General features: G+C 40.2%; 2 protein-coding genes across 3 annotated transcripts; one reads left to right on the top strand and one right to left on the bottom strand.

Moving 5' to 3' along the window:
* Window positions 1-28,403: 28,403 nt before the first annotated feature.
* Window positions 28,404-107,936, bottom strand: lrrtm4 (leucine rich repeat transmembrane neuronal 4). 2 transcript variants are annotated; one of them, XM_023343000.1, is made up of 3 exons: window positions 107,102-107,936; window positions 103,145-104,685; window positions 28,404-29,820 (listed from the first exon to the last, which is right to left on the bottom strand). In XM_023343000.1, the coding sequence occupies exons 1-3, from the start codon at window positions 107,130-107,132 to the stop codon at window positions 29,602-29,604; spliced, it is 1,791 nt and encodes a 596-aa protein (XP_023198768.1). In that variant the 5' UTR covers window positions 107,133-107,936; the 3' UTR covers window positions 28,404-29,601. The 2 variants fall into 2 exon arrangements, with proteins under 2 accessions (XP_023198768.1, XP_023198769.1); XM_023343001.1 differs by having other exon boundaries at window positions 29,738-29,820; window positions 103,096-104,685; window positions 107,102-107,934.
* Window positions 107,937-130,374: 22,438 nt separating this feature from the next.
* Window positions 130,375-136,606, top strand: LOC102233179 (leucine-rich repeat transmembrane neuronal protein 4-like). The gene is made up of 2 exons (XM_014473607.2): window positions 130,375-131,443; window positions 131,868-136,606. Exons 1-2 carry the CDS (start codon window positions 131,440-131,442, stop codon window positions 133,487-133,489), a joined length of 1,626 nt encoding a protein of 541 aa, XP_014329093.1. The 5' UTR covers window positions 130,375-131,439; the 3' UTR covers window positions 133,490-136,606.
* Window positions 136,607-144,179: the final 7,573 nt, after the last annotated feature.

Here is a 144,179-nt window from a genome sequence, read left to right as displayed (position 1 = left end):
AGATGCCAACTTTGGGTTTTGCCTTTACTCAAGAGAAAACTCCAAGAATTCAAATCGTTCATGTTTCTAAAACCAGCTCAGATTTGGTTCTGTTTGATTCGAGCTTCTTCCTGATTCACCTGCCGTCTCTTCTTCAAGTCTCCAAGTCCAAAAAATAGGTACTTTTCACCTCCATTAAAGAACTGGAAATGTCTCAGAGCTTTAGTTCCCCCTCCCAGTCAAACCTCCTGGACCTGCGTAGTAAGAAATGGATTATAATACTCACCTTAAACCAACCAGTACAGAACATTTTAACACCTGTCCCTTCATTCCCAGAGCGCCTCTTGAATTGTTGCTCAGATTTGGTTCTTTTCTGCAAATTAAACCAACCTGTTGTTTCCTCTGAGTGATTCTGGGTTTGAGTCAAAACAAAACTGCTAAAACCGTGACACTTGTCACACATTCTCATTTGCATTTGAGCCTGAGTTTTGGGATATTTCAACACACGCTTTGATCTGTTGTGAGTTCAGCATCACATCTCTGCTAGAAAGGTGAATGTCTGCACAGTCCTCAAGGAGCTAGTTTTAATTCTGCAGAGCTGCAGAGTCTCGTCTCGGATTCCCAACAGGATTGAGATCTGGGCTTTGATTTGGCCCCTCCAGAACTTTAACCTTGTTGTCTTGGAACTGTGTTGCTTTTTCTGATAAATCCTTGCCCAAGTCATGCTTGCTCGACTTACCGATCTTTATTCATCATCCTCCAGGATTTGGCATGAACGTTTTGCTTTAGTCTTCCTCTGCTGAGAGGCCTCCCTAGAGAATGATGCTGCCACCACCGTGTCTCTGCTGACGTGCAACGCTTGGTGTTCACCTAGCATAGCATCTCGTCTGTAAATAGCAATATTTTTGTCTCAACAGACTGAAGAACTTTCTTCTTGCAGTTCCCCACATATGGATTTCAGTCAAGCCCTCGTATGAGTTTTTTTGTTTGTTGCCACTCTCTCGTACACCGCTGCTTGTGAGGAACAAGGTTGAGGAACAGCTGTTGTATGAACAGCGCCTCTGATCTGAGCCACTGAAGCTTTTAGCTCCTGCAGAGAGGCTGTAGGTGTCCTTGAGCCTCACCGGTCTTCTTCCTGCTCGGTTGATCACTTTGGCCAGTTCTACACAGGTACATTAAGGAATGTGTTTTGAAATTCATGCCAGAAATGTCTAATTTTATCGAACATAATTTGATTCATAAAAGAACTAAAAGTCAGAGGTGGGCAGATCGATACAAACTATCGACGACATTGATAACGAGCTGGTATCAGTATCGGATCGATACCAGAGCGGTAAGATCGATACTTTAGTTTCAAATTCCCTCTTGAAATTAATTTTTTGGCATACTGTTTCTAAAATCACTTATAGCAAAGATTTTGTTTTGATTTGCTCTCAAATGATAATTTTTTTGCTCTGTGTTTTAGAAAAATGCACACAAATTTGTTCCCCCTATTGTATCTGTTCATCGTATTAATATGCTGTTAAAGTATTTGGTTGACACCTATAGACTTTGTTCAAATTTTGTCCTATTTTTTAACAAAAATAATTCAAAGAAAAAACACAAAAACACCTCCAGGTCAGAAGTTTGATGATATATTGAACCTAAATAATGAAAAGTATCGTATCGGTATCAATATATCAGTGACACTGACACTGTATTTACTTGGTTTCGGAACGATGCCAAAATATGCGGTGTCGCACACCTCTGCTGAAAGCATGAATCATCCACATGGTGTGAATATTTTTTTTTCTCTGGATGAAACAAAACAACAAAAAATCATTCACACTCAACCAGCAGCACAAATTGGAGAGGCTCTCAAAACAGCCGGGTAAGATGAAGCTGTGAAGCTTGTAAATCAAATCATTTGTTTGTTTTCAGTTCAAACAATATTACAAGAGGATATAGTTAAGTAAATGGACCAATGAAACGGAGGCTTGCAGGGAGAGCCGAGGCTGTATTTTCTGCACAGGAATGCTGGATCACGATTGACTTTTTTTTTCCCTTTATCTGTTGTTTCTTTGTTTCTTACCTCTAACCTGTGTTACGTACTCCCTCTGTGAGCCCACGCAAACCTGCGTGGCACCGATAGAGATTTATGTACACAGCCCAAAGGTCATCTCGGTCCCAGATGTAATTGAGAGAGGGGGATGTGATGCTAGCAGGGAAGCACAGCTCACAGCTGCTGTGCATACAAGTGGAAATTGTCACGAACAAAAAAAAAAGGAAAGAAAAAAAACAATACGGTTTATCCCACTCACGACACGCTGCAGTTCTCTGTAAACACACAGCAGCAGCCAGGGACACATCTGATACCTCCGAGTCCAGCAAATATTGTTATGAGACAGAACCTCGTCAACAAGCAGAACCAAAGCAGATTTTTAAACTTCTCCGTTTTTGTTTGTGAATTGGCAGAAAATCGGTTCCTCGGCTCTGAACTCGCAAGTGCAGCTTTAAACTCCTTCCTGCTGCACATAAGTGTGATGGATTTGCACACGGCTGAGTGGCAGTGGGGGCGGCGGGTCCTCGTGCGGTTTGAGGTGTAGTGGCTTGTCCACGGAGGCCGGCAGTCGATGAGCTGTTCCTCAGGTCAGACAGGCAAACACTGTCATGGCGTGTGTGTGTGTGTGTGTGTGTGTGGGCAATCTCTGAAGCTGACAGGTAGGCCGGGTGTCTGTGCGCGGCCGTGCAGAGAGCCGGCTCGCACGAAGGCCCGGCCATTTTCCATTTTCTTGCCGTTTCCCCAACAGAAAGGGGGAAACGACCATCTTACCAGACATACATTTAATAGCTGGAAATTTGATTGTGCTTTACGAGGCATGCCGCCCCGCCATGTGCGTCACACGAACATGGCTTTGCTTTTTGATTTAACATGTTGTGATATTTCATTTGACACAGAAGTTTGTTCCCAGAAAGCAGTGAAGTCAGGAGGCTCTAATTGGATTTTTAGTTAAAAAAATAAATAAGTAAAATAAGAAAAGGTAATAAATTTTGCTGAATTTGTTACAGTATATTGACTACGTGGTTGGACTAAGTATTTTTTACAAACATCTGTTTGTGCAGAGCCGATCGAAGATGATGAATGCAGGAATACAGTAGTACTCGTCCCCGTCCGAACCACTAAGGTTGGTGTGTTTTGCTGGTGTTTTGGGTGATACATGTGTTTTCAACCACACAATATTTGTCTTTACAATTACATTTTTGAAAAGTGCAACTCACTGTCTCAATGCACGACAGGAACTCTTAATGCATCCTTTTCCTGCTTTGCACATCCGGAGGCCGTTTTCATCCACTCTTCTTTCCAAAAATGTTCAAGTTCGGTTAGAGAGAAGAGCATCCCTAAACAATATGACGTCCTGCCCACTGATTCTGAACGGGATTTAGGTCTGTACTTTGACTGGGCCACTCTAAAACATGATTCTGCTTACCTCTAAACCATTCCATTGGGTCTCAAACTGTATGTTTGCTAATCTTGAGTTTTTATAGAGGTTTTCTACTGAAATGATGCTGAGAAGTATAACCACAGCATGATAAAGAGGAGAGGGTTTATTTTTCTTAGGATGGACTTTGTTTAAAGGCATCACAGTAAATAGAACTAAATGCACTTCACAGGTTTTTATTTGTTTCTTGCAAATATACATATATTTTAAAAAGCTTGTATTCATTTTCTTTTATGTCACAAGTATGAACTTTGTTATGTGATCATCACTTCAACTCCCAATAAAATACACAGATGTTAGCACTTGAAACAAAAACACTTTCATAAGGTTCTAAGTTACAGCTTATAAAAAAAAACAAACACTGCTGAAAATGTGTGCATAATATTACGTACAATCTTTTTAGTAGCGATTGTAAAGTATCTGGCCACCAGATGCACCTGCACAGCGTAATGGTGCATTGCAAGCTCGTTATGTGCAACCACGGCAACCTGGACGCCTCGCAGTCGCCGAATAAGCCGTGAACGTCGGTGCGTACCAAAGTAGTCAAGCTCCAAATGTGCGGCCATCTGTCCAGCTTTGAAACTTTGGCTGAAATCGGGTCATGCAGCAGGACAAAGATCCCGAGCACAGGAAGTAAAAGGTCCGTGTGATGAAATGGTCTGACGGACGCCAAGACAGCAGCGATAAGAGAGAGTGAACCAAGTTGCTCAAACAATGAGAGAAATTGATATTGCTAAAAATATAAATACCTTTGTGTGTTTCTGTCAAAGTTATTTGATCGGTGAGTGTAAACAATTTGCTTTAATTTACTTCGATTTAATATTTAAAGCCCCAGATAATGAAACGTTGGGACTGAAACTCACTTCTACCGTGGATCCACTGATGCATCAAAACAAAGTGCATTCTGTGAACTTTTCTACTTGGTCACTGCGGCTTCATTATAGTTAAATGTGAATTCTTACAAAAAAAAAAACCCTAAAAAAACAAACTAGAAATGTGAGGCTGTGGTGAGGTTACAGCCCAGCTTGTGGTTGGCTGAATCTGCCGGATGTCTCTAATCTATCAACACTACAAAGGATTCCACCGTTACTTCCTGAGCCGCTGCTAAATTGGCTCAAAGGAGGTTTGGAAGATAATGAACCTGTGTATCTAGCCTTACAATCTAAAAGCAAAAATGATTGTCCTCCAGTTTTTGTTCAATCAAACCGAGTATATAGAAATGTAGCAATCTGAGTCTGAAATCTCTGAGAATATGTAAATTCAGACGACGCTATTAAAAAAAAAACAAAACAAAAAAACAGATGCAGGTGGGTAAAGCTGAAACTGAAAAGCTTTTTCAACCTAAAAGTAAAAGGGACTGTGAGTCTGTTGGGTCATTTTTAATCACCAGCAGATCTGGCAGATTGAAATTAAGACTCAACCAACGTTAACTCCAAATGAAAACACGACAAAAAGAACCATACCTACCAATATCACCTGACACTGCATTTATATAGACACTATCAGACGATTTCAACTAGAGACGGTAATTTTAGATAACAAGATATTAATATATGTATTGATCTCGATGTTGAACAAAGATTCTAGATCACAAGTCGGTGAGAATGTTCCTGATCCGTAAGCGCAGATCTATTCAGACTGAGTTTCAGTTGCTTTATTATTTATTTTTGCGTGAGCTTTTTCTCTAGTGAACTAGTTGTACAGACTGAACAAATGAAAATTGTGTTTACATGTTTGACCAAGCTTGTGAATCTATTGGTGCATTTAAGTGGTGCGGAGTTATCACATACATTTGTAATTCAGGACATTTATGTCTGTGTTTAAAAACAAAAGAAGAAACGTTTCAGGCCAGTTCAGTTCTGTTCTTCTGTATTGGTATCGGCCGATACTAAACATCAGATATCTGTATCGGTATCGGAAGTGAAAAAAGTGGATCGGTCCGTCCGTAACTGAACTTTTAGGGTTTTATTTAGGGTTTCTTTATTTTTCCATACTGTAATAACGGCAGTAAAATGCACAACTGCAATTGAAAAAATCCAAACTTAATTCCAACTTGAATCCTACCAGATCATTTAAACAAGCAAACCAGACTAAAACATATAACCGATTATTTGTAGAACAAAATAAATCTGTTTTTCAATTTGTTTTAGCTATTTCTTTGTAAATTATACTTTAACTGGATATTATTTACTTGTTACAACCTGCCAAAGTACATCTTGCAAGTATTTTGAGTTCAGTTTATAGTCACAGTCTCTGATACCAACAGTTTTAAAAGGCCCAGATTATTAAAATAAAGTAGAACATTCACTGAAAAAAGAAAACAGGTGATCCAACTTTAAAAAAAAAAAATTATTTGTTACAAGTAATCAAATTAAGTTTATACAGGTAAATATGTTAAGTTTATTAAATTGTCATGTTAAACATTTTTTAAAAGCTGGAGCTCCATTTTTTTCAGTGTTACAAAGAACATTAACAAAATTCAGAGGAATAATTTTACTTGATCTTATGGTCGTGTTCGTCATTCGTTGGACACATTTTAAATCTTTCAGACTTACTGGAAGCCCAGACCAATCCCGTGTGTTTACACGTTGTGGATCTTTGCGAGCCGTGGCCGCCTGACATATCTGATACACTCTGATGTGATGACTTCTGCATCCGTCTCCGTCTGCAGCTACGCAGAGCCGGGTGCCGGTTTAGCCGTAAGCATCTGGAGATACATGACCCACCCAGGCAGGCTAGCAAATGTTTAAATTACACTTATAAAATGAATTAAAAATGAAACATGAAAACTTGCGTGCTCTGTTGATGGAGATGAGTCAACAACATGAAAACCGCTGGGGTTTTTTTCCCCTGTGGACGGTCTGATGTTTTTCTGTAGAATCTCGATGTAATCCTCTTTCTCTAAGACGCCATATGACACACTTCTCTGGTCAAAATGCAGCAACGTAAAGAAAGCAGTGGCTCCTCCAACCTCAAAGACCTGGAAATGGTTGTAGAACATAAATGTGTCAAATTCAAGGAGAAATGCAGAATAAGCAATTAAAAATATATATATTAAGAACTTATTCAAAGGTAAATAAATGCAAGCCTCTTGAAGTATGAACAGAGCAAGAAAACTTGAGTTCAGAAGATTTTAAACAGCCGTCACTTTTTTCATGGACTATTCTTTCTTCTTGTTAGTCAGCCTAAGAAATTATATTGGCTTGTTCACTTACAAACTGCTGTTTTTCTTCTTTTTTAAAGAAATTATTTATTTTTTTTATGCTTCGGATAAATAAGTTGAGAGATGCAGTCTGCAGTAGATATAAAACCCCCCCAAAACAAACAGCTTCAGTTTAAATGTGAATTTAGCAGCTGATGACAAACTGAGAGCGGGCTTCGAGCAATTCATCATTTTTAGCCTTCAGACGCAGAAGCGATGGCTCCACATATGGGATGAGGAAACACATGGATACGTTCCGACTGGTCGCTCGCTGAGGTCACTCAACCAGCGTTTATTCTAATGTCGCGTTTGCCACGTTATTTAGCCCCTCTCTGGAATTTGAATTGTTATTTTTTTCTTCTAAATAATAAATCTTCCTTTAGCCAAACTCTCCAGCAGTCTTCACGTCCTTCAGCTGCCACGACCTGCATACGGAACGAATATCACTTTCTTGTAATAGACAGTAACAATGTAATGTCATGCACGATATAAATTGTTTCAAGTGGTCATTTACAATAGCAGAAGAAAAGGTGGGTGATTTAATTACATCAAGAAACTATTGTCTTTATCAAAATCATTAAAAAAAACAAACATAAAAATCTTTTTATGAGGTAATTTTCTTTATGTCATTTATGAGAGGAAGACATTGAGAATATATATTTATTCCCAGAATCACAACAGCAACACTTCACCTGTAAACCGGATGATCTTATTAGATTTAGTCACTAAAATAATGAACGAAACAGTAACCACTCTAATAATGAATAATTACTCATCAGGGCCGGCCCAAGGTTGTGCGGGGCCTTGAGCAGAATTAGATGTGGGGCCCCTCTTCCTGTTAGGAACATCAGCGCCACGAACAGCAAAATCTGGCAGAATCTGGGTGGGTCAGGGTTTAATTAGTTGAGCATAAATGCAATCAATCATTTCTACTTGTTGAGACATAAAATATTTATTAACAAACTGAGTACACACATGTTAACTTTATCATCGGTAAATGAACATTGCCATTGTCTCTTATCATAATAAACTTTTGCTTCTGTTAGTTTCTCATTGTTCCTCTCAGTTATGTTTCTGAGTTCTCTTGCTGTGCAACATTAGACATTTGTAATAATAGATAGCAGCACAATCATATTCATTAAGCTAGAATGTTATTTAAAAGTTCATTCGTCTCATTAACTCAATTCACTAAGTAAAACTTCTGTATATTAATTGCAGTCAGATGTCTTCAAAAATATGTCTATATTTTCGTCTTGCAGCGAATGAAAACCTAAAATTTAATATTAGAATATTACAACACACTCCTAAAAAAGCATTTTTATTTGCGTGCTTCTTCTCTGCTTGGAGAACGTTATTTTCAAGTGTTTTTCTCAAATCCCGCTGCAGAAGTTTTCAGGGAGAGAGCGAGTTCCAAAAACCCCTTTCTGGCTTAAAGCTGTTAACTCAAGGTCGAAGACGAGCGCCGAAATGTTCTCAGCAGAAACAAAACAAGGACACGTTCATTTCAAAAGAAGTTCGGAGCAATCTGAGAGAGATTGTCACAGAGATGGATGTAAACAAAAACTTGGTCAATGGTCGAGTCTCATTCACAGAAATAACAGGAGTGCAGAAATGTCTGATCTTTAAGACTTAGCCAAAAAAAAACTCCTTATTGTGCCCACATCTACAAATATCTAACTTGTTAATTCACACAACTGATTAAAAAAACAATCCAATTACTAGATAATATTATCACTACTATATTATGTGATATATTTTGATTAGCTTTAGAAGATTCAGATACTCTGAGACGTCCCATACCATACTAACCTTAAATTATTAAGCGCCAAAAAAAAAACACGACAAATGCCTAATCATAACTGACACGTTATCGCGTCATCTGATTTGTTTCTTCATCACTGTGAATCAGTCCGATTAGTAGAGATGCCAAACTAAATCCCCACTGCAAGCTGTTCCCAGATCTGCAGCTCAGTCTAAAACACGTGTGCTTCTCACTAACAGATTCATATAAAACAGATGCAGGAAGGCAGTTCTGAAGCTACTTTATAAAGAATTTGGATTTTTTTTTAAACTTCTGCATGTGGTGCCATGACAAACTTTCCTTTTTGCCTGATGCTCACATGGGTGCTGTGAACATCTCTGGTAACTTTCAGTCTTCGTTCAGAACTTTAAATAGCCCAAAGGAAGGTTTTGTGACAAGTGCCTGTTTTTCTGCAACAAAAAGTGAGAGTCGCTTTCTTGTTTTTTCCAGACCTGCATCCAGCTGTTGCAGTCGGCCATTCAGTGATTTTACAGCTTGTTGATTTGTAGAGGTTTGCTTCAAAAATGTAAAACCTTCTGACTTCTATCTGTGCAAAATCCATTCAGACGTCTTACCATATAAACTAGCTGCAAAATATGATGGTCATCAAAAAGAAAATTCAGTGAATTCTTACCATCTTCAGGAGATAAACAGAATCTGAGTAGTTTAACTCCCTCCCAAGAATCTATTGAGACATTTAGTCATTTTCCTCATATTTGGGTGACGGAACATCAATTCCAGCAAGAAATATTCAGTTTTCCATTTTTTTATATGATGACCTATAATAGTTTTTATTTCCATCACATTTTATTTATGTTCTGTAAACAGCCTACAAATATGAACAGGCCAACTTGGTTGTAAACTGGATTTTGGCAACAGAAGCTGGTTGAAAGCATCCCCCAAAAATAGTTTCCAAAGTCCATTCATCCAAGAAACATTTATCAAGATCCATGTGGTCAGAGTTATTTCAACAAGAAATTGAGTAATTTTAACAGTTATAAATAGTTATAACTACTCAAACTACTGTTGAAATAACTCTGCAAGAGTAAAATTAATGCCAGTGCTGAAAAGGACCCAATAGACTCGGCATAGTGTTGATTTAACTCTGCAGAGTTTGTTGTGTACAACATCCTGTGTTTTTATTCCTATGGAATAAAATTTTGTCAAAATTACACACAGACATGGCTGCTTGTGAAGCTGGCGAGGGGTTTAAAGAGAGCTAAAATACAAAAAATAACAAATTTAAATCAGAGTTTCACTACAAATGCAAGTCTGCAAGTGTAGGACAGTCAAAATGACTGTCAGTATGTTCTATAGGTCTGGCCTGCAAAATCACGTTTCCAAATACCCTTAATTGTTACCACAGGATCTACAATAAGGTTGTTGCTACTAATTTTTCATAGATGTACAACGAGAAAGAGATTGAATTCATGGGATATGTGCGAAGAGGAAGCCATTGCTCTCTAACAGAAGGACACAAGAACATTAAAACTATGAACCTTTGACGGGCAGTCGGTATGGTTTGGGGATGTTTTGCTTCATCTGGATCTGGACAGCTCAACATCATACAATCCACCATGAAATGTGCAGGATATCAGAGGCACTTTATTAAAATATGTATGAAAAAAAATTAAATAAAATAAAGCTTATGACAATGACATGACAATGACCTAATGAGCAACTCATCCCTGCAACATGACAAAAAAGCACCAATAGATCCACCAAGGCCCTGTTGAGAGAGTTAGGCAATGGAAAACCCAGGGCGTCCTAATTTGTTGCTTAGAATGCAAATGGGCTAAGTTCAGCTTTAAATTAATTGAAAGTTAATTTTGGTTGATTACCTGCAATTAAACTTCTTTTTTTCCTGAGATAGAAAAAATAGACATCAATGTTTCTTAATGAACTGCACCTTAAATGGGATATCCTGATTTGTTATTTGACTGTAGTTACGTAAAGTGTCGGGTTATGCATCTAAACTTAAATTTGTTCTAAAGTGTAGTGTTGCTCAATTTAACCAAATACATGAATTTGCTGGGAAACAATTTCAGTTTGCGTCTCAGTTTTACATCAAACTGTGAACAGATGATTCATATCAGATTTTCATCAAGGTGTCTCTGCAGGTCTTTCTACAGAGGGAATATTTCTATACATACATGCTTCCCGCAAAACAAAAGAATCAGCCAAGTACGTCAGAAACGAGGTCATTCGTTTAGTCTTGTTTGACCAGTTCTACTGGTCAGCAGTGAGAGATGAAATGACAGAGAAAGCTCCATTCAAAAGACTTACGAAAGCATACATTTACTATAAACATTTACCGTCATGAATACCATCTGCACTTTTCAACGCTGAAGGATTTCATTGATCTGTTTCATTGCTAGGGTGGAATAATCTAACACCTTTAGTGATTTAAAAACACAAAGTACAATGGTCTGGCTCCACTATGGGAAAATGAACAAACAGTTTGTCAGTAATATTTAATTCAATGGTTGAGTTAATAGTCCAGGTCTGCAACAGAGAGAGGCAAAGAAGAATTGCGCAAATTGAAAATTACGAAAATAAATTTGCTTAATGGAAAAATGTCAATTTCAAAGCAAACTCACGCTTTTTGTTAATCAGTTTTGGCAAGGTTTTTTTTGTTTTAGCCTTACTGAAATATATGTATTTGGCAAAACTGTAATGGAAACACTTCTTTCACATCATGAGTCACATGATCAACAGCTGGATGTTACTACTGGCCAAAACGTCAAAAAAGACGACAGAAAGTGGTAGGAGGACGATGGTTTGTTTTTGTTGTTTTTCAGACAATGTGCAGCTTGTTCCCTCAGAGCTCTCACAGCTTCACACAGTTCATGAAAAGTTGTGCGTCATTCATCGTGTCGAATCCATAGCTCTTCTGTAAAATCGGCAACTACAATGCAGCGCATGTAGCCGCTCCCAAGTATAAGAGGCTTGTTGCTCCAAAGCCTGAATAAGTCTCTGAAGTCTCTTCTGTTGGCTAACAGATGATGAGCACAAGCGTCATGGCTGCATTGTCAATATATTTTATGTAACTGTTTCATCGAAGTCATGTTCTTAATGACTTATCGCGTGAACAAGCTCGTTCACGAGTGATTTTTATTTCATTTCTTATTTAATGGAAACACTGCAATTAAAAAATACTGATTTTTGTTTTATATTATCAAAGTTTTAGGTACATTTGTAATGGAAACTCGGCTAGTGACGTCTCTAATGGCTCCAATCTCAACACTGCTGAAAACGTATGAAGTGCATTTAAAAGTTACAGAAGTGATTGGAAAAGGACTTGTTCCACCAATTCAGACAAGAACAGCGATCAAATATCCAAACACGATTGTGATCGAAGCTTCTTTTGTTACTACAAAAAAAAAGAAGGTGTGATCAACTTGCAGCTTGATAGCTGGCATATAACCAAATAACTGTGACGTAATGTGGATTAGAAAAAATCCACGGTAAATGAAACTCGCACACCCAGCTGTTGTAGGCTGTTATTATTCCACAAAGTGAAATGCACCAGTCATAAATCATTAGAACCCCCCATATTGTAATGACATTCATGCCCATAATGGGTGAACGTGAACTCCTGACCGCAACTGTAAGTACAGGTGTAGCGAACAAAGCGGCTCCTGTGCCAGATGTGCGAGGCCTCTCTCTTTCTTGGCCGCTCTTGAAGCGATTTGTCATTGTGTGGCACTGATGTACCATCAACAGTCTCCTGCTCCCGTGTATTACAGAGGGGGGATATTTGTGGCTGCTGTGAAGCAAACAATTTAATAAATCAGTTCATTGCAGCGTACACGATGCCCCGGGGCTTTACGAGCAACAAACATGCTACGGCATCTAAAGGCCCTGAAAAGACAGACGAGAAAACGACGACAACAGAGTCTAAGAAACGGTGAGTTAGCCATTATTAAAGCGGCTCTGTCGTGCTTGTTCTCTCAACACGGAAAGCGCCGTGTTCCTGGAAGACTGCTGAAGATATAATAAGCAATGGATGTAATGACACGTTTCCTGGAGATTAAAGAGTAATTTCACCAACAGCTGCTGGTTCCCAGTCTGCTTTGTGAAACAAGGTAACAGAACAGAAATGGGAGATATGTTTTAGATCATTTAATCAGCATAACAAATGGAAAATGGTGAAAAATTTACCCTATTAATGAAATATTTAATATGGTATAGTAATTAATAGCAATTCAGGGTTCAAAATTTAACTTTTTTAAATAAGATTTTTATAAAGTAACTATGTCTTCATTCTAACTTGCCACGTTCTGAGATATCTCTGTCCATGTCAGAGGAAAATGGGGAGACAGACTTAAGACAATGAGAAAAGGCAAAAGCAGCTAAAAATCAAAACCCTGTTACCAATACAATATGTTGAATATGACCACAGTGTATCTAACTTCTGATGGCTTCATCAACGAGAACAGCGCACCAGTTCTCAAAGCTGAAATAATCTCAGCCTGGCGTTTGCCTCTGCAGTCACCAGATCTCCATCCAGCAGAGCATCTTTGATATTTAGTGGGACGGAAGATTTGTGTCACAGACGTGCAGCCAACTTATCAGCAGCAACCGTATGATGCTGTCCTGTCTGTGCAGACCGAAATCTCTGACGAATGTCTCCGACACCTTGGTAAAATCTGAGCCATGAATAATTAAGGCACTTCTGAAGGCAAAAGGGAGTCCAAACTGGAACTAGCAAGGTATATCTAATAAGTGGGTCAGTGGGTGAGTGTGTGTGTGTGCGCGACAGCTTGGATTATGAAAGATACCGTAAATATAATACATTTTCCATATTTGACAGTTTATTCGTCTATAGAGGGCTTAGGAAACGTGCTATTGCCCCTTTGTAAATACACAATGAGCTTAAAAATGGATGTCATTTCAAAGGATTAAGCAGACTGGGATAAAACGACGGTGTCCTCAGAGACCCTTTAATGGATTTCCCTCCTGCGAGGTGTTTGAGTCCATTCCAGACAGACAGAATAACCCAAAAGGCTTTTAAGGTGAAGACCTCCCGATCCTGAACCCACCAAGGCAGACGTTACAACTTCCAAACAAAGTCAAACTGGCACAACCTCGCTAATTAAAAACGCGATCAAAAATGAATCCTTGCATCCATTTCGGGTTGTTGATTGGAGCTGCTGTGATAGATGCCCAGTCATGTGGGGCAGGGGAAAAAAATGGGAGGAAAACGGCAAATTCCACAAGCCATGAATTGCCTTCTGCTGGTGAGATGTAAATCAGCGAGGCGCTCTAAAATTGATGGAGCATCCTCTGGTTTTCTTCCTGACTCCCGAGATCACTCTGAATGCCCTACCCTGTACGTACGTACCAGGCACTGCAAGATGGATTACAGGGAAAACAGGGGAGGTGCAAAACAAAGAATTTCAATATCAAAGTTATCAATCACATCCAGTTCATACTGCTTTTCTTGGCACTCAAAATGTAATTATGGAGTATGCTGAGTATGAGGCTTGTATCCGTTTTCATCCCAAATGACAGTGCTTATGTTAAGTTAATTGAGCTCATATCCCAGGATACATGGCGAAGGAGGCTGTAACATTAGCCATTTCCTGCATGCAGCTTATTGGGATGCAAGGCTGGTGCTGGCAGAGTAAACTGCGCCTTGGCAGAGATGCTGAGCAGCGGTGGTTGGTGCTGCTGCAGGGACATGACAGCTACAGTCTTCCCAGCCATAAATCCCCGCACACTCCACAGGGCGCACAGCCACACCTGTGTATTAAGATGAAAGACATCTAAACTCCAGATGCCCCTCGGTGGCGTGTCACCGGGTGAACTTATCCGGCTGGAAGACTTTCCACCAATGGCCCGTTATTTTATTCTTGGTGGGATTTTTCTTTTTTTTCCTTTTCAGATGCTTATGAGACAGGGGAAGAAGGGCAGGAGGAGTTGGGAATCACTCCGTCTCCACAGAGTGTGAACCTATTTATGCCACCTCCTTCACTTGTCCCACTCAGAATCAAAGCGGTTTGCTCAGAGCCACATCCAAAGCTTTTCTGACTGTGTCACTCTTGAACATGAGCATGTAATATCATGAATAGGTCGTAATAACCACTGAGCCTTTCCTCCTCGTTTCTAAACAAAATGATCACCCACAGACTAATTTATGAAGTGCACTTAATTGTTCATGTTGGTGATGGCTTCGAGCGTCTGTCTGCGGCACGTCGTTGGGGAACGGGGAGCAGGGGCAGGGAGGACGGCATTGTTGCTCCTCTTGTTCTGCACCCGAGCTCAGTATGATATGACTTTGATTGTCTACTTGTAATTTACCCGGCAACTGCCAGCCCCTGTGTCTTCGCCACATCTCATACAGACCTTTCCTTAGATCTCAGAGGATTGCCTAGCAACCTTTTTCCTCCGTACAAATACCAATCTGTGCCCTGAGCTGCTGATGTTGACCGGCATAATTACTACATATTGGAGAGCAGCCAGAAATGGAACGGATTTAGGAACAATATAGGTCTGAAAGTCAGCCTAATGAAGCGCCGACTAAACCTTAGCACAGTGTGTGCGTCACATTAAACACGACGATGCAGTTGGCAGCGTTGTAAAGGGTGAAAGTACAAAGGAGCAGCTTCTGACAGGAGTTAGCATTCGGCTCGCAGACTGTGACAAGTTTTTTGTGTTTCTTGGCGACTGCACTATCAAGAAAATAAATAAATTAATAAATAAATGTGCCAGGCTCTGCACTGCATCTGGTTAAAACAGACGTTACTGATGCTTCCTTTTTATATTTTTCCAGGGGGAAGAAGTCTGTTATTTCATGTTCCTCCTCCCTGGGTATAAGTTGAATCAAATTGTTTGAGGTCCCAGTTCTATTTGCCTTAAAAGCTAAAAACTCTTGAGATGCTTCATGTTTTGTTCCTATCTAACCACAAATGTCAGTTAGTTAGTTAGTTAGATAGATAGATAGATAGATAGATAGATAGATAGATAGATAGATAGATAGATAGATAGATAGATAGATAGATAGATAGATAGATAGATAGATAGATAGATAGATAGATAGATAGATAGATAGATAGATAGATAGATAGATAGATAGATAGATAGATAGAGTATCTATCTATCCAGGATATTTAGGTAGCTAACTGCATAGTACTACCTAGCGAGCTAACAAAGGTAGCTAGAAACTACACACCTAGCTGCCCTAGTTAGCTACCAAGCTGCCCTAATTATCTAGGTTTGTATCTAGTTAGCTACCTAGCTAACTACATGCAGGGTTATCTATCTAGTTAGCTAGGTATCTACCTAGTTAGCTACCATGCTACAATAGTTATATAGGTTTGTATCTAGTTAGTTACCTAGCCCCTGGTTATCTACCTAGTTAGCTAGCTCTAACTAGACTAGCTACTCAGTTAGCTAAGTAGCTATGTTTTAAGTAGCTATGTCTGATTCAGTGAGGAGATGCTTTTTAGATCAAAGCATGTTCTTGTGCTACTATGGCTCAGTCTATGTACTAGCATCCAAATGATGCAAGTGTGGCAAGTCTTAATTAAGTCAGAGATCAGGGACATTCAAACTGCATGAGTTTGGGCTATTTTGCAAAGAAGAATGGGCAAAATGTCCACTCTTTAGACGTAAGGGTATTAGAGTCATATCCCAAAGTATTGATTTAGGAGGAGCTAAATCTAAAGCCACCCCTCACTTTTCAGATTCATCTTATTGTCAAGAAAGTTTGAAAACTATTTCATTTTTCTTTAACTTCACAATCTTTCACTAATTTGTGTTGGTTTATCACAAAAGATCACACAGTTTATCTTAATTTCAAACTGTAGTGGGATGAAAGGCATTTATTTAATGCCCAGGATTACTTTTGCAAGGCCCTCTATACCCTGCAAGGAACTTTAAGCACACTGCCGACTCTCGCAAACACCAGGGTAGCTTTAACTTTTGGATGTAAGATCTATAGCTGCCTCTTCTTACTTTACTGCTTCAAAAAGGTTACTCAATAACAGAAGACCTACTTTTTCTACCTTTGAGGCAGCATTAACGTCATCATTAAAAAATGCATTCAGGAGAAATCTTAAACAAAAAAAAAAAAGACCCAATTGCCTCCTGGCTAAATGTGAAAGTGGATTTCCTACATTTATAAGCTTTTATATGACGCATTCAACGTGTAACCCTGAAGGAAGCACGTATCTTGTAAAATGAGGCTTTAATGCCATGCATCTAGTGCAGGCTGGAGTATGCTTTCAGCACAGTTGAAGTTTTTATTTATTTATTTATTCATATCAAGTGCAGCACTGATCAGGAGCGATCCTGTGCATCAGTGAAATCAAGTGGCATTCAATTATCCCGGCTTTCTGTGGCTCAAACAGCTGTGGCACCAGCTTGAGATTTTAAATCCAACTTCAGTGTTGAACTGCATTTAATCCAAACAGTTCAATCACCGCTGCCGCCAAATGTGCATACTTTCAGCCTTCATCAGCCCCGTCTTTAGGACGCCACAGTCGTTTTCCCAGCTGGGCTTGCCGAAGCTCTGTTCAGTGCTGCACAGGAAATCTGTGGAATCAAGCCTGTGCCTTCATATTGGATTTAGATATTAAACCTTCATCCTGTAAAAAAATAAAATATCATCCTCGTGGGAATTGCTTATTATTTTGAGTGAAGATAAAGCATTTTTCCTGGGATTTTGTTCTTCATCTATTCACAACAGGCAATAGATTGGATGATAAAAAAAATCATTTAGGCTGGGCAGAAGAGTCTTAGTTTGTTTAAAACCACAGAATTGGTTTAAAGCTGTGTTTTTCTCCTCTTTCCACCACAGATAATGCACACAGATTGTTGAGATTTGGTTGGTTTTTATCTTATTTCTTTATGATTTTATTCAACAGGGATCCATTTTAGAAATAAAAGTACTTTCTCAGAGATTTTTTTTCTGCGTTTTTGGTCACACTTCACAGGTTTCAGATAATCAAACAGACATTAAAACGCATCAAACATTACACCAGAAAATTCAAGATGCAGTTTTTTTTCCCTTTTTGGGATCCACCTCAAGAGATTTTCTGGTTTCTACTGGTCTGGCAGCAATCAAGCCTGATTAAATTGAACTAAGATCTAATTAAAATGGATTTAATCCCAGTTAATAGTTAATTGTTAATTTAACAGACTTCAAATCAAAATTTTGAAATGGTTCCACAGGTTATCCACTAATATTTGTCAGATGACCTAAAATGCCATAAAGGACGTCTACAATGGGTGAAATACTTTTTCACAACACTGCATATTGCGCGTTTTTTCAAATGTTGCATTTCAAAAGTCTGTCTGCCAGCCTGTTGCGTACGTTCACTCCAATTTATAAGTTGACAAAACAGCAAAAGGTTCTGTTTTACTTCTAAAGCCGCACGCTGCAGTTACATAATCCTTTCAGAGCAGCTCGGTCTGACTCGGAGGTCTCTGTTAGGGAAGTGGCACATCCAAATCATTTTATTGTCTGAGTTGTACTGGCTGCATTTCCTCCCAGTCCTCTTTCCTTTCCACCAGAGATGTCTCTCAGATGACTCAGGCCGCCAGCTTCACGAAGGATAACATCATTTCACTTGTTTCCTCTTCCTCCCGTTAACCAATTTGAACATCTGGATTAAATCAGATACGATTTATGTATGTATATAAAAACAAAAAAAACAAGACAAAGCTCTTTGAGGCTCTTTTTGTCTGTTTTCTTACTACTGGGCCAAACAATCCATCAGTCGGAGACAATGAAACGGTAGTAGAACCATGCACGCTCACACACGCAGTGCATTAGTACACATACAAATACAACGGTTGATATATTCTAGTGATAGGTCAATGCAAAAATAAATAATAATATAAAATAGGGCTGATGTAAACAGACTAACTTAAGTCCGGGGACCGGTAGACCAGGGGACGAACATAAGAACGGGGGAGAGCAATATGGGATATTAACGGCACCTTCGTTCGTCACACTCAGAAACTCATCTACCAGCATGTACCGCCACAATGATTTCCGCCACAAGTTTGTTCAGACCGGGGTAATATGAAATTTATTGTGCGGTTCGTCCGTAAAGCTACACTTACACTGTAACCATTAGCCGCCCGCCGTGTTCAGTCTATCTGCTTACCTGTATAAATACGCCTGCAGCGCTCTTCCCGCCGTTTGCTTTCAGACAGCAGCTCCCAGAGGAGAAAGGTTGCCGTACTCCAGGCATCCCGCCAGTCATTTTAAGGATACTTATTGGTCCTCCAAAAACGATGAAAACCCGGGCATTATCATCAATCAATACAATCCCTACGGGCCGAACTTGAAGATTGGACGTTATGCCGCTAACACTTAGCTTTCGTCATCAACTCAGAGGCGGAAGTCAGAACCCCGCGTAACGCAATTAATGTTCCTGCCAGAACATGGTGCGCTAAATAGTAAAACATAAAGTAACGAAGCTTCGAGGCAGGTTTATTTTCCTCGAGGAATTTTAATAAACGAGGTACTCGCATCATTTGAGGAATCGTTTCAGCCCTAATATAAAATACATTTTCTGCCCAGGCTTCAAATTCTTGCAATGCGCTACGATTAGGACAAAGAAATATTAAATCACTTAACTATTTGAACCAGACGATCACCAATTGTACTCGTGTCTTGAATAATTGGTAAATTAACTGATGCTTTCACGTGCTTTTTCCACTTACGGATGTGACTTGTTTTTATCATTATAAATGTTTACACTACTTTTAGCCATACATTAAAATCTGTCAATAATAGGTCTTGTCTGTCGTCGTCGATTGTCATTTCTTTTAAACCGTTCCATCAACCTACAAGGGAATTACAGCTGAAAAAAAGCCTGTTTGGCTAAATCTGGCATATTTATGTGACATGTTTATATCGATTAATATTTGTCACCCCACCTTTATGAAGTACAGAAAAATAAAATTCACAAACATCTCGTGAAACACTGCTCAACACAGCCTCTCAAAAATGAAAATCAAATAAAATTTTATTTATGTTGCACATTTCAGCAACAAGACAGTTCAAAGTGCTTCACATCATAAAAACACAAAAATCAACAATTTAAACATTACATTTTTCCAAGTGCCGTTATGTTTGCAAACCTACACAAACTCTACTGTGCAGGTCAAAGGTCACTCTGGAGGAGCTGCAGCGATAAGCAACCCAGGTGAGAGTCTGTTGACGAGCTAAATGTTAGTTGTAAACCTGGTCTTTATGGAATAGTGGCAAGAAAACAAAAGTTGGTCGTGAGAAGTTTTGTTTGCAGGAGAAACATGTAAAAGAAGGAGCTCTCAACAAGCGAGAACAAAATGGACGTTCTTCTCTTCAGATCACGGTGGTGAGAGAAGAAAACCACAGGGACGCTTATCTTCAGTAGGAACTGGGAAAGGTCGGATGGTGCTAAATGCAGAGCAACCAGAGTAAACTACTAAAGGCTGTAAAACTGGAGCAGAGGCTCGCCTTCCAGTCGGACATCGACACTGAAACAGCCAGAGCTACAGTGGAGCGGCTTAGATCAGGGATCTGCAACCTTTACAGCTCAAAGTGCCATTTTTACCCTCAGCGCAGCCAAAAAAAAAAAACAAACAAAAAAAAACCTTGTTTGGAGCCAAAAATGCTACATGACATTTAAAAAAAAAAAACTTCTCAATTTTTGATGAATATGTTCTGTAGGAAAACGTGTTGTAATTTTTAAAGAGCCAACATTTTATTTGATCAAATAAAATCTTGTATCCAAAAGGAGGACGGATACATTTTGTTCCACTGGATGTTAATATTGGTGGAAAATGGTGGAAAAAACCCAAAACAAAAACATTTTGTTTGAAACCTGTTGAGAAAAGATAAGTTTTAGTAACAAATGCAAAACCTGAATTTCATTGCCATTTCAATGAAGAGGAGAACGACATGAAAGGGATTTTAGGAGGGCAGATTTAGCAGTGGTTTTGCCAGTGGTTTTGTTGGATCGCTTCACTGACTGGAACGTGTTTCCCATTTCCACTGCATGGGAATGTCCAGCTGCTGGACAATAGCTTTGTCTTCACACTGTTTCAGTGTGAAAACAAGGAAGTAACTTGCTCTGATATACGAATAAATAAATTCATATTCAGTCCTTCGTTCTGTCTGAATCCTGCCGCTGGTGAAATCTGGAGAACTTGACGGTTAAAAGTGAACGTTTTTCTTTTTTTAAAGTGTGATCATACTTCTGACCCTGAAAGTGATCAGGGTAGCAGTCTATTGCCCTGCGATTTGAGAGGCAGTCACATAATCAACAAGCAGCACTGCCGGGGTGTCGGGCCTGTGAGATGGTGAAGGTAATCTCAAAGTGTGGCCATAGCTGCTGTGGAAGTCCCCAGGGAAATCAAGAGCCTTCACAGCTGCCCTGCCCGGCAGCAGATCGCAGCACAACTTTAAAATGACAGACCGGCGGGCGCGCAGACGACCAGGAGGAGGAACAGAAAGTTCAGTTTGACCTTAAAGTAAAATACTTCAAAAACACCAGCAGACTCAAAAGAGGAAGCAGCAGCAGTGAGACAAAACGTGGGTTTTCCGCACCAACACACAGGCGGCAGATTCCACCTCGCAAATTTGAGGTGAACCGTACATCTGTTCAGTTTCCCAGTTTAGCTTCCTCATAATTGTTTTTTTCTTTTAATCCACTTTTTCTGCATCTGGAGGGGAAAACGTGGGTCTCAAGATGCGAAGAGCACAAACATCTGGACCAAACGGATTTGGATCATTTTCCCTAAACGCAATTATCAATCATTATCCACGGGCGAGAGACGGCGGAGCTCGGCGTCCCGCAGGAGTGAGACGTCGGCTAGAGATTGATGCAACCGGATGAGGGATGAGTGCGTTTCGAGCCGACGCACGGCGAACCGCTGCATTGTCTAGCTTCCTCTTTGACAGGTCCGCAGAGAAGGAAAATTACTTGGCTCGTGCTTTCCAAGAAAATGCCAGCACGCTCGCCAGACAGACCCAATATGTTGTCCAAATAAATAAAATGTCAAGCGAATAACAAACCAAGAAGCATCTGTTGCCATTACCTCGACACTTTTCATTCCTGCAAATTAAGCCTGTGACAGAATAGGATATGAGTAACAGTCAGTCAGCCTCTGGAAGAAGCCGTGAGTACGGCGCGCTGCAGATAGGAGAGTTTTTCTTATTAAGCCGTTGGCATGAAATTCATTTCAGTTAGTTTTTGTTTTTCTATCACGTTTAATTGGTTGAATAAATGTTAATTGGGTGCTGCATTGCAAATGTTTTCCTGTTTCCCAGAAGTGCTTTCATGACCTGTTGAAATCATCCATCAACAGCCTCCAGAGTGCGAGAAAAAAAAGAAAACACATGTTGTACTTACATTCGTATGAGTCACTCACTGGATTTTGAAAATAAAATGAGGATGATCGATTTCCCAGTTTGTGGGTAGATTTGAAAGAAAAAGGAGCGCTTTCAGAAGACGGCATTAATTGAAAAGAAAATAAGAAAAAAAGAGGCATGAATCATCCGCCTTTTAGAGTAAAACCGATGCAAATACGTCTAGATTGAACCCTTTCTGTCACCATGTTGTTCTGAGTCCCTGAATGCCTTTCTGAGCACTCGAGGTGAGAGCACTGTACAATCTATCAGTGTCGTTAAACTGTTTTATGCTTGCGGCTATGGAGCAGTAAATCCTGCAGCGTGAATCTGTCATGTGTCAGAACATGTTGTCATTAGCAGATTTATCTCGTGTGCGGCCGATTTTTCTTTTTTAAAGTGGAACACATGGCGGAGCGTTTACAAAACGCTTCACATGGAGGAAAATTTCAATTCTGGCACACAGGAGAGCCAGTGTAGTTAAGCGGTGCATCATGTGAGTGGGACTTATATAAGACTTTAGGCATGGTACATTCTGAATAACGTATGAGATCTGCATCAGTGATGCACCCATCCATCTTCCCATCAACTCAGACCAGTTTGACCCCCGCTGATAGACTTCCCCCCTGCATTCATTGCATTCTAGGTTTAGGCCAAAAGGTTCGGTTTTGGAGTCGGAGAACCTTCTGCTGTGTGTTTGCGGTTTCCCCCACATGGATTATAACAGACTGTATTTGGGAATTTTTTATTTTGTTTTCTTCAGGGAAGCAGCAATCCACTTTTTCCACTTCTTTTTTTTAAATTTTTTTACTTCCGATACAGATATCTGAGATTCCACATCGGCCAATACCGATCCGATATAGAAGAACAGAGCTGAGTGGACTTAAAATGTTTCGTCTTTTTCAACATAGACACAAAATGTACTGAAATACAAATGTATGTGATAACTCTGCGCTAGTACAGCACACTTAAGTACACCAATAGCTTCACACGTTACACGTTTCAAATGGATGGAAACAAGTGCGACAAATGATGTTTGATTGTGACGTCTCCGCTTCACCTTTCCTCTGGATGAAACATCTGGAAACGTGAATAAATTGCCTCAGCGTATGAAGGCGTGGCTGCCGTCTTCTTACCCAAACTCTGTCTCTGTATTACAAATTCTCAAAATCATGAAGTAATGCAATAAACATTCCTCAGTGTAATCATTTCCAGTGTCCTTTTATTACTAAAGAACAACCATAAAGCTTCCACTTTAGTAAACAGCATCAAAGGTTAAATCGAAACACTTGAACACTAAATTTAAATCTCACAGATTTAAGGCTACCAATTCCCTTGAATTGTAATAATACTGAAAGAGTTAATCACGTTACCACATATATAATTAAATATGGACGTATTTAAGCTCTCATAGGCTTTGAATAACTGTATGACTGACTGTAGAATTAAACAGTGAAATTGATTACACAGTGAGGAAGATTGTAACATCTATAAACTCTGATTCAAACTGATTATATGCAGCTGAGAGTAACCTTAAAACTTCTACACATTAAACACTCTTGATTTTAATAGATAACCACAAAACACATGTGAGGATACCACTGTAACCTTAATAAAAGTTGGATAGGAGAGTGTAACACAGCTTGCAGATACAGTTAGCCATTTCTAAAATGGCCGCCGCAGCTAAAAGGTCTCTAAACGCGATTATGAAAGAAATCGCTCTCTTTTTAACATCTAGACATGTTGTCGCGAAATCATTACTGAAATAACTCATCACTTTACACTTTAGGGGGGGCAGTTTTCACCAGCGTCACACATTACTAACCTGGAAAGATGAATATTGCCTCAGTGAATGAAGGAGCGGCTGCCGTCTTCTTCCCCAGGATCTGTCTAAGGAGCGAAGGGGCGGGACTCCTCGCTTTATGCGTCCTGGTGAAACACTGTCTGTATTTTGGTTCCGCCTTTTAACCTTTTGATTTTACATTGTATTTCGGTCAGTTTCAGTCTAAAAAAATATATAAAATATTGGAATTGTGTTTCCCTGTTGCTAGTAGTACTAATAAAATGTATACTCTTTTAAGCAGATTTTCTGGACTATATCAACAAGCAATGATTAAAATCTGCCACTTTATGGCGTATCACACAAGGTTGGTCAAACACGTATAAACAACTTCAATTTGTTCAGTCAGTGCAATTAGGAGTAGAACAGCCAATATAAGAAAGTAAAAGTAAACAATAGATTGATTACTTTTGTCAAACATGTAAAAATTAAACTGCAACAAACCTTTGTTCAAATGGTTCAGAAAGTGCGATTAGGAATACTTAATATGATGTAAAATAAGCAATAAAGCATGACGTCTGCTGTTATTGTCACTTGGTACTCGATGCAGAATTTCTTCTAAATGTCAGGATTGATACAGATGTTAATCTCGGATCTGTGCATCCAATCCGAACATTGCTTTTCTTACGGCAATGTTCGCCACTCTCACCATAAATAGTAGATTTACACATGTGAGAGTGCAACTAATTCCAGTTCTGTTGACATATTTCCCAACCTGAAAATATCTCTGCTGCTGAGTTAGCATAAGCCGTGAGGTCGGGTGACATTTTTCCATCTTTAGAGGATGAACTGAACAAAGTTTTGTGAGGTCTTTGCATATGGTTTTATAACCCAATCCTGCTTGAAACGTCTCCATGTATTTTTTCGTGCAAATACCATGCACATACCCCTGAATATTTGATTTAGGGGTATCAGAGTAAATGCCCTTTACACTTTTTAGATTTATAGTTGCAAAAAAACTAAAACTAAAAATATTGATAATGTTGTTACTTCCCCCTCAAATTTCGAATTAAATAGTAAAACCTTGTGATTGTTTATTATGTTTCAATAAAATACATTCATGGTTGCAGATGTTGTAGCATAATTCTCTGAACACATAAATATTGATCCTCAAGAATGACCAAGACAAGTCATTCAGAAACGAGCAAGACAACCATCTGCAGATTTCAGATCACATTTCTTATTGTTGCGGGGGGGTTTTGTTTGTTTTGTGATGCGTCAGAGTTAAAACTCGTGGGTTTTGCATTCTTGATTTCAGACAAAAGCACATGAAAGAAGCTTATCCTTTCTGCAGGGCTTATCCCCTGAAAATGAGCTAATTAAGGGGAAACGTAAAGGCCAGATCAATGAAGTGGTTGAGTCAGCTGAAAGCACAAAGGAGAAGCATCCAAAAGACGAATGCTTTGGCCAGAACCTGGTAAAGAGGAGAGACACTAAAAGCACAAGCCCCAAACTAACTGTGGTAGCTGCAGCAGCAGCAGCGGCTGATGAATGAGGGAGAAATAAAGAGCAGCGAGGCTTGTGGTGTTTGGTGTTATGTAACACAGTAACATGCACAAATCTGGTCAGCAATTATAAGATTATGAGAAGTTTATGATTATTGTAAACGTGGACTCTCTTTGCTCCAACCTTGCAGAGACTAAGAGCTTTTATTGGCAAAAGGTATTTATAGTAGCAGATGCACCAATTTTTTATTTATTTTTTTTACATGGGATGTCTTTTCTAACTGAATAAGAAGTTTTCTCACCTTCAAAATCTCTGTGAAATGGCTGATTGAGAGCCCCTTCTTTAGGATTATAAGATGCTGAATCTCTGTGGGAGTAAATTACAGAAGAATTAAGCTTGGATTCAGCTTACGGCACTGCAAAATGTTCCCAGTATTTCATGATGGTATTTATTTATTTATCTGAGTTAAAATAGCATATTTAAACCAATGTCTCTTGTGAGACACACAAAAAAATTAAATTTATGTCTCAAAACAATGAGTCAAAACTATTCTAGTCCACTGAGTATAGTCTAAAGTTTGGAGGATGTTGTGCAGAAAGTGATCAAGAATGACAAATTTTATATGGTTTGCTTTAAATGCACCACTGGGTTCCCTGGCATATTGAGCCACAGTTTCAACATATTTGAAAAGTGGTAGTACAAAGAAAGTCACTTCCTCAGAATAAGGTGGGATGTTTTGCTCTATTTCTCTCAGAGACGGGATGACACTGGGGACTGACTATGAATGTGGAGAAAGGTGAAAGTGACAAATCTTCACAGAGGTCTCAGGTTATCTGTGACACAACCTTCAGCTGTATGTTTGTAAAAAATGCAATTGAAAACGTGCTTTGTAAACGACGGTAGAGGTAAAAAAAAAAAAAAAAAAAGTTTGGCTATCTGCTTTTACTCCTAGTAAAGCAAAGTGCCTTCAGCTTGATCTGCCCCACTCATCGTATCGATGTAAACCCTCTGAGATGGCTGATAATTTAAATCTTTGGAACATCTTCTTTCATAAACTGACTGATTAACCCTGGATAAATGCAGTAACTATAACAATCGACTCTGCAGTCGTTGTGATGACTCCTACCTGTCCCTCTCAAGAAGTGTTTGTTTCGTGGAGGAAGTGTTCTCCTCAAATTACTTGGAACTCTGCCCAAAGCGTTTCTTGACATCATTGTTCCCAATGATGTCAAATGTTTAAAAAAATTACATTTATTTTGTATTGCAGTAAAAAAAAAAAAAATTAAAAAAACTTAACTAAAATGGCACAAAAATCCAACCGCTAACGCATTTAGTCAGTGGGGGTAAAACTGCACAAAAATAAATGTTTTTTTTCTATCATAATCAAAGTTGTTGTAGTCACTGCTATCCCTGTGACATCAATATTGGACCTGTCTTGTTTGTCACATCTTAAGGTTCAGGCAAACATCTATTTTCTTATCACCATTACTTAGTCTAGATCACCTTGCTTTTTTTTTAATGCCATTTCTTCCTCCCTTTCCCATTTTGAAGAGAAACTAAGTGAAATGGGCCAGTAAAGCAGGAAGTAATGGATTTCTAACTAAAAGTGCTCAGCTACTTTGTGCATCCTAAACATCTGAAACTTAAACGTATCTGTTACATTTGTTATAAAGGAAATTGTAGGAATGCCAATAATTGTGGCACTGCTAAATTGTGTTTAAAAATAATTTCTTAACATTTTGACATTAAAAATTGGATTTAAAAATAAAAACCTCTGTTAGATTTGGTTACTGCAGCAAAAGAAGGAAATTATTTGTAAATAGGCTTTATCGGCGGTCCTGATAACAGTCGAGGCTGCCGGATTCAACAGTTTACTTAAAACACGACCGTCCCTGGCATATCAAACTGCTTTTGTTGCCTTCCACACAGCAAGCGGTCCTGTGTTGTTGTTTTTGTTTCATTTTGTTTGATTATTTCACAAGGCGTCACTCACACACTTCCCTATTTATATACGTGACAATTCTACACCACGGATGTTCTGGCGTTCGCATGCTCCACATTCACTTGTTCTATTAAAATATTGCATATGGCAGATTACGGAAAAAAAACAAAAAACAACAGCCACAACCAAAAATGAAAATGGGGACTTGTCTTTCTTCTGGATTAATTCGTTTAGATCCAGCAAAACCACAACTTACCTGGAGCAACACATCCGACAACAGATGTAGACGTAATTGAACACAACACTGAAATATTTACTCTTGTGTGGGTTGACAAAGATCACATCTATGTAACAATTAAACTTCCATCATTTTTACATAGCGTAATGTGAAAACGTGAAGAGCATTGAGCCGCTACGGTGCCTGCCAAGAATGTTCGCCCTCCTTGAGCCTCTCCATATTTTGTTACAATCATGAATATAAATTTGATGGGATTTCAGGTGATAGCTGTACTGCAACATTTTTTTTGTGCATATTTGTGAAGAGGAAGGAATTCAACACATTGTTTCCAAACACTTTTCCAAAGAAATTTGAAAATGTGGCATCTATTTGCACACAGCCAAATTTACTCCGATATCCCTAAATAAAAACCCAGTACAGTCAACCATCTTAAGAAGTCACCTAACGAAAACGCATCCATCCATTGTTGTCTCTTCCTTGTTATCTTGTAACATTACATTGTTTCTTTCACAGCGCCTACACAATTGTGATTGACAGCGCTAAGAGCCTCCTCCTGACTCTGATTGGTTGTTTTCCACCAGGAGAGGAGCTTTCCTGCAAATATCTGCCTCATATTTTACTGACAGCTTTAACAAATGTGCAAACATCAGATTTTTTGTAAAAGTTACATATCATAGCTCTAAAAAAAGAATGAAAGTATTAAGACATAAGTGAAAGAAGACCAGGAAATATCCAGTTTAATGTTTGCCACAAGACAGGAGGGAGACTAAACTAACACGTAAAACTTTGCGCACATTACCCTGAACACATTATCCACAATGTGAAACATGGTGGTGGCAGTGTCATGCTGTGGGGATTCTATTTTAAGAATGTGGACGGAGTTGACGGGAAGATGTATGGAGCTAAATGAGAGACAAGAAAACATGAGCGTTGAAAACAAATCCATGCCACAGTTTAATTTGTAAAAATAAAAATAAAAAGTTGAAAACTGATTGATTGTTTTCTTTCCACTTCACAGATATGTTCTGTTGGTTTATTATAAAACGCCAATCAAGACATTAGTGGTCATAAGGTGACAAAATCGTTCAAATACGTCATACTTTGACAGAAAAGCCTTGAAGCTCAGAGAGTCCCAGTTTACTTTATTACATCAGAAAACGGTCACACAGTCACAGGAGAGGAAAAGCAAGAGAGAGTTACCATTTGGGTAACTGGGAGGCCAGTTACTAATGCATAAAACAAGACATTTTCTTGTTCGACAGCCTTGCCTCCAGCGCGCCGCTCCTTTTGTGTCATCCGCCTCCGCAGTCGTCTAAATACAGCAGACAGTTGTTTGGGTCGAAGCCACCGATCTCGACGAGCGACACTGTTACCGATCATTTACCACAGTTTTATTTACCACTTATTATATTGCAACATCTTGTAATGAAAGAAAAAAAAAAAAAAAAAGAAGCACACATGTAGCTTTACGAGCGCGCAGTCAGATAATTGGTTTAATAACGCATTATGAAATCAGAAACCATTAACCACGAGAGTGATTCCAATGAGGGATGCAAAGTAAATACCAAAGTGCCGCAGTGTTGCTTCCTGGTGGGTAGTTTCTCTCCGCTGTGATAAACTAATGTGAGAGGGATCAACATCACACATCATAAGTCACCATAAAAATTAGACTTAGTGCCAACAAATCAGTGGAGGCTGTACAATTTATATGGCACTTACTGTCTGCTATATTCAGACTTGTTTTTGTTGATTTCTTTGCCTTGAACTAAAGAGAAAATACAGTCAGTCAGTCAAAGAGGGAGCTGAAAGAGAGAGAGAGCAGAAAAAACTTTGTTTGGACACTCTTTCATTTGTTCTGCGACTCATCTTCGCGTATAGCGTTAATCGCTTGATTACTCGCACAGCAGAGAGGTTCCGAGATCCCGACAAGTCGAGGAAATGTGTTTAATAAGATTAACAAATCATTAAAAATGCCATCCGGGGACGAAGGACACGCGGGGAGTCGTGTTACTCGTTAGCCTCCTTCGCTTAATTGAGGACATGTGGGGCCGTGGACGTCAGACTCTCACCGATCGATACTGCTGCACCCCTTTATATTCCTGCTGGGGACAACAAAAAACCAAAAACCTTTCATTCCCATTTACCCTGGATCCTGGATGCTCTGCGGTAGATTAGCTGTCTCCTTTGCTCCGTTAGCAGTCCCAGTTTCCTCCCACGCAACCTTTTTATTTATTTATTTTTTTTTAAATTTCCTCTGAGCAGTTCGCTGACTTGTGTTGCACAAATACGGGGAGTTCAGGGGCCTGTCGGTGCGCGCAGCTCACCGGCATTGGGAGCGAGTCCGGGGGCGAGGCGGCGCCAGCTCGGAGGGGAGGGCGGCCATCAGGCCCGGGTGGTACGGGGCCGGCCCCGGACCTCCCGGCGCCCGGGCCGAGGGCTCCATGCCCACGTTGTGGTGCAGCGACAGGTGGGCATGGCAGTGATCCAGCACCGGCTGCTCACACCTGTACAGAGCCAGGGGGTTCAGCTGCCGTGGTATCTGGACAGAACAGAGCAGAAAGGGTAGGAGAGAGACAAAATAAAAAATAAAGGAAAAAAAAAACATGGCGTCACATATAAGGCTTCCAAAAAGAGCCAGAGAAGCCTTCATGCCAACATTTATCAGCTCTCAGAATATTAAGAATTGGCTTAATTTACATCATGCTGTCAAGGCACAGCTCCGTCATTAATGGAGACTTGGCCGGTGATGCAGCGTTGCGCCCCAAGACCTGAAATCTGCGCCGCTCAAACACCCACTTTGAGCTGGAATGATTTATATGCAAGATGAAAGCCTTAAGCAAGAGTGCACACATATTTTCTGCCCTCTTTTAAATGGAGTCAAGGCTCCATTTAGAAGAGACCGCTTATTACATTACAAGCTCTTTGCCGATTCAAAGCGCCATGTTCATTTCATATGCTAGCGTGGTCCGAATTATGTCAATTAAGGAGAACAAAGCTGCATCATGGCTTGTGGAATACAGATATTAATAGATTGATGCATATTAATGGGTTCGCGCAGTGTTCGAATGCGCCCATACATTCCGGAGTGAACAAAGGCAACAAGATGCAAAAATATTCAACTTCTCCGATTGGATTTTTTTTTTTACTGAACCCAGCGGGAGACGGTGAAGGAAAAATAGGAATGAAGAAGTTCAGCAGCAAGCCTTTCTCAGATCTCACAAAAGTCTTTTTGAGATCCACCAAGAGTTACTTTTAGGAGTTACCCCATTACAAATAATTTCGTGTCGCAACCAAATTACTTTTTGAGAAAATTCACAAAAGCTTCTCAAGATCCCAGGTTACTTTTGTTGAGACACTGGAAAGGTTTTGCAATAACAGCTTAAAGCTGAAAATATGCAACCTTGTCCTCAACAAACCAAAGGCAATTAAGTTCCATCAGTGGAGGTTTTCTGTAAAGTTTTAGGATTGGTATTTATTGTTATTTGTCACTGTACACATGTACAGTGAGATAAAGTGTAAGGGAGTTTTGGTAACATTTCTTGTTAAATTGACCAGAACTGCTTTGCCGTTGCCTTTCCAGTGCATTTCCACTCAATTCTCATCTCCCTTCACGGCTCATTCCAGACTTTCTCCTATTGACTCAGATTCTCTCAGGTAGATTTTCTACAGGGCCAATCAGTGAACAGATGGAGAAGTTGTGAACAATGACATCAATTTTCTTCGCTGCTTTAGAGTTGTAGTCTGCCTGTGGTTTTAGAAAATGGCAGCAGTGGTAGTGCTTCCAAGTTTTGAATTAACACTGACAGTCATCTTTTTCGGTGAAATTTAAAACTTCAACAGAGTCCAAATCCAGGAAGCAATCGTTTTTCAATAACTGAGGGCCCAGACTGTCTCTCTGAGGCAAAGCGCAGAACAAGGGGCTGTATTTTTACTGGGCTATGTCAGAGCTAACAAATGATTAAAATTACTTTTTCAGCAGACATTTTCTTTTCACATTCACATCCCAAAAGAAGCTTATGGTGTCTGGCAAGGCTACCTAAGATCTCACACAACTTTTGCTGATTTATTTTTGTGAGACAACGGACGTCTTTTTCATTCCGTCAAAGAAACTTACAAAGGACTACGTCTTTTTCCAGTTCGTATCCCTACAGGAAAAAGACTGAGTGTATACTCTCAGTGATTGTGAGTAAAAGCAACAAGTCATGGACATAACATTTATTATAAAATACTGCATGTTGCCGATGTTCAGTCAAATGGATCACGAAGGCTTTGGACAAAACCAAATCCGTCCGAAGCGCGCTTTGTGTCGACTCTTCGTCCGATGTTGTCACTTTTCCAGAGCTCTGAATTTCGAGCCCACCTCGTTTTAAAGGTTACAATCTCGTCTTTCGATTACGGCGCCGCTCAGTTTGTTCTCCCCTCTAATAAGAAGATTAGTGGAAAACACCATTGTCTAATTCAACGGCTGAACTTTGCACACTACTTGAGAGGACTTCATAAAAATTCATGAGCAACAATCCCTTGGAATGCACAATGAGCCGGCTGAAGGAGGGGCGCTCTGCTTCTGGGGGTTCTTGGTGCAGATTGTCGATGGGGGGGGGAAGGGTTCACAGAGGACTTGTTTCTCCAATTATTGCGACAGACGGAGTCAAACATGGAAACAGTAGAGTCGACTTGAATTTAGGCCTCGCTTTTCCCCCCCCCTGTCTACATGAGGCGGCAGCAGCTGGAGGGGCATCACCAACCTTTGCCTCCTCGACACTTTCTTCCTCCGCTTAACGTTTCTAATCGTGCTACAGAATAAGCCGAGTTGCCCAGGCAATAAAGGGCCGTGTTTGCCCATCAATGCTAAGCTTTATAGATCTAACTCAGATCTTTAAAAGTAATAAGATTTTTTAAAAAAAGAAAAGCATCCTCAGAGAGGCGTAGAGGTGTTGGTGTATGGATCTTCAAGCTAAACAATATTCAGTCCAGACTGTACAAAAACAGTTTTAAACTCTACATTCTGGAACGGATGTGAAATCGTAAAAAGCCTGCGAGTTCATTTCTGCAGAGCTTACATTCAAGGGAATTTCAGATTCCCTCGAGATTCATTTAAACCTTCTACAGACACAACAGGAGCTGCTTCCCATTTATTATCGCTATCTTCAGTCTTGGGTGGCAACATCAGCATTTAAGATTGTGTCTGCTATCTTGAGTTTACACTCAGAACAATTCTTTATATATATATATATATATATATATATATATATATATATATATATATATATATATATATATATATATATATATATATAGTATATACAAATGAATGCAGGTGTTGCTTTTATTTGACACACACGCTTCTAATTCAGAAATGATAAAAGTATGAAGATAAACAAGCTGTAGATGTAGGAAACATACATTTTTAGCTCCAAGATTTGCTGAAAAGCAGTCGCTCTGCATCACCACCTCCCTCCCTCTCTCTCTTTCTCTCTCCCTCTCTCCTCAACCACTTTTGTCAGGTTTCTGCTTTTTTTTCCCAGCTCCTGGCTTGAACTGTCACCTACTTCAGCTTGCATAAAGTGCACCCTCAGCCCACATCTCCCCCAACTTCCCCCCCTCCAACCCTCACGCGGAGCTGCTGCTTACCATGAAATAAAATGTAATTTCCTTTTCGAGGGGGTCTTTAATTTTTCGCAAGTTGCTGCACGGTATTTTTTTTTTTTTTTCTCCCTTTGACAGCTGCAGGTGGATTACGCGCAGAGCTTCTCTCGTAGCTGTTGTTAAGCGGAGCTAAAACGGAAACATTGAAGCTCTTCTTCCGAGCTTTCAGACCGGCTCTGGAGAGTCTCTCCTCGTAATTCGTTGTGCGATTTTGTTGAAGCGAGGGAGAGGAAGGCAGAACTATTTGTTAATTTAAAAGTGTTGCTGAGGGAGTGAGGTGTGACACAACATGGGGTGGAAAGTTGGATTTCACACTTAGGGTAGGAGTTATTCTAATGCACCTCTGCTTAATAATTTGCACTCTGCTGAATGTTTAGGCACCACTAAAGAGCCAAACAAGGCAGCAGGGAATATTAACGCACCCAGCGCCCAACGTGATTGTATTTACCTGTAGCACTTCGTGCTTTATCGGATGTGCCATAACCACACCCTCAAACTCTAGAAAAAGCACCAGATCTGCAATAAATTTTTAATTTTTTTTTTTTTTTACCAGATTAAAAATTTATAGCAATTAAATGTAACTTTATCTGATTTGAACGCATACCTCATGTTTTTAAATTGATGGCAGCGTTAATGAACACACAGCTTCCTGTTTCCTAAGATCACATGACGACTAAAGTATAACCTGTCACCGCAAACTGTAAGCAGGAGGATGAAGAAAGAAAAGCACACAGTCTTCATGGCAGCCATTTCTTTTTAGAGCTTTTGTTCACATAGCGCCAGTTTATTTAATGCTACATTTAAAATGTGTCATTTTGGGCCGGACTGATGTTTTAGAAAACTTCTATTATTAAAAACTAGAACTACATGTTTAGCCTTATTGATTATTTGATCAAATGAGCACATTATGATATACAGGAAGTTCGTCCCGCTGTGTTAATATGTATGTACCTTTCATCGAAGTTATTCACAACCCCGACAGAAACTTTTCAACCAAGAAGTTTGTTCCTGACTGTCTAAAGATAATAATGATTACTTAAACTCTCTATAAAGAGTATAATGTAAAATCTTTGTTGATATTACGACGCTAAATCCTATTACATGGGACGCTGGTATTTATGGGAGTTATAGATCACAAACATACATAGCTAAAATCTGTTATGAATAGTAATGAAAACACTTATAACTAGGCCTGTCACGATAACAAATTTTGCTGAACGATTAACTGTCTAAAAAATTATTGCGATTAACGATAATATTGTTTGAAGACCTTTTTACACTGATTTAATGGAGATGACGTAATAATGCATGTGATTTCCTGCCAAAGATAGATACACTTTATTTTCAAAAGAACATTTAACACTGGAGCTGATAAACAAAATAAACAAAACAACCAAAAACAAAATGGATTCTCAGTCTCCATTAACAAAAAATGTGCTTGAATAAAAACTAAACAACATGAAGCCAAAGTGGAAATAAATACTGCATTCAACCAAAAGAGTGCAGATTATAAAGTCTGTATATTATGTTGCCCTTCAGTAATAATTAGATTTAAATAGAGAAAATGGGCCTGATGCAATATTTCACACTACACGGTTTTTTGCCCCGATTTTCTCCTTACGACAATCTTAGAACGCCGGCCGTTCTAAGATTGTTGCTTACGATTTCATAACCGATCATCCTGTAGTGTGTGCTGTGTTACGGTAGATCATTGTGGCTCCGATCTAAATCAGTAGTTTTCCCCGACAGGGAGCGTAACGCAGCCTGTTGAATGTGGCAGGTAGCCAATCAGAAAGCGCGGATTCTCCTCCGTGAATCCCAAACAGCTGACACGGCGGAACCCGAAGTCCAGCAGACATCAGAGATGATACGTGGAAACAACATTAATGTTTATTCAACATTTTATGCAAAGAATATAGAAATGACAAGAGGAGGAGTTGGAGCGAAATTGCTACCGCAGTTGATAAACCCGGTAACTTTTCAGCTGTTCTTCGTTAACGTGACGTAAATAGGTTATAATGATTTTCATTCAGTCAGGACTGAGACTAGCCACATGCATTGCAGGTAGATTGTAGTAAAGCATTGATTAGTTCCTGGTTTTAAAATTAGTTCACTGGACTTGCAGCCATTATTTTGTGCCCATTGTTGGACACCACACGGCAGGAACGAACCCGATCGAACCGTTATACCTAGGATTTCTGTCGGCTAATGTTTGGTCTGTCAGGTTTTGAAAATGGGCCGACAATCGGCCGCCAGCTCTAAGATAGTGTCCTGTGCGCTGGGCTTTACACTAAGGAAATGAGGAAGGAGGGTCAGTGGAGAGCACCGGAGTTGAGCCTATTTTCATTCGGTGTCATCAACAGAAAGAGAAAAAGGCCGGAAGAGACGATAATGCCGATAATTAAAATGAGGTCGATAGTTTTAATTTATCGTACGATAAATTGATTTATCGTTTATCGCAACAGGCCTACTTATAACTGCCTGTTTTAATAGTTCAAATGCCAACTATTAAACTGCTTTAACACACATAGTGGAAACTGTCTCAGCGCTATAGTAGAAACCATAGGCGTAACTTCCTGAAGGACTGGTGTGGACATGTCCCCACCAATATTGTTTAATAACGTTTTGATTGTTACAAAATCTCATGTTGTTGATGTTTTTAGCACTTGATAAAATCAGACAATAAAAGGTAACTATATGGTAATAAGACATGTTTACTACCTTTGACTGGCTTAAGCTACAAGGTAATCTGAAGTTGAATATCGATAACAAATTCTTCCCACTGAAGACTGAAGGCCTCGGTTTGTTACAAACTCTGCGAGGTCAAAGTTAAACTAGATGCAAGCCTCGGGCGGCTGCGAGGTTACTAAGCTGTCACTGAGCTTTGTTCGACACAGCGACAAACTGCCAGGACGCCCGCAGAAATAATGGCTATGAGAACACAGCGGGCCGGTTGTTATGTCTTCCACGACCAGCGGCCTTCTGCTCGTCTCTATGACGATTCTGATACACACTGGAGCCTGGCAGCGGAAAAGCAAATTAGGTGAAGCAATAAAAATATACTCTGTCACATTATTACTGAACCAAAGTACCGTCACATACTGCGCCTTGAAATCCTTTGGACATTGTATACACTATATATATATATATATATATATATATATATATATATATATATATATATATATATATATATATATATATATGTTTCTATATCGATATTTCTCTAATTCATGGTAGAAAACCGGCAGCTGTGGTTGCCAGGTAAAATCCAGCAACCACAGCTGTTGGTATTTTACCACAAATTAGAGAAATAGCTTTTTTAAGAAAGTGTAGCTTATTGGTGTCATAGGTCAACAAAGAAGTATTTCATAATTGCTAAATGGAAATAAAAAGATATTTGGTTTTCAACATTTTTTACAAAGAAACTCTGCTGTTGCATTCAGCCTAGATGTAAATGATGTAAATGCTTTTGTATATTCTAACTCTACCAGGCTGTTTTTCTCATTTAAAAACATAACTAATTGAAATGAGTCTGCCAGGATGGCTCCACCTAGCTGTGTGTCACACTGAATTTAGTTTAGAAAGGTGTCAAAAAGTTCTGGCCCGTCTTACTCATCAGTGGGCATCAGCATCCACCGATGACTAAATAACGAAATGTCAAAGCAATTACTTTATGTCGTCTTCCCCTATAAGTGTGACAAACTCTTAACACAGACAAACCATCGCATTAAAACCTGCAACATTTAAAATGCGTCCATCACATTATTGTAAAAAAAAAAAAAAAGAAAGAAAGAAAATTGAACGGGATTACTAACCCGTTCCCCACCGCCTCACGTCTGCAGTGCAGAAGCAGTAAACTTGAAACAGGACCGGTTTCATGCCTCAGCTTAGAGGAGAGGAGGAATAAAAGCCTTTTTGGCATACAAAACTGAGCGAGCGCTCAAGTTTAATCAGGAATATTGGGGAGAAGCTGGCTGTTATGCTTGGAGCTCTAAAAGAGGTGACTCACTGGCTCGCCCGGATTGGCCGACGGCCAGCAGATTTACTCCGAACTGGATGCTCCACGGAGTCGGACTCTGCAGGAAGCGGCGACCGTCGCCCTTCCTCGGCTTCCAGCGGCTCAGGAAATCTCCTACCAATCTGGCCTCGAAACACGAGACTGGATAAATACAGAACAAATCTGTCGATCGCGGAAGCTGCTTGAGAATAAGTCTCGCTTGCTCCTGATAGGCGTCAGTTCCTGTTCAGTGAGTCGCTGGACGCCATCCAGAGTAAAAGAGGAGGCATCTGGCATCAGCCTGATCTCGTCTTCACTCTGTTAACTGTTAGCTTGACCTATTTACACTGAACTGAATTTTAAGAGAGGGGAAACCAAAAATAAAAAAAACACAGCAGGCCCTGAATAAAACAGGTTGATGTTGAAATAATAAATCCAAACTGTTTTTATTCTCTTTCTCACTCATCTCTCTTGGACATAATAACTCATTATCACTGTAGCCATCTGCATTACTCCATCAAGTGTGAGAAAACTTTCTGTTCAACAGGAACTGGTTTAAACGGAACATATGTAACAACAAGTCTAATTTAATCCTGTTTTATTTGATTTAGAGCTAAGAGTTGTTGTTGTTTTGTAGGGTATGACTATTTAAGCGTGAAGCCTCACTTGCAATTATCTTGCTTGGAGTTGTTAAATTATTGGTTTTATTACTACTTACACACATCGGTCAGAAATGGGAGCACAGTGTCAGTTCACTTCAACTATTTATATTTTAATATAACTCAAACCAGAAGACGAAGAGGAAGTGCACCAGTGACTGTCTGTCTGGTTCATTAACTTGTCCTAGGGAAATTATTAGTCATATTTTTTTAATAAATAAAATTAATACAAATTTTTCACATTTTAATTGCAAAGAATAAAAAAACTCTTCTGTTTAGCGTTTAAGATTGTACATCAGGACCTTACTCTGAATAATTCTTTTGACCAGTTGTGATTTCTGATGTGATTTAGTCTTTCATACTGATAAAGTTACATCATAAACTCTAAATGTTTACAGAACTACTCACTCTTGCCAACATACTCTTATTGATCTCTTGTATCAATTATGGCAATGAGCGTCCACAAATTACAATACTTCCTCATAACTCTAACCCTGTTACTTTAATCTAGCTGATTATTGATGCTTATCTGAGCTGCATATGTCCCCGGTCTGTTTGTAGTCTTGAGATATTTGGTGCCGTTTAGATGAACGACAAAAATAAATAAAAAAAACTGAATTCAGCTGTTGTCCACTGACTAAAGTAGCTGAGTAATGAGCAGGGTGGCGAGCATCAACACTGTTATGTGGTTCATGTAGCATTTTTTCTTTTGTGGAAAATGAGCATTGCTTAATTGTCAGATTTGTGGGGGTTTTTTTGTAGGACAAACGGCGAGACATCCAGAGCACTTTTTTCTCAGCTGCAGCTGAAAACGGTGTGGCGCTCCCGTGGCACGCGGCGCACTGCAATTAATTTTAATTTCCTAGCAGTTAGCTTCCGATTGCTAATGAGAGAGCGTTCACGTGGCTGGTCCCCCACCTTTCGCAATGGCGAGAATGCCGGTCAAGCCGCCGCTAAACGATTCCCAATTAGGTGACAGGCGGCCGCGTCGAGCCGGCGTGCCTCAGACTCGCACAGAAGATGCGAGCTCTCATTGGCATATTAACAACATCCTCCGCCTGAGCTGCGCGGCTGCTCCCTGTCAGCTGGATAATTCACTCAGCGGTCAACGTTGCAGCACAGACAGGCCTCTATTATCATGGCTGTGTGCTAGGCAACACACCCGTGGATGCAGAATGGCCACATGACCCTCCTCTTCGAGATTGTTGCCTGGCACAGAGAGACTGAAGAATGGCTTCTGGGAGGGAGACATAAGAATGAAGCTGATAACAAGTGGGCAGCAAAGCTTAATTAAGTAGAGTAAGTAAGATTCGCTGTAGAGATTCCTCTTGATATCAGTTTGGAGCAGAGTTTCTGGAAGTTAAATCATTCATCAAGATAGAGAAATAATAAAAAAGTAAAGGCTACCAACCACCTCTTCCACTGTTCACCTCAGAAAGTTAATTAGTGAAAGCGCATTTGAAATCACATGAAATCTCTAGTCAGAGCAGACGTCACTTCGGAGGAGCAGTTCCTCCTCAGTTCCTCTCAAAAAACCGATTGTCAAAAATATCCGTTCCACGTCTGAACACAACAGAAGCCTCCTCAAGGTTTCAAATGCAGATTCGCATCGAAAACACAAACAGCCTCGGCGGGAGAAGCGATAATGCCAGGTGCATCTGAATATTGATTAAACAATATATGACAGACATCTATGAGTCACTGTTCCTCTCTCTGGCCTGCCTCTTAGCCCGTGGGAGACGCAGACTAGAAGAAATGCAGATCAGGAGATTAGTCCTAGCATAGCAAACAAACACCAAGAAAACTAAGAGTCAACTTCGCAGTCTTGGATTTATTTATGTCTTTTTTTTAATTTTCAGTGACATTGTATAGAATGCTATAGAATGCAGTATACTGCAACTTTAATGTGTTTGTTTTTTCAAAGGGACATGTAGCTGTAGTCGTTTTAAAGACGTACCGTCACTTAATTATGCGGGAATGAAGTGTATAGTCTTTTTACAGAGAGCTTTTTAAAAAAAAACAAAAAAAACATTGTAGCGATGCCTGAACTGTCTAGGCTACATTTGGTAGATATTTGAACATTTTTTTCCCAACATGTGAATCGTAATGTGGATCGGTTTTAGCCAAGCCTGACACACAACAAAAACTTGTGACTCTACCACTTCTCTAAGTTTCTAATTGTAGAAGCAACTATATAAAACTAACTTTGACTCCTTTTTTACTTAGACGTGTTATTCATATGCACACGTGCCACATATTTTCATCTCCCGACACACACATATTGCATCCTAATCCTAGCCAAGGACTTTATTTCCTAGACTTTACCAATCTGCGCTGGTTGGAGCTGCGACCGCATGTCCCAGGTAAAGCAGAGAGAGAAGCGTATTTCCTGGTGGGTCCGTCAGCTGAATGCACGTTAGACACTTTTAACAGCTCAGCTCGCCCCGTAGCACGACTTCAATTGAAGGTAAATGGCCCTGGCTTGTGATCCCACAGGTAGTGTGTGCTTGTCTGGGACTGTGAAAAAGGCTTAAGGTTTTCGTTATTGCCATCTTTGGCATCAAATTGTGTCCATGGGAGATTGCAAGAAAGTGCCGGGAGATCCAATTTAAAGTTGATTCCTCTCCTCGGGCCTTCAGGACACAAAACTGGTTTGTCCGTTGAGTTTGGGAAGCTTTCTGTGCTGACTGACTTATCGACGCGAGTTACACCAGTGGGCTACCAGAAAAATGTTGATCATAATACAGAAAGAAGTCACTGGAAGAAGCTAAAAAATATATTGTTTCGTGGCTGATTTTTAATCTCTGCTATTTTTAAAACTATCATAAATTCTGGGTTACTCTTAATGATTAATAGATTCAGGTTTAAAGTCAAGTTTTAATGTTTTGGGAGAGCATCAGCAAAGATAAATCATTAGAATAGAGAAACATGCCAATCGGTGGTCAGAAGTTACCGGTAGGGTAAGATTAATTGTATATGTGTTATTTTTCTTGAATTGTAATAAAAAAAAATTAAAAAAAAGTGTTAATCTATACTCATTTCAAAAAACGTCTCATTCATTTGCTCTCTGAAACAAACTTCTTGATTGAATGAAAACAATTTCAAAATTTTTAAACCAATTTTGAGCACAACTATTAAAAACAAAAGCATTCTTAATATTCTACAATGCATAAAGCATTAAGAACAGAATTGAAATATTTAGACTTTTTTTTTTTTGCCTCCCTGCAGTGACGGATCATTAATTATTAATTTTAGAAGCAGAATCCAATCAACAAGTTTGGCTTCTTGAGATTCTTTAAGAGAAAAAATAAATAAATACCGTTAGGGTAAGGCATATTCAGGCTATAAATGTAAAAAAAACAGAAACAGTAGCTACAAATAGATAAAATACATACACAGGCTATTGAAAAATGTATACAAATGCTGATATACTTTACTGATCGTCTCTTCCAGTGTTATTACTTTGTGTGTCGGACACTTAGACATGAAAACTCCTGTCCTGAACAATGCGGGTTGCTCATTTTATGAAGGGATTTTCAAAAGCCAGACAAAATTTCCAAACCAAGCATGTTCCACGAGAGACGGTGAAACAACAAAACAACTTTCCATAACATGTTCAGTCTTCCTGTTGTCTGCCAACGTCTCGCTTCCTGTTCAAAAGTAAAAGCCTGACTGAACAATAACTCAATAAGACTTTAAATAGCTAACGCTAAGTGGCCCTGTTGATGCCTGCGGTGCATTCGCCAGACAGAAGAATATCAGATTTTTTTAGTTTCTGAGTGGCCCAGTCAGGATTCGACAAATAAAGGATCATCCGACTGAGGTCAAAGAAACAAATCACACCGCTTGAAGAGTAATTGATCAAGATCACAAGAATTAGAAGAAAGTCTGACGCTCTGGAAACAAAATGTAAAAAAAAAGAAGACATGTTAAAGACGCATGATGTAAAAAAAATGAGAGTACTTCATTTATGAGCATGCCTGTGTGAGATTCCACAGAAATGTCCAATGATCCGTTCTCCATCCCCTGCTCGTACCGCAGCCTTCATTTTCAGCGGCCAGGCGGTCAAACAGGTCATGGACCCTGTTTTCATCCTTTACTATTTCCAAAGCACCAAAATAAACAACCAAAACGGACAATTTGATCAATAATCAAATGCATCACCGCCAATATCAGGCAATCTAGCGAAGTGAACGGGGCAAAGAGGCAATCCTTTCTCAAGATAATATTCAATAACTCACACAGCGTGAGTCACACGAGACAGCAGGATGTTTTCCCTCTTCTTAGAGGTTTTCAGTCCAGTGAGAACAAATTAATACAGTGTGCAGTAAAATTTCCGAAAGATCATCTTTTGCTAACTTTAATATTCGCCATGTAATTACATTTCTATGTGAAAAGCATTCCAGATTTGTCAAAATAACCATAATCCTTCAGATGTGGGGGATTTATCTCCTCCTAATGCTGCTCATCCCATTTTCTGCTCATCAACGTTGGCGATGCAGGCCAGGATTTGCTGTTATTTACTAGATGGACGGCGTGTGAGTCACTGCCTGGTCTTTTCTGATCTGTGCAGATGCAGGTAACCCGAATATGGAGGCCAGGAAATATAGATGTTGCACTCGGCGTTGACGCGCGATTCATCGTTTGGTTCATTCTCTCTCGCCGACCGCTTTCCTCTCCCTTTACACTCCCACACACCGTTTCCCCGCACGCATCTGTCCTCACACGCTACGTGCTGCTGCCGCCTGTCAAACGCAGCCATTAAAAGCTCTGTTTCACTAAAATGAAATAATACAAAACGAAATAGAATATGTTGCCCACAAGATCAGGGGTGTTTACTCGGAAACTACATGTTAGACACCAGTAGGACGGCCTTTAAAATGTATGCGCAGGTTCATTGTTAATTAATGCACAACAGACAGACACCCACAAACACGAAGCTGCTTTCATTCTGCAACACGCGTTCTACTGGGGTCTAATTACTGCTGCTGTTCAGGCCCAAAATAATACATTTCAATTCTGAATCGCTGACATAACTGATTAGACGCATGGATGTGTTCGCCCGCTCCCTGTCATTATTGAGGTGCGTTTTTTGTTGTTGTTGTTGTTTTTATAAGCTCTTTGTTATGATTATCATTAATGTTACCGTTATGGCTTTAATAATTCTTCATGCTCTAGGGACGCCATCTGCCTTGACCCAGGAGGATGATCCGAGGCGTTTTAGGATGATCCTTGAGTCTTTCTTAAAACAGCATGTGGTTCAAGGAAGGGTCAGCGCTTAATCCTCTGATTTCATTGTAATTTTCCTTTTTTTTTTTTTTACTACTGTTATTAATATAATTTTTATGCAGATTGCAGCCAAGAGTCATTTGGTTGGTTTGCATTCCAGATTATTGTTCCAGAGCAAAAAAATGGTACGGTTACTATAGCGACGCACAATTCGTAATACTAACCCGTTGTCTCCAGAGAGCGTTTACTGTCTTCCCCGGTTCAGTTTGAATTTATAATCTAGCCAAAATGATTATAAATCACTTTGATCAAGATCACAAGATCTTGAGAGCTGAGCTCTCAAATAATATAATGGTTTCTTGAAATAAGGATTGTTTTTCTGACGTTCAACACTGTTGCAAGCCTTTGTTTAGATTTTTTAAAAAAAGCTAACAATTTAACTAAGGTCATTGTAGTTGTCAGGTCTCTCAGATGCTGAGAAGAAAGCCGACATTTGTTAATGTAAATTTGTTTGGCCGTAGTTGACTCCAAATCACCAGAATGCCTTTCCAATTGACTATTTGTTTTTGTTTTGTCAATTTGTTGTTGTAAAAAATACTATCAATCAATCGATTTGTTTTAAAGGGGCACTGCTATATATATTCCATCCACACCATACCATTTCATAACACAATCGAACTAAGTATGTTACCTCCAGCTGCATCAAACATAACTTACAAATTCATTTAACTTTGCAACCTGATGCCTTGAAATTGGGCTGCTGTCTCTTTAAGAAGCTCCCGCTCTTTCCGACGCTGGAATGTACAAGAAATGTAATTTGGTATGATAACATTTTGTTGCTGAAAATCTTTCAGTCTAAACATTTCGATACGGCGGAGATGCAGGAATGAGGAACGGTTTGAGTTCGCTTCTTCTCTGCTGCGATAGTTGAGTTGTTAGTTCAGCTCCTCACATGCAGCTGCAGTTTTTCCTCCAGCATGTTGAAGACACAGGAGATCTCTGTGTCTCCATCATCAAATTGACCGGCAGTTCATGTCCATTACTGCCCCCTATAGGTCACTAAACATTCTTCTTCTGTTCAAATTGCAAACCTATCCCTTTGGCATGTAAGTTCATTAAATTTACCCCCATTTAACCAGTGATGGGTGCTAATTTCCACATTTTATGATATGTGGTTGTCTCTGTTTGACTGAAGTGGATCGGCGATAATGTAAAAGAGAACGATTAAACCGAGCACAATTGCATAAGCATCTGCCATTTACTGAAACTTGCTTTTTTTTTCTTTTTTTTTTTGGTGGCCATTTTCATTTTTCTTGTTTCCTTGCTAAAGAGATGTCATCCCATTCTCCTCCCACCACGTCTTGCCTTTATATCGACTGGTGCTGTTTACGTAAACGGTTCTCAGAAAACACTTTCAGTTCTAAGAGAGGGGGAAGAGGTCGGCTGTGGGACACGTTGAAACGGTACACTGTTCTGTCTGTTAAAAAGCAAAACCAAAAAAAAAAGCACGTACCGTAGGAAATCAAGTGAATTAGAGCGTTACGCTATGCAACTTTAATGTGAAAGGTTGACTACTGTTTGCAAACAGTTTAACCCTATCCTTCACAAACGACGCCTGTGTTAAATTCGCAGCCGCCGTCACCCAAGTACGCAACAGATGAAAGTAACCGAGAGATGCCTTCAGGCGACTGACGAACATTTTGCATTCTGCAAGAAAAAAAGAAAAGAATATGTCTCAAGTTATGCACAGTGCTGTGCAAAAGAGCTAAGCCACTTCAGTTTATTTTTTATTTTCATTTTGCCATCATGCAATCTTTCTTTCTAATTTTTATTTTATTTTTTGCTGTCACCGTTTACCCACCTCCATTTCCACGGTATCTACTGGATAGAAATAGTCGACATGGTGGCAGTTCTGTTTTTTGACCTGATGTTTCAGTTATTTCTGTGTAAACTGATCTGCGGCTCATTCGATCTTGTAATAATAACTGTAATTGATTCAGCATCAATTACGAAGGACTGAATTCTTCAAGCAAAGTTTTTCTCCGCTAGTGTTTTTGGACACAAATTCAAACAACTATAACTCCTAAGGATTGCTCACAGACCTTAAGGTTAAAATAAGTCACCCTGACGAAGTCTGTGCAATGCTTTCTTTATTCATTAACATCAATCAGCGTTACACTGCAAAAACACACAATCTTACCATGCATTGTCTAGTTTCTAGGGCAAAATCTTAGCACACTTTAAATACGACCAAACAAATTTGCAAGTAACTTTAGAGTAAGATGTGGGAGCTAAGTGAATAATTCCTTAATATTGCTGAAATTAAGTCACTGGCAAATTAAGTCACATCTTTGCCATGCCATGAGTGAAATAATGTTGAGAAAATATTAAAACAAGCTTCTACTGTATATCTTGCTGAAAAGTTACTTGTGAGTTAGTTTAGTGTTTTTTCAAGTTTACTACAACATGCCAAAAATACTTGGTAAGATTTTGTGTTTTTGCCATCTACCCCATTTTCTTGAAGGTTAGCGGGACATTAATTATGTTTGAGTGCAACAACTGTAAAAAAAAAAAAGAAAAAAAAAAGAAAAGTTTCTATTTGTGACCACAAGCATCAAGTTGTTATGACAGCTGGAGGTCTATTTCGTGTGCTTTGCTTCAAAAATACGAAAACCTCATCCTTTCCATGGAGTTTGAAGACTGACAATAACACAGAGTGTCGTTGCTGTGACATTTCTTGGCCCCGCACATATTCAGAATTTTAAATCCAATAAATTAATATCCATCCTGGTTCTGAATCTCTACCAAGCTTGGAGTGACTTTGTTTTAAAGTGGAATCGCTAGCAAAGAGTCTGAAAATAATGCTGGATTTTAATAAACTTCTGGACTTTTTCGTTGCTGTAGGTGGAAAAAAAAAAATTACGTTTTGGGGGGATAAAATGGTCTGAACAGATGCTAAATAAAAGCTTTGTGAACGCCTTCATTACAGTGGTGTTAAGAACAGCTTTCCTGGTTCTTCTTTATTTGGACGTCCACTACTTTTTCAGTCTAAGCCTGTTCTGGAATAAATGTGTGAGTATTAAAAGGTTTCCTTTGACCTTCATCTGTAGACCTACTCAAAAGTGGAACAAACTTTGTGTTTATTAGGGGCCTGATGTGCAGACACAACACCGGTTCAGCACTTGACGCAGGATCTTGACCCACAAGCAAACAACTCAAAACAATTCTCAAGAAAATGGAGATGATTAAGATGACTGAAATAAACATAGGACTGGAAAAACTTTAAATCTTCAGAAAGACTCAAAAATTCAGGGTCAAAACCATGTTAATGGTTATGAAAAGGTTTTGCCTTGACAAGCACAATATCGCAAGGGAGTAGGGAAAGATTTATTTATATTTATTATTTTGCGCAGCAGTGTGGTGTGCTGTCAGTTCGGCTGAAAAAAAAAAAAGATTTAAAAGGAATCAGTACAGCATGTCCGAGCTATTTCATTGTTTAACGGAACCCTGCAGTTTATCAGCCTTGTTTGGTCCAGATGAGACGCCGACCTAATGTTCCAGATCGCAGATAAATCATTCAATTCAGAAAACAGTATGAAAGTCAACACAGACAGAGGTGTGTGTGTGTGTTCAGTAGGATGAGGCCAAAATGTATAATCACCTTTTGTTAAGGGGAATCGCAGACGGCTGCTCCACAGGTGATGGGCGAAACAGAACATTTTACGGCCACTCAAGATATCTGACTCTGCTGGCCCGCTCACACTGGAAACACCTGAACTCTGCGGGAAACTCGCTGAAGTGCAGCTGGATGCTTTCAGGGAAGCGAGAGTTGTTTGACAGTTTGCCATTACGGACGCTCTCGGTCAATGCTAAACGTAACGCAGAACGATAAGACAAAAAGCTCTGGCTAGAGGTTGATTTGGGGATTACTGCTGCCACCTGTACAAACACAAAGGAGATAAAAGTTGGGGTTTAGTTTAAAGAAAAGTGGTGAGTGAGGTGAACTAAAACTGATTCGTGGAGGCCGCCTCATCTATCCGACTCAACTAACGTTGCCAACCGGTTTCATTTATTTCTTGAAAACATTGCTTCCTCTGCTCTGGTCCCTCTTGCCATTGTTAGTGAGAAGCAGCTTCAGGAATCCGAGCAAACTAAGCAAACTGCTTATCATGGAAAACCCTGAGAAACACCAAACCTGCGCATCAGGCAGGTAATTAGTCCTCCGCAAACTGTTTCTGTCACTTTTATCCTCCGGTGCTATATTTAGAAAAGAAGTGCTGCACAGAAAGTTCTGCGTCGGTGCATTCTGATCTTCTGAGAGTCGTCTCCCGACGTGACATCCTGTATTTAACTAGCTGGTTTTGGTTAGACTATAGGAACAGATTGACGCCAGACGTGTGTGTCAGACAGCACGCTTGCATCAACAAATATTAACGAATATTTGTTGCCCCCTCACAACTGCAACAAAAAAACCCTAATATGCCAAACTGTTTGCTTGATTTTTGACTCCCAAGCTTCCACTTTAGTTCATTTTGCTAACCTGTCCATTGTCCATTGAATGGTAAAATAGGCAGGTTTTACTACTCATAAGTTTTACCACCATAATTCAACCTGCCCTATTTGAATAGGGCAGGTTGAATTATGGTGGCACGCTTCACCATAATTCAATAATCCGAAAAGGCAGCTTTCTGCCTTATAACCTTCATTGCCCCTGGATTATGTAAGCGGAAATTGCGAGGTCATATATTTAAATTGATATGAAATGTATAATTTACTTTTATAATTTTACTTCTGCATGAATTCTCTTCCGCCTCTGCTGCTCTTTTGCCGCCGGTGCTTAAAACCCCCAGGAGGGTTTCTAGGTTTTTCCCAGCGGCGTCAGAGGTTTTGAACTGAAACCTGCCTTTCACAGGCTGCAGAGACGGCGGAGGAAGCGAACGGGCGAAGAGCGAGTGCTCCGCATCCAGGAAGGAGTCAGGTGAGGGCGTGCGTTTGTCTCTGCGAGGGAAATTTTTCACCAGGCATTTAAGTGTTTGTTTAAATGCTCGTTCGCAGCTTTGTGATTTAGTTCCTAAAATAAAAAAAAAATTAAAAAACTGAACCATTGTTTTGTGGTATTACACTTTTAAATCTAAAAATGTAAAAGAAAGTGATCTAATTGCTGCTGATAGTCTATGACTTTTTTATTTTGATACGTAGGCACTAGATAGAGATCATGAGTGTTGACAGTCATTTTGATTTATGTACTCAAGACAATTTCAAAATATTTTTTTTTTCATTTGAATATATTACGTATTACAGTGATAGATAACATAATAAACTTAAAGTTAGTGTCAGTTAAAACTGTAGCATCTGACTTTTACACAAATATGTCGTGACAGTGCGGCACGAGACAGATAATCCTTGAAAATGTCCTCCACTTCCTCCCAGTGCTCCTCTTAAGACATGAACCGCCCCTAATCTAAAACAGCCAATCAGAGCCCGGGGGAGGGTTTTAGCGCTGTCAATCACTGTCGTTTATGATGCACTGCTGAATGTGCTAACGACAGAGAAACAACTTATTGTTACAGGAATACTGCCGTTTATGCTAGCTAGCCTGAGCATTTTTGGCAGGAGAGTGACTGACAACCCTAAGACTGACTGGTTGTTTCTGAATGAGGGTTTCTGCAGTTAGTACTGGGAGAACTGGGAGAAGGCACAGGAGATTCATCTTTTTCTCAAGCAAATATGTTACTTCCAAATTGCTTTTCTTTTATCTCTGAAAATGCTTTAGACATTTGATAAATATGGCATTATTGTGATTAGAATAATTATGAACATTAAATTATTGCCTTTTGCTTGAAATGTGTGGGAGTCAGTGGGAGGGCATGAAAACAAGAACACAAGGGGCAGCTGTCCAATTCTGTTCCATGAAGCCAGAGCAAACTATGCTCCCTCCAAAGCATTCTCTGGCATTTTACTAAATTGACTTTAAACTGTAAATACGGTCTGACAGAAAACGTGAGCGGTTTGAAACTGCACCTTTTTAAAATCGTGTTACCGCGTAACCCAACACGAGCCCAGCGCTCGCTGGTGCAGCACAGAGGAACTCGGATGTGGGTGATACAGAGAGGAGCACAAGTGTAGATGTGTGATCATGTAACAACAATTGCATGTCACCCTTGAAAAAAGATACATTACATTTAGTTTATTTAGTTTGTTCAACCAAAGGGCAAAGTATAAACCTCTATGACAGAAAACAGAACCGTAAGTGATTTCTGAAAATAAAACTGATCCAAATGTACAAGACGGGGTGCCGTCTTACCGTGCCGACGGTATGATAAAAAAACCTAAAAATAGCAACAGTATTGCAGATTTCAATTTCATGTTATTCTGAGAAAAAGCTCCATGTTTGTGTATATTTGTCAGGTCAATACAATATTAGATCAAATATTAGATTCAAATCTTTAATCATTTAGGAATCAAAGATCCAAATGCTTTTAGACATTTGGATCTGGTGTAGATGGCTTGCTGAAGTTCAAATCAAGAATTCAAAATGAAGAAAATAAAAAATTATTTTGAACGCATCGTGCTTGATGGGGTACGCTTAGATCCACAGAAAATTACTGATCTGCTGGATTTTCACACGCAATCATTTCTTGGGTTTACAGAGAACGGTCCAAAAACGACAAAAATGTCCAGTGAATAACATCTGCGAGGAAAGAAATGCCTTGTGGATTTGACAAGTCAGAGGAGAATGAGCAAACTGGATGGAGGAGATGAAACGGCAACAGCGGCTGAAATAACCATTAAGTATTCACAATGCAATAATCTCCGACTTCTCAACTCGAAGCGGACGAACCACAGCAGGGGAAGACCACACGGGGTACCAGTCCCGTCACATGAGAACTGAAAACTGAGGCTTTGCCAAATTAAACAAGCACAGATTGCAAACATGTTGCCTGGTTCCCTGACTCTTTGTTCCAGCTGCTTCTGTGGCCGGGCCGGAAACTTGGTGTAAACACGATGAAAGCATGGATCCGTTGTTCAATAGTTCAGGTTGGTGGGGCAACAATAGTGTACGGAAGATTTTCACGGCACGATTTGGAGCCCTTAGCACAAATAGAGACTCCACAGCTTGATTATTATGGCTGATTGTGTCCATCCCTTTACGACCGTAGTATTTCCATTTTCTTCTAGCAGGATAATAAGGCTGCTCGTTTATGGAATAAACCATACTATTTGTTTTGGTCAGCACTGAAATGACTATCACTTAAAATAATGACTCAATAAGTTTGGAAAAGCAAAAATAACTATTGCAGCAGAAGAACCACGAATTGCCTTCAAACATGTTCCAGTTGAATATTTCCAAAAAGATGACATAATAGAAGTGTTCATCCAAATGTCGGCTACTCGATACAAAATAAAGGCAAATAAAATCCGCGATTAAGTCCCCTTTAACATTCTGGGGGGAAACACGGCATGTTCCTTTATTGAAGTGAACTTCAGTAATTGCATTAAAAGCATTAGCAAATGATAAATCCCACAAGAACGTGAAGAATTTTCACAACTGACAATCAATAAGTTATTTCAACTGAACCAGTTTGTTCACAGTTTAGTGCTGCTACTGAAACACGTTCCATAAATTTCAGTCACTTCCTAATTAGCAGCTCAAAGATCAATCCATGTTCCAGGTGACCTGAACGGCTAATTGTGCAGCAAGCAGTGGAGACGCCATTATCTCCCAAATCCTGTGTGTTTGATCAACGTCTGCGTCTTAGAGTCTGAAGAGTTGCCAAACAAATGAAATGACTCAACCATGTTTTCTTTGCTGTAACAGGTCCTTCTTTTTGCTCCGTTGCCATTTCATGTCTTTGCGTGTTTGGTAAAAGTCGTCACAGGACATTTTGCACTGACCATGAATCTGTTGATACTCCCCTCTCCTCTCTCTGCCATCCTACAAAGAGTTTTCAAAACAAGACTGCAAATCAGCACCAGCAAAGTAATTATGTAAATAAATCTAATTTTTTGATAATTATGTTGCTTAGAGCTGAAATTGATTATAGGGTAATGTGCCATGTCATGAGGTCAAAATTGCCTCCAGCTGGTCTCTCCTGGAAGGTCACTGAGTTCTCTGTACTCAGTTGGGATGTCGTCATGGCCTACAAAGTGAAGATGTGGTTCAAAAGTAAACGTCAAAAAGTCGTTGAGCATAAAGACGCTGATGTCTAACTGTGGTTAGTAGAAACGAAAGCAGTGAACAGGAAGAGGAGTTGTGAACAATAACGTTGAGTTGTTTCTGCGTCATTTTAGAATTGCCGTCTGCTCAGGGCTGTAGCTTGGCAATGGCAGGCGAGGGTGTGAACAAAGTCCTTCCAAATATTGAGCAGTAGAAGTTGGAGCAAGAGGAATGTGCAAGACATTTTATTGCTGACAACGATACACTTCTGTCTTCATAGTGGGAGATGGTTGTTTACAGAAAACACGATTTTTGATAAGCTTCATAGCCTGGCTTCCTTCATAATCAAGTTGACACGTCAATTACATCACAGCCAAACATTGACAATCGGGTGAAACAAAATCCAAAATCCAGGTGTGGACTTCAACAGAGTCCACGCCTCTAGCAAGCCCTTGTTTCTCAATAGACAAGGATTCAGACTCTCTGGACGAAGCAGAGATGAGGGCGAGAGGCCGGTTTTTCCCAGCTGAAATAGCTGTAAACAAGATGGCCGTTGATGTTGACTGAAAGGCTTCGTAGCCTGCGTGGCTCAAAAGCAAAGTGGTTTGAGTAGGCAACATGTTTTTAACAGCAGTTTTCCATTGGCTTAACACAAGGTTCCAATAATTTGAGAATGCCAAACACTTAGAAAGCTGACCATGAAACATTGATTATGCAACTACCTGACTCAAGGCAAACAGGGAGCCGGTTGAGAGCTGACGCATTTTCTTTGAAAATCCCTGTCAGGTTTGCCTTTACTGTACTGCTGTTCTTACTCCGTCTCCCAACTCCAGTTGAGCTGCACTGACTCAGCCTTGATGAAAGTGCTTCACATGAATGAAGACGGGCAACTGTTGCACGTTTATGCATTGCAGACAAGTTCACACAGTGTTTATGCAGCGTGGTAACACATTTTCGAGAAATGTCACGATCTGCTGTAGGACCTGAGATGTTGTGTTGCCATTGTTCCATCCACCATCGTACAGGCTTTTCACTCCTGTCCAGTTTCCATGGTGATAACTCTACAAAATGGGCTGTACGTCTAACTCTTAATACAGTGGAACACTGTGTGTGTGTGGGTGTGTGTGCGTGCCATTACACATGCGTGTGTGCGTCTGTGTACAGCAGCCGATAGTTTATGTACTGCGTCATTTCGTGAACACCCACTGACATTAAATCTTTACAGACACTGAAACAGGAGCACACACGCAAAAACCTGAGCAGAATTTACAGCCTGGTTCTGACTTCTCTGCTTCTCTCTGTGTGTGTGCAAATTCTTCAACACAAGAAAAAATAAAAACAAAAATGTTTGTTCAGTTTTGTTTGTTCCTTTCTTCAAAGAGGCCCAGAGGAGAGCCATCTGTCTAAGATCCTGAACAGACTTGTCCGGTACTGATGTGAGCGAAACCGGGAGGCGACAAGAGATTAACCGCGGCCAGCTGTTGGCCTCGTGTGATATTTCCACAGAGGGAACAATCTTCACTGTGGGAGGATGGGGGCGGGGGGGGCACAGAATAGGGGGGTTGAGGTTTGCGGGCGAGGCGCGGCGGCAAAGACTCATCGACGGTGATGAGATGTGAGAATTGCAGAAGGATATTAATGCAACTCAAGCGAAATGGCGTGAAGCCAGTGCTCTGACACAGTAGCTGCGGCGCGGAATCGCATTATCTTGTCATTCTTCCCCCTGTCAAACAGAGGGACTGTGCGGCTCCACTCTCACCGGTCCCAAGCTGGCATCTTCAGGATCAATTGTTTTGGTTTCATTTCACAGTCGCTGGTCCCGAGCATGTCGCTTCGCTTCAAGGCCGAGTATACAAGCAGCGGCTTTAATCATGCTGTCCTTACATGAAGCTTCACCCCCATAACAGTGGATAATTGCACTGTCATTAAACTGTCTTCACCTGCTCAGCGTGTGTGACTGTGCACTGAAGGAGTGAAAAACATTTTAGAGGGATATCGCACGGCCTTGGATGTTCGCAGCGGCGTCCGTCACATTCAGCTCATGTACTCCCAGTCTTGCTTTTAGCTGAAGGAAGACATCCGCCGACACATTTTACACGTCAGAGTGAGTATCCTGGTCTTTGGATGGACTAAGCCACATGTGAGACGGAAAGAAAAGGAGAAAGTTTAGAAAGCCTTTTTGTGGCTCCGGAGGCATTTGACCAAAATCGAATAAATCCCAAGTGGTGTGACTTGCATTACTGTCAGTTTGGGGTTTCAAGTTTGGAAATTAACAAGAAAAGAAGTGTGAAGATACATTCACAAAGAATAATAATAATAATAAAAACTTTCTGTTTCTTCTAAATCTTTCCTTGAACTAAGCTATATTAGTTTCTACACGCATAATATATTTTCTAATAAAACTAATGGAAATTCTGGACGACATATTGATGCCACATTCTTATTCAGGGGTTTAATGGTGCAAGAGTTCATACTGAATATTTTCAGTAGAGACCACTGGCTTCACCAGTATGGGTATTGAACGAATGCAGTGTTGTTATAAACCCGCACTGATACACAGTGTCTGCGTGCAGAACCAAAGTGCACTACTCCAGATTCCTCTGTGGAGTTTTTAGGAGGTCGCGCATGATGAAACGCCGAAACCAAACAGCACCGAGAGCGCCGTGTAGCAGTATGATTAAAGTCTGCAGTTTGGGAACATTATGGCTTCAAATGCTCCATTTGATTTGTCTCAGAAGCTGGAGCTCAGATCTGGAAATGATGTCACACCTGAGTTGACTTCATTGCATTTTCCAAGCTGGAAAACCAGAGGGAACTGCTATTAACTTCGCAAGTCGACGACACTTTAGTTCTCTTCATTTTATGCATTCAAAAGCTAGAACGTTTTTTTTTTTTTCCCCCCAAACAGTGGTTGTGCAGCACTATGCCTGCTGCTGGCTTAAAAGAAAGACACGCAGTTTGCAACATTTTGGCTTTTTTGCTAAGTCTGTGCTCAGCAACAAGAAAAGGTAGCAACCATTTTTAATTTTAGAAAGATTTTTATTTTGCTTGAAATTGTATAATAGTGAACTTTTTAAATTTTTTCTGCATTTTCTGCTGTTTGCAAGTGGCCACACAAAATCATTCCTTGAGCTCCAAGTGGCCCCTGAACCAGACTTTGGACAGCCCCTCTAGCCAAAACATGTACATCATTTACTTTCATTGTTATTACTATTAAATATCATATACTGTTAATGAAGATTAATTATCTAAACATCTGTTAACACTGATTTCTTTAGCTAAAATTTGAAGCTGAAGCGTTTTCTGTTTATCTCCATGTCTAGTTTTTTAATGTTTTATGAAACACAAACATTCATCATGAATCATAACAGTTTCTCCAGATCGTGTTTTTTAGCCGTGTAAGCCACCGCTGCTGCACATGGTGGTTATCTCACCAATGGGAGCACAAACAAGCCTGGATCTTGTGGGCGTCTCTTATTATGCACTTCACATCCAGTGGTACTGAAAAACAAAATCGGAATATTATTGGAAAGTTTATTGAATTCAGTAACTCAGTTTGCTGAGTCACATGTTGGAAATTACTCAGTGGCTGATGTTTTCAAGCATTTATTTCTATGATAATGTATATGTGTGAATATATATATATATATTCACACACATATATATATATATATATATATGTGTGTATATATTCACATATATATATATATATATATATATATATATATATATATATATATATATATATATATATATATATATATACACTGCTCAAAAAAATAAAGGGAACACTTAAACAGGTGTTTAACACTTAAAGTGTTCCCTTTATTTTTTTGAGCAGTATATATATATATATATATATATATATATATATATATATATATATATATATATACACACATATATATATATATATATATATATGTATGTATATATACATACCATGTTCCAAATTATTATGCAAGTGATATTTTCTCAGATTTTCTTAAATGGTCAATGCAAATGATGGTCAGTATAATTTTTAGGTCATGAACTTTTACAGTATAAATCAAATTGTACTGAACAAAGCTCCCCATGAGAACAGTATTTTTTTCAAAAATAAAAAACTCAAAATGCATTGTTCCAAATTATTATGCACAGCAGATTTTCTAAACATTTTATGGATTATAAAGAACTGCAAACAGTCATTCTTTGAATGTGCAGCATTAAGTGGTCACATGTACTAAAATCAAAAGCTATTTCAATCAAAAACATCTTAACAGACAGAGTTACATGTTAACACAGAACCTTCTTTAATATTTATTTATTTATTTATTTATTTATTTATTTATTTCGAACAGACTTTAAAACAATCAAAAAGAAAATAAAATAAAATGTAATATCACCTGCACAATTCTTGATCCATTGAACTTGTGAGTTTGTGGAAAGTTTCTGCTTGAATCTTTGCAGGATGTCAGAAAACCTTCCCAGAGCTGCTGGTTTGATATGAACTGCTTTCCACCCTCAGGTCTTCTGCTTGAGGAAACTTCAAAGGTTCTCAATAGGTCAGAGGTCAGAGGAGGATGGTGACCACACCATGAGTTTCTGCCCTTTTATGCCCATAGCAGCCAATGACACAGTGGTATTCCTTGCAGCATGAGATGGTGGATTGTCATGATGAAGATGATTTTGCTACTGAAGGTACGGCTCTTCTTTTTGAACCATGAAAGAAAGTGATCAGTCAGAAAGTCCATATACTTTGCTGAGGTCATTTTCTGAAGGGACCGACCAATGATTCTCTCCCCATGATTTCGGCCCAAAGCATGACTCCACCACCTTCTTGCTGACGTCACAGCCATGTTGGGACGTGGTGACCATCCACCACCAATCCACTACTGCATCCATCTGGACCATCCAGGGTTGCACAGCAGTCATCAGTGAACAAGTCTGTTTGAAAATGAATCTTCATGTACGGTTGGGCCCACTGCCACCGTTTCTGCTTGTGATCTCTGGTTAGGGGCCCAATAGTAGCTTCATGCACCTCAAGCCTCTGGAGGATCCTCCACCTTGAGGTTCCAGAGGCTCCAGCAGCTTCAAATAACTGTTTGCTGCTTTGTAAGGGCATTTTAACAGCTGCTCTCTTAATCCGATGAATTTGTCTAACAGAAACCTTCCTCATTTTGCCTTTATCTGTACAAACCCATCTTTGTTCTGAATCAGCCACAAATCTCTTCACAGTAAGATAACGCTTCAGTTTTCGTTAAATATCTAATGTTTTCATATCTTGTCATACGGCACTACACTATCTGATGATTTTGTTCAGCAGAGATACTTTCTCTTTCCCATATTGCTTGAAACCTGTGGCCTGCTTAATAATGTGGAACATCCTTCTTAAGTAGATTTCCTTTAATTGAGCTCACCAGACAAACTAATCAACCAGCTCTCTGAAATTAATTATAGTGATTCAAAGAGCCCTGACACACAATACCATCTATAAATTTAATAGCACAACAAAAAATTTAATCTTTATGACACTTAAATTCAATTTGCATAATAATTTGGGACACGGTGTAAATATATGTGGGTGTGTGTGTGTGTGTGTGTGTGTGTGTGTGTGTACGTCATGTCTGTATTCTCTCAACAGCTGTGTGTGCGGCCCAAGGGTCTACAAAGCGGCTCTCGCCCTCCGGATCTTCTAAGCGAAAACATTCACGGTACTTCACTGTCGTTTCTAACAGAAGGTGTCAAAAAGTCTCTGGTGTCTTTCTGTGTTTTTACCCAGGTTACCTTCCCTGTATTTACTGAAAACAGAACATCTGACAGACGCTTGCTCCCTGCGAGAACGACCAGCTTTGGAAGACGCGGCTCTGATGCCACTGCTCTTTGAATCATTGTGTTAAAGTGTGTCAACTCACGATGATGTTGAGTCGCACAAACATTCATCTGTGTGAAACCGAGGCAGAATTTTTTTTTTTTCGCTTGAAAATTTTACTGTTCTGCCAGGTGGGGAATTTCTTTTTTCCCTTACTGTTTTTAATTAAAATATGTTTTGCAGCACTCGTATGAATTGTTGCACACAGACAGACAGACGGGTGGTGTTCTGTTCAAAGGAATGACTAATGCTGGGAAAAAAAAGACACTTGGTCTTCAGCTGGAAAGCTGAATCCCACATGTTTGCTTCTGTCTCTCTCTTCCTCTCTGTCTCTGTGTCTTCCAGGATCTCTTTCCCTGCCTAACTAGCAGCTCTGCAGCCACATCACTTTGATGGTCCACTTTATTAAGATGAATGAATCTCATCCGCGCGATGCCCTCCTTGATTTCGCTGCGTTCCTTCTCCGTGTGCGCGGCGCGCGTCAGGTGCTCAGCTGTCACCTTGGCTAGCCTGACAGGTTCCCCACCTGAAAGTCACCTTGGCGACTGTGAGTTCACAGCCCCACTGCAAACATCTACTTTCTCTGACAAAAAGAAGAAGAAAAAACTGCTGCAGCATGACTCAGTTAGACTGTGGGCTCTTTTGAACGGGCTGCAGAAAAAAAAAACATCACACAAGGAAAGAGAGCACCGGAGCCGGGGAGAAGAGGTCGCCGACCTCCATGTTTTCTGAGTTGCATGCATTTAAAATGCACTGATAAGCTGAAGGAGAGGAGGTTTGTTGAGAATGTGCAGCACAGTTTGGCTAATATTTTTTCCTTCCACTGTAACACTGTATAAAACAATGTTGCACAAAAGCGCAGCCCTGCATCCGTCCTTTCTGCCCCGGAGGATCGGAGGCAGTAAAATGTAATTAATTACATGATCAAGTAGTTCAGTAAGGTCTCGGTTGCGCTAACACTGGGAAGTAAACAACAAGCAAGTTAAGGGATTGCTGCTAATTCACTAAGCTAAGTGATCAGTGTAACACAGAAATGTCCTGCACTCCAGTGAGATCCCCCGAGGTTTATCTACGCCAGTGACCAGACGGCATGCAGGCAGAACTGGAGACAGACATATATACTGTATATATATATATATATATATATATATATATATATATATATATATATATATATATATATATATATATATATATATATATATATATACAGTATATATACACACACAGTATATATATATAGGCCTATAGGGGTTCTCTGAATGAGCAGCTGATATCTTGAGTCTCTCAGAGGGTTCAGCTTAATGAATTTATTAGTTTATTTTAAACTAATAAAGGCTATCGGCCAATTTCAGTTAGATGGGTTTTAATATAGACGGGCAGACATTCAATCAATCAGAACTTAGTTATTCCAGTAACTAAGTTCAATGAGTGAATTATTTTAAAGATTAACTATGCACAGATGTTTTTAAGCCCTCATTTCTGTTAATGACGATTTTCTACTTTCAGTCAATGAACGCACACATTTAAGATTAGAACATAACACCAGGCTAATAAAAAAAATAAGATTTTATTATACAGTAATGTAAGCTTATTGAAACTTGACTGCATATGATTATTTACAGTGAATATTATGGCAGTCTTACACTGTTGTAAGACTATAATCAATAGAATAGAATAGAATAGAATAGATCTATTACAAATTAAAGATATTTTTAGAAGAATCCCAGTAGAACAGCTCAGCCCACGTTCAACACACCCATACATTGTAAATCACATTTGTCTCACTCCAAAGTGGTTTAGATGTGAAACAAAGGGAGTGGTAAATTCCCATTTTGGTGTTTTCACAAATATAACAGAGGACTTATACATTTTAAACTTTGCTTTGAAGAATATCTCTCTAGTATAAAACAAGGCCTTGTCCACTTCTCAATAGCCAGTGTCACACATGTCTTTGCCCCAACAGAAGCTACTCACATGGCTGAAATACCTCCTCGCCATGGCAACAAGCTCTGCAGAAGCCTGCTAACGAACCATTCCTTCATTTCACGTGTGTTGGATCAGGAAAATGTTTAGAACTTGCACCTCTTGAGCTTCAGAGTTTGTCACTTCTGACAAATGCAGTCCAAATAACTTAGAAACACTGTTAAACAGGAGAACCCTCTTCCCACTGCAAGAAGCAGGGAGCGGCTACCTAAACAAAAGACATCTTTTGTTAGTTTTTTTAAAGCTGCCCTCTGATGTTACGGTGCCCTGGTTGGTGAGCCACATCCTCTACTTCCAAAATTCAACACTAAAATTTGACTTTTTGGACTACATGTTTCAAAAGGAACGGTCACTGTTACAGATCACAAACCGATGCAAACATGGCAGAGGCTTAGAGGTTCATGTATTACTGTCTGCATGAGCCACAGAGACGTTTTAAAGGTTGGAGTTGATTTACATTGGCAGACACCGACTTTGAGTTTGGCCCTGTTCTGACCAGCTGTTATGATTAACACTAATCTATTTTATTAAAGTGACACTAAGAGTTATCTAGTGCGGGCAAGGAGTTGGCTGCTCAAAACGTCTTAGGGAAATCACAACTGTTCCTTTAAGATGCTGCTCGAAATGCAGCTGAGTTGGATCAATTTAAGATGCTTTTTACAGAAACCCAACAAAAACTTTTTTTTTTGTCCCAGCCTTTCTGAAGACCTGAACCCTGCAGGCTGTAAACAGCTCCAAATGCTCTGGGGCAGCTATTGAACGCCATTAACATAAAAATAATACACGCCCGTTATCAATTTGGTCGGCATTAGTTTGTGGAGGCATAGGACAGTGGGAGGCGTCTGTTTGGAACTCAGTTGGCATAATAAAGCGAAGTTAAGGCCTCATTTATTCCCATCTCCTTGTACTAATAAAGACGGAGAGGTTTGAGTGGAGACTATCAATCCTCTGGTCTCATAACCCTCAGCACATCTCCGCGGTTTCTTCTCTCATCCTGCCCAGAGAGAAATGTCCGCAGTGACCGGGGGGAAGACGCAACCTCCGTTTCACTCCGGATTCCGAGTCTAGCAACGGGAAGACGAGCTGGACTAGACTAGCGCCGCCACCCGGTTCAAATGACAGATTTAGAAATGATGTGGCATTTCATGTGGCGTGAGCCTGGCTCCACCGGCGTGAGGAAAAGGACAGCAGGAAAAATGTTAGAAGCGTCTCAGCCTGACGACACGGCCATCGGGTTCCATCGAGACTTTCAGCCCGATGAAAACAGGCACATGAGAGCGACCACCGTTTAGCCAGCGTCTAAACTCTCTGTGAATACGCCATTAATCACAGACACACAACGCCCGTCACTGCGCGCGAAGATCTGAGGAGAATGTAACATGACAGAGACTGTCCAAACGGATGTAGCCGAACATGCGGCTCGATGTCTGTTATGTCCTAAAATAACGAGCAATTCATCTTAAGTAGCTACTCCGGCGTCACTGTGCCAAAACGGACGAGCGGAGAAGGCCGGAATCGTTCTCACTCCAAAGCGAGGAGAGGAGACCATATATCGCCCTGGAAAAGAAACTGTCATCTGTTTTTCCATTTCCACAACTCCTGGCTCCGCCTGTGTCTTTGTCCACTGTCAGACACAGCTGACATTAGTATTCTGATACAGCCTCCTTCAAGCAGTGTTCGGTGGCAGCCACTTAATTTGTCATTTATTGCTCCATGACAACTGAAGTAATTGAACCCCTAGCCCATGGATGTGATCCGCCAGCCTTTCGACCATTTTCTCTCATTGTAGCGGAGACACGGATCTCATTTTATGGAGCAATGAGATGGTCGGTGAAAACCTTTTCCACAAGGGCTTCTGAAATGTTTGCTGCGCGGCTCAGAAATGGACTGGAGGTTGGAAAAAAGAAAAGAAAAAGAAAATCTGAGTAAAAGTATGAGGAACCATGCTCAACCAGTGAAGGAGCACCGACGTACAGGTACAAATGGAAATCACTACAGGCTTTTAGTAAATAAATATCTAATTAATTACAGAAGACATCTATGATAATTATTTGTATTAAAATTTCAGTCACACTTTCGTATCTCGTCGTCTATGCTACGTGTTACGTGGATCTAAGCATGAGGATAAAGTCTGTGTGTTGATTTTGATGTGCTCCCATTTTGAATAGAGCGTGTACACTGAGATCAGATGTGTGGACTTCACAGATTCACAAACTGTGTTGTTTTATAAATGTATTTTTCATATTAAACCATGAACTCATCTGAGAATGACGTCCGAGGCTCTACATGTGCCCTCAAGTTGATTATTGCAGTGATGAAAAGGGGAATAAGGCAGTGTTAAATGCAAAGGAAGTAATGTTTTTTCTTTCCTAACGCCATTGGGACAAATGTTTATATGCTACAGTGTGACGGTAGTATGAGAGAGAATCACACATTTTAAAAAATCACAACTAAAAGCCTGCATGGGTGTCAAATAAAGGTACAGTAATAAACAAGGAAGGGCCGTACCTGGCAGAGTAACTGTAAACGTGTGTACCGAACATATCCCGTGCAGCTCTGTCACAGATGTGTCCAGTAAACACAGTGTTATTCAACACCTAAACATGCAGAATGCCCGTGTGCTGAACAGAGTGCAAAAAACGCACCTCTGATCATTTCCGATCTGCTCATTTGCATACACACACCATGCTTGAGCGCTAATAAGTCACGCTAGCCACCACGCTGCAGGGCATGGGAGCCCTTACTGCTCGAAGAGGACTCGGTGTTAGCCATTTCCAGCATCAGTCAGGCGTTTAAACATGAAGTCAAAGGAACCACGAGACGTTTTTGGAGGCATTTTAACATGTTTCTTTAGTTTGCCACTTCAGCTAAACAGGAAGTTAGACGCCAGCAGACAACCGAGCGTGTCACAGCCAGGTTGCTCTGTTTTAAGCAACTCTTAAACATCTTAAACACACAGAAGAACTAATACTAACACCAACGCTGTTAGCATACTAAGAGCTAGAATAAAATGTAATACCTACAATCACAGTTGTTTTCAACAAACAGTAAAACCCTGTTTATCTGCAGAGCCGTGAACACACACATACCTGCTTTACATCGCCTGCTCCCCACAATGTGCTACCGATCATTAATAATCACTGAATCACAGGAAGAGTCCCCAAGGTTCCTCCATTGTTACAATAAGTGCTCTAAAAATTGAACATGTCTGACAGTAAGACAAACGCTTTTCCTCTTAAATAATTTTTGTTCCGAACGGATCTTGTAGAAGGGAAGAATATATTGCGATATAAAGTTCTTTCATTTTAAGGTGTGCACAAAAGAAGTTATTACAAGGACTATAACCTGCATTGTAAAAGAGTAAATGAGATACGCTGTGATTCTTTTTAGTCGGGTTATACTGGTGCAGACACTACAGTACTATCCCATAACCAGAAGGGTTTTACTGCACCAGTCGATCTTCACTGATGCAGAGGAAGCTCAGTAGCCTGAACAAAGACCAGAGAAATCCCGCCTTGTTTATTTTGCAATAAAGATTTTATGATGAAACGTAGCCAGAAAACAGAAAAACATTACGTCAACGTTGCTGTCACGGAAATCAGAAGACAAGAAAACCCGATGAGTACAACATCTCCGTTGTTCATTAGCGTTTCATCGCTATTTTTGGTAAAACATTATTTCACAAAAAGAAGAGTGGTTTGGGAGTGGATCTGAAATGATCGGTTTGCTTATCCATCAAACGGCGTTAGAAACTACCTGACATTTTATCGAGCAACAACTCATATTGACGCGCGCACATAACGTCCAGACCCATCTAAATCATCAGAGATTGTCAGAGCAGCCAGCAAGCAAAGAGACTCACTTTAAAGTGAACATCTTTAGCAGAGGTGAAGCAGGTGGATGAAAACACCATAGTTTGGCATTCTTTCATTATTTTCCAGGCACATAGAGCCATTTTATACCACAATCAAGTAACTATGTTGCTTCAGTTGTTATGAAAACACCGTATATATCAAATATGTCTTAAAAGAAAATTGACTTTGTAATTTAATGCTTTAAAATTGGGCTTCTGTCCCTTTAAAAACTCCTGTCCTTTCTGACGCTCCGCCTTCAGGAAGTCATCACAACATGGCTCCTCTATTAACCCTTTAACAACATTTTTACCAGCGTTGCATTGAGAAGCAGCTCCTATAATCAGCTCAGCGGAGGCGCAGCTACGCCCAGTGTTTGCTAATTGCCACTTGCTAGTCTGAAGGAGCTGAGTGGGTGAGGGTTACTCTGTGAGGCAAAAGCTTTGAAGATTTGAAGCTGCAGGTGCCAGGTCCACCCAGGCGTTTTGCACAGCTGAATGGTTGCCACGGGAGACTAAAGGAATCAAGAAACAATCGAAGCAACTCTCCAGGTATGTTTATGATGAGGGGATAACATTATAACATCACATAAAGCTCAAATAACATCAGTTTTGCAAAAATACTGCCTCTTTAAGGGTGTGAGCTAGTGGCAATTCATCAGAAGAAATTGATCAGATTACCGTTAATAAATGATTTATTGACACCTGAAACTGAAACCAAACCACAACAACTGTGTGATTTAAAAGATAAAACACATTTTAAAGTAAAGTTCTATATTTACAGCAGCGACATACTGGGCATGCCATATCACATAACCTAATGTTAAATGTTTAAATATCAGTAACTTGCGTCTAGCTTCACTCCCCTGGTGAGTTATAATCGAAGCGAAAGATTTCGGCGAAAGATTCCACCGGCAAACGGCTCGGTCTAAAAAAATGTCCAAAACTACAAAAAGGTATGAGACGGTGAAATGACCAGAATCTCCCCTCCTCGCCTTTTTGTCTCAGTTCGCTCGTAAAAGGACGCAAATCGGTACGGATAGTAATAAAATGAGCAGTGCGGGAGAAAACATTACGTCCTGCACATTTCACCGTCAACTCGGAGGATAGTATTCAAGAATTTTTGTCTGAAAACAATTTGGTGCCCTGTTTTTGCAGACCCACATTAAAGCTGGCAGATCAACCAGATCCCGGTCCGCTGCCTGCGGCGGCCCACGCTGCTAACTCCACTTGATCACCACAGAAATGTGAGATTGAACAGGGCTGCTGCTGAATACGTTTACATTGACCAGAACCTCGCTTTGCAATTACTTTTCCAGCCGAGTCCAAGGTCCAGACATTGTAACACTCCTATCCTGTCTGCTTTGCTTTGCGAATTTCAAATTTCTTTTATGACTGCTCGGTTGTCTGCTGCTTTTTAATTTTGGCCTAATTGAGACAATGAGAAGACTGTCACACAATTTTTATGTTTTTTTAGCTCCTTATTAGAAATTAACCTATAATTTCTAAAAAAAAAAAAAAAAAGAAATAATAATTCCTCAGTTTTCAGAAATCAAAAATAGACATATTGGTTTTATTCATTTTCGTCTCATGCATATGGCAGTGGTGCAGCATGAAGGTGGTCGACTGATACTGCCGTTTACAGTAATTAAATGTCCTCATTGCTTATAGAGCAAAGATAAATAGTGGAACATTAGTTCCTGACAGCAAAAAATATGTTATTAAATACTATTGAGCGGAAAGGTGACTGTTAAAAAGTCTAGTGTTCTTCTTTTTATTATTTTAAATATAAAACAATCAATATTCCCGCACAAACTCCGCTTTAGATGCACGGACCAAATTAGAGGCAGGACGGAGCAATTTCTTTTGGCATTATCTTTCATCCGGCGATTTCTATCAACTCTGTTTGATGTCTGAGATTCAAATGGCGACAACGGGAATGAAAGAGCTGGGAACTTGTCAACACCTTAAACGCAAGATTTACAGGGAGGAGAGGCGACTCTTCAAACGAGCCTTTGGAGATTGCACTTTCTGCCTCGGTGAATGTGGATAATAAACGCATGAATAATTTGACACACTTCAGGTATAAAAGATCCATTACAAAAAGGAGCATGACTTGATTAGTTGCTGAGATTTCTTTCTTTCTTTCTTTCTTTCTTTCTTTCTTTCTTTCTTTCTTTCTTTCTTTCTTTCTTTCTTTTTTAAGGTTGGGAAAGTTATTTAATTAGGACTTTGTGTTGCTCCGGCTTGTTTAGTTTACTTTAAAATGAGAAGAAGGAGAATTTCCCCAGGGAAATTGATTGGCTGCGCATATATGAAGACAGAGTTTGACAGCCAGCAACTACATGAACTCTAACTCCAACTTGTTGCTCTGTTATAGTTAGAATATTACCTGCTTTCCAGGACATTTCAGATAAGGTCATTAAAAGTTGGGGTTTGCCTTTATAGCAGTTACATTTTGTACGGTTTTAATGCTAATTGATTTAAATGTTGATGTAATCGCTTCGTCTCTGGTGTTTAGACACATAATATAGTATGTTTGTTTCACGAGGCGACGTTTTAGCGATACTTGTTAGGCAAATCGGAGAAAACGTGTCATAAATCTAGAAACGGCTCAGTGTTGAATCGCCTCAATGAAGACGCTTCTTGAAATCTAAAGTGGTCATTAATACTTTAGAAAAAAGAACTGAAACAATCCCTTTTTATATTTTATTTTCACAAAATCTTTTATACATTTCAAACAGTGTTTTTACGCATCTTCACTGCAGAACAAGGTCATTAAAAAAATAATCTCCAAGGAGGAAACGGCGACGGCTGCGGCACTGCGTTGGGCTAATAATTACCCAGTGCTGCTATTCTCTCAGTGTTCTGCGTTCTTTATTTCTGTTTCTCATCCAGAATGCTGCCAGACAAACGCTGCCGAAGTCACGGATCCTCGTTCGGAGCTTTGCAGCCGAGCGTTTAAATGGACAGTCTTTATTAGTCTGCTCTGTCAACGCAGCAGGTTGACTCCCGTCAAGAGCCACTTTTCTTCTTTAACTTGAAAATAAGCGAGAAATACGGCTGCCTGGTGTCGAGCTCAAACATGGTAATATCCAGCGCTTCACATGATGTCGCTTATTTCACAAGAAGAAGCCACAAGCTAACAGGAAGTGGACGGTGCTGTGCGCCTTTCACTCCGATGAGCTTTTAGTATGACGAGATGCTGCACCAGAAGACCTGAGGCTGGTTACCAAGGTTTAAACCAAATGGATTTTAATGAAATGCCAGAGAAACGTCGCCAGAAGTGACCAAAATCACAGCACCAACCCAGCAACTTGTTGCCGCTCCAATCAGCTATCTCGCTTTTCCATGACCAATAAGACAAACAACCTGCAATCTGGAAATATGTCTGGCCGCATACATAAAGTTGAAACTTAAGTACCGCTGTGCTAAAGCTACAGCGTGTCAGCTACACTGTAGAGAGCAAAGCAACAGAAAGGATTTTTCTCAATAAACTCTATGAAACTTGGTGCGTGATTAGTCTCTATTTTACCTATTTATAAAAATCAACGTAAATGACGGTAAATAAGTGTTTTAGATAAGATGATCTTAACTAAATATTTGTATTATTTTATCAGAAGCAGGAATTATTGCTGGTTTTCAGTTTCACAATTTATCAGGCTGTTGCACTTTTTTGTGTTCATACTGTGATATGGTGGAATTATCAAAAATAAGTTCAGAAACGCACACGACTAGTAGCAGGTCCTGCAAGGCGTAGACGTATCCATTTTAAGTAGGGGTGCACCAATTTATCGGTCGGCCAATTTATCAGCGCCGGTTTCCTTAATTTTGGGAGATCGGTGATCAGCCGATACTTATATGTGAAGCCGATCTTATCCCCTCATCTTATCCACCTCAGCAAAGGTCTAGAAATCAGCCACTGTTCTCTTCTGCTCTCCCATGTGGGAGGTTCGATTGACAGACTGAAACATCAGGTCATGTTTGCAGTTAACAATAGTCACCCCACTGTTGCCAACTCAGCCGCTTTCTTGTTATATTTAGCAACATTTCAGACAAAGAAAAAAAAAAGGTATCGTCCAAAATTGGAACTGGCAGGTCCGTTTTTTTTAAAGATTGGTAAAGGCCGATCGGCCAGAAAACTGCAATCGGTGCAGTTTTCTAATCTAATTCTAGGGGATCTGCACAAAATCTTACCAAGTATTTTCGGTGTAGTTCTAGTGCAAATGTCTTAGTACACTTGAAATAAGACAAAACTGAGTTACTAGTAAGTCTTCAGTAGGGAACATGAGCTTGTTTCAAGGTAATAATTCCTTAATATTGATTAAGACAAGGTACTAAATCTACTGACGGATTATTTCACTGATAACAAGATATTTTCCCGTAAGTGAAATAATCTGCCAGTGGAACTAGTACTTTTTATGAATAATAATGAATTATTGGCTTAAAACAAGCTCTATATTATATCTATATTGCTGAAAAGTTACTTCTAAGTTAATCTTATATTATTTCAACTAAGATATTTTTTAAACAGAAACCATATCAAAATTACTGGGTAAGCTTTTGCGTGTTGTTTTGCAGAGAGAGGAGCTCCTAGCACATTTAAGAGAGAGAGAGAGAAAAAAAACACTACAGAAAGCAGCAGCAGGAACTTGAATTATCCCAGGATTTCCTTCCATGCAGAGTATTTTTACAACTGGAGACGATGGTTAACATTTCAGGAACTACAGGCTGCACATGAGGATTGATAAATACAATGCAAACAGCTCCCGTCAGAAACCTACCCTTGAGCAAACTGCTTCCTCTCTTGAACCAGCATGCAAGTTTGAAGGAATTCATCAAACCACCTGACACATCTGCTAAATCCGTAATATGTAAATGTATATCTTTCTTTCTTGTTCTTTTTTTTTTAAATCACTCAAAATAAACAGATCAAACTCAGACGTTTGGAGTAGAATAGCTCCCACTTAGTATTAGCGAGTTTCTGTCCGAAACACACAAATCACGCGCTCAGTTAAAAGCCCTTTCATCTTTCGGGGGAGCTTTGTCATAACAGCAGCTCTGTGGAAAAAAAAAAAAGACTCTGTGCAAAGAGAGATTGTGCATGTCCAAAGGAATATAAGCTGAAGCTAAAGTACGCGACTGAAACAAAACCTTTGATGTTTTCTTTCACAATAAAAGCAACAAACGCAGTGCACACGCTCAAGCACAATATAGCGCAGGTAACAATAGGGTGACAAAAGAAGCCCTTGCTTTCATTTGCCAAAGTGAGAAAGAAAAAAAGAAATATTCTGTTTACGCCTTTGTGTCTCAAGGACTGCTATTTGCAATGTTAGCAAAAACTGTCCTGAGATGTTATTTTGTTTCTTTCTTTCTTTTTTGAGGCCTTTCAACTCTTGCCACTACCACTTATCTACCCCCCACTTTTGCACATTTATGACAAAGGCTGAGAGGCTCCTTGATTCTTTTTGTGACCAATACAGAAGGAAACTCGCTGAAGCTGCTAGGCACAATAAGACATTTTCTTAGAAGTACAAACTTTTTACGAAGATTTCTATTGAATATTTGTGCACTCAATAAATGTCTCCTAGTGTGGCTAACTACAGCAGTCCATTATAACCCACTGAACAGGATTAGCTAAATATCCAATATATCTACACTGTAAATGATTTACTTAAAGACATCCAGGCAAAAATAAGGTTAAATGTAGTTAAAACCCTTTACATTCTACAGACATCAAATAGACAACATTTAAAGTTAGCTGACATTAATTATAGATTAACTATATTTTTATTTTTTTTTCTTTCATGTCCTTTCTGACAGCATATATACAGTATACTGTATATATATATATATATATATATATATATATATATATATATATATATATATCATTTAAAATGATCAGGCTTCTCTGATTTTATTTTTAATAGGTATATGTTTGAGTAAAATGAACATTTTGCTTTTATTCTATGAACTACTGACATCATGTGTCTAAAATTCCAATCAAAGATTTTGTATTTATTTGCAGAAAATGAAAAATGGAAAACAAACAACAAAATTTCAGGCCTCAAATAATGCAAAGAAAACAAGTTCATATTCAGACAATGACAACGTTTTAACTCAGGAAGAGTTCAGAAATCCATATTTGGTGGAATATTTTTTTTCCCCGGAGCTGTCTGTAAGAATCTGCTTCTACACTTGCAAAAAGAGAGAAAAATGAATAGAGAACAGAGAAACCACAGCACCAAACAACATGTGCTTTTGTCACTGAAAATCACAATAATAATAATTATAATAATAATTAAATTAGGGCTGAAATGATTCCTCGAGTGATTTCCTCGAGGAAAATTTATCTGCCTCGAAGCTACGTTAAATTATATCTTGTTATTTTGCGCACCGTGTTCCGGCAGGGTTATTATTTGCGTTGCGCGGCGCTCTGACTTCCGCCTGAGTTGTTGACGGAAGCTAAGTGTTAGCAGCACAACGTCCAGTTTTCAAGTTTGGCCTGGGAGGATTTTATTGATCGGTGATCATGTCTGGGTCTTTGTTGTTTTTCAGGGAACCAATAAACATCCTTAAAATGACTGGCGCGGTGCCTGGAGTACGGCAGCTTTTCTCGTCCCGGAGCTGCTGCCTGGTGGCGGTTCAGAGCGAACAGCAGGGAAGAGCTGCAGGTGTATTTATACAGGTGAGCAGATAAATTGAACACTGCGGGCGGCTGCGCATTAGATAATTAACGCAAGTGTAGCTTTACGTACGAATCGGAAAATTTATTTCATATCATCCCGGTCTCAACAAATGAGTGGCGGAGCTCATCGTGGTGGGACGTAGCTGGTAGATGTTTCTGTGTGTGACCCACGGAGGTGTCAAATCCCGTCGCTAACATAAACACAAAAGCTATAAATGTCTGGGAAAGGTGAGAATTCATGTCCTAAATTGACTGAAGATGAATATAGAAACCAAAAGCTGGAGTAGAGACATTTTTTAGCACTTGTGAGCCTGCGTCTTTATTATTACACTGAATATAATTTCAAATTTTTTGTATAACTTTTCTTCAGGTTAACTTACAAAGTGAGCCATTATTGTTACAGGTTAATTTTCTAAACTACAGAAAAGTTATTGTTAGGGAAGCTCAACTGTGAAAAATTGGGCTGATGTTGATATGTGATAGTAATACTGCTGTTATGTTAGATTTGCCAATGTTTTACTTTATCTTGTTTTTTTATCCGATTACTCGATTAATCGTAAGAATAATCAATAGATTACTCGATTACTAAAATATTCGTTTACAACAGCCCTAAATTAAATACTAAATATATTTAGTGGCAACCACAGCCTAAGGTAGATTATGAGGTTTGGAGATTCAACTTTTCAACTCTGAGCTGTAGGCATAATGTACCATAATGCCCCTGCAATGTGAAACACTGGTTCATGTGTTTGCATAAAAAGTGGTGGTGTCAACTAGGTATTGATATTTTGGGTTACATTTTGGATGCTAATGTTCTCTCTCTTGTTACTAAGTCAGGGCTTCATTCACTCTAAAGGTGAGTTTCAGGTAAAGACAAGAAAACGGCACTTGGTCACAAAATCAGTTCCACTATGACATGCTTATTTTCAGTGTGGTGTCTTTAAAAAATAATTAAAAAACTGAAAAAGCAGAGGCTACTTTTCTCCTGACAACTAAAAGTGAGTTTGCTCAAATGAATTTCATCAGGTTTCTCACCTTGTTTCATTAAAATCGGGCCAGCCCCTCCTAGGCCTTAATCACACAGTTTTCTTTCTAAAAGAACAAAAACATTTAAATAATAATCTGACATCCCTGTTCCGCACAAACAATACTGAGACTTCAAAGCTCGGCACCAACACACGAGTCATCACGAGGCTTTACTCGTTTGGAACGCGCCAACATCCCTGATATCAGTCATTTCACAACCGCAAATTATCGCTGCGGTCTTGGCTCTTGCTCTCAACAGACTATGGCGAAATCAGCAAAGGTGAGAGGCACGAAGGATGCCAACTCATTTTGTCTTTCTTCAAGTCGCGGCGCGGGAAGTCAAGGTCCGAGTCGTCGCTGTCATTAGCTGCGACGAAATCAAAGTGACCGGAGTTGGTGCGGCTTTTGTCAAATTAATTACCTGTGTGTGTGCGTGAGGGGGAGTTTGTTAGTAATTCCTGCAAAAGTGGAGACAGCGGTACCCAGATTACTATCGACAATGCGATATGTCTTGGATGTACTTTGCTTAGTGCTAATGAGGAAGCAGGAAGTCAGGCTGCATCGTTTGACTCTCCTAACATACACACACGGCAACTCATGGTGGTGAAGATTACCCGGGACCTAGTCACACACTTGATTCCAACAAATCCACCTTCTGTGCTCGAAGGAGAGCCTCAGTTAATGAAGAGACGCAGTGTGTGTGTGTGTGTGTGTGCGTGTTCTTTTTAAAGATTACTGTCCTGTGTGTGTGAGTCACTTTCTCCACTGTGCTTTGAGACGAAGTGTGGGCTCAACAGGAGGTGACGGACACGGCACACTGCTGCCAACTTCTAATCCAGATATTACTTCGACAGCCCAGACTCCAGAAGAAAGAGAAATCCATGTACAAAACAAAAGGCAACACATTATGATGTGTTTTGTTTTTGGCTGTGGTAGGCAATTATAAAGGCAAGAATAAAGATTCATTCCTATGCCTTCCTAACCTGCCTGTGCTTTATTTCCCCGACATTTATCTGCATTTGGACATGGCTCCCTCTCTAAAAGGGACAGTAATTCTCTGTTTCGCTGTCCTGAAAGGTAATTCTCATCTCCGACCGAAGTCTGGACCCAGTCCCAGGCAGCCTGTTATAATGGGAAGTCCTGCAGTCTGCCGCAAACACACTTAAACACAGAAAATTACATTTCCCCTCACATTTGAAGCGTGTGCTTCATTATTCTGGAGTGCGTTTGACTCTGGTTTAATGTCTGAATGAATCCAGTTAGTACTTGCGACGGCTTTTTATCTAGGTGTTACAGCTAAAGTCAAAAGCATTACATATCCGTGGCGAGCGTGAATATCATATTTATTAGCTGCATATATATGACTTAATTGAACCATAATTTTTCCAGGGTGCGTGGGGATTGATGTGCTACCTTCTGCTGGATTGTCATGACCTTCCTCTGGCGATGAATCTGGTCTCAAAAGGAACATGTATGAGAAACAAAGTGTAAAGACCTGGTTGAGGGCAAATTTTATATATGCTATACGAAAGAAATCGTTGAATTGTCCTCAAATTATTTGGAGTTTTGTTCCACAGAAAAATCTGCAATTAGGTGAATCCACAAATACTGAACCACCAATACGTTGGGTCCAGGGTATAGAGATTTGAATTTACCCAATTATATAAACAACAATTTGGTGAAAATGTATTTAATTTATTGTCAATTTTCTTTTGTCTACATAAAGTGTGACTTGTTGTCACTCTTCATAAAGACGTGAGAAAATCACGTCTCTAAAGTGATTCAAGTGAGCTGCTGAAGAAAAACAGGCCCACGGCATGACAGATTTTCCAGCATAATTATCTGGTCTTAAGAGATGGGGGGTCGTTTTTGGACCCCATGAGATTTTTACTCTGTGCGCGGTCCAGTGGCGTCACACCGATGATGCGCTTTTACAAGGATTTTTCTCTGTGTGTGGTTTTGGGAACTGACAATCCTGCGCGAAACGCCCCTGGATCCCTGCTGTCCGGCCGTGACATTTGCCGCGCTCCTCCTGAGCGTCGTGCTGAAAATTGCATGCTAAAACGTGTGCTAACAGTGGACGGGGAGTTGCTTTCCCACTAATTCATCCTCTGTTTAACAGCGAAAAAGCTTCCATCTTTAGTGTCTGTTTTCAACAAGTTAAATGTTAGTTTTAGTTAAAGCTCAGCAGAATTTAGTGAACTTCATTATGCAGGTTTTTATTTGGCAGAGAAGGATTTTATTTAGGTATGGCTCCCAAATAACTTGCTTATATTTAGATGGTTGTGTGTAGACAGTGACCAGCACCCCTCCTGACCCCTCTAAGGGACAAGGGTGTACAGAAAATGGATGGATGGATGGATGGATGGATGGATGGATGGATGGATGGATGGATGGATGGATGGATGGGTGTGTAGATAGTGACTGATGGACATTATAGATACTTAGTTGACCCAAACACATCCCTGTTCAGTGAGATTTTGATATATTTTTTATTTAAACTGTCCTGATCACTTTGCACAGTGGTAAGATAACAGGCCCTTGACTAGCATAGCAACCAATAACATACTATCTGTGTCACATTGTGTGTATATCTAGGATAAACCCAAGTTTTATCTGATTACTAATTAGAAATCTAATTTCTCAGTTACATTTATCTTCAGTTAATTACTATGGGTGCCAGCAATTGTCCCACTGCTGATGGCTTTAAACGTCTGTTTCTTAACACTAGATTTTTTTTCTCCCCAGTCTGAATAAACGTGCTGAAAGTGAAAAGGTTTTTCCAATGCTACTTGCTGGCATATAAATATAATTCACTAAAATCTTAGTTTATCCTTAAAGTTGTGTTTTCTACTCAACTGCCAACAAGTTTACTCACGTCTGTTCATACGCCCCCAGGAAAATTTGGTTTAATTGGCTGCACCGCAACCACACACTGTTTTGTAGCCATCCACAAGTTAATGGCATCATTTTGTCCAGATATTTGACCACTCTTCTTGGCAGAATTGGTACATTTTTATAAATATAAACTGGTTTGTTTTCTGATAGGAATTCAGTTTTTTTGGTGTGATTTTAACAGGGTGAAAGTCAGGGACCTACGAAGGCGAGTCTTCTTAGTATGAGGGATAAGTACATTAGTAAGACTTGATGATGCACAATGTATATGTGAGACAACATTTCACTAATAAGTATTTCATTAACTGAATCCAACAGTTTTGTTGGGGTGTAGCAGGCGATTGCTAACGCCGGTCACACCTGTGGATCTCATCCCCGACGGAAGATCAACGCTGAGCTACACGGTCTGTGTCATCTCCAGCAACTAGCCAGAGCCAAAAAGCAAAAAAAAACGTACCAATTTTCCTTCAAGAAAACCCAAGCAAGTTAAGTAATGGTGCTGCATGCAGATAATGTTAGCTAGATGGTGGTAATTCATGCTAGTTTATCACATGAATCTTGTTAGCAAGAATATTAATGTCGTTGTTTCCTGTTTTACATCCTTGCTTGTTAGTTAATGCCAGGAATAAACCCAATCCTCTTTACTTTCTGTTCACAAGTTGTGCTCATTGTTGTCTTCCATATAGTTAAAAGAATTATTTATTGTCACAATAGGAAGAGCAAACGGCCAGAGAGGAGACATTAGAGCAGAGGCCAGCAGCAGGACGATGATGCAGGGTTTTCTCAGGTAAGGAGAGATTATAACTTGATGAGAAAAAGAGAAAGAAGGGGAAGGCTATGTGCAGCAATTTCAACTTTTTTTCCAAGGCCATGTCATGACTAAAAATAAAGCTTAAAAAACTGCAACTTTGACCACATCGTTTTGAAAAAGGTGCCGCAAAATCAGCGATTTTAGGGCACAACAACCACAAAAATAATACTGCAACATCCTGGAGTGACCGCTCATTGGCTTTCTCTCTTCCTTTCTCTGTTGTACATTGTCGTTCTTTTTGTTTCCTCCATACAAATTCACTTAATTGTCATACATAGCCCAAAGCCACGACTCTTTGTCTGGCTTTAGGTTAGCCCTGACCACAAGGTCGCGTTGTATGACTCTTTGCTCCAAAGTGGCAGGGAGGACTGAATCTGGACAGCGTCCCCAGACATCAGCCGTCTCCAGCCCCCGTTGGCCTCTGCCACTTTCTAAACACAGTATTTGTGATTGTAGCTGCAATGCGGTTCTGCTGTTATTTCTCTCCCCATGTTTTCTTGTTTCAATTAGTTTTGAAGTTACTTTTAAGCATTCCCTTTCAATTTGTCATATTTCATTCGTTAATCCGATTCGATCCCCATGTTATCATTAAATATATATGCATTTCTTTTTTTCTTTTCTATCAGTAGCTAGATTGCATGTCGGTTGTTAGACAAAGAGGAAAATTCAGCTGTAAATTTGGACTATTTTGTTTATAAATTCTCATACTTTCACACAAAATAAGCCAGTCATGGTACCTTGCTGTGTGAAGTTTTGTTATTGTTGGCAGTTTTGAATTCCTTTCTTAACGAGAGTTTGACTTATGATTTCAAAGATGCTGGAATCATAAGTAAAACTTGAAAGCCTTAACTGTCTTAATATTTTCATTAATTATCATAACTACGAATAATTGCATAAGCCAAACATTGATGTAAATATTGATACCCAACGCTATAAAACTTTTGTCCAGAAGCCACTTGGCTTGTGCATATTTGCAGCTAGAAATTTCTGTCAGACAGAAAAATATTAATTTTGGAGGATGGGCTTCTTTCTTGCTTGACTGTAGACAGAAACGCGGCATTTCAGCATTTCCTAGTTTGTGCCAGAGGGTAGTTCCTGAACATCATCAATAAATTCTTAAGGGCTTGGGCCTTGTCCAGCCCGATGTGGATAAATATCTGAACAACAGAGGTACAGATATGGAACTGATTATCTTTGGAATTATAGTGTCTTTATTTTTTTTAAAAAAAGACTTTACATATAATCCTTTTTCAACTTTTGTATCTTCCTCAATAGAGGAAAATACAAAACAAAGTCTACCTTAGATTATTGTAGCTGAATGTTGCATTTTCCATCCACCCCTTAATGTTCAGAACAACAGTTTAAACCTCAGAAACTTTGATAGCATCCATGTCCATGACGGGTCTATTTAATATGTAAACTTTTATAAACAACTGTGTCATATGCTGTGATATATGCCGAACACGCATTATGACTTATGTGTGGAGATTTTCATTTTGAAAAGGGAAAAAGAGATGGTGCTGTTGTTGCTATTTATGCTGTCACGCAGCTGAATGTTAAAGCCCGAATAAAAACTGAAGAAAAGCACATCACATGGATGTGAATTTAAAATCTTTGTTTTCACATTTACTCTAAACGTCCAACATATAAGACAGCTGCAGACTGACTGGGTCGCACAAACGGGAGGCCTAAAATACCCCGGTGCTCTTGCTGTGCCAATACAATGTGGACATTTAAACTCTAATTAAATCTTAGGATCCAAGACAGGATGGTATTTGCTGCAGCGCCGCATGAGTCAGTCCTTTTTTTTTTTTTTTAACCATTCAGACGAGCTCGTTTCGAGTTAACCACTTTCCGGTTTTTTTTTATTTTTATTTTTTTAAATTTCAGGTCAAGTAGATTAACAAAGTTCTGTGTTTTGGGAGCAGAAAGAAAGCTTTTTGGCATCGTGCTGCAACCTTGCTGTAGTCGGTCTCATTGTGCACTTTTTTTGTTGTGTATTTTGAAAAAGAGAAAAAAAAGAAAAGGGGGTCAGAATGACCTAAAGGTCACACAAGGGTTAATCAGTTGAGCCGTGGCTCAGCTGGTGGAGTGAGCTGTCCACTGATCACTACTGAAACCCAAATTGCTCCTGATGGCAGGCCAGAGCTTTACAGGCCCACAACCATGGTGGGTGTGTGTGTGTGTGTGTGGGTGTGTGCGTGTGCGTGTGTGTGTGTGTGTGTGTGTGTGTGAGAGAGAAAGAGAGAGAGAGATAAATGTAAACACATTATAAGACTCTTTGGAAAAAGAAATAAATAAATACATTACACAAGATTAAATTAGGCGATCTGAATCTTTGTTTAAACAAATATGCTTGTTGCCTCTAACAAGCATTACCAGTTAGCTACTGATATCATGTTAAGCTATTTTTGACTCATTGGTTGAACTTACTCGTTGTTATTATTATTATTATTCTCATTTTTGCCTTCATACGTGACTAAACAACAGCAACAGTGCAAAATATTACAAAACAATGCAAGCAGAAGCAGCGAAGAGTCAGCTTTCACTGAGTGGGCTCAGGGTTTGGAGCCTACTCAGGCTTGGAAAGGGGCCATACGTATCTCTAACATCCCAGCACCCCCTCGAGGGTCTGACTTGATGCCCCAAAGCAGATTACTCATGAATGATTTTATCACTGGCAAGCCCAAGCTAGCTGACCTCTGCCTGAGACCGATCCCCGCGGTGCCACCGATGTGTTGTGTTATGTAAAATGAATAATCTATGAGGAAACAAGAGAATGATTTTAGGACGGGGGATGCTGCTTTTTTTTGTTAAATGGTTTTTCTGCAGCTTCGAAGAATATTTCAAATTATAAAACATCACAAAAAATAAAACATCGGGCTTTAATTTTTCTTTTTACGAAACATGAGAAAGATAAACTTGTCAAAAGCGGTCCACGTTACTGCTTCATTTTATGACTAACTGTGCAAGAAAGGCAAATGCATGCAAATATGAACGTATCTCTCACTCGCTGACTGCTGGAGACAGGCACCGACAAAACCAAGTGACCCTGCAAGGCACAGAAAACGGATGGACGGACATTACCATAACGGTAATTTAAATAAAAATGAAGTCGAAAAGCGTTGAGTCACAGTTGCAATACGACCCACAAACAGAGCTCAGACTTCAGTGTTTGCTCTTTACTCTGGCTCCCAGCTATGAAGGACTTAAAGCTCGTCTTTACTGACACAAGCAGCCAAATGGAATTTCACTGCAGAGCAACTGGCTCGCTTTGCATAATGGGGTGAGGAGTTCAATGATGTGAGCACAGCTCAGTGTCCTGCTGCTCCTCTGCTAAGAGAACCAGTTTTTTTTTTCTTTTCTATAAATATAAAGGAACCTGATAAACTGCGCCATTGATTCTAGTAAATAGAGCCCATGGTTGTTGGCTTATGATAAATGGAAGTAATTTAGAGATGTCAGGAAGTTCAACTTTAGGATTTTCTTCCCCCCTCAGTCATACTGGCATAGTTAGATTTCCCATTTCTGAAAAATGCAGGATGTTGTAAGCTGAAAATGACAACAGAATGGCTGAATGAGAGTCGGCGGGGGAAATAAATTGTATTCACAGTTTTCAAAAAAGGAAAAAAAAAGAAAGCGTAAAACGTCCCCCAGACGCTTCATTACCTCCTGCGAGCGGCAGAAGAAAGAAGATGCGGCTAAGTTGAGATAATTACGGTTACAATCATGATTGATCTTTGTGAGTAAAATATGTTAGTTTAAAAGTGCCTCATCATATTCAGAATATTATTCTTTTATTTTTATGTGAAAAATAAACATTTTCACACATTTGTTTAAACTGTCACCATGTTGTGAGAGTATGGTATGAGACAATCTGAAAAAATTAGCCTCTCTTACTTCTCCCAGTGCTCCCAGTGCTAACTAGAAACAGCCAATCAGAGCTCAGAGGCCGGTCTTAGCGCTGTTAATCTCAATCTACTGTTAATCACCTTTGCTCTCTGCTATAGTGCACTTAGCACAGCCTGTCGTGAATGCGAAAGGTAAGTTGTTCCTCCACCATTAGCATATTTAGCAGCGAGTACATGGGATTGATTGACAGCGCTAAGACCCTCCTCCTGACTCTTATTGGTTGTTTTTGCATTTCTTCAGATGGCAGTAGTACCTCAGGGAGGAGATGGAGGCAATTGATCTTTTCACAGATTATCTGTCTCCTAACTGGTGACAGTTTTACCAAATATGTAAAAAAATCCAACAAAACATATTGTCAGTAAAAGTTTGGATACTGCAGTTTTAATTCTCATACCAAAATCATGAGTTACTCTGACACATTACACAAAAAAAGACTTTAACTTCTAAGAATAACATTTGAAAGCAAGACTTTTTAAAGCCCCAGCCTATACTGAATGTACCAAAAATATATTGAGTGACTCGGAAGTAGCAACTGATGAAGGTTTTGATTCATAAAACGCATAATTTCCTCCCTCTACGGTTGGATGCTACTGCCACCAGATTACCGGTGAAATGATATCACCCTGAACGACGTAGGTGTGTTGTGTGCCTGCGTGTGTGCGTGTGTGTGTGTGTGTGTGTGCCTACGCTCCTGAGGGAAGCGAAGGCACGCATGACTCCAGCAATATCTGTAGCGTTGCAGCTCCATGCCTTGTAGGTTGTAGAGAAGCGGCAGGTTGGAGTGAAAGCTGCGGCTTATGACAAATTCACATCGCCAAACGCGTTTTGGATCCCAGGCTGAACAGTTCGAAAGCGAGTCGTGGCACCGAAATGTCAAAGCAAAGGCTCGTGGATGTTTTATGGAACGCAATGCCGCGTGCGTCTCACAGATTAGACGTGGCCGGAAAACATTACAGCTGCGACATATTGCAGGCAATAAAAACGCTTCTGCGGGATAATAGTTTCCATCGCTCCAGGATATCCCGAGAAGACATTACGGTTTGAATGAAGCTGACTTAATATGAAGAGGAACACATTCTGTTTGAAAGGGTCCCGTTTTCTCCCATTAGGATTGACAGCTTATCCAATTTAGTTTGAAAAGAAGAAAGCATAGGCTCGTCAAACTCCAAAGTATTCTTCATGTCACTTCATGTCATGTGTTTGGTGGATGGGGAAGGGTAACAGAAGCTGCAGGAGTTTAAAAGCATTAGCGAGTGACCCCTCCCCAACCCCCCTCAGTTCTATCCCTGATGGTAAACCGAACGCTCTGTGCCTTTTAGAAACAGGGATTGACTCAAAGTGGCATAAAACAGTAACGCTGGGCACGCATGGGCCCCGAAATCTATGCAAATTCTCGCTCTCAAATTGATGAAAAGCCTTTTCCGCGTGGCGGCACGGAAAATCTCACTCGCTGAATTATCTCGGGCAAGAAAGCTCTGGCGGGTACACGTACGTACTTCTTTCAACATCCTTTCCTTTACTGAGGTGTTTCAAATCCATTTGTTGGAATAAAATCAAATTAGGGGGGAAAACACTGAAATCCGGAAGGTTCCCCTTCGCGGGAATAACAGCCACATCGGTTGCTAAAAAAATCCAACAAACAGACTTGTGACCTGCCTCTCGTTTCATATGAGCAAACACAGCCCTTCCTTAATTAACCACGAAAGTAGTTTTCTACTAGAGCACTGAGTGGGTATTTCAACACACATTCTCCTTCTCAGACTGGACATGCCTAAGCAGCTCCGGGTTTTGAATAACCTCAAAAAAACACGTCACAATGAACAGCCATCCCATAATAAGAGAGACATCCAGCTCTGGTAATATGGTAGCTGCACCCAGCAACCATCATTGCTCATGTTGCTCTCAGACACAATTGTAACCGAGACAACATTTTAAAGGTCTCCTTCAGTTGTGTGTATTCTCATTACCACAGTAAAAAAAACTGGAAATGAAGCGTTGGTTTCCTTTCCTAAAGCTCAAAGAATCAGGCATGTGCACAGACAGACACTAGGGGGTGCTATAGAATCCACCTGTTTTCCTCTGAGCAACTAAGTGCCCTTCTGAAATCGTTCTTTTTTAAAATTTTTAAAAAAAATTTTTTTACAGTGACTAGAGTGCAAAAGTGCAATGAATAAAAATAACACCAATTATCCAATATGGGTATTTGGGTTGATGACATCACAAGAGGTGAAAGAACGGAGCCAATCATCTGGCATTAGTAAACACAACGACGGGCGAGAAACATAGATCATGACATAGATCTGGACGTCGATTCTGAAGCATCCGAGTTAGAAAAGGTTCAAATTGACATGTTTGACACAGTTTGACTCTAATAACCCCCAACTCTGCAAAGCAAACAGTGCTGATGAAAATGCTCGTCCTCAGAACTTTAATTAGCACAAATCTCTTTCCGTTCTTCTGTTTCTGATTTCTTTTTTTTTTGCACTCTGTAATTATAGAACCTCAGCTTACCTAAACAGCTTCTCTCTCTTTTTTTTTTTTTGATAGCAGATTAGTGAGAGTTGCCTGAACTGATTTACTGAGGAGGCATGTGGTAGCTTGCTGGGAGAACTGGACTCATTATATTAGACGAAGTAGTTGGTGCACCAATTATGCAGAAGCATAACTGGGATTTCAAAAATATCTGAAAGAAACGCATCAACTCAATCATATAGTTGTCGTAGCAATTTGGATTTAAATTATTACTGAAGATCTTCGATAATGGAATATGTGTATCTAGTCTATCAAAAACTGATTTGGTTGATTCTATTTAGTGTGGCACAATATTGGGAAAACATATAATTGCAATATTACTTAACACTTTATTTGACGGTTTGTGAATAAGAATGTCATGACATAGACATGACATAACACCTGTCATGAACATGAGTAAGTCAACTTTAAAAATGATGTAGCTTTATGTTATTAAAGCTAAAGTTTAATCAGTAATACTTTTATAACAAATTTATCATGATCATGATTTCTTGGTTAATGTCAAGTTGTCATAACAAAGACATTTTGGATAATTTCAACTTTGTATTAAAAGTGTCATGATTTACCGAATTACACTTTATGACATCAGTCATAAATATTCATGAACACTTACTCATGTTCATGACAGGTGTTATGTCATGTTTATGACGGTGTCATGACAGTCTTATCCACAACCCGTCAAATAAAGTGTTACCAACAATATTATTGTTCAATGTTGAAGTGACAATATTCGATTTTTAAGAAAATGTATCTTCTTCTCATTTCTTTTCCATCATTAAAACATTTCCACCACTCAGGGAGAACATCACAGAGTTATTGTCAGCCAATAACTAATATCCACAAATACTTGAGACTTCTTCTTAAAATGCTCATAACTGCCTATTTTAATAGTACAAACACTAAATATACTCTGCTGTGCATTAATGCACACAGTGAAAACTGTCTTGGCACTACTGCAGATGTGAGCATCCACAGGAATATAAAAGCTGCAATTGGTTTGGCTGTTTAGCAAACACCCGGGAATAGCATGTCAAGGAGCATTTCTCCTAGGTTTCAACTTCCAAAGCTGCATTTTCTCTCAGGCATTTTAGATATGCACCTAAAAAATAGGCAAATTTGTGCAAGTAACATGGAGTTATGTTCCATAGAATACATTGAACTTCACCGAATATTGAATTCAATAACAGCAAGTTATGCTTTTGTTATTTTGATATGGCTGACATTACTTTTACAGTGATTGGATATTTTTTACCAACTCTAGCTTTGTTGTTGCCAAATTTTCCTTTAATCCATGCAGTGATATGGTTACTTTCTCTCGCTACAGCCATAAAAAATACATGCAAATCCCCTGAGCGTGCTAATTTGATTAAAAGAAATAAGAAAGTAACATTTTCTGTCTGCGCAAAGAAGCTTGTTTTTCACTTATTTCGTCTCGACAAGATACGTTCACAACTAACTAGCAAAATGAATGGATAAACAGATAAACAGACGGATAAACAAACCATCAGCTGACAAACTATATCCAAAGTGAGTTTGACGGCTTTTGCAGAAAAGTCCGCCTGAAAGGTTTCACAATTTGCCGAACCGACACGAGGTTTCGCGGGAGTTGCGTCTAAGGTGGAACTTATGTTCTCTGTAAGAATAAGAGATCCGGAAGGATGGTTTTCACACTGAGAGGCAGAGCAAAGCACAAACCACCAAGTGTTTCTGGCGTGCACATGAATCCTTCACTGTTACCAGCCCCGTTCACAGTCTGGTTCACAGTGTTCATCGCATTCATGTTCGACTGAGTCAGACTCCTGTACTCGGAGTCCAAACACAAGAGATTTGAAAAAAGTTTCGGGATCGCAGAGCACGTGTGAAAACACATTTTGCGGCGAGAATCCGAGGAGAGGGCTCCTCAGAACGCTTCATAATGAGGATGCTAATGTAGCGTCTGCATTCACTTCCCAAACCCTACGTCGTCTTATTTAAAGGCGCTGACTTCCAACAGAAGCCAATGGGAAGCTCACTAACTAATGTGCTTTTCACAATAAAACCACGTCTAACTGGTTTTATGGTTGTTTTTGGATGGGTGGGGGGTTTACAGCTCTAGGAATGGTGAGATATCTGCATGTAATAGGCTGTGCCGTTCAACATGCCTCATTTGACTAAAGTGAATTTACTCCCCCTATTTCATCATTGTGTTGACTGCCTGGTATGAAAGATGAAAAAAAGCTTTGGATTTTCAGCGTTTAACATGTATTCTTCTGAACTCGCCAACATCACATCCAAAATTAAATTTTATGCAAAAGAAAACAACAAAAAAGAAAAAAACAGGCAATTCTGTCACTCTGACTCCGTTTTGGTCCCTCATTAAGATTTCATGCGAATCGCCTGGTACTTTTAAACTCTTCCTTTCTGACAGACACAAGATCAAATTTACAAACAGCCCAGCCACTAGTGTTCCCAGATATAAAATTCTGCTGGAAGCACGCCTCCGCCAGCGTGTCAACCTCCTGCACGTTGGCCCTGTTTGTTTTCTCACTGTCTGAGGAAATACAGCCGGGGGAAGAAGCAGCTGAGAAGACGCGGCAGTGAAGATGCAGCGCTGCGTACCTGGGGGAAACGGGAGGAACGAATAGAAAGAAAGTCCAAAATCAGTCGAGGTCCATTTAAATTCTGCTAAGACAGAGCAAGGGATAATCCTAAGAGGATGACGCGCCCCACATACTGTTTTGTGCAGATAGTGTTGTTTTTCTTTCTCTTGAACGGCCAAATTAGGTGTAATTTTTCCCAACGCGAGGTGATTTGTTTTCCGGTGGATAATTGCTTGCTGTATAGTCACGGGGAATCCAGAAAGCATTTTAAATGTGGTTGCTAAAAAAACCCCCCGTGCTGATCACAGTGTATTATATGCCACTTAGGTAGGGCAGGTTTTTTTTTTTTTTTAAAAAAAAGCTGCCACAACAAAGAGCTGACCCACTTGTTTGATTTGAAAATATGAAATGGCAGCGAGAGTGAAAACAAAGCGATGAATCCCTTCTCTTTCTCCCGTCTGTGCCTGATGCACCCTGGAAATTATACAGCAGCGAATGTTTAAACATTTCACACAGATACGAGGATGTGGCCAAATCCCGTCCCTCGTGTCAATTTGTTGAGAGTAGCAGCGTTTCCATTGACCATATAATTGCGCAATTTGGAATTATGAAAATAAACTTGCTTAATGGCAACACACCTACTTAGAAAAACTCGCCTTTTAAAAGAAGGAAATAATTGCGCTAGGGTGAGGTGGTTTTTGGGCCGTAACAAAATTAGTGCTTCGCAAAACTGCAATAGAAACACTTTTTTGGCATCACACGAGTCACATGATGCACACCAGGATCTTACTACTGAAGGAAAGGAGGAAGAAGACGACAGGAAGTGGTAGGAGGACGATGGCACAGCTTGTTCTTTAGTGACTTATCGCGTGAACACATTTATTTATGTGTGATTTTTATTTATTTTCTCATTTATTGGAAAGAGAGCATTTGGGAAATTGTGCTTTTTTCAACGTTAGCGGAATAACGACACATTTGTAACGGAAACGTTGCTACTGCGAAGTCAATTAGGCGTTAGTCAAAATCTGGTGATAGAATTCAGATCAAATATTTGATTGGTAAGAACTGTGACACCCACACAAACCCCAAAACGGGATCAGTAGAGAACAACACAACACTGACTACACATTCAAATATGAATGGAAGTGTTTATCAAAATTTCCTAAAGTCCCAGTCCAACCAGTAAAAACTACACTTTTCTCTGGTTTACAACGATAAATTTAAAAGGTAAAACTGTCGGTGTGATTAGTGGTCCATACACAGTGAAATCCAGTTAAAACAAGTTAATCTCATTTATTTCTCACACACAAAAAAAAAGACATTGGCACCCCGGTGGGTTAGCAGATACAACTAGTCTCTGTGAGAACCTTGCCCTGCTGGCATCAAGTCTCAAGAAGTCAACATGTTTTTTTTTGCAGTTAACTCTGACTGGGCTCCATCTGAATCCATCCATTTTAATAGATTCAGACTTTTGCACTCCATCCCCAGAGGTAGCATTAATGGACTGGTCTGTCAACTGTTTAGTTTGCTTAGCTGAAATGATTTCTTGCCACCTATTCAGTGTAATATTTCTGTCCTTGTTGCCTCTGAATGATAAATTGTCTAAATGTGGAATAACAGCAATCCCGTCTCACCGTCTTTCTCTAAAACAAGCATCCTTGCTGTTTGCCTCCCCGCACTGGCGGTTTGACCTTGTTGTCTTTTTTTCTTCGCTGTTTATAGCACTCACCTTTTTAAATCGGTGGTATAATTGGGGAGGAAAGGAGACCTACCTACTTTAGAAAATGTTGAAAAAAAAATGATACAAGTATAACAAGATCCATAGCTTCAATTTGAGTTGCTGCTCCGTTGTCACTTTACCACTTCTTTGAAATACCGCCATTGCTGCGTCACATACAGTCTGCGTTTTACTAGGAAGTCAGGGGTTTGTTTTTAAGCTCTCGATCACAGTTGTCTGTCGTTTGCTGCTCTCTGAGGCAGGCATTCGTTCACATGTTTGTTTATAAAGTTTTTTTTTATTTTAGTCCCTAAGAAGTACGCCTCATCAGAACCCATTATTCACCAATGATCACATTGAGATCAAAGGTTCTGTTTTTTCCACCTTCACTTTTCAAACAGCGAGTTGGTCGGTGCCATCCACACAAAATATCAGTTGCTTGTTGGAAAATTAGGATTTCAAAATCTAAAACACCGATCAAGTCTGAACTGGATAAGGAAATACTACACACTGTAAAACAAGCTTTAGATTTGTCAAATGTTAATTTTAATTTTTTAACCCCACAGGCTCCTTTAGAGCGATCACAGCGTTACAACCGCCTAAGAATTAGACGCATCAGATATGGGAGCTGGTGGCATCACTACATCCCCACTGTCTGTGCATAACTAGAATAAAAAAATTAGCTGCACAAGTGTTTTCTCTGTGAAGTCCCAGCTGAAAACCAAATAATGAAATCTTCTGATACAAAACTTACATCCGCCTGTTGCATTGTTGCACATCCATATTGACTATAGAGTTGATCATGGAGCAGCATGGCAAAAACTTGCAGTCTAGTACAGATTTTAAAAATTCAAGTGAAGCCACTAATATTGGAAAATGAATTAGGATCCAACCTTAGACAATTGTCTGTTTATCTCATAATTAAATTAAGCTTAAATCCCCAAAATGTTACATGTTTATTAGGATGGAAAGTAGTGGTGGTCGCTGGGGATTTTGCGAATACCTCTTGGTAATATTTACCCAGGATTCATTAAGCTGCTAATAGGCAAGTTTGAGCCTGATTGGGACTTGATTTGGACTCCAGGTTTGAGACTCGAGTCTCATCAGTGGTTCTAATCTCTGGTAATGTAGAGAGAATGGAGGCCGAATGTTAGCAATGGTTAGGCAGGCAGCTGTTGCTCATGTTTTGCAGTGAAAGGATGATTACGAGCCGGTGTTGTTGCTGGATTATGGGAAGTTAATGTCTCCTAACAATCTGTTTGTGTTAGCCGTTGCTTCATTATTATCACATGGGCATCTCTTCAAATTAACGCTGTATTTCATGACTTTGGATCATTTCAGAACAAATTAAATGTAATTTACCTCTCGCCCTTAAGCTAATTGTGTTATTACAAGGATACGTCCAGTTAACAATACAAAAATACAAGCACTTACTACACAGTGTGTTGTTCGTTGTGTTATTTATACCTTAAATTTGAACATTTTAACTATTTAGAATTGACAACAAAGGCTTTAAATGTGGGTTTAGAAAATGATTTCCAACTCAAAGTGAAGAGAAGAAAATCCTCCAAGCCACATTCAGTACAATGTATAATGAGTAGACAATATAAATACAGTGATAAAGAGTTGTTAACTTAGTCATTATAAAGGCACAAAAGCACTTTGATTTATTCAAAAATTACATTTTAAGAGGTATAAATCTCTTTCTATAATTTTTTTACTAGAGCTTAAATGCCTATTTATACTTCGAATGGGTAAAATATTACATTTGATCAATTTTCAAAATAATGTAAAATTGCATTCAGCAGATGTTTAGATGGTAAATAAAATTTTATATGATAAAAAAATAACTGTTAATAAATATTACAAGACTGGGAAATAACTAGGCCTGTCACAATAAACAATAAATCAATTAATCGCATGATAAATTAAAAGCAATTCAATCATTTTAATTTGCTTGATTTATCATTTTTACCAAAAACTGAATGATAAAAGTCTTCAGTCTGGAGCTTTGCTCTCAACTGTCCCATTTTTTGAGTGATAATTTTGTTTACAGTGACTACAAAATTAATTTTATTTGTTGTTTCTGTGGTTTTCTTTATTTATTTTGGATATTTTAAATGTCTTCCAGTTTCAGTGTTTAAATGTTCATTAGAATTTAAGGTTTATTGCTCTTTGAGAACGTGTTCTTGCATTATTATGTTACTCGAAAATGATCACAAAACAACCATATTACCATTTATCGCAATAAATGGCAATATTTATTACTGGACATAAAGTCCAGCAACAAGTGTTGCTGGACTTTATTTCCAGCAACATTTGTTATGGTGACAGGTCTAGAAATAATTTTTAAAAATGTTATCTTGGTCATTTAAGGACAAACAGTACATGTACATTCAAAGTTAGATGTGCATAATCCCAGTCCTTGCATGTTCTAGACCAGTGGTTCTCAAACTTTTTTCAGTGATGTACCCCCTTAAAAATATATTTTTAGTCAAGTACCCCCTGACACGGGCAAAACATTTTTGGAATTAAAAAGAGATACAGTGCTGTAAAATCACTGTCTGATTTATTAAAGCCAAACAACTTATATCAGTGAACCTGACAAATACATCCATATTGCAAGCATTGCATGGTTAAACAAAAAAGAAAAACAGAAGACGGTGACCACCAGGAAGGTATAAAACCAGTCAAACTGTTTTATTTTAAAGGATATTGAAACTAAATACTGAATATAAAATTCAGTGCATGAACACACATTTATATTTTATCGAACTTTTTACAAAATAATTTTTCCCAAGTCTTATTTTGAGGAGCCTACTGATTTTTTAAAGATATGTTGAAAAGCTTCACGTACCCCCTGCAGTACCTCCACGTACCCCCAGGGGTACACGTACCCCCATTTGAGAACCACTGTTCTAGATGTTTCCCTGCCTGGACCAGGGTTAGGAACTCTACAGGCCAGTCAAAAAATAAACTACATTTGTGACATACTACCTGGAAATGTCATGCAGAGATGGTGGGCATGGGGAACCGTGGTGACAGATTAGCATTTTCCCTAGGAGCAACTCTGTGTTTTGACGCTCATATTTTGCATTAGCTCATATTTTGCATTAACTCATAGTGACGGTGGCAGAGAAGCAACATCATTCTTGCTTCTGCTGACTGACTCGACCATTTCACCTCCTCAGAGTGACCAAGGTGTTTTGCTAAATGATAAAGGACTTCTTTTCTTCCACCGCTGGCGAGACACTTGTCTGCAGGTAGACAGGAAAGCAGAAAAGAAATATCACTGTCTCGCTAAACATGCTAACGTTCTGAGACATAGAAACGGGCCTGGTCGACGTTTCGTTCTAATTTAAGCATCGCTTTCGAGCCTTCGTTCAGATTCAGTCGACATAGTCCAATTAACCGAATTACGATATAATGAAAGGCTAAATAGACAGTAACTGCTTCAAGCTTAGTCAGACTGCTGCAACCAGAAAACAGAATAAATTGTTGTGTCTAATATTTTCATGTGCTATCATTCATTCTGTCTGCAGTGCCTGGATTTTTTTTTTTTTTCATAAAGTGCTAGATAAGCTGTCAAATCCCATTAAAGCACAAGTGTCGCTGACGGAGAGAGCAGAAGCTTAAAAGGAGGAAATCCGGGCCATGTGATTACTGATTGATATGCTATAGTAATAGGACACTCAAGATGGGATTTCAGATTTTTGTCAAAGTTATTACAAATTCATTAATATCTGCAATAGTTTTTAAAGAAGAAGCTGATCTGGACTCTGGACGAATTTTAATGGTTTTCCCTTTTTTTTTATCTACAAGTTTAAGTCAGGCTGAAGATTTAATGGAAAAAAATCCACCCAAAGATAAACTTACACTATAATTTATTATTAATCAGGGGTGTGTGGGTGTATGCCAGGTCTGGTTTAGCTGTGATGTGACATATTGGGGGGTTTTTTGGTTTTTTTTTTAGAGATATAACTTTCCCTTTACTTGCCACATTTGCTTTGGGTTCACTTAAGGATTCCCTAAATGCCTTTCAACACCGAGCCAGAACGTTTAGGTCGGCACGCTGCGCTTTCATCTGCCTGAGTTACCAATCCGCCTGCACCGCCGGCGCAACAGTGAGTGTGAAAGTCAAAAAAGTCGTATCCCTCACTCAAACCACCACATATCAAGAGGCTGCATTGGACTGTGGTCCATTGAGGCTGCTGTCAGCGCAGAAATTGGTTTCTGCGCCTCTTCCAAAATGCATTCCTCCTCTATGATGGATTGTTGAATGCCTGTGTGAAATTGTGGGCCAATTTGTCAGGACGTCTGACAGCGAGGCTTGATGTTCTCCCCCCGCCCCGGAGTTACAGTGGAGAGGAAATGTTGCAGCACGTGACAAATTACTTCTTCAAACAATAAAATCAATCCATCACCCCCCCAAAAATATTCAAAGAACATCAGTAAATCGTCGCCCGATAAAACAGCTCGAAGACGTTAAAACTGGATTGAAATTTAATGAAAGCTCATGTTTGCTTGTTTTTCCCAGTCCTTCAGCAGAAATCAGAGTAAACGATGCACTGTGGTAACCAAGAAGTTGTGAATGTAGGAAAGTATCTGGTGTCCCCACGTAATCTGAAGTGTAAAGACTCTCCATTTATTTAACTGCTTTCCAAAGCATATGCAGGATAAGGACAGAGGGCCTGGATCCTCGTTTGCAGTGAAGTGGGAGCTGAGGTGAGGACAGAGCTGCCCCGAAGCGTCAACGTTCTGACCGTCACCCTAGGTTATGAGATACAGACCATGACCGAAAGGACAAGATTCTGGACAGAAGCCATTAAAATGAGCTTCCTTCCATGTGTGGCTCAATCTTTTGATATTTCCCTGGCAAGTCCTGGCAAGTGAGACAAACAACCCCCCTGAGGGCTTATGTATCCGTTCTAGCCAGTGAATCCCATGGGATTCTCTGAAAGCAGAGAGGAGGGAAGGCCTGATGAATAATTCCTCTGGACCCGTTACCCGAACAGCTGGATCTCAGACGGACCGGCGCGGGTTCGGGTTCCACTTTTACACAAGCGATATTTACAGTAGTAACGTCTATTCACTCTCATGCTGAAACGAGTGAGGGAATATCAGATCTTTATTATTTGGAGCCTGAGATGTTATTGATCAAATTAACCTGGCCACTGAAACAATCCTTTATAAAGATCTACTTTGCTTTCAGCAATCAATTAGCTTTGGTACACTTGGATGAATTCTAGCGGACAGAACATCCCCATACATGTACGATTTTTTATTTGTCTTTCATCACAGTCAATAATCAACAAGTTTCCAGAACTCTTTGGAAACCACGTGTGTCCATGTCATCAGTCAGATTGAGCCTCGCTATGCTTAAAGAGGCAGTATTATGTATTTTCCAGGCATATAGTGCCCTTTTACAGCACATTCTAGTAACTATGTTGCCATCAGATGTTATAAAAATGCTGCATGGATAAAATGTGACTTAAAAAAAATTTTAACACAGGGTTATAATGCCTTACAATTGGGCATTTGTCTCTTTAAAAACACCTACTCTTTCTGAAACTCCGCCTACAGGAAGTCATCACAACATGGCTCCTCTACTAACCTTTCAACAACGTTTCTACCAGCGTTACACTCAGAAGTAGCTAGTATAATGAGCTCAGCAGATGCACAGCAGCTCCACCAGGTGTTTGCTAATTGTTCCTGGCTAGTCTGAAGGAGTGGAGTGGGGGAGGGCTGCTCTATGAGGCGGAAGACTGGAAAATTCAGCTCTGAGGAGCAGCGTTGTCCTTGAAGGTGGCTCTAGTTCCAACAAGACGTTTTCTACAGCTAAATGGTTGCCATGGAGATTAAAGGATTTCTCAAACATGCATGAAAGAATCAAAGCAACACTCCAGGTGTGTTTTTGATGGGGAAATGACATTGCAACATGATGTAAAGCTCACAAACATCAGTTTGTTTGTGAGCTTGATACTGCCTGCCCCTTTAAGAATGTCCTTGACCTCATTATCCATTAGCTCTTCAGCTTCCTCTTTGCAATATTTGTTTCCCCTGCCTGAGGACAACCATTTTCACTTGAAATAAATGCACAAATGAAAGAATAATGAAGGTCATCTCATTTCTGTCCATTAAGAAACAACTGAATGAATTGACCAGTTATAGTTAATCACCTAAAAATTAGGATTTAGCTCTGGTTGTTAGTGTTGCATGGGAGTCTGCTGTTCAGGCATATATACAGTTATTGTCAGAAACTGCAGTGAGTCCTAGGATAGATGCACAATTTTGAACTTATTCTGGATTTTCACCAGCTTTTAAATGTAGTGCGAGTTATTTTTAACATGTTTAAGGTTGGGACTGAGAATGCTGTTCTACTAGCTTAATGCTACTTTTGTTCATCCGATTCCAAAAGCTGTCTGCTTGGAACTATTGGAACAACCAAGTTTCCATCATGTAGCCGCTAAGTTGCAGTAAGTTAAAGAATGTGGAAGTAGTCATTTTTCTTCCACCCACTTTATGTGACACAGCAGTACAAATGGAAACTAATCAGCTCCTGCTATGACGCTGATGCTCTTAGGTGCTAAGGAATCTCCCAGACTCCTTGCCATTGTTGTCTAACATCTCATCTGTTTGAAACTCTCTCTTCCTGTTTGTCTTGTGGGACCATTTTTCTTTTTCTCCAGAAAGCGTCTGGCTTCACCATGTGGGCAGCAAAAAGTTTGAGCTGAGCTTGAATGCGTCACATTCGAAGCAGGGGCTGAAACTCTCTCTCTCTGTTCATAGTGATGTAAAACTTGCTTCACTCTGACCCATCTAAACAACGTTTACTTATGCGCCGTTGTTTGAACTGTTGATCAATAAGCTCTATGGTTGTTTAGAAGTGACTCTGAAAGACTTTCCCAACTTGTGTAAATCTGCAATTTTCCTTTTGAGTTCCTTTGACTTCCTCGGTGTTCTCTGTATTTGTCAAATGTCAAAAAAATAAAAATAAAAAATGTTTATGCAGTAGAAAAAAAAAAAAGAGAAAGAGACCAGAGATCTTCTAGAAGCATCAGCCTCAAGTTTTAAAAGATTTAGGCAAATGAATAAATCCGTTTGGGCTTATGTGTGTCAAATTCATCCTGTGTGAATTTGGAAAAAGACCCAAAATAAATTCAAACACAGGGTTACGATTCGTGCAGTTTTACTCTACAAGAATTGCACCATAGGAAAAATGATCAATCGGGAAGCAGGGAATTGATGAAATGAAATGATCTATCTATCTATCTATCTATCTATCTATCTATCTATCTATCTATCTATCTATCTATCTATCTATCTATCTATCTATCTATCTATCTATCTATCTATCTATCTATCTATCTATCTATCTATCTATCTATCTATCTATCTATCTATCTATCTATCTATCTATCTATCTATCTATCTATCTATCTATCTATCTGTCAAAATTAATAATAAATGAGACCAAATCATTTAAGCCATATTACTTTGCTCCAAATGTAGCCCAGCTACTGAATATATTTGATAAACTTCAGGTTGTTTCCTATGAACAGAATTTGTTCCAGTCAGCGCCTGGAGTGGTAATTGATTTAATTAGGCTTAAAGGGCACACAAAGTACACAAAAGCTTTTAAAAAGTTAAAGTTAATGCTCTTTAAAGCCGCTTTAATGAGAATCAGAGCAAAGTGCCAAAGTCTCAGCTGTACGAAGCATAAAGTAATTCCAGCTTCCGCTGCACACTGCCAGTCAGCTGGCTGAAGGAAGGCTACTATGTCTCTGTCATTATCTTAGATCATGTCATTTTTTTCAGTTTTGAATCGTTGCGTCAACTCTGTGACTTAACACCAAGCACGTCCTCCCTTTAGGAAACATTGCGCGGCTTCGTTTTATCTCCGCACAAACAGAACACCTTCCGTTTCTTTTCACTCCCAACTTTTCCCATCACACTGTAAGCGAATACGCCCGCCACGCTAAAAAGTAAACTTTCCGCTCATTGCTATCGACACGTACTTCAAATAAACTGCTTTTAGTCGATCCGAAGCTCAGCTGATAAAACCGCCTTGAGGTAAAAGCGGAGGAGAGTTTTCAAACACCATTAAATATGCTCTCCTTGCTGATATGCAGGATGCTGGAGATTCTGTGGTGATAATAAAGACCCATTAGCCTTACTTGTCTTTGGGGTCTTCCTCCCCACCCCCCCGTAATATAGTAAGCATATAAGGTGCAATAAGTAAGACAAAATAAAAAGTATTTTATAACTTCTTCTTTGTTCCAGAACATTTTCCAACATTACTGCAAAACATCACGTCTATATCGAAGCTAATTACGCTGTAAACCTCAAATTAAAGCTGATGTCTGGAGGTCAACGAAGCCTTGACTTTTACTGATTTTCCCCTCAGCGACGCGGCGCTCCTGCAGCGATCCCCCTCCTCGGCCGGCTCTTCAACAATCTGCAAGCTAATGATCAGTGATCAGAGACCCAAACAGCACTTCATCACATGTGCTCTGTAAATAAGCACTTGTAACCTCGAGTGAAATTCAATATTGTCTTTGCTGGAGCTCGGAGGAACAACATCATATTTTCCGCCTGTGCCAGATTAAGCTATTAGCTGGCCGCAACATGTGCCATTAGCACATCATAATGAGAATAATGAAATCACGAAAACATCAGCCGGGCTGAGGAAGAGATGCCAAGAATGCTCACTCTGAAAACAAAGGAATTGTCACATTCCATTTAACAGGCAACGCAAGACTACAAGCCATTATTAAAAAGATACCCTGTTGCCTCTTTTGCTGTTAAGTTTTGTATTTATTTGTATTTATTTTTTTTATGGTTCCCACCTCCTCACTAGAACCGACACCACATTCCCCGAGAGAAACATCTGTCAAAAGTCTGAATCATACACACTGCCGAATATGTTTTTGGAGGAGATCTCACCCCACGCACACAGCAGCCAGAGAGGTGCTTAACTAAAGATAGGTCTGCAGTCTGATTATGTGCATTTGTGCAAATGAATCCCACTGGAGCCTTTTAACGCAGTGTGAAATCGCTGCATTTTCCGAAGAGTGCTCAAACATAGACAGCACGGGTTAGGGGCGACGCATGCTTTCCATACCCAGCAGCGTTTGGAAACTAATACGGTGTGGTCTTAAAGTATTCGGTTTGTAGAATAAGTCGGTGCCGTTTTGCTTATCCACTGAGCGGTGGACGCAATTTGCTGTGAATGACAACGAACTGGATTTAAACCATTAGAAGATGACCAAGAATTGTCCGTATAAGTGACAAATTATTTTTCACATTTTGTAGTGCCACAAACCACAAAGTTGAATCTTTCTGCTGGGGTTTTATGTAACAGGCTCTAATGAGGATTCTCCGAGGCACCCAGGAGACTAGCAGCAGACACCAGGCTTTGTTTGAGGGGCTGTTAAATTGAATTCGTGTTGAACAATCAGGCCAAGCCGAGCTATCTGTTCTAGTTTCAGCTGCTCCATACCACGCATGACGGAAACTATTTCTACATTTATGTGCCGCAACCAATACGGATGCAGAGCCATCGATTATCATCCTCAGTATTCCAAAGACTTAAGAGTTTTCTAAGGGTTTCTAGATTCCTTTGGTTGTATATAAAGTAGTAAAAACCGGATAGGGACAGAAGAGGGGAATGACGGATGGAGCCCGGTTAAAACCGTCATCTAAAATGGAAAGTGGATAAAACCAATGAAAACCTTCCTAGAGACTCTTAGTCTGAGTATCTTCTTCTTTTAATGGCGGTTAGCAAGCTATATTTTGTAGCTTTGCCGCCACATACGTGAATGGAGTGTGAAACAAGATGCTAAATATGTACTAAAAAGGTTTACAAACTACACAAAACAAATGAAAAACTAAATGAAAATAATAAAAATGCTACATTCTCTCCATTAATTTTGTCTTCTTAAGGCACCTCTACAAAAACAAAAAGATTCAGAACTAGAAACTCGCAGGTCTTGTACGTCCAGCTGAGATTTGTTGTCCGGTAAATTGTGCACTATTTCCCCTCTTTCAACTGCATACTTGGGGGGGGAAACAACAAAACATTTTTATCTTCTTCACGTCAGAAGCTTCTTAGGATCTCTTGTCATAACGTTACAGTTTCTAATCTAAAATCAGCATCTGGAGTCAGTCTTTGCAGAAGAAACTAAATGGTAACATTTATTGCAAGATTTAACTACTCTGGAAGTAATAAAAGAATGTTTGGATTTAATTGAATATAGATTTGTGCAAACAAGCATAGCCAATCAGAAGGTTAAGCAAAGTTAGTCAGAAAACCACCGTTCATTGATTTCTACAGACAAACATACAACACAGTCAAAAGAAATGCGTAATGTTGATCTTAAGCCACAAAAGAGTAAACTATTTTTGATGCCTCTCTGATGGACTTGTGGTCTTTGGACTAGAGTTCAACCTGCTGCCCTAATCTAACTAAATGAAAATGTATGGGGGGTTTTTGTATCATTTTTTTGTGTGTGTTTATTCTCCATAAAAAAGCTTTTTGGAAGAAGCCTTGACCTTTGCACACTCATATTCCAATTCATATTCCAATGGTGAAACAAGGAGCCAATTGCAGAATTCCTGCAACAAACACGGGGAAGTTGTAAGTTGATGGAAAGGTAAATGGAGCTAAATACAAGGCAATCCTTGAAAAGTGGACTTGAGAAAATAGCACTAAGGTCCTAAATATACATCCAAGAGCTACTAGAAGGGTTTGGACCAGAGCAATCAAAGTTCAGATCTACATCCCAATGCACAGCATATGTATAGCTCTTCTTTTTTTCACATTCGTCATTTTCTTTCTCCTTCATCCCTATTCACTACTTTGTTTTCACCCATCTGCAAAAGATCTACATAAAGCAGAATAAAAATGTGAAAGATTTTAACTGAACACTTTTCGAAGGCTGTGTGTACCGCTGGGGAGCTAAAGCCTCGCTGAGCTGCTTGCAGCGGGGCTGCGGCCGTAGCGCTATCCCCGAAATCTCGTTGTAAATTGGGCTGCCACTCAGTGGTCTGATAGAGACTGAGGGCATAAAAAGTCTTCATATGGTTGTTAAGCTGATGGCTCTGAGCGCAGCAAAACAACTGAAGGTGACCTGGACGCACGTGCCAGCATTTTATCAGACCCGCTCCGTTATGTACTCTGGCGAGAGGAAAGCGTCGGAACTTGTAAAACCGAGCTAAGATGTCATTTACGGCGGAGGCGGCGGCGTTTTACGGGTTGGACGCAGGGCTTGATGTAAAAAGCGTGTCACTGAATCCTAGCCCTGGAGATCCACTGTCCTGCATGTTTGAGTTGTGTTTCTGCTTCAGGAAAACTGAATGAATCACATCCTCAGCAGGCCGTCAAGTTCAGCAGAAGTCTGTTAATGACCCTCCATTAGCAAGCTACACTTGCTGAAACACGCAGGACTGCGGTTCCCGTGGAGCAAGACTCAGAAACACACACTTAGCCTACAAAACAAAGCAAAAAGCAAACAGGATTACCAAGCTGAGTGTAAGGGTCGGAGACGTTCCTACAGATACGACCACTTATGATCTTACGTCTGGCTTAGAGACACAGCTGGTTCCATTGGCCCACAGAAAAAGCTACTGAAGGCTTAAGCTTAAATCTGAAATGAGAAAAACAAAAGTCTAAGAGAGCTTTATTCAAAAGACAAACCAGCATTGCATATGAACAGACAAACGCTTATCATAACCACAGCGACAAAGACTGGCCCGGGTCTGTAGGTTCACTTGCACCAGGATCATTCAGCCAATCAAAAACTGACTTTTGAGCATTATGACAACTGTGTCATGTTGTTCATCCGATGAGTTTAAGGGAGTTGAAATTAGCCAGACCAGAAGAGTTTTGTCCTGTATGACACTTTAACGGATAAGGTGGCAAAGGTGAAAATCCAACATAAATTTACAAAATGGCTTCCAGAATATTTTTGTACACATAGTGTATCACTTTTCACTGACGATTTTAATAGTTCAAACACCAATAACAACCTTACTATGCATTAACTCACAGAGCGGATCAAAGTTTAAAGTTCAAAGGTCAACTCCCGCAAAAATATTAAAATTCATTCTTTAAACATGAGAATTCTCTGTGCATTTTCATGCATCTGGGTTAGCAGGGAGTTGACCAGAGCTCATTTCACACAGAGCCATCAGGTGACCAGTCTTCTTCTGTGCAGCCGTGGATCACCGACAGCCAGTCTCGCAATAACGGCGATTTTCAATCCCTCTAAACAAGAAGACAAGCAATCAAACTGGGAATTAATAGCAGGGGTTAGAGCTTTTTCAGGTCCAAGAACAAAGATGCCCCATTTGTCAGTCTGGGCGCTTATTATGTTCATCACTCACTTCGTGTTACTGAATGGCACCTTTTAATAAACGTGTCAGCATTTCATCAATGAACGCTGTCCCATACAACATGACCAAAGTGAAGTTAAGAAGAAAAAAAAAACCTAAAAACGTCCCTTTCTAACAAGCTCTTCCACTTAAATGGTGAGCATTAATTTGGCAACAAATATTGCAACCTGTCAAAACTCCCCGCGCTTGATGGCAGCCTCCCTTCTGTGAATTTACGCACAGCTGAAGTGCAAGCTGTCATTTTGGCAGGCGAAGACAGCGTGGTTTGATCATCCATCATCTTTCTTATTCCTGACACTTTAAAACCAGGGCTCATTTCCCAGTGCCTCCAAATTAGACAAATGTTTGGTAAATAAAAAAAGAGCCCCCGCGGTGTTTTCAGGGTCTGTCCAAGGCGACGCGGTGAAGATTTTCCTATTTAATAAGACCTGCCGGAGGGACAGATTGCAGCATTCTGCACGCAAATCGAAAGGGAAAGTGGAAACTTTAAGAACATGCCTCATCCTGGCTTGAACTCATCTGAACATGGAGAGAGAAAACACACACACACACACGCTTTTCGCACAATTCCAGCCTGAAAATCGGTCGAGTTTAAATCTAATTATTTTAGACAGGATTTGTGCAGCTAGGTGCATGCAGCAGCGGCATGACTTCCTCCTCACATCATCTGTGTTCACACGGCCCACTTTAATTATCTGTGAGTAGGAACTCCTCACCTTATTAATGCCTGCACATTTTGTCCGGGCACAAAGCTTTCGCCTGCGGCTCCGGTGCTGGGATTTTCACCTTTTTACATTTTCTGAAGTTACTTCACAGGAAGTGGTTTGTGGGGTTGACAGAAACCACCGAGGCCACCCTATGAGCAGCCTCTATATGAGCACAGAAGTGGCGAGAATATATGTTTTTTTGTTTCCCCCTCCCCTGTCCTCCTTCAAATAACGTGCTCTAGGAAGACCTCGCAAAAGAAGAGTTCAAAGTGTTCATCAAAATTCCCACCCCGAGAGTTTCAGTCTGCGGCGTCGAAACCGACCTGCTGAGCTGTGCTGGAGGAAATCTATAGAAACAAATTAACTCCACGTCTGTTGGTCTGGGCATGTGCACAAGATAACGGGCTCCAATTACAAAGCTCTCTCTCCTAATTGAAAATGCAGCTAATAGCTTAAGTGCTTTCTATCTTGGAAAGCTAAAAAGATGTGCGCGCGAGTGCGTGTGCGAGTGTGTGTGTGTCTATGCTGAGGGGGCACGTTGGATTCCAGCGTTTACTGAACGCCCTCCTAAGTGTGGCTTTTGGCCCCGGAGCCGCTCTTTTCAATGCAGCGTCTCTCCCACTTTCATCTTTCTGCAGACTGTGTTTACCCGTCGTTGCAATCAGAAAAGGCTTTCTCGCATGTCAAAAGAGACTACAGAGAATACGGCGACTCTCAGGACTCTGAAGGGGAAGAAGTAGTTAAAGGCATGCCGGGTTGCAAAAATTAATCCAACACTTTTTGGTGGACATAAAATGTTTTTTTTTTTTTGTAAACTCTGGAGGTGTAGTCCGCCTTATTTTGCGGAGTTGGATTATGCCAACTGTTATGAAACAAAGCTAATAAATACAACAACTGAATAAATGCTTATTTAAATGGATTTCAGACATGACAGTGTGAGGTATGGCCGTAGTGTTGCACTCATCATGGGGAAGAATGCCATGGAAATTTGGAGTTTATAATGAATCACTTCACCTGTTCTTTTTTTCATGGTATACTGATTATTCAATTGCATGGATTTTTAAAAACGACATTTCAAAAATGTCCCCACAGGGTGAAATTTAAACAAATAAACCTAAATAAATGCACATTATTTTCCATTTAATGTCCTTTACCACGTTGCTCCTCCACCCAAATGCCTTTTGTGCACGCCAACAGGATCCATTTCTTCTCTTTTTGCAATGTTGGTGTCTTAGTCCTAGTTCAAACGTTTTCAGTAGGGCTGAGGATATTAACTTCATTTCAGCCAGTTTTATTAATTCCAAAATCAGTTTTGATGTGTTTTGGATCGTCGTCTTGTTAGAATACCCAAATCTGACCATCTGGCCCAAACTGACAACAATATTTGACAAGAAATTAGTTTAAATGTTCAGGAACTGAGCTATGATTGGCTCAAGTCAGTCTTAAAGGGGCAGTATTATGTAAAATCAACTTTTTTGAGCTCTACATCATGTTATGACGTTATTCCCTCATCAAAAATGTAACTAGTGTTAGGTCTGTCGCAATAATCAATAAATCAATGAATCGTATGATAAATTAAAACAAACTCAATAATTTCTATTAGCATGATGTATTGTTTCTCTTTTTTTCTCTCTTTCTAAGAATAACTGGATGATAAAATTATTCATTTTGGTGTTTTGGTCTCAAAACACCTTTTTGAAGGACAATTTTTTTTTTACAAAGACTTCAAAATTCCTTTTATTTGTTGTCTTGTTTAATTATTTCGTATATTTAAAATGTTCCAGTTTTTAGAAGGTGCCCATGCATTATTATTATGCCATTATACTATTATATTACTTAAAAATGGTTTCAAAACAACAATATTATTGTTTATCGCAATAACGTCTGGAGCAATTTATCGTCCAGCAGAATTTATCAAGACAGGCCTACCGAGAGTGTTGCTGTGATTTTTACGTGAATGTTTGAGAAATTCTTTAATCTCCCATGGCAACCATTCAAGGCTAATAGAGGAGCGATGTTGCGATGACTTCCTGATGGCAGAATGTCTGAAAGAACAAGAGTTTCTTAAAGAGACAGACTCCCAATTTCAAGGCGCTATATGACAAAGGTAACATAGTTACTTGATTGGCTCTATTTGTCTGGAAAACACATAATACTTTCCCTTTAAGATGGAATCTGCTGGCACAACACTGTTACTGTCCAGAGAATAGTGAGGTTTACATTTCTCAGTTAAAATCCAAGATGGATAAAGGTATAATTACACTCTGAGAAAGTTTTAAGGGGACAGTTTTATAATCAAATGCTAGTTGGGAAGCATGTATGTACTTGATCATATGCATACATTTTTAATTGTGCGCTGGATAGAGAAAATCCCCCTGAAACTCAAACATGTGCGTCGTATTCTTTTCGAGGCTTTGCAGTTGCGTAATCCTTCCACTGTGTAAAACCAAAAGAACAAGTTCCCATTAAACATTAACGCTCATGATGAATGTATGTAAATTTCTAATCGCAGCGCAAAATGTTCCAACTTCACTTCAATATGAATAAGAAGAAAAAAAATTAAATGGTTTGAAATTTCTGAGTTCTCCTTTTCGAATCTTGGAGATTGGCATGAAGCGGGAAAAAAAAAAAAATCCCATTACAGTTTTTAACAGCACAAGCCGCTCCCCTGAGCTGCAGAGGGCACGGAATAACAAAGCTGAGGGACGACTCGGCTCCTTACCTCTGATGGGCTATTAGTTATTCTAGCTAGCAAAAGCCCCATTAGGTCTGCCGTTTAATGCTCCCACGCCACATTCTCACATGAAAGCCGCTAGATTGATAAGGTGAGCATCTCACCTCAAGCTTTCCTCTTGCTTGAGAAACGTTCTGCCACAGACAATCTGACAAGAGCTGATTTACCTGAGCGCGCTTCTTGTAGAACCTAACAGGAAACAAGCAAACGTGTTTTTTTTTTCTTTTCTTTTCTTTTTTGTGTGTGTGTAACGACGTCTCTCTGGTGACTTTAGTTGAAAACGCAAGATCCAAAGCAAGAAACCTCTGAATATTCTACAGTTATTTATAGGCTGCATGTAGAATATAGGGGATGAGCTGTGTGGCAAGGAGGGAGATTAAAGTCTGTCTTTTGAGCTGCACAGACAGATACAGTTGAAAAAAGAAGCGGCTTTTTATACTCGGCAGCATGTCTGTTTTGTAAAACAGAAGGGTCCAGTGACATTACGGCTTTCCCTCCACAACATGTCCTGTTAATCAGACTGAACCAGAGAGCACGAGGCAAGAAACAGGAGACAGATCCGGAACATTGGGGTTACAAGGCCATAAAAGTGTCCAATTAAGCATTAGCAAATTGATGCTTTTCTTTTCTTTTTTTTTACAAAGAATGAGAACTCAATGTTCAAAAATGACCAGGGGCTTCACATCCACTTGAGACCAGACATATACACACAATGTACAGAAAGACACAGCCTTTTTTCTCTCTGTCTGATATTAAATCAGACTAAACCTTTCCTGTATCAAGTCAGGATTACCAAAACCATATCTGTTCACAACATACCAGAGAGGACTTATTCCGTTATTCCTTTTCTTCAATTTCAAAGGCTGGATAAGATCGACATTTTAGTTTCAGATTCTCTCTTGAAGTGTTATTTTATTCTTTTGTTGTAGTTTCTCGGATGTATCACAGAAAAAAAAAGGTTGTTTTGATTTGCTCTGAAACACCAATTGTTTTGCACTTTTTAAGAAAACATGCATACAAATTTGCTTTGTTTCTTCTGTAGTTTCTGGTTAGCATGTTGAAATATTATTTAGGCATTTTGTAGACATCTATACACTTTGTCACAAATGTGTGTAGCAAAAGAGTTCATAGAACAAATCACAAAAACACCTAAAGGTCAGAAGTTTGATTATATATCAAATATAAATAACCAAAAGTATTGGTATTGGTATTGGTATCAGCGATACTGGCCCTGTATTTACTTGGAATCTGATCGATACCAAAATATGCAGGATCGCACCCCTCTAGCTTGAGCCAGGATCTTCACAAGATCTTTTGCTTTGTTCTTGCATAAATGCATACATTTTGTATTAAAATATATTTATTTCTTGCCAGACAGAACCCATATCCTTCCTGAAGAGATGGCTAGACAATCCCTGGTGCTTACACTTGTTAATAATTGCTTGAACAGATGAATGTATTACCTTCAGGCATCTGGAAATTGTACTCTAAGATGAACCAGACTGCCAGAATGCCATGACATCATCATCTGAGGTTTCCCAGACTGTCATAAATTCATAGTAAGTTTAACATATGCAATATGCTGGCTTTAAAGGAAGTATTTAAGAAACTTTCTCTAGCTAGTTTTGGCTTTTAGCAAACAGAAGTAGCTTTTGTAATTCCTAACTGACTTAAATTAAATCAGACTAAACTAAAATAGTTTGAGGGAAAAGAAGAGGCATCAGTCCTGTGTGTGTCTCGTGTTTATGAACTTAAACAACAGCAGCATAATGCAGTTTCCCACTGCAGCAGCACGCCATAGCCCAGCAGAAACCGAGCCCAAATGCATAATTTATCTTTTATTTGGCTACAGGCCGTTATGGTGTTCTCCAGCGCGCAACGACTGTTTGAACTTTGTAAATGGAACCAATGAGGAAAATGCTAAACACACAATCGCTGGAGGCAGAGAGAAGGGGGTGAAATATGTGATCATCATCAGGTAGGTTTGCAAAGACTTTATACGACAGAAAACAAATATCAAAACTCACACAGCTCGCGTGCATTTGTTACCACACCTCTTGTAGCAAACACACGGGATAGGAGAGAAACACCTGCACAGTGACTCGAGTTAATACACTGTTTTTATTCCAAAAGGCTGGCCGCTAATGCGCAGATTAAACAAACAGGGAGTCTTTCGTGTAAGTAATGAAAAATAGACCTGCTTTATGTACAATGCATTGCAGTTCACTCCAAAATAAGACTCATATTTGAGCATTTATCATTACATGATTGTGGCCGAACAGCAGGTTGGTCATATGGAACTGAGACAATCAGCATATTGGAAATCAAGTCACTGTGCACTGACCTTTGTTTCCTCATCCCAAAGCAGACAAGAGCAGAGAAGAAAACAGCTTGTTTTTTATATATATATCCAACAGAGAGTTAAGAAAATTTACCTCGCATGCCTCGCACTGGAAATGGATTTTTGGAGGGCAACGGTCATACCTCGCATTCCCTGGAGCCTGAGATGGTGTACGTGTAAGGTCCCGTCCCATTAACCAGCATATCCATAGTCTCTGAATGGGAGGGCTTGTAGTCCACATAGTACTCTTGCAGGGGGGAATTAAAGGAGCGCTCAGTCTGTCGTGCCTGTTTCTGGCGCTTTTTGACCGCCGAGCGCTGCTGGAGCTGTTTGAGACTGCTGGGATAGTGCTTCCATGACACATAGATAACCAGCAGAATTATAGCCACAGATAAGAAAAGTGCCACGCTGCCGGCTATGATCTTGTGGAAGGACACATAGTCGGTGTCGGGCAATGGCGCAGGGGTGGGGGCCTCGGAAGGAGTTGGCGAGGCCGTTGTATTCCAGGTCAGCTTTTTATCCGCCACCAGCTGCGTAGGAAGAGGCGGGAAATCAGGCTGGAAAGGGGAAGTGAAAGGCAAAGTCGTCGAGGGGATTGGGGTCGGGGTTGCTGTACAGATGTTATAAGTCTCCACCACATCTGTCACTTTCTCTCCTTGGGCCTCCTTAGGGCTAGTACAAATCATAGTAGTCTCTTTGTTGCCCTTGAAGGCTTTGAGCCAGGACACCAGCGGGCATATGTTGGGGTTACAGTGCCACAAATTCCCGGCCAGACTGATGGTGGTTAGGGAAATCCAAGTCTCCGCAGTCCGCTGGGAGACGTTGCTGAGTTTGTTGGAGTCCAGATTCAGAGTCTGAAGGTTGGGCAGGCACTGAAACGTGCTGGCGTCCAGCACTTCCAGCTCGTTTCCTGAAAGGTCCAGCTTTTGCAAAGAGGTCCACATCCACGGCAGGCCCTGGGTTAGCAGCCTGATACGGTTCCACTGGAGGTAGAGGGCCCTCAGGTTAGTCAGGCGGGGGAAGTGAGCAAAGTTTATCTTTGAAAACTGGTTGTGCTCCAAGTGAAGCTCGACCAGCTTTAAGAGTCCCGCAAAAGCGTTGCGCGTCAGGCTCCTGAGCCTGTTGTAGCCGATATCAAGAAACTCCAGGTTGCGACAGTCGAGGAAAACCCGCATGGGGATCGTCTTTAAGGAGTTCGACCTCAAGTGCAAACTGAGCAGCTTCCGCAAACCCAAGAACTGATTGGGTTTCAGAACCTGCAGCTTGTTGTAGGACAAGTCGAGGTTTCGTAGATTTGGAACGTCATGGAACGTATTGTTCTTCAGCTGCGTCACCTTGTTGGAGCTGAGGATCAGCTCCTTGAGCCTCCGGATCCCGTGGAACGCCTGGCCATCCACCGCAGTGATGTAATTGTGGTCGAGGTAGAGCCACACCAGTTGACTGAGACCTGCGAATTGCCGGGCTCTGAGGTTCACCAGGCTGTTGTAACGGAGGGAGAGGCCCTGCGTGCTCACAGACACGTTGTTCGGTACGTCGCGGAAGGCGTTGGATTCACAGTATACTATTTTCCCATCGCATCTGCAGCTGGAGGGGCAGCGGCGCTCCCGGGTGCCGCTCGGCGCTGCAAGTAGCCAGGCGGGTATCGCCACCGTGAACATAAGCCATCTGAAAAGCACAGAAAGACCTAGAGACAGAGAAAATGACAAGTATAAAACAAAAGTAGGGTTCAGATTCAGGCAGACATATTCAGAAGCAACAAATGCTCTGGAATAGTGGTGCTGAAAGTTTGTGTAATCAGTAGCATCTCAGTAAATACTAAGGTTTTTCCAACTAACATTACACTAAAGGATCCTTTAAAGGGACAGTATTATGTATTTTCCAGGCACATAGTGCCCTTTTATAGCACAATCAAGTAACTATGTTAAGTTCAGTTGTTGTAAAAAAAGAAATAGTGTATATATCAAATATGACTGAAAATAAATTTTATTTTGTAATTTAACATCTTTAAATTGGGCCTCTGTCTCTTTAAAAACTCCACCTTCAGGAAGCCATCGCAACATGGCTCCTCTATTAACTATTTAACAATGTTTATACCAGTGTTGTAATCAGAAATAGCTCAGTAGACGCACAGCTCCAACAGGAGTTTACTAATTGCTGCTGCTAGTCTGAAGGAACAGAGTGGTGCAGCCATGTCGGAGGGCTGCTCTGCTCTCTGAGGCACAGATGAGGAGCTGCATCATGAAGGTGGAGCTGGGTTCAGCCTGGCATTTTGCACAGCTGAAATGTTGCCATGGAAGATTAAAGGATTTCTCAAACATGCATGAGAGAATCAAGGCAACTCTCTTGGTGTGTTTTTGATGAGGGAATAACATTACAACATGGTGAAAAGCTCAAAAATGTCGATTTTACATAATAATGATCCAATAAAACAAAAACCACAGGGCTTGGACTTTTCCAGTGGATTGTTTGTTTCATTAACAACAAGATGTTCTTGTCCATTGGAACAGTGTGTTTGAAAGAAGCATTGGCGGTTCCATTGTCCTTTATTAATTATTATTTATTTATTTGTAAAAGCCCTTATGAGATAATTTTCCAAATACGGATTAGTTAACATAAGGTTTGACTGGTTTAATACGAAAGAAACTGTCAAAGTTGCTAACTAATGACATTTCACTACATTTTCGATCCCTGGCAGCCATATTGGACACAAAATGCAACCTCAGTCTTTCTCAGTTAGATTTCTGACTTCAGGGCGGTTCCTGTTGTGGTTCTGACCAGGGAATCAATCTTGTGGGTATAAATAGAAAGCACCATTACCATACCTCACATGTTTGTTGCCATGCCGCTGAAACAAGTTGGATTTAATGTTATTCCCGGATCCATCACATGATGTGAGAGGTAAAAGAAGTAGCCACAAGTGCTTGTTCAGCCTTGGTTTTCTCTTGTCTGCTTCAGTTTAAACTCAACTTTAAGTTCATAAATATTTTCAACAATGCTTCTCTTCCTTAGTTTCTGTTTGAAACAAAACTTTTTTCTTTTTGCTTTAGCAACTTATTCTTCTTGTTTGTTATTTTTAAAGCTCTACAACACATTGTATTTTCTCTGAAAATAGTTATCAGACTGTATTTAGAGTACCGCTAAACGCAATAAAAGTACCACCAGTTGTTCTTGGATCAAGTGGAGATTTTTTTGTCTTTAACAAGGGCATTCTGGCTCTTCACTCAGGATGCCATTGTGTTGGAGGGCGGCACAAGAGCTTGATAAGAAGAAAAAAAAAAACTAAAGGTTTTTGTAATTTTTGCCTTAAACATTTTCTGTTTATTTGCAAGTCAAGCCTGCCTGTGTTGTGTTCAATGTAAGCACTGTGGGAAAATATGGCAGAGGCCCACTAACAACACTGAAGTGAGTATCTGATCCAAAACCCCAATTTAGCAACAATTTAAAGGAGTAGTTCACAGTTTGTAAGGACTTTGAACTGCATTTGATTCACTCAAGTTCAAAAATCAAAAATGCTTAGCTTAGATAAACTCGTATGTATTGTTCTACTGAAAGGAGGATACGTAACACAGTTTAGACTTTATGAAACCATCATATACTGGGGGGGGGGGGGGGGCAAAACAGGGCATTTGTAGGGTAACTAGGCCCCTGTTAAATTTAGCCAAGCATGAAAACCATGATTCACAGACCAATCAACCCTTTTCAGAATGATTCTACATTGATTACAGGTTCGTTAAATCAAACTTTGTTATCTGTGAAGCACAAAATGGGGATGGGGAGGGGGGGCAGGAGCATAGGAGGATCTCTCCCCAAGGCACCATTAACGCACAGTTTGGGATCCTTAATGGCTCCAGAATATGCATCACGGTGTTCTTCACTAATTTTCACACTCAAAGGTGATTCGATAACCACATTCATCAGGTATAATCTGACAGTTTGCCCCCCTCCCCCCACCCCCCCAAAGAGAAAAGCCTCCTTGAAATTTCCCCAGCCTGCAGTCATCATTCAGACACCGCGTGATGTTAAGGGCACCGCCACTGACACCTTTAATTAAAACTGTACTCAGACACACAGAGAGCAAGGCTCGGGAAGAGTGAACATACCCATACTTGTACGACGTCCTCCTTTCCTCATGTTCAGGGATGTCTTCCGGATGCGTTCCGGCTCCACATGTTAGACGCACTCGGCGCTTTGCCCAAACAGTTTGCACATGCAAGCACGGGAAATGCACGCACTTTGTGCCGAAGTCAAACCAGCCCCCCCACTCCCGCTGCGCTCACAGCCGCGCACCTGTCGGAGAGGTCCGCGGCTCCCTCAGGGTGCACATCCACCTCTCTGTCCGTGTAGTTTACCGCACCACATCAGCTCGGTCCCGCATTTTTTTTTCCTTTTTTCCTTCCGCCTGCCGCCTCAACCAAGGGTGGGAAGGAAAGCGCTCAAGCTCGTAGAGCCATGATGATGATGAAGATGATGGTGATGGCACTCTCCAGCGCACGCTGTGGGAGGCTGGAGGACGCTCTCCAATCACAGAGTCACCAATTGTTGATTCTAAGTTGCGGGAAAGACAGTCGGGGAGAGAGCGGAGCAGTTTGGAGAGGAACTGAACTGCGCCGTCCGAAGACGACAAGTTGCGGTATCCTGCTCCAGGCGTGGGGGAGGCGGCGAGGAAGGGGGAGGCGGAGGGGATGGAGAGAGAGAGGAAGGTGCAGGCGGCTTTGTGGATTAGACGCGTTGGCCGTGACACCGAGAATAAATCAGTTATATAGCAACAGGAATGATGTTCCTGCGTGTGGAAGAGGAGGACGGAGGCTGCTGGTTGGCTGGCGCTCCGTTTTCAGGACTTGAGATGCCCTCTCCTGGCCACTGAGTGACACTCCGCAGCCCACACCGAACTGGTCCCCATTGTTCCCATGAGCACAGCCTGCATATTAATTAAAGCCGGGGAATGGGAACACTGTTTGCTCTGCATTTAGATCGTCGGGAAGCTTCGCCTGAGAACAGACGTCTCCAGAAAGATCTCAAATCACAACCTTATTTATATATATATAACAAGATATACATATTTTATTTGGACTGATTTTTAAAAGAATATATTTCAAATAATAATCAAATTGTAAAATACAAATGAAATAAATCAGAACACATTTTCAATTTTTTTTAATGTTAACACAATAGTTTTACTATAAATAATTTGTAACCTCGTTTTAATTAAGTAATCAAAAGAATTAGTTACGCCCTAGTTATTCTGTTTTTACACTGACAGACCTGCAGTATTTGTCAGTTTAGGTTTTTTTTAGTATTGAGTATTGAGCACCGCAAGCAAACAACACTAAACAGAATAAGAGCATATATTTAATATGTATAAATTCAGAAGTATTTTTCCTCAATATGCATTTACAGCCTTATAACTCAGATCGATGATCGATACAATTAATAACGCCACAGTTAAGAAACCTTGCTAGCAAGCAAGTTGGGTTTAGTTGTTAAAGTTGTGGCTACACAAGCACAAACCTAATATGTTACTGAAATTGGAATAACGTTTTAAAATCTATATTAAAAAGGTTTAGTGTAAACCTTTTTTAATGCCAACAGCAGCTAAGATGTGCTGTTAACCAGTAACAGCTGCCTCAGGGTTGACGAGTTCAGCCTGTTAGCAAGTGTTAGCTTAGCATTAGCACCGTCAGGAAACAGTTAAATCTGGTGGGGAAAAAACTTTATTTTTGCTTTAACCCCAGAAATTTACCAACCACACGTCTCATATTCCCAACTTTTACTAAGTTCATAAGTTTGTTGATAATGCCACCCTTCCAGATGAGCCTTACTGTTTTCTGCTTGACACCACGATTGAGAACAACCTAACATCTTCAGGTAAATTACATTATATTGATTTGTTCCCCAAATAAAGCGGCTAGGGTCAGAACTTAAGCACACTGTGTACAACTTGCTTTATAAATTTGAGGGAAAGAGGGAAAGTTATTCAGAAAATTAAACTCAATATGAATGTGGAATAATATGAAAAATCCCACTTAATGCTGTTCTTCTTTAATTACTGGCCAGGTGAGTTTATGATGGAGAGGTGAGGTTGTTAAGACCGATTATGCGTAATGGAAATTTCAAATATGCCTTCATCTGTACACTGTGTTGGTAGACAAGTCAGAAACTCACATGTAATAATATATTTGATCCGGTCTGTGTGGAGTAATCTGCAGCATGCATTTTCAGGGAACCAAAAAACAGAAACTGGTGCACAAGTTTGAATCGATAATGTAATGCTCACTTGGTGAAAATGATTGACACAAGCTCAAATGCGTTCATCTCCAATAATGTTTACGTTGTTATTTATTTGAAAGAAAGACAACAACAACAGAGTTTTATTGTCCTTAGCTTTTGGCATAGTTCATTTGACAACTTTTCTCATCAGAAATGATAGAATTAATTTACATTGTTTGCTTGTATGTCTCTGCCTCAACAAACCTGAATAAAATAATTAAGTCATTGGCAGGACTCTGCAGTACTTGATTGTATATTGAGGAAGAAATTAAAGTCTTTGAGTCAGGTGTGTTGGACCAAGGACTCATTTAAGGGTTGTAGGACACTATTAGCGACCGAAGCTCAAGAGCTCTGTTTAAGATCAAGTCCATAAAAGTTGAACCAGAGATGAGATCAGGGCCATTCCAGATTGTTTATATTAGCCCATTTTCCCTGTTGTTACGTTTGTTAGGGTATTACTGTTATCCTGTTGTGTTTCGCTTTCAACATTCTAGCTATTGATTTGATGTCAAGCTTAAAAATTTGGAGGTATCCCTCACTTTTTATTACTGTACCCACTTTGTGTTGTACACCATCACCACTGCTACCACAATCGACCCTCAACACGATGCTACCATCGCTGTGCTTGGCAAATGGGGTGTTTTGGGCTTGAAAGCCTCTTCTCGACTTCTCCAAACTATCATTCTCGTCACTCTAGTGACTAGTCAAATGGGTCAATCTTTGCCTCCTCTGACAATACATCTTACTTTTCTTTGCCACTTTTTGAGTAGCCGAAGGATAGTGGCAGAGGTACCTCAGCTTCCATTTTAAGGTAGACTTGAGCCTCTGAGATTCCTAGCTTGTTTAGAAAAACCTAGTTAGCTTTATTTTTACGGAGGTGGCGGTTTGGATAAGATGGTTGAGAATTGGTCACATCTGAGTGCTCCAACAAGAAAATGATGCTAAACGCATGAAAAGTGTTTTCGGGAAGGATAAAGCAGGTAATCCATAAAGAGAGCTAAAAGCTTTAAACAGCTGTGTTTGCATTGATCGTGATTATGCTTAGGATTTAGGCAAAATGTGACAATGTTTTTTTTTCACACTTTAATGTCTGTGGGCTGATCTTGTAGATGAATGGCCAGCCTTTTGCCGCTTCATGTCAGTGTTTAGTTCGTTTCGTTGTACACCGAGGGTGAGATGTATCACACATAAACAAAGAGTTCCTCTAAAGGCTTCATAATGGGAGCCTGGGACGGGGTTAAAGTCATCATTTCTAATATGTCCCTTACCCCTTTGTACTTAATGAGTAGCATTAATTACCAGTAATGAACATTAATGAACATTTGAGCTCAAATCACAGATAGCGTGTCGCAGAGACATTGCAGGAAACCAGACCAAAAGCGGATGCATCCATCACTTCAGCTCCAATCTCTGATTTAATTTCCATTGTTAGATCAATCAACTAACTGAGACTGAAGGGCAGGTCAGGAATCTACACACAAACACACACACACACACACAAATTGCTTTTGCACACGCTTATTCACAAACACACAAAAATCCACATCAAGGTGACTGTGAGCATGTCAGCGACATTAACTCAGCTCCGAATCTAACATCCTGCAGCACTCTAATCTGTTCCATCAAAAGGTCTGGTGACGCTCGCAATTGATTAGTCATGCATGTTTTCGTAAACTGAAATGTGACACGGTGGCAGAGTGGGAGGGTGAAATGAAACTGCTGCACATGCCACTGCCACTAGCACAAAGCTAAATCTACGGGAATGACTTTATCTGGAGATCTTTGGCATCTGTGGGGTGAACTTGTTTAGAGCGAATCCTTGTCATCCACTCATCTCCCAATGAACAGAATAAAAGTCCATGGGTTCAGGATAACGTTAGTATCACGGTTAGTAAATACTTGGTTTTCAAAAAAGACAGAAACAGTTTCCTTCGACATCTCATCATTTTGACTCTGCAGGTCTGCAGGTTATGTCTATTGGTCGGTGTCCCCATCACCCGATAATTAATACAAGGTTGTATGAAAAAAGAAAAGGATGCAAATTGACTCTCGTGCAGGAAAAAGGTTTCCCGTCCCCCTCTATCCCTGCTTCGTCCTTGCACCGTCACGAGGCCGGTGCCACTAAGTGAGAGATGAGGTAGACCTTGAACAGATCACTAGTCCATCACAGGGTAACACAAAATAGAAATCACGCTCAGGCACACACTCACACCTAAGGGCAATCTAGCCCAATTAACGTAACGCTCGTGCTTTTGGATGGCAGGAGGAAACGAGAATGCTTGGAGAGAAGCCAAGCATACACAGGAAAAACAACACAGAGAGATTCCTGGCTGGGATTCAAACCCAGGACCTTCTTGGTGTGAGACAGCAGTGCTAACGACTCCTCAGTTGTGCAGCTATAGTAAGCGTCTGACTTGTTGTGGATCACTTTCTATTTATGTTGTTGAACAAATCTGCTGTGACCCATTTTTCATGTTTCGTTTAGCTTTTCTGGTTATCAGGCATTCACAAGCCACACAGGATTGAGTCTGTCACGTTCTTTTCACACTACGCTATTTTTTAATTTATTTTATATAGCAGTCCTGGCTTGAATTGACTTAATTCACCCAGTTCATTCTTGAAATCCTATTTCTTGCGACGTAAATAAATACTTGTGTTTCAGATTTTGGAAATAACAAGCAACTTCTCGAGTGTCGTCAGGAGCAAGCCAGCCCCGGGACGGAGCTCAGCAGAGACTCTGATGACACGTTCACCTTTCTCCGCAAATAAAACTAAACGGCTTATTATCAAACTTTAATTATGGTGGGTGACTGACTGAGGAAGGGGTCTGCTTTTTCCATGACTAATGAATCACATGAAAACAGATTTTACAGATTAATACATTGTAAAAAGATCATTTGCGCGAGGAGAAAACTAAGGCAACTTTGAACTAATGCTGACCTCAACTTCTAAATCTGCAGCTTTAATGAGCTTCTGAACATTTGCCCCCTGCAGGCAGGCATCTCCCAAAACATCTGGCATTAATTCACCCTCGATGCTTCCTCTGTGAGGCAATTTGTACACCTTGTTTTGTTGTTTGATGCATCCTGTTGATTTAACGTGGATCATTACTCTCACTGGTTCTTCGAAATGTGTCTTTACGATGCATTTTGGAAGACGGCTCCTTGGCTGGTCCTGGTCCAAAAGAAAAAAAAAAGTAACTAGCCTTTAAATTTAATAATTGCTTGTGCTACCCGTGGCATCGACAACTGCAATCAAGCATTTGGGATATTTCCCATTGCACAAATTTCTAAACGTTACATTTTCGCCTCGTGGGTCCACAGAATATTTTCCCAAATCGTGGGAATGGTCAAGATGCTTTTATGTGGAAATGTAGGATTATCTTTTTAATCTCTTTTGGTCAGCAGTGGGTTTGATCTTGGCACCGTCGTCTCATGGATGCCATGTTTGCCCATTCTCCTTCTTCTTGCAGCTGATTGATAAACACTGACCTGAACTGAGGCGAGTGAGGGTGTGCTGTTCCTCAATCGCCTCTTTTGTGACCTCCTGTACGAGTCCCTGATGGGGTAATCATGGTACGACCGTCACTTCTGGGAATGTTCATCAGTGTTTTCTCCGTCTGTGGATAATGGCTCTCATTGCGGTTTACTGAAGCCTCAAAGCTTCAGAGGTGACTTTGTAACAAATATATTTTTAGATCTACTTGCCTGCTTCATGGTGTCCTACTTAAGGCACTTTTTTGATTATTTGGACCTGACTGTTACCAGCTGTGTCTAATTCAGGATTAAAAGTTGGTTTGGAAAACCGTTGCCTCGTGTTAAACGTAATCATGAGGTAATAATCTTCTGACCTTCGCCGTTTCTGCTTCAAAAAAGTCCAACACGCAGTTAATGAAACATACTCCAAATGAAAACACACAAACGCCTTTTAGTCTCACTCTGTCGTTAACTTGGACCAAATTTCCTCTTGTTTTGGGTCAGTTAGAATTACCAAAATTATTTCTTTAACTTCCTGCATGATGTCTGCAGACGTTGCTTCAATATTTCCCCGTTATGTATTTTCCTTGTGATTGCACCTATTTTATTAAGTGCAAATGTGTGAGTTAACCCATCAGCAGCTTTTAAAGCCATGATATCATCATCATCATCTGGACTTTCCCTCAATGTTCAAAGAGATATTGCTCATTCTGTATGTAAACTTCTGATTTTGAAGATGTTCATAAATCTCCCACATATTCCCCCTCTCTCTTATTTTTTGTGGCAGTTAGCAAATAGAGAGAGCTTTGGTAATTTACGCAAGACAAACTTGGTGTGATTTAACTTCAGACGGTTAGAAAAATAGTTTAACATGATTTTTTAAATTTTGTTTTGTTCTTTACGGTGTATGCAAACTTCTCGTTTCAACTGTAACTAAAACATTAAACAAACATTAAAGTGCAGCAAAAAGCCATAAACAGAAGAAAGAGAGATTTTGTTTTTTCACAGATGTGGTTAAAAACAATGTCAAAACACAATTTAGAGACTTTTCTCTAAAAGAAATACTAATTGTTAATTGTCTTCACCGTCCTTCAGAAGAAGGCGAAGCTTCACCGGGTTCCATCTTTTCATTTCGTGTTCATGCATAAGCAAACGCGTGTCGGTTAGGAGAGCCGTGACAAAGTGTTGGAGATACATTATCGTGTTGATGCCAATATGTTTCTGGGTTTACATCAAACAGCTACAACGTAATATTTTCCATCAGAAAGGTTTTTCTTTGGCAGCTGCTTATTTCCTCTTTCATTTGCAGTTGTGTGTGTGGGGGGGGGGTGTGCGTTTTTTTTTTATTTCGAGATAGATAATGAATTGCAAATTGAAAATGTCTGGATACACAAGGTGTGGGTAAACTTTTCTCTACTAGAATTACGTCTTGTACGCCAGCAGGGAGAGATTTAAACCAGCTGAAAGCAGCATCCTCGTGGTTGGGGAACGTAGCGATGCATCTTGTCGTTCCTGTAGTGGTAGGAAAATAACGCGTGGGAGCTTCTCTCCGTTTATAATTTCACCGTGAGCTGACCCTCACCTGCGCAGCATGCCAGCTTCTAATTCTGCAAAAATAGGCACATTTACTAATCCGGCATCAGCCTGTCACCCTGGATGCAGGTATTTGACCTGTTTAAAAAAAAAAAAAGAAGCAAGAATTTAACAGCGAGTGGTTCATACAACGCAAGCATGTGCTTCTGTAAGCTGAGTGCGTAGGTTTTCCAGACTTCTTCTTGTTTTGACTTGGTGCTATAATGAAATCTATCCAGTTCAGCAGGTCACAGAGTAAAAACCACACGTTAATCTCTGTAGTCAAGCCGTTCTGGAGCCAAACTGACAGAAAAATGCGTCACTTACCATAAACATTGTGACAAAGAGGGAGCTCCCACAGACTGCTTATACAGTACAACAGCTCTGCTGTAGTAATTACATTTTTTAATCACATTTCTGTTATCTTAATGACAGCAAGAAGGTTCTTTTTATTAAATAATCTAATTGTTTTGCAGACTAAAAATGGTGAAAAGTTCATTTCAGTACCAAAATGTGCTGAAAGGCCACTCAGGAAGGAAGCAGCCGTTTTTCCAAACGCAACACAGAAAGCTCTAATAAAGTTGGCAATTGCAAAAAAATATATATGTTTCACCACTCAATAAATGTACTGAAATCAAAGGTCGTATTTTTCCGCAATCTGTCAGTATACATTTATGGTATTGTAGTAAAAGATCGCTTTACTTAAGGAGGTAAATTGTCTTCATGTCGCTTCATTTTGCAGGCCACAAAACCACAAAGTGTTTTATAGTAAAAACACAGATGATAAAAACATAAAAGAAGAAATAAAAACAGAACGCATTCAAGATCGAAATGCGCAAAACTAGTTAAAAACCAGTCTGAATAAATGAGTCTTCAACTGCTTCTTAAAAGAATCAACAGACTTTTCACACATTTGTAAAATAGGCACCAATAAGATTCACCAGCACCACCTTACACACAGCATGTAAGTTAGAAATAGAGATCAACCCACATGAAATGAGTGAATTAAAGCAGGAATGACGAATTGAAAAATATTCCACGTTTGTGGAAAAACTACTTTGGGCTTCCATTAACCTGAATGTTTGTTTTTAACACGTCACACACTTTTCTATTTCACCGCTATCTGCAATCAAGTTCCTTTAAGGCCTCTCATGCCTTGTTTGTACTTTAGGTCCAAATAAAAATGTTAATGAAGCTCCACAGATTGAGAGGCGGGGGGGGGGGGGGGGCGTGCGGTGGCATGAACGATGAGATGGAGGTGAATTAATGAGAATGATTGAAATGAAATGCCCCTCGTAACATCCTCGTGAAAAAAGTCCCCAATTACCAGGAGAAAGTCCATAACGTGCAAACGGACAGATTTTACCGTCTGTGACTCAGATGCAAATTTTTTTTTTCATTAGTTTCCTTGCTTGTGTTTGTGGTTTTAAAATTTTATTATTTCGTAAACAAAAGGCAACAGCTAAAAAAAAGAGCATATTCAAGAGTTGAGGTTTTTTTTTGTTGTTGTTGTTGCTGTTGTTGTAGTTTTATGCTAATTTTTAGAAATAAAAGCAGCTAACTACCATGATGGCGATCGCCCTGTATCTCAAATTTCTCTAAAAACACACTGCAAGTTTGCAGGATGACCTCATGAGCGTCGGTGTCGCCCAGCTTTTCTCAGACAATAAAACCGACAAACAATTTTTTTTTAATTTTAAATTTGTAAATGAACAGCCTGAAATGCAACTAAAAAAGACGAACAGATCAGTTTAGTCCCCTGCAAACCTCATGTAATTTTAATCAAAAATGTACATTTTTACAGTTTTTGACCCCCTGTACATCAGTAAACCTTTAGAATCCTCGGAATGGCCAGAAAAACTAAATCAGTATTGGGGTTCATTGTGATTCACTTCTTTTAAACGCACTTTTATTTCACTGATGGGAAAGTCGAGGCAGCATGCTTTGGTAATCTGATTCTCCTCTTCTCGTTGCACCGCATATTCTCTATAAGAGACGGGTCAGAGGGCTCGTTCACAAAGCCCAGACAGCAGATTAAGGCGGGATTTCCACGGCTGAATCCATCCTTCATTCAGTTTCCCAGAAGCTGCAGCATATTTTCTCTCAGCAGCTTCTCTGCTCCAGACTAACAGAGAGGCTCTGTTCGTCCTCGAGTCTCTTTAATCACAAACAATTACGTTTTACCGCTATCTAAAAGACTCCTAATCCTTTTCATCATTCAGAATAATGCACCTTGCTCTTATCATCTATTATATCATATAAATATCATCTAAGACTTACAAATTTTTACTTTGGTTTAGTAATATAACTGGGATCGTTATTATTTATTGAATCAAAGTTGTTAGAGACATGGTGCGAGCTGATGTGGTGACATTACAAAGACTGCTGCTCACTCGGTAGGGCAGGGGTGTCAAACTCGTTTTCATTTTGGGCCATATCAAAAATCTGAATGCTCTTAAAGGGCCGGTTACGCCAGAATATATTGATAAAACCCATTAAACTCTTAAAATATGAATAAACAGCTGTTTGTTTCTGCATTCAATAAGTGTTTCTTAAAATTAAATCATATTTAACATCTTTCCACACTGGTCAGTCTCTCCAGGATTTTGTGAATGTTTTCAGATTTTATGGTGCTGATTTAGAAATGTTTGCAAGGAATTTTTTACAATACTTGCGCTAACGTGTGATATTAAAGGTGACATTTTACTACTTGCTGTATCGATCACACCCTATAACTTGACATCAAGTAAAGGTTGAGGCAGCACTGACTTAAACCCAATGTTTTTGAATTAATTTTGAGAAGAATTTGCAGTAAAACCAGAAAAAATATTGACTTTGTGTGAATTTTGCTTATTTGTGAACAACTGGAGGAACCTCTTGATGTAATTTGCAGTATAGAGGACCCCATAAAAGCTACGGAGGGCCAGATATGGCCCACGGGCCTTCTGTTTGACACATTGTTTTACAAGATTTGAAGTTTAAATTTTGGAAAAACCTGGATTTTCTTTTTTTTTTTCACCTGCTATCTTGTTTGGCAAAGATAGCAAACAAGATAGTCTTCTATTTATTTACTTCAACGTTAAAATGAAATATTATAATATTATATTTTCAAATAAAATCTTTTAGAGCAGCCATATGACAATTCCTATATAACATTTGACAACTTTTAATTAAGATTTGTCCGTATCCAAATACTTCTAGTGCTTTAAACAAAAATATGTCCAACTGTGTCCAAGGCTTTAAAAAAAAAAATCGAGAAATAATATGAGACCGTCCCTCTCTATTAAATCTGAGTAATCTAGCAGATCCAAGATAAGCCTAATATTATTAGTTATATGTCTACCTTGTATGAATCCAGACTGAGTTTCATCAACCACATCTTCAAGAGTATTCTTAATTTTTGTAGCAATACAACCTGCAATAATGTTATAGTCATTTTGTAGTAATGTAATTGGCCGCCAGTTATCCAGAAGAAGTTTGTCTTTTTGTGGTTTAGGGATCAGTGTAATCAGACCTTGGGTCATTGTTGGTGGAAGGGATCCAGAATCCAAACTTTCAAGATAAACTTGGGTGTAAAAATGGCAATAGCTGTTCCGAGAACTTTTTATAAAATTCTGCAATGAGGCCATCAGTACCTGGTGATTTCTTTAGCTTTAATTTATTGATGGACTTTTGGATGTCTTCAAGTGTAATCAAGGAATCACTTTGTTCTTTACTATTTTTACTAATTTGTTGCATTTTATTCAGAGAGTTAATAAATTGTGTGACAGTTTCATCAGAACATCTTGACTGATATAGTTCTTGGGAAAAAGTTTCACAGTAAGAAGAGATTTGAACAGGGTCTTGACAGATATTATTATTGATTTGAAGTTTCCTAATACTGTTAGATATTCGGTGTCTTTTTTCTAATCTAAAAAAATAAGAAGAATTTTTTTCTCCTTCTTCTAACCATTTCTGTCTCGATCTGATGTACGCTCCGTTAGCTTTGGAAATGTAAATATTGTCCAGGTTCAGTTGTAAATGGTTTAATCTAATCTTTTGTTCTTCAGATATATTTTCTGGCAGAACATTGTTCGATAATTTCTTTTATTACTTCTGATTCTACTTTCCTTTTTCTTTTAGCAATCTCAGCTCCAGTTTTCATAAACATTTTTCAAAATTCATATTTTAGGAGTTCCCAATTTTTACTAAATTCCTTCTGACTGCAAGCTATATTCCAATACTTTATAATTATTTGTTTAATGTTTTCTTCTACGGTTTGAACATAATACATCTCCACTGAAGTTGTTTCGTAATATTGCCACTCCTGCTGATTGAGTAGAGCCATGTGCCAGCCATAGTTCGTCCCCCCACTGAGTTTTCCAGAATTTGGTATCATTTGCAGTTGAATGAGTTTCTTGGATAAAACAGAAATCTGCTTTAAAATGTTTAATATATAAAAAAGTTGCCTTTCTTTTAGTGTTGTTCCTTAACCCTCGAGCATGGAGTGCAATAACTTTAAAAAAAGAAATGCTACTAAGAGTTGTAGCTTCCAACCCTGAAAATTGAGTTACAGAAAAATCTAACAAAACTCTCCCAACAGAAAAATTACATAAGAAACGGAACTTTTTCAATGTTTAAATGTCATTACTTAACTGTTAGTTCTGATTGTCAAGATGTCTTCTAGTCATTAGCAGGTTCACGTTCTTCCCATTTTCTTTTATAACGTGAAAGTTAGAGCAGCTTATTTTCCATTTGCAGCACCTTTTGTTTTATTTCTCAACTCTCCTGACGGTTTCTGTCATCCTTGCATTTCAGCACGGACATAATCCACGGAATCTTTGAGATCATTTATGCTTGCTTGAAGACCGTCCGCTCTCTCGTTTATCGTCAACTTTAAAGTTGCTATGATATTTTCAGCGAAGTCACGGTCTTCCGTCGATGTGTGACTTTTAGCGGACATCTTAGTTGGTGTATTTTCTGTGCTGACGGATTTGCGCTTACCACTTGCAGCCATTCTTTGAAATTGTCTTTTTTTAAGCAGCTTTAAGCACAATATTTAACGAAGGTCTCAGAATAAATGCTTCCCTGCGTTAAAGCAGCAATAACAGCTCCCTATCCAGACAATCTCGGGAGAGCTTGCAAAGAACGACCACTCACGCCGCCATCTTGCTCGGCTCCCCCGCTCTCTGCAGGCTACACGCAGACTCGTTGCCATAGCAACTGACAACAACGTCCCTAAAATAAAAAACAACACTGAAATATTTCCCACACAAAGAGCAGAACATTCAGTCTGTTGCAGTAACATGGTTTTAGGCTTAATGTTTATTTTGCCTTTATTAATAAAAGTGATTGCTGTGGTAAGAGGAGAAAACTATAAATATATCGCTGCACTTTACTATATGGCTAGCTCCATGGCTAGCTCGCTGTTACTCTTACTCTGCAGTTGCGGAGTCACAATGTCTGGGATCATGAGCGCCCCCTGCCATGAGGCAAGAGAACTGCCTGCCTCACCTCGGATCTGTTCTCTGCCGTTTCTGATCGCTCCTCAGCACACGAAACACGTTACACACACAGTTGGACAAAAAACACTGTACATTATATACGTAAGCTAAAATATGGAAAAGCAGTTCATACTGTATATGGAATGTTTTTTTAACCATTTTATTGCCGATGTACAGACAGGAGGAACTTGCTCTCATAGACTGGCAGTTGGCGAGAGGTTGATCAATCTCAGGTGAGGCTCACCTCGCTGCTGCCTCACCGGCTGGGCTTCCGAGCATTTGAATAGAAAAATGCGAAAATTCAGCAATTATATATAAAAAAAATTTTAAAAAATGGTTAAGCTAAATAAAAAAAATAATTAATTTACAGTACAAACCACAGGGTAAAAATAGCAATATAAATTATTTTATCATTATATTTTTCCATTATGACAGGTGAGGCTCTGGCTCACTTGCGTCCCCTGACCGCACCTAACTAGTAACTATGGCAACCAGTGACAGTTTAAAAACCCACTGACTCTTTCTGTAGACAGACTGAATTGGGATACAAAGAAATGCAGAAATACTTAATGAAACAGCTTGATGAGATGTTCGATACAAATAAAAAACTAAGTGCTAAACTTAGACAGCAGCAAGAGCTGGTGAGGAAACTACTCTCAGAGAGCAGACAGAGCAAGAATTCAGTGGTTTCTGTTCAAATGCAGACAGATTCACAAGAAATCCCAAAGAGGAAAACAGTAAATTATCAATCTGCTTCAACGCAAACAGAGATGGATGGACAGGAAACCAGCTATCCAGTAAAACCAGTCAGTCGAACAATTTCAACGCAAACTGAGATGGATGTGCTGGAAACCAGTTGTAACTTGAAACCGTCAAACAATGAAATGCAGAAATATTTAATGAAACAGCTTGATGAGATGTTCGATACAAATAAAAAACTAAATGCTAAACTTAGACAGCAGCAAGAGCTGGCGAGGAAATGACTCTCAGAGAGCAGACAGAGCAAGAAGTCAATGGTTTCTGTTCAGACTCAGACAGATTCACAAGAAATCCCAAAGCAGAAAACAGCAAATTATCAATCTGCTTCAACGCAAACTGAGATGGATCTACAGGAAACCAGCTATCCAGTAAAACCAGTCAGTCAAACAACTTCCACTCAAACTGAGATGGATGTGTTGGAATCCAGTTATCCATTAAAACCTGTTTACCAAACAATTTCGACACAAACAGATCTCTTTATTGCTAAAAAAAAAAACAGCCCTCTGAAACACAACTGAATGGGCATCAGGATCAGCAGACCAAGATATTCAAGAGATCTACAGGTAAGAACAGGACAGAGTCACCAATGAAAGCTGCCTGTGAGCTGGAGATCCCCAATAATGAAAACGGTGAACAACAAGACGTTTCTATACTAGGAACAGTTGTGGATCATATAGCCTCCATTAAAACTTACATTCGTATGATTGAAACAGAGATTGCTAAAGTAGAGCAGATCAATGAAGGAGAAACTGTCTCTGAAACCCAACTAAGTGGGGACCAGCAAGATGACAAAAAACCATCAAAGAAATCTAAGTGTAAGAACAAAAGAAAGGCACCAATGAAAGCTGCCTGTGAGCTGGAGACCCTCAGCAATGATAAAGTTTCTGTGGAAGACACTGAACAAGATGATGTTTCAATACCAGAAAACTTCTTTTCCGAAATCGTCGGGGATCAGACAGCCTCCATCATAACTGAGGTTCATAGAAATGAAACAGTGATTGGTGAACTACAGCAGGCGACTGAAGACAAAATGGTGACTGAAATACAACAGAATGGGGATCAGCCAGATGAGAAAAGGCCATTGACTAAATCAGAATGTACAAAAAAGAGAAAGACGGCAATGAAAGCTGAACTAGAAACCGTTGTAAACCCAATAGAGACAGATCAAAACTTGATCCACAACACTGAGACACCAAGAACAAATTTAGAAACACTAGAGATCCCACAGACAGATTCTGATCAAATAGAGACAAAACCTTGCAAAGTCTCAGAAGACGTAACAGGTAGGGTTCCTGTAGTTTGCACAGAAGGGGAGAGTGGTCTCATAGAAAAACAGAGAACATCGCCTCCACAGGTAAAGGTTGCATTAAATGAAGATGGAATCCAAACAACACCTGAGGAATCAGAGACTCAAGCAGCTGGAGAGTCAGCTGAGCAGAACAACGTCTCTGAACCAGAAGAGAGCCCCATGAAAAAGATTTCTCTGTGGAGGCGAATCAAAAAGGCTCTAACTCCATCATGTCTGCGCCAGTTCAAAGACAGAAGCAACGTCCATCCAGCGTAGACATCAATTTATGTCTCCAGTATATTAGATTTAAAAGGGGGGTGGGGCCATGTGTGGATTGGGTGATTGGCGGTAATTGGAAAAAGAGCTACTGTTGTTGTTAATTGGACATTTTAATAATAAAAAGCCAGGACTGCACGGTGGGAAACGTCTCCCCGTGTAGCTGTGGGTTCACTCCGGTTGCTCCGGCTTCCCCCACGTTCAACATCAGTACTCATGTTCATTCATTGTAAGATTTTAATTTCTAATTCTAAACAGAAAATAAGACAACCACATTTATTAATTAAAGGGAGAATTGGAAAAAGAAAATGTAAACAACATGGAACAAAAAGCCTTTTAGAAGTCTAAACCTATACAAATTGGAAAAAATTTGGAAAATTATTTATCTTTCTGGGCAAGATATATATACCTATATCTAAATTTAATTATATATATATAGACATAGATATCTATCAATCTGTCTGTCTCTATAAATGTATATAAATCTATATGTAGATATCTCTCTATATATAGAGAGAGATATCTACATATGGATATCAATCAATCTATATATATATCTACCTCTTCCTCTCTCTGTACGTGTACGGAGATATATATATATATATATGGGTGTGTGTATATATATATATATATATATATATATATATATATATATATGGATGTGTGATAATCTATCTATCTATCTATCTATCTATCTATCTATCTATCTATCTATCTATCTATCTATCTATCTATCTATCTATCTATCTAGAGCAGGGGTGTCAAACTCAATTTCACCAAGGGCCACTTCAGCATATTGGCCACCCTCAATGGGCCACATTGACGGTATAAATCAGGAATGCCCAAGTGCAGTCCTCCAGACTGCAACTTTTAGATGCGTCCCTGCTAAAACATACCCCAGACAAAAAGTTGACTTCCCTCATTAGCAGCAACTCAGTTCTGCAGAGGCCTGTGAATGAGTCAATGATCCAGGTGTGTTAGAGAAGGAACACATCTAAAGTTGCAGAGTGATAGGTCTGGAAAACTAGACTTGGGCAACCCTAGCATAAATGTATGAAAATACAATGTTAAAAATAAATTAAACAACACCTCATATTGTTAAATAACTGATTTTATGTGTTCAAGTTTTAAATATTACATTTGAGTTTGCATGGATGTAAAATTACTGCTCAGTTTAAAAATTACAATATTTTTAAACTGAGCAGTTTAAAAATATGCTCAGTATTTTTAATCTGCTCAGCTAAACTTCGCTCTTTAGCTTGTTAGCTTGTCGATGTTTCAGTTTTATTCGCTGGGAAAATTAATCTTTGTCTGCTTTAAAGATAAGCAGACAAAGAATAAAAAACAAGTTTTGATATTAACTCTCAACTTCATTCACAAAACTTTTTCATTATTTATTACACAACGAACATGTATTTCACATAAGAACAAAACAATGAGGTGATGTTGCCTGTCCTTGAACACAAAGCTGATCCCTCTTCACCCTGTCACCAACTCACACATCCTCATTGTAATAAACACAAAACAAAACACAAGCAAAATCAATAAACTATATTCATATTCCAATATACTGAGTTTTGGTTTTACATTCATTCTATTTAAATTTAGTTTGTTTGTGCTTACCAATGTTTTCTGGCCGGATGTCTGGCACTGTTTTCCCCTGGTCAGTTCGTCCATGTCCGGTTTTAGTTCTTGTGCTGTGCACAAAATGGCGTGTAGGTTTTCGTCAGTAATGCGCTATCAGTGCTTGGTCTTGTTTAAATTCATTATTGAAAACATCTGTTCGCACAGATAGGTGCTTCCAAACGTGGACAAAACACGAGCTGCGTGGAGTCGAAGCTGTGGCATCAAATCAGGGGGCAGGAGACGGTAAAAGTCCTCGATTGAAACATCACGGAACATCATCAAAACCTATTTTAAGTCAATCAATGGGGCTGTAAAACGGTGGGGGGCACATAAAATGACGCAGCGGGCCACATGTGGCCCGCGGGCCTTACGTTTGACACATGTGCAGTAGGGGGTTGTTGACTTCTCTGCAAGAGAAAAATGAGGAAACCACAGTAAATGTTGGGTTTTTTTAATGGTTTGGTTTAGAACAGCACCTGTGGGAAAAAGGCAAGTTCAATTTCACTCACTGACTACAATTGACTCTTAGAGGCTATTAGAAAATCCTCACTTTCGGCCATCGATGACTAATTTTCTTTGGGAAAATATTCTGGGGACTGACTAGAATATTTCATCCAGTCTGTTACGACAGAGAGTTAGGGCCACGCTAATAAAATGGAAATAGTGCAGTTGCTAGAACAAAGTTGTCAAATTGAGAGTAAAGTTGTGAAATTGAGAGAGTAAAGCTGTAACATTACGAGAACAAAGTCAGAACAGTACAAGAATAAATTCCTATGGTGAATTAAGCTGAGCTGCATAATTGTCATTCTGGTGATTAATGTTTTTTATTTACAGAGACATAATGTTCTTTTTTAATTATGGTTTTGGTTGCATGTAAGTTTTTTATCTCCATTTTATTTACTGATTTTGGTTGTTATATTTTCGATATTTTAAATATCTCCCAGTTCCATATTTAAGTGTTCTTTACTAAGTTAAAGTTTATGGGCCAGACTAGTGTTATCATGTGTTAAGAAAAATGATTATTTTTTTGGTGCTTAATACAGTTAATCGACGACATGTGTAACAGTTATATACAATACTCTTATTTGGAACAGGTTTCGTCTGAGATGCGGTAAGCAGACAAAGCAGGGCCCTTTTTTCCTCCCCCGCTGACACCACAGCAATAAAATTTACAGTCCGAAGGGGCAAGAGACTTTTTGGCGTCAGGGATCTGCCCGTATCAGACGGAGATGAGCACGGAGTGGTCCGCCCTTTTGCTTGGACAAAAACCAGACACCTTTGCCATAAGGAGGGGAGTTTCCGGGGTTCTCTGGGGGGCCGAAACAGGTCTCTGATTGGTCGAACAACAGAATGCCTTCTTTGCATATATTAAATAGGGAAACTCCTCTTTAGTTTAAAATTCCAGGTCAGCAAACGGACAGAGAGTTTTTTCCATCTTTTCTCCACGTGGGCGCCCTTTTGTCTGTCTCTGTGTTTCGTGTTGTCTGTTTCCCCTTGTCTGTATAAAATGTATATCTCTGTATCTCTGCAGCTCTGTTAACGGATTCATGCGTTGCTTTGTATGAATTAAACTCTGTGATCTGTGACGTCAACACGCTTTGTTGTTTCGTTTTAGCAGCACGCGGTCGCTGCACGTCGCCCACGGAGAACGTCACTCGCCGATCCCGGGTAAAATTAAAAGAGGAAGAAGGAGCCAAACGTTTTGTCCAAAGCTAGCATTAAATGATCCTCTTTTTTTAATACATGTCATTATAAATATATGTCGCGTTTTCTTGTTCAGTACTCATGTTCACAAAGAACCATGTTTCTTTTCGTCAGCTAGCTGTGTTCGCTTTATTGCTAACGTTCAGGTTTTAACTTCTTCTGTTTTGTTAGAACTGTGCTGCCTACACACAAGAACTCGCTCTCACTGCCCCCAGTGGACAACAGCAGTACAACATGCACATAAACAGAAAGTGACAGGACACAGAACTTGCAGCTGTGCCTTTCAAAGTAAATTAGAAAACATGAACACATAACACAAAATAATTCAAAGACAAGTTAAGATGAGAACAATTTCTAACAATATATTACATAAAAATGAGCTCAAAAGAACATTATTGTTTGTCGCAATAGTTACTTGGACAACTCATTGTCCGGCAGAGTTTGTTTTGTTTGCATCCTGTGATACATTTCGGTAAAGAACATCACACCAACAGTCAAACATGGAGGTGGTAGTGTGACGGCTTAGTGCTCCTTTGCTGCAAGATGACTTGTTGTGATTGACGGCGGGCCAATAAATTCTGCTCTCTATCAGAAAATCGTGAAAGTGGCCGACCTGAAGCACACCAGTAACTAAAGGCAACAAACAAAACCAAGGAGCTAGCTAGTCAAAGTGAGGGCAGAAAAAACGACCTTTAACGAGATGCTCATCCCTGAAAACCCAGGCCAAGTTTTAAACAATTCCACAAAGAAGAGTGGGCCAAAAAAACCCCACTGCAAATAGAGCTAAAAAGATTCAACTACATGGATATAAAAGGCTTATTACCAATTATCACGCACACCTGAGGGCAAGTTTTACTGCAACAAGGGCAATTGTTTTTTCACATGGGGCGAGGTTGATTTGGATCATTTTCTTGCTTTATAAACAGCCGAAAACTACAGGTTTTCCTTTTTCTTTTTTATTTACTGACATAATCTTTGCCTGATATAAGTTTGATGATCCGACACATTTAGGTGTGAAGAGAAGGGAAAAAAAACTGAAAGAGAAAAAGTCTGTAAATGGGTAAACACTTTTTGGCAGCACTGCAGATCTGGTCCTCCAACAGGTGCAAAGATATAATCAGCATCACTCACTTCACCTGTCAGTAGACATAATGTTACGCCTGGTAGGTGTACATTTTAGGCCCGAAGTGGGTTTAAAATGAACAAGTAATAGACGTTGGCCTTTTTTGTTTGGTTGGTTTTATTAAAGTAAGCACACATTATGCCTTCCTATAGGATCAGCTGAGAGGCTTGTCACCTGCGTTTGACGGCAAATGATGGTGGCTGTCACCCATGAAAATGATCACTTTGTCTGTTTTTGACAGCCTGCGGACACGAGGAGTCACGTTTCCAGTTTTCACATTCAACATGATATCCAGCTGATAACGTGTTTGTAGCTCTGACGCCTGATCAGACGGTAAACGCGACGCACTCCCTCCCATCCTCTGCGCACTGACTATACCGCGGATCCTCCCTGCGCAGCGCCGATTTCAAGCAACACCTCCTCTCTCCCACTCTTGAAGAGAAGAAGTTTGAATGGCATGTGATTCTCCTCAAACACGTGTGAGCCTCGCTGCCTCCCCCCTTCTGAAGAGCGGATTTTATTTGACATTCAATTACCGGCGGGCGCGTCTACATACGTCTGGGAGCCACTGAACGAACAGAACGGCTCATCTCGCATCCTCTCCCGCTGAGATGCTCCGGGAGCAGGAGAGGCAAACTCACCTTTTCATTACGCAGCCCCACATACGGTACGCTAAGTTTTCGTTTTGCAGAGAGCAACCCCCGCCTCTCTCTCTTTCTCTCTTTCTCTCTCTCCACCTCAAACCCGTGTAAATCCATCATGATTAAATCCTCAAGCTAAAAACAAAGCTGGATGCTTTCAGCTTTGACATTTCTGAGGTCACAGAGTTGTGGCTCGGTATCACCAATTTAAAACAACAACAAAAAAAGTAATTTCACATTGTGAGCACAGGGGGTCGCTGTTACCACATTGTTTGACGTGGAAAGCTGTCCAATGACGTTTCCCAGAGTCTGTTTTGAAGCAGGGTGAACAAAGTGTGGAGGATGAGGATGGAACGGATCATAATGAGAACCGTCTCTGTCTGCCGGCAGACTCCGAGGGCGGCACAGTCTGACGCGTTCTGTTAATTCGGGCTATTGGTTTAAACACTGTTTAGTGCATGATCTCATGGCATCGCATCACAGACAGACAGAGGTGCGAACTGCTCGTCTCCATCACACGGAGGCTGTTTGCATAATTAGGCTTTGACGCCACTCTAATAGGTGCAACAAGTGTTAATTATCGGTGCCGAATGACTGGTAACGGAGAAATGAGCCGTAAATTGAGAATCTGCTACCACCTATTTTAGCTGTCATCATCACCATCATCATCATCATTATGGTTGCTCAGTGTGTTGACTCTAAAAACTGCTGAGGTTTCAAACGACCTATGTTGTGTCATCTAGCTAACCTTTGGTCAAGGTCGGATGGTTGGTCTGATCCAGGGCCCAGGGTTAGGTTTTTAATGCAAAAAAACCAAAAAATAAAATAAAAAAATTACACTTAATGTGACTTAATATTTTAACGTTGGGACCTAATTGATACTTTCCAGTCCAATGCACCGCGTGGCATAAATATTATTTGGGGCAGCCAGGAATGTGAATGCTCCCTGCAGACATCTGGAGCTTATTCTCACACTAAAGAGTGAGAATAATTTTCTCTGTCCAAGAATGGCACCACAGCAAATAAAGAAAATGATGGTTGAAGAAGAAGAAAGAAAAAAAAAAGCAACGAAATTGTGCTGCTCGTGTTTTTTTTTTTGTTTTGTTTTGTTTTGTGAAATGCAGTAAGAAAAGATCTACTACCACTCCGCCCCCGCCCCTCCAGTTGAATCATATAGCATATAGCTTTTGGGAACAACAAGAACATAAAACAGCATTGGTTTTCTGTTGAAAAATCACTGTATGCTTTCTTTTCAGGGCTTTTCTTCTTCTTCTGTTCTAAGGAGACTGGATATGAAGCCCTATATTTTGTCCCCCCCAGGAGGCTGGAGCCACGGAGTGGAACGCTGTGGATCAACACAGTCCAAGGCCTTAACCTTAAAGTGACGGTTGACGAATAATACGCAATTTAGATTACCAAACAAATAATATTTGAGTAAAATACAGATAATTAAAATTTTAACGTGCACCCATGCATATATTATAAATGAGAGACAGAATAATAAACTTTGCAGCTGCATGCTGGGTTTCCACTATATTTGTTTTTTTTTTCCCAAAAAAAATCTTAAATGGAAATTTATTGAAGGATATAATTTATTTTATTTGGAAACTAAAAGCAGCAATTATCCCTTCTGCTGCTGAAAATATTATAGCGTGTTTATTATTATGATTACAATGGCTTTTAAAACCTTTGTTTATTGCTATTTTAATGCGTGACTCAAAGCAAAAATAAGGAATTGGAGCGCTGCACCTTTTAGAACGGCACAAGTATAACAAGATCACATTATTTGGGTAATTAGTCAGGCTATTTGTTCTAGTAGAAAGCCAGACATACTGCTTGTAGCTTTCTCACTGTTGAAGCCAGTCTGAAATTAATAAAAGGGCTGACTGGTGCTCATTTAATTTCAAAGGAGTGAGAATCTATTTTTGCCATCAGAAATATTTCCAAACAGCCAAATGTGCCCTTTTTGCAATCAGGGAGCAAAAGAAACACACACACACACACACGCACACGCACACACACACACACACACACACACACAGCACATAGAAACAAGCACAACTCTATGCTCCATATGCTCCAGCACTTTCTCTGGCATTTCTCTAAAAAGACTTTTACACAGAGGGAACAGTGTGACAGAGATTATAAAGGGTTTTAAAAGCATCTCTCTTTTTTTTTATAGCTTCTCTACTGTTATGTTGCTTGATCCTCACAAGGTCGCAGAGAGGGTCAACACTGCTTTGATCGTTGAAGACGTCCCTGTCAATGGGCAGAAAAGACAAGCATGTCCCCACTCCTAATGGACATGTTGAAATAAGCTAGGCTAACACATGTTGTTGTTATGGGAGACTGGAGTACACAGAGATAACCCGCAACCCCAGGAAAGGTGTAACTTTTCACCAAGTTTCACCAGAATTAGCATTAGCATTAGAGCTGTTGCTAAACTTAGACGGAGTTTAACTATGCTGATTCATTCACAGTACAAATAAACATATCAGCCTTACTCTACTAGGCTAGACAAGCGTGTAATGGCTGATTCAACCAGCGTCCTCAGTTGTATTAAGATGTAGAAAGAGAAGCTAATGTTGGTGCTAACTGATATAATTTTAATAGCTAATATGTCATATGCTCTAAAAATGTTGGTTCCTCCACCTGACACTGACCACAACACACTAAATAAACACATAAAGAATAATTTGTTTTACCGTCAACAGATGTTTCTTGCACAAATTTCTGCATTCTTGTCCATTCTTGATTTTTGCTTGACTGTTAGGTTAGCTAAATACGCTAAGCTGCTCTAACATATGAGAGAGTGTGTGTGTGTGTGTGTGTGTGTGCATGGTTTTTCTATTCTATTCTATACCTCTTTACAAAATACATTTGCTTCAACCAGTTGTGTTTATTTTGTACAGTTGAAAATGGCGATCTGGGAAGAATGATGAGGCCCTTTTCAGTCTGGGTCACATATTTTAAAGGGACAGTAGTACACGTTTTCCAGCCACATTTTGTGGCACAATGAAGTAACTATGTTACCTTCAGTTTTTTTAAATTAAAATGCGGTATACATCAAATATGTCTTAAAATGAATTTTGCTTTGTAATTTAACGCCTTGAAATTGTGTCTCTGTCTCTTTAAGACCCTCTTGCTCTTTCTGAAACTCCGCCTACAGGAAGTCGTCACAACATCGCTCCTCTGCTAACCACTTCACAATATTTCTATGAGCGTCGCACTGAGAAGTAGCTCGTATAATGAGCTCACCAGACGCACAGTTCCATCAGGTGTTTGCTAATTGCTGCTGGCTAGTCTGAAGGAGCTGAGTAGGGGAGTAGAAGAGGAAGCACTGCTCTGTGAGGTGGAAGCTTGGAAACTGCAGCTTCCAAGAGGAGCTTTGTCCTCCAAGGCGGAGCTAGGTCAACCCAGGCGTTTTGCACGGCTGAATGGTTGCTATGGTAGATTAACATGCATTAAGGAATCAAGGCAACACTCCAGGTACGTTTATGATGAGGGAATAATATTATAACATGAAAAAAAAGTCAATCTCACATAGTACTGCTCCTTTAATTAAATCCAATCACAGCAGATCAATACTGTGATTGGCCTTCTGGCAAACATCCAAAAAATGAACTAAATCTATTAAGATTCAGAAGAAAATCCCTGAAAAACTGTTTTATTTCACCCTTCATACTAAAGGGCACGGTCCACATTTAAATTCAACATCCCTAAAAACACCAGCAGCAATCCAATGAAACTGATAAACACTGCTAGCAATAATTAGTTAATGGCAGGATTTTCCGTGGCAGAAACCCATCATCATTTGTAAGCTTAGGTTCTTGAGGACGCCTACGCCTCCGAGAAAGGAGTGAGGTAAAGAGAGGCAGGAGGGAAAGAGAGCGCAGAGAGGAGGAGGAGGGGGTGATGTGCATCAGTCCACTGGCGCTCAAATGGGTAACTGCGAGCACGGCGGACTGAAGTGGAGCCGCGGGTCCAACTACGAGCCAAGTGAGACAGCCTCCCCCTTTCCGAAGCGTCACCCATAGGACCTGGCGCGGCTCTGACCGCTGCGGAGAAACTTGCGTCTGCTCCCCAAGTGCAAGCGCTCAGTATGCGGACCGACCCCTGCAGCTGCGCAGACTGACTGAGACCAGTTTAAAAAAAAACAAAACGCTCCTAATCCATTTTTTTCCTCTCCTTCCCCCGGAGGATTACTCCTTTATTCAGTGATAATGGGTAAGTCATTCAGTTCTTCACTGTTTTAGTGACACAGTTTCAGTCTCTTCAGTCTCCTTGTAGCCAGGACGACAGCTGTGATCAGCTTCAACTGAAAGATTTCTACTATAATGAGTCTGTCTCTATTCGTTGCCAGTATTTTTCTGCTAGAAAAACTGTTTTTTGAATAAACCTGTTCGCTTAATCAAAACTACATTCATCTCTAACTTGTCTTCATATATGCATCTGTAAATAGTAAAAGTACCTGCGAACATTTTTTAATGAAGCAGGTCTCGAAAACAGACCTCAAGCTGTTACCCAGAGCATATCCACTGTCTGAGGAAATGAAAGTCCTACCTTTACTCATTCAATCCATGTTGTTGCATGCATTTTCAGAAACTGAGTCATCCCTTTGATTGCCTGTGCCCCACTCTACCCCCAACAGGTTCTGTGATGTTGGACTGGAGGTTATCTTGTCTTCTTCTGCAGGCAGCTGCTCTGCTGCTGCTCAGCAAGGGGGAGAGGATGTGCCCCGCGAGTTGTCGCTGTGAAGGAAAGATTGTTTATTGCGAGTCCGGCATCTTCCAAGACATTCCAATAAACATCACGACGGGGTGCCAGGGCTTGTCTCTGCGCTATAACAACCTGCTGGTTCTGCTGCCATACCAGTTCGCCCAGCTCAATCAGCTCATCTGGCTCTACTTGGACCACAACTCCATCCACAGCATCGATGCCTTAGCCTTCCACGGCGTGCGCAGGCTGAAGGAGCTGATCCTGAGCTCCAACAAGCTGAGCTTTCTGCACAACAACACGTTCAGTGCCATACCAAACCTGAGAAATCTGGACCTTTCCTATAATCAGCTGCAGTCTCTGCAGCCAGGCTATTTCTACGGGCTGCGCAAGCTGCAGAATCTGCACCTCAGATCTAACGGGCTGAAGCAGATCCTCATTCGCACGTTTCTGGAATGCCGCAGCTTGGAGTTTTTGGACTTGGGTTACAACCGCTTGCGCAGCCTCACTCGCACCACATTTTTGGGGCTCTTCAAGCTGAGAGAGCTACATTTGGAACACAATCAATTCTCCCGGATTAATTTCTACATTTTCCCACGCCTTACCAACCTCCAGGCGCTCTACCTGGCGTGGAACCGGATCCGGTCGATAAGCCAAGGGGTCCCTTGGACCTGGCCGAAACTGCAAAAGCTGGATCTTTCCGGGAACGAAATCCAAACGCTGGAGCCGGACGTCTTCCGCTGCATGCCGAGCTTGCAGACGCTTAACCTGGAAACTAACAAGCTGAGCAGCGTTCCCGTGGAGGTGGTGGAGGCGTGGACCGCCCTGACCACAATCAGCCTGGCGGGCAATGCCTGGGACTGCAGCCCCAGCATCTGCCCCCTCATGGGGTGGCTCCGGACTTTCAGGGACCCCAAAGACATCAACATGATTTGCAGCGGCCCCAAGGCCACGCAGGGCGAAAGGGTGGTGGACGTGGTCAGGAACCACTCGATATGCGCAGACGCTGCAAACATATTCTCGACCACAACTGTGGTCATTCTAACCTCCACCCAAGCCGTGAGCGTCACGGTTTGGCCGGCGGCCACCGGAGTCCCAGCCCTGACTCGTCCATCACCGCCGCCACAGAAACCTACCCCATCTCCTCTGAGTCCTGCCGGGACACACATAAAGATGGCGGATCCCAGCACCCTCAGCTCTATGCCCCCTTTCTCGCCACAGACCTCCACGCCATTTATCCCAGAGCTGCAGTTTGAACATATGGCTTTCCATAAAATCATTGCAGGCAGCGTAGCCCTGTTCCTGTCAGTGGCATTGATCCTGCTGGTTATTTACGTCTCGTGGAGGCGCTACCCCAACACCATGAGGCAGCTGCAGGAGCACTCAGTCAACCATAAGCGCAGGAAAAAGGCCCGCAAGCAGGAACAGGACCTGAACTCTCAGCTGCAGGAGTACTACCTGACTTACCACTCCAACTCGGAGGCGCTGGACTCGTTGGTGAATGAAAACAGGCCGTGCACGTGCACCATTTCAGGATCCATAGAGTGCGAGGTGTGAGTGCTCCGCCTTTAGGAGACACGCGGTCTCGTTTCCGAGCGGAGATAAATGGATTTTTATTTTTTCTCTGTTGGAAGATAAGGAGGCTTTATCTCTGATGCAAGCAGATAGTCTGCAGCGCTGAAGGAAATACTTGGGGCTTTTGGCACCACGATGTGCGCAGAAAGGATGAATTGAATGGGAAGATGTATTTGGAGCTAATTATCGCCCCGACTGACATGGAAAGAGTGGTGGGATTAGCCGTGTACGGCCCAAACTCACGACGGGACATCTGCTGCGGTACAAATGGGCGCTGCGGAGAGACTGACCTTGTTCTCAGTCGGAGCATACTCTCGTGAACCTACAAAGCCACTGTTTTTACTTACTCATTCGGTTCCAATCATGTAGCTCATAAAGCATTTAGGACATGTGCGCTCTGTGAGTCTGTACGTGTGCGAGTGCGTCCTGTTGCCATCTGGTCAGACGAGTAACAGCTCTGCACCTTCTTCTCACAGATAGCATTAGTCCGGTTGAGTTATTCCACAGTTGGCAGACGGGCTCAGCCGTAGCAGCCGTACCCAGTGTGTGTATGGGGTGTGTGTGTGTGTGCGTGTGCGCGTGTGTATGTTGGGGGGTGGGGGGTAATCACAAAGAGAGCATCATTTGCATGAAGCCACTCTCCTTATTAAAGATGCTTCTCTTCCATGGGAGATGATCTGTCTGAACGGATAAAAGAAAATGTGTACGTTTTCCGTTTGTATCGTCACAATCGACCCAAATGAGGGATATTTAAAGCTCGTGAGACTAACCTCAGGACTGAGATGTACAAATGTGTCAGGTCCAGTTAAGGCCTTGGATGACTGTGTGTGTGTGTGTGTGTGTGTGTGAGTGAGTTAGTGAGTGTGCGAGAGAGGAGTAACAGCGTTAATTTTCATATCAAGTTTTGTATTTATTATTGCTGTCATTCATATTTATGCATTGTTTGTGTAAAGATATATATTAATATGTGTGTTCTTGACTGTACAAATTAAAACAAACACTGACGGTCGATGGGAGAAAAACAAACAAAGGAAAAAGAAATCACAAAGACAGAAAAACAAAGTCTGTATTTTACCCATTCATGACAGGAGCAGTGGCAGAAGTGTACACACTCTGGTTGAAACGTCGTCTCATGAGGTGAAGCCTTTAATTTGATGCATATCAGTTTGGCTGAAGAAAGAGAGGAAAAATATAACAAGGAGAAAAGTGCAATAGCCCGGTTGCATAAGTTTGCACACCATCCACCTAGTGCGCACCTTTTGGTTTCATCTCGGCATGAAGATGCACGTCAACTTTATGTTGTTATGAATCAGATTAAATCGAGATGATGTTCATCTGTCCCGGTAGGATTTTGCTGATGTTTGCTCGTTGGCCTCTGTTAGCTCAAGCTCTCATTTCCAGAGAGAGGTCACAGAGGATCAAATGGATCTCTGAAGGTGCCAAAAATTACACCGCAATGTCTGTATGCCATGGTTCACTGAATAAACTCATCAACAACTGAGGAGATTAATTGCAAAATAAGCGACACATTTAATAAAACAACAGCAGGGGGAGGGGGGAGATGGGGGGCTGCCAAGAGGATTACAGCAACACTTGGAAGAGTTATAGGACTTCCTGTTGCGTTCTGGTTGTACTGCAGTAGAGCCTTACCCCCCACTTACAAAAACTAATTGTTTTGTTGTCTAGAAGCCTCTTATAGCTTTCAAATTTAATTGTAATTTGTAAAAATAACAAATAAATAAATAATAAGATCTTAGGTCTCTGATAAATGTCTCTGCCCTGGTCATATGCCATTTCCCTCCCGTTCTGTTCTCTCTCCACATGTAAACACAGTCTCCTCCATTTCTCTGTCAACTTTGTGGCTGAAAATCACTTATGAACATTTTCCTGGAAAAATAAAACAAAAAAACATGCGGAATGACAAGAACTCAATAAAACAGCAGAAATGTTCACTAGAATGAAAATGAGGTTAAATATTTAAGGTCATCTATATCCAGTGAGATCTAATTTAAGTTATGTGGAAAGGAGAAATGGCCGGTGTGACATTTTGACAGAGGTCACATGTATTGAAATAGCAGACAGCATGGTTTCTTGCGTGATGACAAGCTGAAGTTTCATTTTCTAAGATGTGTGGTACAACAATACCACGGCAGAACAAAACCTTATGTTCAAATTCTTCAACTTACATGTAAGAAATAAAACTTTTAATATAACCTTGTTGTCGGGACTGAAATATTCAATACATTTTTTTCTAGTAGCCAAACAGTTTATTGAGGTTTTATACTTGCTAGAACCAGAATCAGGAAGACATCGACACTGTTTGGTTAAGCCTGTGTTTACTTACACTTTATATATATACTTTGTCATATCGCTATGACATCATTCACCAACTGTACACAACACCGCAGCAGATGACTAAACTGCAAACAAAGCAATAAAAGCAAAAGTAAGTTAAAACGTTCCAGTCAAAACTAACATTTCTATTTGTGCGATTAAGTATGGCTGATAGACAGAAGAAAATATGTTGGCCCGGTTAAAATCTCTGGTAAAACAACTAATGGTGGGGTGAACCCAAACTTGAACCTTTCACTGTGCATCACCAAAAAAAACATACCCTCCCCACAATGAAGCATGATGGTGGCAGCATCATGCTGTGGTGTTACTTTTCTTCTTATGAAATTGTGGGTTTTTTTTGTCAATACTGATTAAGAAGTTCTGGAGGTTTTGGGTCCATTTTGACTCAAAATCAGCTAAAGGTGAAGAGAGCTCTCACGTTTGCCCATCAAAACGAGCCCAAACACGCGTACGAAACAATGGCTCCACCAGAAAGAAGAAGACTAATGAGTCAGGATGGCAGAGGCAGAGCGCCGGACTAAATATAACAGAGCATCTGGGCAAATATTAGCGGCAGAAGATGTAGGGTGCTGAGAGAGCAGTCTGCAAGCTGAAATGAAATAAAAAGGTGCTTCAACAAAGCGTTAGTTTAAGGATGTTCACTCTTATGTAACCAGGTTCTTCCTGCTTTTTAAATTTTTCATGTACCAAACCCTCGCCCTGACAGATTGCTTCGTTTTTATGATTAAGTGTACAAAGCTAATGTCACATTAAAAGGTGAGAATAGTTTTAAAACTATTTATCATGGTGTCTTTTTTTTTTTTTAATCATTTTTTTACATAAAAAAAAAAAAAACTTAACAGAAGGTATGCACACTTATAAGAGCCACTGTGTGGAGAGAAAGAAATGCCTTTCAATCCGTGCCTTTTTCCCTGAACGTCACACATTTCGGCTGTCGTGGTTCCAACACGCCAACCTTCGCTGCTTTTCTCCTGCGAGCTCCTCTGGTTCTCCTAAATCCCCGACGGAAATGTTCATTCGACCCACCACAAGTGGATTACACGCTCCACCTTGGACTCCGGAGAGGAGAGCCTGGAAACGAGCGGGTTTAAACTTTTAGGTTCTGCTTTCAGAGCCAGAGGAGCTTAAGTGGCAGATGTCTTTCTTTGTTTTGTTGTTTTTTTTTTTTTCTGTGGGATGACATGAAACCGATTCGGATGCAGAAACGTGCGGGAACCGTGGCGTAGACAAGCCACGGTTCTACCTCTCGGGGCGAGAAGAGTCGCTCTGGAGCGGGAACATGAAGGAGAGAGTGGAGGCTGTAATTTAGTTATCGTCCACCTTTCTGCGACCTTTTCTCCCCGCTCCAATTACTTGTTCATTTAGAACGGGGAGCATTATATGTGAACGTGTTCTACTGGTTCTATTCTATAGACTTGGACGTATTTGTTGGCGGCCTTGGTAAAAATGTGTTAAGACCCATTGCGGATGTAGAAACTTGGACAAAAAAATGCAACTTTTACCTCAAGGCCATTTATTGATTAGAGAATGCAATACTCCATAACGTCAGTGTTTACTTGTTAAAGGCTATAGATGGCCCAGCTGCTACCCCAACAATCCCTTGAAAATTAATTAAGAGAAGCATTTTTATAATGAATTCCTACTTTCCCTGCTGCATAAATATGACGTGAAAATAGCATCGATTTCTTGAAAAGGAAAGCATAGCTATCTTGCTCAGTAGAGAAAATGAGGGTATGAAGGTGGGAAAAAAAATGTCCACTGCTCACTGATGGAGAATGACGAAGGGTGGCCACCACGTCTCCATGACAACCATTAGTCACTATCTAAGTGGCAGTGGTTCTTCTAGGAAAAAAAACCTTTTTTATATCGTACTAACACAAGTGTAAGCAGGTGGAGTCTGCAGATCTCTATGGGAGTTACGCTTAACTTTCGTCGGATGAAGGACGACAACGAACGCTCTGGGCAGGTTATGAAACCAACCCGAGAATGAGCAGATGAAAACATATGGTAGAAAATCTATAACGCTGTCGGCCTCTTTTCCTCTCCCAAAGACGTCTTCTCAAATTGCATGAAATTAATTTGTTGAAACAGAGGAGGATTTGAAATAAAAACCTGATGAACTCTTACCAGAAAGTGTATTGGGACTTTAGATTACAATGGCTACGCAGTTAGTAGCACCGTTGTCTTGCAGCAAGAAGGTCGTGGGTTTGAATCCCGGCCTGGTGTCTCTCTGCGCGGAGTTTGCATGTTCTCTCTGTGCATGCGTGGGTTCTCTCCAGGTACTCCAGCTTCCTCCCAAAGTCCAAAAACACGACTCTTGTCTCTCCAAATTGTCCTCAGATGGATAATGATCCAGAACTTAGGCCGTCTCAGTCCCCAGTTGTTCATCCTACAGAAAACGAGTGGAGTAAGCTGAAGAGAACGTAAGAGAAAAGTCCAGGTTGATCTAGAGAGATCGCAGAATAATCCGCCTGGTTAACCTGGTGAAATGTTGCGAGGAAGACTGAATGCTCCCTTATCGAAGCGGGTAGCGTCTGCCAAAAACTATTCCACCATGAAAAACAATTATTTCTAACGTACATTTCTCAGAGTAGGTTTATGCTGATACAATAAAACACTTTTTTATTATAATTTTTTAAAACTCGTTGCACGTCTTTGCCAGGGGTGGAAACAAAATTTGCCCGCGCCGTCTGGAGCTGAAAACAGCAGGCCGTCGTGAGCGTCCTTTACGGTTCTCAGCCATAAACGAGCGTTCCGATTCCTCCAGCTCCTTATCGGCTACGCCAGCGGCTCACAGGCCTCCTGCGCCGTACGCCTGGAGTTTCTGAGTGGTCAAAGGTTGTTCCGATAAGGATTTATGATCTCCCACAGTCCACATTTAAACATGACTCAGGCTTTCTTTATGCTCCGAGCTGGCAGGGGGAGAGGCACGCTGCCAACAGAATTTATGTCCATAAATTCAGGCCACAGCTCTTGCATAAATGATGAATTTCTTTCAGGGTCCACTGGGGAAACCGTCAGGGGAAAAATGTAATAAGACGAGCAAAAATGATTTGTTGGTATAATTTTGGCAGATATTGTAATTAGTGTTTGACTCGTCATATTGTGGCTGACGAAAAGGCAATTCCTTATGCTTTGAAACCTTTTGGTGTTGTGTAGCTGGGAGAGGAATGCTGATTAGAGCGCTGTAGTCCCGCATGCCGCTGATCATTACGCAGGGTATTTGTTTGGGATGAAATATTGTGGGAGTGTTGCAGGTATCGACCGAGCCAAAAAAAAAAACAATGCACAAATAGAACTCTGAGGGCAAAAATATTGCAAAAACTCACGCAGAGACACGGGAGAGATCGTTACACCGTGAGGCATATAGAACGAAGTATTCTAATCAGATGAGCGTGGAGGGAGGCCAAATGTAGAATCAATAAAAGCATGGCAGGAAATACAGCAGGAGAACGGTGCGTTTCCTGGCCAGCTCTCTCTGTGACCAGAGTCTTATTCTTAAAAAAAAAAAAACACATGCTGCTGTAGGAAATGTACTGGGTATTTTTGGAAAGTGTGCAAGTCTTTGCTAGCAGTTGCAATTGGTTATTTAATGAGAGAATAAAATCGTTGTAAAGCAAATGCGGCATTTCACCATTCATCATCAGCAGACTGTGTGTATTGGACTTCCTGATAAGCAGAATCTGGTTCCAAGACGAACCTCAGCAGCTTTCCAAAAATGTTCATACTCTCTCCACTTTTTATTTTATTTTTTACATATTGCCCCTTCCCAGCCACAAACTTAAATGGTAAGATCACAATCTAATACTCCTTATTGGGATTTCATATAATAAACCATTAAAATACGTTTAATAATTGTATAGTAGCGCTAAAAAGGTTTTCAGTTTTTTTAACTATTAAAAAGCAAATATCATGATCCACATTTGTATTCAGCGTCCCTAACTCAATATTTTGTGGAACCACCTTTCTCTGCAAGCGTTTTTTGAGTATCAGCTTTAACATTTTTAACACTTTTCAAGCCTTGTCTCTGATTTTCAATTAAACTCAGGTGTGAACTTTGACTGGGCCGCTCTAGCATGTGACTGAGCTTTGATCTAAAACAATCCACTACAACTCTGGCTTGTAAGATCAAAGTTGTCGTCCTACTGGGATCTGAGAGCCAGATATACTGTAAGTCAGCCTCTAACTGGTATTTATCTCAGATCATCTCTGACCAGCTTCTTTGTCCCGTGCCGATGAACGGTCTTCCCAGAATTTGACCGTCCCAACTCCATGTTTCCCCCAGTGGGGGTTATGGCGTGTTCTGGTGAATGTGTACTGTTGGTTTATAACCACGGATTATAACAAACTGCAAGTGGGATCACTTGTGGGACTCTTTAAGGAGCAGATGTGTTCTTGCTCCTCTTCCACGAAGGACAGATCTGCGGCGCGCGCAAATAGGAGTTGACAGATTCTTTCATCTGAGCTGTGGATCCCCGCAGAAAGCCCACAGTTACCATCTGGAACCTTCTTCCACAGGTTTTTCCATCTCCCTCGTGTGACACGATGCAAACTGCTAAAGGGGCTTGCAGTGGCTCTCTTTGAATATTTCAACAACCTTCTCTATCCACCATAAGCAGCAGATTTGCGGCGAGCACAACTAATAGTTGCACTGTTGACAGATTCTCCAAACCATGGTAGTTGATTGCTGCAGCAATCGCCTTCTGAACCTTCTGGCTGCTTCTCTGATTAATACCGTTTTGACTCGTCTTCTCCGTTTAGGTAGACAGTCGAGTGTCGGTAGGTTTGAAGTTGCACCATACTTTCTCCATTTCAGCCAATGGACTGAACCCCCAGTGAGAGGTTCACGTTTTAGGATACTGTTTTCTAGCAGTCATGCTTTAAGCTGGTGTGTTCTTTGGCTCTTTATGATGATGTTTATCCCCTAAAGTGATCAGTAAAAACAAACTTTTGCAGCACATTTCAAGTAACATGTACCCAAGTTGACTCAATTGCACTACAGACACACAAATCTGTAGGCAACTAAGGGTGCAACTTGGGGTCAAGCTCTTTGACCAAGGGCACAACGACGTCCTGTAGGGCAGGAAACTTGAATCTAACCCGCAGTCTTACAATTAAAAGATGGATTTGTTAAATTATAAACAGGAAAACTATTTACTAATTAGATGGCTTGTGAAAGCAATTGGTTGTCCTGGTTTTCCTTTAAATGTATCAAAATAAATGGGGCTGGATACAAAATGCATGCCTCACTTTTTCACATAAAAAAAATACAGAATGTGTTAATGCACCATATGGAATGCAAATAAAATAGAAGAATTTTTGGGGTTTAATGTGATTAAAAAAAAGGCACAGTAACTTCTTAGACGCATGAATCTACAACTGGTGGTTGACAGGATGGTGTGTTCTCATGTATTTATTGGTTTCCTCCAGTTTCTTAGCATAAGCTTACATGTTGATTAATTGGGGTATTTTAAGTTGATCTGCAGGATTGACAGTGATTTTGTTGTTTGTCGTGTGTTCTGTGACACACCAACCACCCGGCCCTTTGATCACTGGGATTAGCTCCAGGCCTCCTGTGACCCCGAACAGAACTAAGCGGTGTAAAAAAGTTGAGCGAATAAGCAAAACCAAACCTTTCAGAGTACATAATGAAACCACCTTGGGAATCTTTGTGTGCCGTATTCAAAGATGATGAAATTGATTATGTGAACTGGCTGGCGGGACTTGAGCTAAATCAGGCAGGTTTCTCAGCAGCACTATGAATTTGACTCGCATTTGAATGTAATGGCACACAGCTTCTCAATAATCCTGACGACTCTAAAGTTCCACAAATTCTCGCAGCTCCTGTCCTTGAGCATATTTCACAATTCTATGGCCTACTGCTTCCGTGGAGGGGCCGCCGTCCAATCTCTTCAAGGATGATTGAGCCGTCGAGCCTTACATTGGACAAAATGAGTCCCAGGGACCCGGCGAGTTTCCTCCTTTCTCTCTAGATGAATTTAAGGATCCAACGCGCATTACCCTTAAGCTGGCACATTGAAGTAATGAGTTCCGGGCTGTTAAATCCAAACGATTAATGAAAATAGAATCAATGAAGAATAAAAGTACTCAAAGGGAAGTTGTCACAGTTTAGGAAGAAAAGTTGTTCTGTGCTCCGTGCTGCACAACAAGATCTCTTTGTTACGCTCCCTTTTGTGCAGAGCATGTCACCTGTAAAATTCATTCGAATACCGAGGCGTTGCAGCCTTTTGTCGCATGTCCTGGGAGACACTTGAGGCAGGGACAAAAAAAAAAAAAAAGAAGTAAAAAAACCTCCTTATCCTTCTGTTCCTGCGAAAGTGGAGGGCGGCAGAAGACCCATGAAGAGCTCAGCATAAGGAACTTTTTCACATATAAGAAACATAACCGCGCCGACAAAAGGACTGCACTGCAATTTGTTCCTTCTGACATCTTTTCAAGGTATTATTTGATCAAAAAGTTGAAGAGAGACAAAGTTTGTAGAGGGAAATAACATTAAAATTAAACAGAGAACTGAAGTGTTCTACTGCAGTTTGAAGGACACGGCCGTTCTTTGGCAGGTATTGTGTTACGGTGAAGGTGTTTTGAGTTTTACATGCACTTATCATCAGGATGAATGTCCCTATGTCTGGGGCTTTTAATTATTTATTTTTTGTTTTATCATGGACGTATAAAATACTCTTCATACGAGAAAGGGAGGAGGCTACTTGAATTGATTGCCGTAATTTTCAACAATGCTAAATTCAGGGTTATTCTAGAGGGCTTTTGTTAGCCTACCTTACCCATTGCAAAAATAGTGCACTAATCTCTTCTGTCTCATGCACACTTAAACCCGACTCATCCAACTAAGTGGCGAGAAATTGTGTGTGTCAGTGGGTAACTTGAACCCCCGCCTCAACACTTTGGTCCTTTCACCAGATTCAAGAGACGGTGAACAGGCCTCTAAGTGTTTGTCCAACATGCTTTTGTTTCCTGTGTCCATAGAAATGCTTCCAAGCGGTCATGTGACTTCTTCAAGTGGCCAGTCGGAAACTTTCATCAAAGTTGACGATACTGACTTCTTGAAAAGGGGATTCTGTCCTCAGGCTGAGATAGACTAAGAAGGTGGTATGAGGGATGAGGGTCGGTGCCTCCAAATCCGAGGCCATGGTCTTGAGCCGGAAAAGGGTAGAGTGCCTTCTCCGGGTCGGGGGGGTGGATGTCTTGCCCCAGGTGGAGGAATTCAAGTATCTCGGGATCTTGTTCGGGTCATGACCGAAAGAACGAGATCGTGGATACAAGCGGCCGAAATGGGTTTTCTCCTTAGGGTGTCTGGGCTCTCCCTTAGAATAGGGTGAGAAGCCCAGTCATCCGGGAGGGAGTCAGAGTAGAGCCGCTGCTCCTTCACATCGAGAGGAGCCAGTCGAGGTGGCTCAGGCATCTGGTCAGGATGCCTCCTGGTCGCCTCCCTGGTGAGGTGTTCTGGGCACGTCCCACCTAGAGGAGGCCCCGGGGAAGACCCAAGACACGCTGGAGGGACTATGTCTCTCGGCTGGCCTGGGAACGCCTCGGGATTCCCCCGGAAGAGCTGGAAGAAGTGGCCGGGGAGAGGGAAGTCTGGGCCTCCCTTCTGAAGCTGCTACCCCTGCTACCCGACCCCGGATAAAGCGGAAGAAAATAGATGGATGGAAAGAAATACCACCACAACAACTGTATCACTATGGATCGTAATCCTGGCCTTCCAGGATCAACCAGTTTATTACTCATTACTGGTTACTAGATTTTTTCCCCCCTGTTTCTGTGTTACAAGGTAACAATCCCAAGCGTACATCAAAACTCAAAACTGGGTTTGGAGCAGATATAGAAAGCTTACTTGATCCTTTTGAAATACGTCTGACCATATTCCTTTGAATATATATGGAACTGTGCTTCACATCCAGGCCCCAGCCAGAAAAGTAAGATGCAGATTGTGAAAACACGAGATTCCTCCGCACGATATAATGAAATTTCACTATCTAGTCATGCCTAGGCATTAAATTCTTGTTTTCAAAATGCATTGAAATTGGAGTGCTTTCATCATTCCATCCTAGAATATACATCATTCAAAGCCCCCCAAATTAATATGACATTAATGCTGAAGATAAGTGAATGTGGGTTACTCCCTGCCACTGTACATCTGCCCGTGTTTCCAAGATAAAAGCACAGCGAGCAGTCAAATCTCACTTTCACACATTTATAGAAAGAGAAGGTAAAAATGTCCTGTAGAATATGTTACATTCTGCGAGTTATTTTCTCATTCATAAAGAGTGATCCCAGAGCT

This window comes from Xiphophorus maculatus, chromosome 12 (genome assembly GCF_002775205.1).
Source record: "Xiphophorus maculatus strain JP 163 A chromosome 12, X_maculatus-5.0-male, whole genome shotgun sequence".
In the NCBI taxonomy this organism is placed as follows: domain Eukaryota; kingdom Metazoa; phylum Chordata; class Actinopteri; order Cyprinodontiformes; family Poeciliidae; genus Xiphophorus; species Xiphophorus maculatus.
This window is presented reverse-complemented; position numbering and strand designations above follow the sequence as displayed.

Bases quoted from the DNA above. Each gene is read 5' to 3' on its own strand.
- lrrtm4 (XM_023343000.1), bottom strand. From the start codon at position 107,132: ATGAGGAAAGGAGGACGTCGTACAAGTATGG. The intron at 104,686-107,101 runs GTATGTTCACTC...CTCTGTCTCTAG, and splicing joins AGGACGTCGTACAAGTATGG to GTCTTTCTGTGCTTTTCAGA. The intron at 29,821-103,144 runs GTATGACCGTTG...TGTTCTGTCCAG, and splicing joins CAGGCTCCAGGGAATGCGAG to ATACCACGGCAGCTGAACCC.